At 42.3% G+C, this 110,449-nt stretch overlaps 3 protein-coding genes, 2 long non-coding RNA genes and 1 other non-coding gene across 18 annotated transcripts; 3 read left to right on the top strand and 3 right to left on the bottom strand.

Annotated features, from left to right (window-relative positions):
• Nucleotides 1–18,531: 18,531 nt before the first annotated feature.
• Nucleotides 18,532–23,019, bottom strand: SF3B4 (splicing factor 3b subunit 4). The gene is made up of 6 exons (XM_006216919.3): nt 22,668–23,019; nt 22,069–22,197; nt 21,270–21,812; nt 20,741–20,947; nt 19,111–19,284; nt 18,532–18,928 (listed from the first exon to the last, which is right to left on the bottom strand). The coding sequence occupies exons 1-6, from the start codon at nt 22,699–22,701 to the stop codon at nt 18,741–18,743; spliced, it is 1,275 nt and encodes a 424-aa protein (XP_006216981.1). The 5' UTR covers nt 22,702–23,019; the 3' UTR covers nt 18,532–18,740.
• LOC140688130 (uncharacterized) lies at nt 22,997–42,828 on the top strand. The gene is made up of 6 exons (XR_012062894.1): nt 22,997–23,202; nt 25,776–25,943; nt 27,990–31,268; nt 31,653–31,713; nt 39,030–39,281; nt 41,731–42,828. It is a non-coding gene; the product is annotated as an uncharacterized lncRNA (long non-coding RNA).
• MTMR11 (myotubularin related protein 11) lies at nt 23,587–31,022 on the bottom strand. Its single transcript, XM_015250114.3, is given in 18 exon segments — nt 23,587–24,120; nt 24,122–24,253; nt 24,582–24,875; nt 25,303–25,485; nt 25,748–25,921; nt 26,234–26,400; nt 26,916–26,986; nt 27,219–27,285; nt 27,744–27,868; nt 27,954–28,042; nt 28,199–28,286; nt 28,512–28,647; nt 28,777–28,855; nt 29,313–29,455; nt 29,623–29,683; nt 29,916–30,037; nt 30,436–30,526; nt 30,883–31,022. Coding segments are annotated over 18 exon segments (2,142 nt in total). The 5' UTR covers nt 30,949–31,022; the 3' UTR covers nt 23,587–24,066.
• Nucleotides 32,124–84,918, bottom strand: OTUD7B (OTU deubiquitinase 7B). 13 transcript variants are annotated; one of them, XM_072946699.1, is made up of 14 exons: nt 82,793–82,929; nt 66,777–66,982; nt 66,186–66,347; nt 55,931–56,080; nt 51,324–51,512; nt 49,337–49,564; nt 47,827–47,928; nt 47,419–47,546; nt 43,577–43,689; nt 41,823–41,950; nt 41,373–41,522; nt 40,474–40,588; nt 39,458–39,542; nt 32,124–38,505 (listed from the first exon to the last, which is right to left on the bottom strand). In XM_072946699.1, exons 4-14 carry the CDS (start codon nt 56,013–56,015, stop codon nt 37,303–37,305), a joined length of 2,526 nt encoding a protein of 841 aa, XP_072802800.1. In that variant the 5' UTR covers nt 56,016–56,080; nt 66,186–66,347; nt 66,777–66,982; nt 82,793–82,929; the 3' UTR covers nt 32,124–37,302. The 13 variants fall into 13 exon arrangements, with proteins under 13 accessions (XP_072802800.1, XP_072802807.1, XP_072802804.1 ...); XM_072946706.1 differs by having other exon boundaries at nt 51,324–51,507; XM_072946703.1 differs by lacking the exons at nt 66,186–66,347; nt 82,793–82,929 and adding an exon at nt 84,900–84,918.
• On the top strand, nt 40,757–40,829 carry TRNAA-AGC (transfer RNA alanine (anticodon AGC)). Its single transcript has one exon. It is a non-coding gene; the product is annotated as a tRNA-Ala (tRNA).
• On the top strand, nt 78,414–79,747 carry LOC140688131 (uncharacterized). Its single transcript, XR_012062896.1, has 2 exons — nt 78,414–78,890; nt 79,136–79,747. It is a non-coding gene; the product is annotated as an uncharacterized lncRNA (long non-coding RNA).
• Nucleotides 84,919–110,449: the final 25,531 nt, after the last annotated feature.

Below are 110,449 nucleotides of genomic sequence, written 5' to 3'. Positions count from 1 at the left end.
TTATTTATTTCCAGTGCAGACCTCCCTGTCCTCCATTCTGCTGGTGACAGCAGAGGTTGGAGAAGCTGAAGGGGTTTAACAGGCCTGACCAAGTGGACATCTCCCCTTCTATTCATTTGCCCCAGTGACTTAAAAAAGAACTCCCTCAGTACTCTTCCCCACTTTCTCTTACTACACACACACACACACACACACGCACACATTTCTGCTTCCAGGGCAAAAAAGAGTGAAAAGTGAATTGGTTTCAGTTCTTTCCTTTCTCTTTCTTTGCCCCTACACCAATAGCCTGGGCTTGGACATCCAAGGCCTGCCGCTTGGGGAACACCCCTGCTGCAGGGATGAGGGGAGCAGGGTGATTTAGGGATGTTCATATTGAACGTTTCTACCTGTTCTAGGTAAGGCCTTAGGATATCTGAACACAGCACTGACCAGGGCTCCGACTTGGATTCTTACTTCTAATAAGTTCTCTGCCTCTCTAAACCTCAGTTTTCTCATCTGGAAAATGGGGGACCTGGACTAGATGCTGTATCAGCTCCCTGTCAGATCTTATAGTGTGTGATTCTGCTCTCCTAAACATGAAGCTTTCAGAATGCTGGGAGATGTTACATGGAGAGGGCTGGCAGGCTGTGTCCCAAGCAACCTCAGAGGTGGCATTTGTGGTGTTGAATTTAGTGCTAACAGGGATGTGGGTCTGAGTTTTGCAGACTCCAAAGCTACATCTTGGAAATACTCTTTTGTGCCAACAAAATTTACAATTTACTGAAATATAAAGCTATAATATATAAATATTAATTTACAGTGAGAAATTTAACTGTCACTCAAACTGAAGGAAAACTCATATCTACACGTCCAGCACCTTCTCTTCCTTAAACCAAATCAGAATAATGATGTCAACATATAAACGCACAATGACATAACTGGACAGGAGTCATTGTATCTTCAATGGCATCTGGCCATGCCCAGTAAGGAGTCTTGCCAATGGGTTCAGAAAACTCTTCTTGGCCACAATTCTCCACCCACATCTCTAACCATGGGCAGTCTTGCCAATACGCCTGGACTACTCGAACTCTGTTGGTTAAAGCATTCTTTCCAGGATGGCGCTTGGTAAGGCTGTGCCCACGTGGGCTTCAGGACTCTCCTTTTACTGGGCTTTCGTTGCTGACCTCTCTTCAGGCTGACATACTCTTTATTTAATTATGTTAATATTTTCAATTAGGTTATAGCCAAGTCCTGAGTCCTGCTGGCAGGGAGCCATTTCTTCTCTGTAAGCTGACTTTGCATGCTCTCTACTTATCCATTACTTGCTAAAATAGAAATCTTGTGTACTCTTAGAGAGAAAGGGTGCATTTAATTTTTCAAGTTCTGAGGAAAGGCGTCATCATTTTTCCCAGGAACCACGGACCCATGCACCTAACCTGCCACTCATTCTCAGTCCCCTTTTCTGGGCCCATTAACATGAGGGTTCCTCGGGGCTCACTCCCGGGTCTTTCCCCCCTTCCACCTACTCTATTCTCCTCGGTCACCTCAGGTAGTCCCATGATCTTAATGCTGTCTATATGCTAATGATTCCCACATTTATATCTCCAGTCCAGACCTTTCCACTAAGCCAAGTCTCCAAATCATCATCTGCCAATTCAGCATCACCACACGCATATCTAATAAGCATCTCAAACTCAGCAGATCCATGAACAAACTTCTGAACCAGTTTCCTCCTCATCTCTTCACCAGGGTGTTCAGGCCAAAAACTTTCAGTTATCCTTTCTTTCTGTCTTTCTCTTATCCCTACATCAGTAAGTCTTGTCAGCCTTACTTTCAAATTACCTTCTGGACCTACTCCTTCTCCACCCCGGCCCCCAGTCTACGCCACCAACATCTCTCTCCTTAGCTACTGCAGCAACCTCCTAACTGGCTTCCCTACTTCCAGTCTTGCTCCCTTAAAACCCATTATTCTCAGCAGACAGGGTGATCCTCGAAGAACAAATGAAATCTGATCCAACAACTACTCTCCCAAGAGAACTGAGTGCATATGTCCCACAAAAGAGACAAGGACAAGTATTTTCATAGCTTTATTCATAATATTTAAAGCCTTCAAATGTTTATCAACCAAAGAATAGTTAAATTTGGATAAACAAATTGTGATATATTCATGTCGGGAATACTATGTAACAGATGTTTAAAAGACTAAACTGCTACATGCAACTGCATAAAAATGTCTCACAAAGAAAATACTGAGCAAAAGAAGCCAGACCGAAAAAGGAGTACACGCCCTGTGGTTCCACTTCCACGAGGTTCAGGAAAAAGCAAATTCATCTATGAGAGAAAATATCGATTACCTCTGGGAGGTGGAAATTGACTGTGAAGAGGCACGAGAGGACCTTCTGGTTGGTGGGAATGTGGCTAAAAGGGCGCATACATACATGAAAATACAATGAAGATTTGTGTGTTTTTCTGAATGTATTTTACACCACAATTTTTTCTATAAGTTGTAAAAAGATCTTACCACTCTCTTTTCTTCAAATTCTCTAATGGCTTTCTATTATACTAAGAATTAAATGCAAATTTCTAATCAAGACCTAATAATCATGCGTAGTCTGGCCCCTGCCTGCCCCCTCCTTTCCTACGCATGTCCCAGGCTTCAGTTCTGCTTTAGCTTCACCAGTCTCCCTGCTGTGGCTCCTACACACCCAGCGTGTACACATCAGAGGACCTGGGCACTGGGGGTCCTGCTGCCAGGAACTCCCATACCCCAGATCTTTGCCTTATCATTCAGGTCTCTACTCAGAAGTCACCTTATCAGACCACCCTATCTAACAGAGCTACATCCCTCCCCACTCCCGTCACTGTCCTGTCACCCAGTATTACTACTTTTCTTACAATATACCCCGATCTAAAATTATTTTTATACTCTCTTATTTTTTTGTCTTCTACTTTTTTTCAGTTCTAAGGGAAAAAGAACCTCATCTGGCATATTTACTGTGATGTCTTCAGTATGCATTAAGTAAACACTCAGTGAAGGATTATTCCAAATTAAGTTAAATATTACCTGTGCTGCATGTGATAAATTTCTTCTTACTCCCACTAAATATGAGTGCTGAACTAGCAGGTAAAGGATTGGCTTGAAAGAATATAAATTAATTGTCTGTTGAGAGTTGTCACTTTTTTTTTAGTCTAGACTTGTTCTTATCCCCCAGACTCATCTCTTCTCCACAAATAGCTTATATTGGGTGTGGGAAATAAGACCATGGCCCAGGAGATGATAAATGGGTGTATGGGAATGATGGTTAACATGTTAGAGCATTTACCTGACTTGGGCACTTTTCTGGCCACTTTACATTGACTAACCTACCCCATGTCACCATTAACCTGTGAGATGATTACCTTTTGCACATGAAGAGACTGAGGCACTGATTGGTTAATGTGTAACTTGATGGAATCACACAGCTCAGAAGTGGCAAAACTAGGATTTGAACGGAGGCAATATAGATTTAGAGCTCTTATTCTTTTTAAATTCATCCATTTTAAGTGTATCGGTCTGTGAGTTTTAACAGATGTTTACACCCATGTAAGCACCCCCTTGATCAAGATATAGAACATTGTTCCTGAAAGCTCCCTTGTGCCCCTCTGCAGTCAACTTCCCCATCCTAGGCAACCACTGTCTCCTTTCTGCCTCCATAGATGAGACTTGTCTATTCTGGAGTTTCATACAAGTAGATCCATACAGACCGAGGTCTCTGACTTCATAGCTCTGGGTTTCAGAGCTTTCCAGTTTTGGGTTTTTTTTTTTTTTTGCATTGAAGTATAGTTGATTTACAATCTTGTCTTGGTGTACAGCATAGTGATTCAGTTATACACACACACACACACACACACATATATTATTTTTTTTCATATAAATCCTTTTCCATATACTTTTTCATTATAGGCTCCTGCAAGATGTTGAATATAGTTCCCTGTACTATACATACAGTAGGACCTTGTTGTTTATTTTATGTGTAGTAGTTAGTTCTGCAAATCCCAAACTCCCAATTTATCCCTCCCCGTCCCCTTTCCCCTTTGGTAACCATGAGTTTTTTATGTTTTGTTGGATTCAGTTTGCTAATTCTTTGTTGAGAATTTTTGTATCTATATTCATCAAAGATATTGGCCTGTATTTTCCTTTTTGGTAGTGTCTTTGTCTTGTTTTGGTATCAGGGTGACAGTGGCTTTACATGAGTTTGGGAGTATTCCCTCCTCTTCAATCTTTTGGAAGAGTTTAAGAAGGATCAGTATAAGTTCTTCTTTGTATGTTTGGTAGCATTCCCCAGCAAAGCCATCCAGTCCTGGACTTTTGTTTGCAGAGAGCTTTTTTTTTTTTTTAACTACAGATTCTATCTTACTTCTAGTGGTTGGCCTGTTCAAATGATCTATTTCTTCTTGATTCAGTTTTGGTGGATTATATGTTTGTAGAAGCTTGTCTGTTTCTTCTAGATGGTCCAATTTGTTGGCATATAATTGTTAACAGTATTCTCTTATGGTTTTTTTGTATTTCTGTGGTATTGGTTGTAAGCTTTCCAGGGTTTTTAACCACTGCTTTATACTACTTCCTGGTGTAGCTTCCTTCCCTGCTTACCCATCAAATTGCCTGCTCCCCAACATCAGCCACCCACCTGTATTCTATCACTGCTTCTACCCACCCTACTCCAAGCACATAAGACTGTCAGTATGGGGAGGGTCAATGACAGCACCTCTAAGATACTGTAGAGTCCAGTGAAAGATGCTAACAAGTAAAGCATCAAAATCCCTTCCTTTAGGAGCTTATAATCCAGTTAAAGAGAAGGGATATCTTATCTAGAAAGCCAGTAAGTAGCAAAGCGTTTAAAACATTCATTCATTCAACAAGTATTTATCCAGTAAATATAAAACAGCATAATGTGACTAAGCACTTGGTTTTGGAGTTCAGACAGATTTTGGTTCAATTACTGCATCCACTACTTCTTAGCAGGTAACCTTGGTCAAGGAACTTAATATTAGCTTCCTGATCTTAAAGTTGGGGTAATAATAAAACATATCTAAGGGGTTATTTTGAGGATTAACTGAGATAATGCTTATAAAATACTTAGTACAGTACCTGGCACATAATAAGACTTAGAAAATATTAGGTGTAATAATTTTTACAATTATTGTATATGTCAGGTATCTTTCAACACTCTGGAGAGATAAGATTAATAGAATAAGATTGGTTAATAGAGTAAGAGTTCTTAAGAGATTCAGTTTAGTGCAGGGATACTTAGATTGGGATCCATGAAACTTCTGGAATTTTTGCTTCAGGATATTGGATATATATGCATGTACATATTTTTTCTTGGGTAGGGTCCACAGTTTTTATCGTATTCTGTAAAGGACTGTCTATGGCCTACATATTTAGGACCCATGGTCTAGAGCATGCATTCTCAGCAGGAGTGGTTTTGTCCCTCAAGAAGTCAAAAAGTGATTTGGAGGTGGGAATCTTAGATATCACAGTGGTATTGTGCCTCCAAAGGGCCATAGTACATAAGCAGATAAACAACATGTCAGTGATATTAAAATTTCATGCATGGGGGAAGGGCAATTAGGAAAAAATGTCAGAGGTAGGCAATAATTTTTTTAACGGGGTTGAGAAACCCTAGTACAGTGAATAACAAACAGATGTGTGAACTGAGTACCTGTGTGCTAGCAGTACTAGCTCTGTTCAGGGAATTGCTGAGCAGCCGAGTCTGAAAGAACTGGAGGGTGGAGAGGGGGATAAAGGAGAGTCTGGGGGAGTCAAACTTAATGACTAGAGGAGGCGCTCAGAAACTGGAATGAATAAAAGCTCAGAGATTCTGCAAATGAATGCCCGAGAGAATGGTGGTTCTAAAGGGAGAAGTAGGGAATTCAGTAAAGTCACTAATTTACTTTGTGGTGGTGTGAATTCATCAACATGACATCAGATAACAGCCGAAAATACCACACAGGAGTTCATATGAAAAAACAAGCTAGAAATGTGAACATCATCAGCATCAGGGTAACAGTCACTGAAGTCCTCATCAAGGCTCAGTTGGAAGAGGCAATTCATTTGATAGATGACCTGGAGGCCGATGGACACAGAGACTGAGGAAAAGTCTCCCACTGGGCTGCTCCAGTGCTGGCCTCCAGCATCTGGGGCCAGGATCCAGCTGCTGGCCGTGGCAGTTCCAAGTGTTCCTGGGACCTCAGCCTATGACCACATCAAAGTAAATTTCTAGCAGAGCTCTGTTTGAAATTAAGAGGTCAGGTATTTCCACTGTAACCAAGAAGCCTGGCGTCCTCAGCCATTCACGATGTGAAATATCAGGTCTAGTCTTCCCCCAAGCTTTTGACATATATAATCAGACACCCACTAGAGGACCTCACCTCAAAGCCACCATATCCAAAAGGGAACTTATCATTTTTACCCCACCCTCCCCCCAAATTCTTCCTGTTGCATATTCTCATCCTTGATTCCACCCTCCCCTTCATTCACTGTATCCAATCTAGTACCAAGTCCTAATTTGCCTTTTATCTATCGGCCTGCTGCCTCTCTCTCTTTTCATCCCTGCTCCTGTCATAGCCCTCATTATGACTTCACCTCTCGCCTCAGTTATTGCCAGTTGCATAGCTCGTTGCCTTGCCCCCAGTCTTCATCTCCCTCAAATCTATTCTATACACAGCAACCTTAGTTCTAAAACACCAATTTGCCACTCCCTTGCTTAAACCTCTACTGTGGCTTCCCATCATGGACAGCAGCTTCCCAACCAGTATGCCCTGACAATGATGCTCAGATATTAATTCCCTTAGCACCTTGGGCTGCTGGGCAGAGCCTGGACAGCTGGAATTCTTAGGCCGATAGCCTCAAGCCTGAAGCATCCTCCTCCACCTCAGTGTGGTTTTTCAAGTGGTTCTGTGCCATGATGTGGAAAAGGGGCTGAGAAGTACTGATTGTGGGAGCTCCCTGACTGGCTCTGACCTCATCCTGCAACCGATACCGAACAACTTTAGTGCATTATAAACCAGGCTGTTTATCAGTCTCTGCTTCTGCTCAGAAACATCCCATCCACCTGGAATGAGCTTCCCTTCATCTTTGCCTGGGAAGCTTCTAACTTTCCTGTAAGATTATATTGTGTCACTTTCTTTCCCCAGACGTTTTCTTGGACTTTCATGCCAGGTTAGATACCCTTCCTCATGCTTTGAAAATAGTTTCTTTCTTAATATTCTCTTATGTGTTGGTCTGTCCCCTTAGTAATGATGGGATAGCAAAACCACCTTGCTCATCTTTGTGTCTTCAGCTGCCGCCAGCACAGAGCCCTCATAGGTACCATATGAAGGGGAGTGATGTAAGCGAACAAGAGGGCCAGGCTCACCTTTTCTTGCCTTGAGTTTAGGAAAGTATGTGGTTATATAAGCCAAAAACTGAGCTTCAAGAAGGGGGTGATATAACAGGATTAAATGTGGTAAAGAACAGAATAGGCCATTGGATTTGGTCTAGTTGCTGCTCTAGTTACTAAAAGTCTGAGCACAGAATTAAATATAATGGAAATTAGGTTTGGAAGGACTGAGAATGAGAAAAAAAATAGGAATATGATACAAACCCCTTACCCAAGATATCTGGTGGTAAAGAATGAAAGGAAATGAAGGTTTACTGAGTTCCTACTGTCCCAGTTTCAACCGTTCTGCAATCATACGAGACTTGCACATGGTTTCAAAGAAAACCACATTAACATAGCTTGCTCAGAGGAATCCCACTTCCCTCCGTATCCCTTCCCTTCTCACCCCCAGCCCCACCCCAGTGGCATCAATTTCCATTGGTTTTTGGTTTAGTCTTCCATTTTTAAAATATAAACAAATGTATACATTATGCGCCACCCTTTAGACAAGGAAACACACACACTCTGTCCTGCACGTTACTTCCCTCACTTTAGTATATGCTGGAGGGCTCTCCAAAACTGTAGGCAGTCTCCCCGACTCCTTTTTACTGCCGCTCAGTACTCTGCGGTACTGTATAGATTCACCAGTTCATTCAACCAGTCCCTCCCTGATGGATATGTGAGCTGTTTCCAATCTATTATTATTACACATATGCTGCAATGAATAGTTTTGTGCACATTACTTCATATTTTTGCCAGCATAGCTCCAGGAACTTTACTTCTGTTCTTAGTTAATATTCGCAATAACTATGCTGTATATGTTACGTCTCCATCTTCTGTATAAGCTTGACATAAGGAAACAGCTGCTGTAGTAAACAGCAGTCCAGCTGTAACCAAGCAGGACCCTTAGGGGCTCTTCCCAGGACAGGCCACCCCCCGCCAATATCCTCTGCTTTAGCTCCTCTCTGAAGTACCTAGATAATTGTATCTGACGCATCTTTCCTGAGTTTTGCAGATGCTAAAACCACCAGCAAATGAAAGAAATGAACTACTCGATGATCATGAGCATGTGGCCCCCAGACCTTCTGGCGCCTAAGGATGGCTCACCCTCAATCAGAGAATTGTGCACAGCTGATCACACACGCTGGGCCGCCCCTCCCTCAGCTGGCTTTAAAAATGCTCAGCTGAAACCCCTCAGGGAGTTCATGGTTTTCTGGGGCATGAGCCAATCATTCTCCTTGCTCAGCCCGGCAATAACCTTTCTCTGCTCCAACCTCCGACATTTTGGTGTTTTTTTGCCTCACTATGTCTTGGGCACACGAATTTGCGTTCCGTAACCATTCTGGCAAAGTCAGCCTAGGAATCTTTGCCCGTAGCAGGCCGACTCTGGCTGGAGGCAGCCCCTTCCCTGGGTCCCCAGCAGCTGCCGGGGAACTGGGAGAGACTCTTCCTGACGGGCGCCGCCGCCTCAGGCCGACTGGAGCTGGAAGGCGTCAGGAGCTACGCTCCACATTCAGTGTCGCCTGGGGGTGAGTCGCTCCAGCTTCTGCAGCCGGGGAGTCTCTCCACTCCATCTGGGCTCGTTCCCTTCTGGGAAGTGAGTCGCTCTGGGTCCGTTCTCTTTCAAGAACTGGGCCCGTCTGTATGGAGGCCTCCTTCTGGGAGTGGAAGTGGAATTTTTAGACTACATCTCGTCTGATTTTCTGTGTATGCAACCACAGCTTATCTGTTATTTGTGTTTTTGTCTGTGTCGTTATAGGGTGAGCCACTCTGGCTCACACAGGATGGGCAAATTCCACCCGCTCCACCTGGGCTCATTCCCCTCAGGAAGTGAGCCGTTCTCGGCTCCCAGGGGCCAGTCTGGATCCCTCTCTTTCAGAAGCGAAGCCACTCGAGAAGCCTCTGGGAGTGGAAATGGAATTGTGGGGCTACACCTTGTTGGGTCCTTTGTTTGTGGGCCCATGTTTGTTGTTTGTGTTCATGTCAGTACTTAACATTGGACAGCTGAGACATCTTTAAGTAACAGGGCTCACATGTGATGACACCAGGGTATCCTTCCCTATGGTGTTTCAGAGAGGCGATTAAGCAGGCTATTGACCCTGGCAGATTAACAATGAGGGAAAGAAAGTGCCAGCCTGTTAAACAGGCTGTTTCCCTTATCCCGCAGCTGGCTGCTTGGTTCCAAGGACATGCCATACAAGACCTTCTATGTTCTACAACTGCTGCATCAGTAACAAGGACATACCCCAGTATCTCTTTCTTCTTCCCCAACCCCCACCCCGATGAAGTTTCTGCTTTAGGGTTGAGCTCCACCGGAGGAAAGAGCCAGTAATAGATGCCTGACAGCACCAGCCTGAAGGTAACATGGCGGAGCCTTCCAACAGAAGGGCCCACTGCCCGATGGGGGCTGGAGCTGTCTCGCCCGGCCACCTGGCTGACGGCTGCCTGCTTGAGTGTTTCCTTTTTTGTCTTTTTCCCCTTCTTTCTCTGAGCAATAAAGCAGCTCTTTTGTCCCTCTGCTTCTACTGAGAATTCTTTCTCAATCACACATGGGGTGAGAGGGCTTGCCTGCCCATTTGGTGAGCCTTGCAATTTGGGGTCTTCCTATCTACTAACAAATGGCACCCCAGATGGGAGGTATTTTGTGAATACTGAGTATTCAATGTTCCCCAGGAGCGGAACCTATCGAGATCGGGTCGGTGAGCCTCTGGCTCTCTTCTTGCTCTTGTCTTAGTCTTCTGTATCTCTTGCCGCACCTGTACCTGCCCCCTGCTTAGTGCTGCTATTCTTCCCTATTCTTTCCCTGAAGAGAGATTTTTTTTTTAACCTTCTACTTTTTATGATTTTCTTCTTTTTGCTTTCAGCTTCCCTTCTTTCTTTTTCTTTGTGGGTTCGAGTCCCACAGAAAGTCAAAGTCCTGGATGCAGGACACAAGTGAAAGTCCTCAGAAAATTTGTGGGTCCAAATCCCACCAGGGCCCAGGAGCCAGGGCCTGATAACCCCCGTGGGCAGGGAACTCATTTTAGGTGTGTGGGTTCGAGTCCCACTGGCCAAATGTGCCGAGTTCATGTCCATCTTCAAAAGAGCCTGGGGAAGAGTCCTGTAAGGCCTGAATAGCAGGCTCCTGGATCCAAGTCCCACAGAGGACCCTATAGGTTGTGTCAAGAACTGTCTGCAAGGCCACTACTCTCTGTTCCTTTCCCTCCCTCTTCAGCTGGCTCCCTCTACTCTCTCTTTTCCATCATCCAGCTAAATATTACGCTCTGGTGGACTTGGATACTTAATTGCCATCCTTGCTCTCAGGATCTCTTATGATTTGGCTCTGCTCCTATACCCTAGAGGGAATTCCCAGGCCTGGAGGGAATTTTGGAGTAAACTGGGTTGGCTGATATTTTTGTTAATGTGGCTTAAAATTGGAAACTTTAATTTTAGACTTGTACTTTGTAATAAACTTAAACTAAAAGAAGTGGGAGATTATGTCTCTACAGCCTCCCAACTCCCAGACGGGCAGCCACCCACTGGAACTCCAGCTGGCTTCCACTATTGATATGGAGCCAGTACTTACAAGGACTTATCTAGCCCTAAGATGGCCAAGGTGAGGCGGGTTTTTTTGGGCATTTCAGACTCACAGACATAGTAAACAATCTTAGAGTTATGAGAGGAAAGGGAGTGGGAAGGAACAAATTTGGGAGTTTGAGATTTGCAAATATTAACTGTCTACAAAAATAGATAAACAAATTTCTTCTGTATAGTACAAGAAACTGTATTAAATATCCTGTAATAACCTTTAGTGAAAAGGTATATGCAAATGAATATATGCATATGTATGACTGGGGCATTTTGCTGTACACCAGAAACTGATATACTGTAGCCGACTATACTTGATTTGACGTATTTGATTAAAATGAGGGTAATTATAGAGAAAAAGAATACACTTCAGTGGACATTAAATTCTAGTTTTGTTAACTGAGGTCTGTATTTACTAAGCCTCCCTTCCCAGACAGTTCCTTGTTATGTTACATTGTTGCAAAGTTTAGTTGAATTATTAAAAGGACACTAGAAACTTGTTCCTGAAGCTTAGTAATCTATTTCTGGATGAAGATCAGACAGCCCATGGCCTTCAGCCATGGGATTATACATACTGAAAAAGACATAACTGAAGGACTGTCTCCAACCTAGGTGGAAGGACCTCCCGACTATCTCACGCACAGTAAAACTGAAGGAAATTGACTCTTAATAATCTTTCCACTTACAAAGGGCTTCTGCACTGGACTGGCCTATAGAGAGGATTGCTAACCTCAAAATCACCTTGAAACAGTGCTCAAGCGGAGGAGGAACTAACTAGACCAGGATGAAAAGATGACATCCAGGGTAAACAGCTGACCCAAGACACCAGACCAGGCCTGTATACCGATTACTTTGACAATCACTCACACCTTTGCTTATGAACTAAATGTATCTCACAACCTTATGCAAAGTTAAAGTTAATCCAATTGTTAGGTTTATGGTCAATTACCTATGTCTAGTACTTCTGGGTTACCTTGGTGGATTTCTCTACTCTAAGGCTCTAATTAGATGGCCCTTAAAAAAATTTAGAGGAAAGAAATTATAGTTCAGGCCACTTTGACATTATTAGGTGGGATCCCCTCACCTGGTCAATTAATAATACCTGCTCTGATCCTGACCATGAATATGAATTTTCTTCTAAAGTTTCTCAAGCTCAATCAGAGCAACAAGCAAAATTTCAGCCAAAGAAAATAGCCTCCCACAATTTATAGGATAAATTTATATGATTAACATCAGGCTACGGTCATTTAAAGGCTTCCTTATATTGGGAACAATTAAGCCATACTAACAACTAGCCTGATTAAAAAATTGGGCCATTGCCCTATAGACAATGCCAATATGTAATTTCCCTTAAAGATGAAGATGGGTACAAAACAGGCTAAGTCAGATGTCCTGGGAATACACTGAGCTGCACCTAATGAAAATTCTTAACTTCTTCCTTCTGACCTTACTATACTGCTACTATTATTTGCTTATTGCCTGTTTTACAAGACTGCTGTTTCTCACATTACCAAGTGTGTGACTGAGACTGAGCCTCCAATAAAACGATAACTGGGCAATGTGAAGCAGTTAATCAGATACATCGTTCTATAGGAGATGTGATTACAATGATGTGACTATGGGTGTGGGAAGAAACAAGAGGGAGTATTTTCCTGGACCACAACAGACTAGTAAGACAGGTGGTCCAGAGACTTCCTACTACTGTTAATAAGGCCTCTTTCAGTAACAGCACCCTGAGTGGCCTGTCAACAAAATTCTCACCCGACCTAGGAACGAGCATTCCCAGCACTGTGGGACAAAATGGTCATAAAATACCTCCCAAGCCATGGTCAAATTTATAACCACAAGGAGACCCTACCAACTAAAATTGACACTTGCCGTCTGCCTCTACAGGGATTAAGTCACAAGGCAGTTGCTGACCTTCAACACACCCTGAAAGGAATTCAAGGTGGAAATCAGGAATAAGACACTCAGTGCTCTGAGAAAATTTGGCAGAACAGGCCTTCAGATAATTAGATATTTTCAGGAGAAGATTTTATAAGCCCAAATTCTTGCATCTCCCCATGTGTAGAAAAACACTAAAATCATGTATAGTGACATCTGCTTTAGCCATTAAGGAGAAAAATACGTTTAAAAGTCAGACTAGAATATAACTGTAGATTAGACATCTAAGGCAAAACTAGGTGGCCATTACGGACATGACTTCAGACAAGTTTCTGTCTTGCTGAGAACTTAAATTTTCCGGACTGTATCAGACTCAAGGACACCTCTAGCCACTCTCAAAGAATCTGCAACCTTGTGGTTGCAAGGTCTCCTTAGATCTCACCACAAGCCAGGGAGGGACCTATGTCTGTCTAAGGAAAGAATGCTGTTTCTGTTACGATTGATCAGGCCAGGTACAAAAGATCAGAGGTCTATTAGAACAAGCAGAAAACCCAAAAACATGGGTTAAAGCACTCAGCTGGCAAATGCTGTGTCTTGCCTTGGTTAATGCTCTTCCTAGGCCCTGCCATAATCGTCCTGTTGGCCCTAATTTGGGAACTATTTTTAATTCAAATACTTTCCCACTTCATTTCAAATCATCTCCAGCAGTTTCAAAATAAGACTCTGCTACTACACGACTGGAAGCCTATCCCAGGGTCACACTGTCTAGATTTAGATAAGGTAGAAAGAGACTTCTACTCAATCAGACATGCCAATACCCCTTTTCAGCAGGAAGTAACGATGGAAGATAGAGACCTCCATCCATTTCCCCAAGAAAATTCATGAGTATGAAATGTCACAGGGGGTAGCGCAGAGATTTCATTAGGCAGGCTTACTGACCCTGACTAATTAATGACAAAGGAAAGAAAGTGCCAGGCTGTTTAAAAAACAAAAAACCAAAACAGGTTGTTTCTCTTATCCCACAGATGGCTCCTTGGTTCCAAGGACGTAGCCATACGACAAAGCATTTAACACTCCACAAATGCTTGATCGGTCCCAAGGACATACCCGTATCTTTCTTTGTTCTCTTTTGCCCCCGCAGGCGCTTCTGTTTTAGAGTTCAACTCCATGAGAGGAAAGAGCCGGTAATAGAAGGTGCCTGGCAGCACCGGAATGATAGTAACAGGGCAGAGCCTTCCAACAAAAGGCCCGGAGGCCCGATGGGGGCTGGAGCTCTGTCAGCCGGCCACCTGGCTGACACTGCCTACTCAAGCTCTTTCTTTTTTGTCTTTTTCCCCTTCTTTGAGCAATAAAGCAGCTCTTTTTCACTTTGTCCCTCCTCTGCCTCTGAGAATTTTTTCTCAATCAGCAGGCAAGGACCCCCCACATTTGGGAGGTGGGGGGACTTGCCCACCCATTTGGTGGGCTTTTCAATCTGCGGTCTCTATCCGCTAGCGCATTAGCTTCCCCTGTGGCACAGCACTGGCTGTGGTTTTCCCTTCTGGGCCTGGCTTGGTCACCCATCTGGCTTCCTCTCTGACAGGGTGTTGGTCCGGGCTCTCCCCTTTTGGATGCATGTGGCATTAGTTGGGAATCTCCCTTTGGGGGCTGGGGAACTGTGACCCTGAGAGAACATTTTGAGCTGTTTTTTGCTTGATAATTATTCACAGCAGATGTTATCGAATTAAGTATGGATGATCAGAGCTCTGTTCCATCTTACAGTCCCTTGGGGTATTTTTGCAAAACTGGGAGTTCTTTAGAGATGCTCCCATAAATGAAAGAAAATGCTGTTTTTATTGTAACATCGTGTGGCCTCAATACTTCCTGAGATCTGAGAGCGATGGCCCCTAGTGACTCAGCTGTTACATCAAAGTGTGCTTTTGCGATTGCTTTGGATTTTACCTTAGTTGTCTATGTAAGTGTCCCGGTATCCAAGTCCAAATCCTGTTCTCGCTTCCTGGTTTTGCTGAAAGTGAGGCATATGTATATAAGTGAATGATGTGTCTGTTGCTTATTATTGTTATTTCTTTAAACTGAAGTGGGTATTTGGGAACTGAAAAAGAAGTCCCTGAAAATGGCCAAGATGTTTGGGTTTTGTAAAAGCAGTTAAAGAAGAAATTTGCATTTCTCTTCCTGTGCCTTTGAGGTGTAGATTATCTACCTGGGCTCTCAAGGGGAAAAGAAAAAATTTTTTTTAAACGTAGGTGGAAAAACTGAGATCTCTGGTTCTGTTTTTACGTAAAAATTAACTTGTAAATGAGCTCTGTTAATTGACTTAGGAGTGTTTAATTTGTAAATGCTTACTTTTAAGTATAAAAGAAGCTACAGAACAAATTTCAGATTCATGTGATCTAGGATATTAAAGTTAGTTTAAGCTTGTTGGTAGAGTCCACATAGACATGTCTTCTATTGTACCCAGGTTTCATGAAGGCCAGTAAGTTTGTTTCTGTTGCAGTTTGTCAGCAGAAAGAAAAAAATTAACTTGGTATGATGAAATTCTTGTAAGCAAATTAAATGCAAATTAGATAAGAGCTTTTGGGTGAGTTCTTTAGAAATAATTATTTTAGGAATGTCTACTTAAAAATGATCTCTTCTGATATTTGGTAACTTGAAATTTTAGAGTTGTGCTAAGTTAAGTTAAATGATGGAAGTTTGGCTAGGTCATTTCCAAACAAAATAAGATACTGAAGCATTAATTACTGAATGTTGGCTTCCCTTTACAGAGAAACTAAAGGTATTTAGGATTATTGATGAATATGTTTAGTGTCACCCTGAAATATTTTCTATAAAAAGCACATGTTTTTGGAAAATTATTGGTATTTGCCTGCCATCGTACAGAATACTAATGTAAAGGACAGTTCATAATTGCTTACTTGGCTTTTCACTCGAAATTGAGATTTTTAATAGGTTGAGGATCCTAATTAAAACATGGCATTAAAGCTACTAAAAATAATAAACTTTTCAGTGTATACAGTAGGAAAGTAATGTTGTGGGAGAATAAGTTCTTGGCTCCTGCAGGAAAGAGTTCAAGAGCAAGGCATGTAAAGTGAAAGCAAGTTTATTTAGAGAAATAGACCCCACTCCATGAAGTGTGAATCTCACTCAGAAGGGAAAACGGCTTAGGAGATAGACTCCATAGGCAGAACGTGGGCCATCTCAGAAAGGTGAGAGGGAGAGCCTGAGAGGGGTGAGGGGTTTAGTTTAAAGTAAAAGTAGATACACACTCCGTTGACAGAGTGCGGGCCGTCTCAGAAGGCATGAAAGTGAGCACCCACAAGGTGCGGAGTTGTTAGGTTTTACGGGCTCCGTAATTTCACAGGCTAGTGAGTAGGAGGATTATTCCAACTACTTTGAGGCAGGGGCGAGGGTTTTCCAGAAATGCCCCCCTCTGCCCACTTTTTGACCTTTTAAGGTCAGCCTAGGAACTGTGGGTGCACCATGATGCTCAAGGTCTACTGGAAGTCGAATCTTCCGCCATCTTGGTCCTAACCAGTTTGTTCTGTCCTCAGTTGCTGTGTCATTCCTTCAATGGTTGTGCCCTGCCCCCTTTCCTCCCACTTCAGTAGGACCTGTTTTGAGTAAAGAAAGGTATGAGGAATGGAATTGCATTTTGTTAAGGGAAAATAAAATGATCTGGACCTAGAGCTGCTTGTTTCTAGATGAGAAGAAAATAAGGGATAAACTAATATGGAAACAGAAAGTTGTGGAAAGTTTGTAGAAAGGGAATCCTAAAAAAGGAGTTCTGTGCATTGGTGGGGCTGAGATTAGATTAAACTTAATAGGTAAGTGAATTTTATTAAAATAGGCTGGTGTAGAACTAGATTTGCTTCCTCTCTGTTAAGAGAACTTTACTTAGAATGCTTCTTTAACAGACTGAAACGTTCTAGTAATTGGTGTAAACCTTTTTGATATTTTTAACAGATTTCCTATCGAATTTAGTATTTTTCTTTTTTTAATGGAGGTATTGGGTTTTGAATCTAGGGCTTCATGCATGGTAAGCATACACTCTATCACTGAGCTATTTCCCTCCCCTTTCAAATTCTAATTAACATTCTTTTGACATCAACTAACACTAGGATGCTTTCTAGGGCCCCTGAAGCATCTCAGAGAAAAATGATTAACTAGGATTGGTTGGTGTGTTGGTTGGTGTTTCAGATTACACACGAGGCATTGTCAAATGGTGATAAGCCTCCGCAGATTATGCAGTGTGGATAAATGTTATTAATATAGATATTCTAGAAATTACATAAAGTTTCTGAAACTTGGATATGTCCTGGTATAATGCTATCAGTCATAATTCTGGTTGTTATCTTGGAATGCTGTCACAGCAACTTGATTAATCCTGTCAAAAATATAATCAGATCTTTTACCTTGCCTTTTTAAGTCTTTTGTCATTCATAGTCACGCTGATGCTTTGCAAAACTGCTTCATCTTCAAGAAAATTCATAAAAGGGAGGTATAGATTTCTTTTAAATCATACTGCCGAACTGGGTAAGGTATTTTTAACTCTGATTTCATAAAACTGCTAGTAAAAAGCATTAATTACATAGGATTGAGTGAATTACATATATATGAGTGAACATATATATGTTAATACCACATCAAAAGTTAAAACCTACATGTATTTACATGCAATGTGTATGTGCAGTCGAACTGTAATAATTCCACCTAATGACACTGAAAAAGGAGGGGAAAAAGTTAAAACCTACCTAGATAAAAGCAGACAACTGGCCACCTGGCTGCAAGTCTCCTCCAGAGTGCCACGTGCAGACTGGCTTTCAGGCTTGTTCTCCTGAATTCCTCAAGGGAATGAGCTCTTAATCACACAAGACTCAGATCCAGGACCTGGAACTCAGGGATTTTCAACTCAGTGTCCATCCCCCAGATCGAGGTAGAACTAGACCATGTTTCAGCAGGAAGTAGCCAGAGCAGTCGTCACCCCGTTCCCTGAGACTCGGGGGGTGGGGTGAAACAGGACTGGAGACTGAAACCGAGTTCTTCTGCCGAGTTTGTGATGAACCTCGCTATCCAAACTATCACTCCTCTTCTTGTCCAACACCTGTTCTCAAGATTGAGGAGTATCAAAGAAAAGGGGGAACTGTAACTGAGCAGGACCCCTAGGGGCTCTTCCCAGGACAGACCACCCCCCGCCAATATCCTGATTTAGCTCCTCTCTGAAGTACCTAGATAATTGTACCTGATGCATCTTTACTGAGTTTTCAGATGCTAAAACCACCAGCAAATGGAAGAAATGAACTACTTGATCATGAGCACGTGGCCCCCAGACCTTCTGGCACCTAAGGATGGCTCACCCTCAACCAAAAAATTGTGCACAGCTGTTCACATACCCTGGGACACCCCTCCCTCAGCTGGCTTTAAAAATGCTCAGCTGAAACCCTTCAGGGAGTTCACGGTTTTCGGGGACATAAGGCAATCATTCTCCTTGCTCAGCTCAGCAATAAACCTTTCTCTGCTCCAACCTCTGACATTTTGGTATTTTCTGGCCTCACTTGCATTCAGTAACATGACTGCAACAGCACATTACAGAATAAGCCTGTAAAACGTGGAACAAACACCTTCACTCTACCTTACCACTCTTCTCCCAATATACTGACATCTCTTCTTAGAGAAAAAGTCACCTTACCAAGGAAAACACCACAAAGAATAAACAAGTTTAGTTTATTTTCTCCGCACTTGTAAAACACTTAGGACCAACATAGGGGGAAAAAACCTCCTGTGAAAAAAGTTACACTTACAAAGCAGGTCTGAGAGGGATTAGTGCCTTAGCCCCGAGAACTACAGCAACTCTGATTGGTCCAAGGACGTGAAAAGCTATTGGGAGAATATAACAGGAGGAAAGACAATGAGAAATCACTGAGGAAGAGGGCCTCGAAGAGGGCCTCGAGGGGGAACTGGAGGCCGGGGAGTGGGTCTGGGTGGAGGGAGGGGCCCTCGCTGGTAGCCGTACGGTGGAGGCCGAGGTGGGCCAGTGTACCCGTGTGGGGGCATCAGTGGAGGAGGTCCACGCATACCATGCGGAGGCATAGGACCTGGGTGGCCTGCAGGGAGAGAAGGAAAACTTACTAAAAACAAATGAGTTCACATCGGGACAACGGAGGGAGACGATAGACAGAGAGACAGTGAAAAGAAGTGTAAGAAAGCGCAGGGGATGGAGGTGTGACACAAGAAGCTGTAAGAATAAGATGTGTCAGGATGAGGGAGGTGGCCAGGGCCTACTCACCCATGGGAGATCCAAACGGAGGCCCTCGGGGGGGCATGCCCATTGGAGGAGGTCCAGGATGAGGCATTCCAGGTGGTGGTCGGGGCGGTGGCTGTCCCCCAGAGCCAGGGGGCCCGGCATGAGGGTGTCCTAAGCCATGAGGGCCATGGTGGGCCAGCTGCATCTGAGACATTCCTATGAGGACAAAACAGACACAAAAAGGAGACAAAAAGTTAGACAAGAGGACAAAGAAAATGAGCAAAGAAGAGAAGAAAATGGAGAAAGAAGTAACATCAGAAAGAAGAGACTGGAAAATAAGTCTGACAAAAAGGACCCCTTTCCTTGACTCCATTCCAGGAAACAAAACAACCAACTACCCAATCAACCCCTCCCACCTCCCCGGCCCTTCCACGGCTCAGGCCCTGTAACAGTGCTGCACAAGTATGTAACAAGTGGGGTGATTATTCTGTTGACAGGACTTGGAAAGGTAACAGAGATACTGTCTGAGCAAAGACCTAATTCTAAAGGATGAGTAAGAACTTTTCAGGTGGACAACAGAGTGGGAATAGAACATTTCAGAAAGAAAAGATTAGCATGTGCAAAGCACAGGTGTGTCCAACAGCAAAGTATGTTATAGGAAACCCAGTAACCCGGTGATCAGGAGCAGGTCAGGGGCAGGAGGCAGGTCAGGAAGAACCTAGAATGCTATGGTACCAGGTTTGGGTTTTACTCTGTAGGTGAAAGGGAGCAACAGAACAATCTGAGCAAGGGTGTGTGACCATGTGTACTTTAGAAAAATCACTCTGTGAAAGTTGATCAAAGGTAGAGATAACTGGAGTCAAAGTGTCAGTTAGGAAATTACTACAATACCTTAGGTGTGAAATAGTGAGGACATGAGAGCCTGAACTAGGGCACTGGTGGCTGGGCTGAGGCCAGAGACATTGAGACTTGGTATTAAGAAGGGGTGATAGGGAACAGTCAAACATAGCTCCCAGATTTCTGAATCAAGACCAAAAAACAAAGAATACTAGAGAAAGAGTAAGTTTGAAGGGAAAGGGTAGAAAACTGGAGCTGTCCATTAAATAGGAAGATTAAGGGTATGGGATGTTAATAACCACAGAACAGAGACACAGACCTGGGAGGCACAGGTGTAGGAATAATGGAATCATGCAGAAAAGAGAACCAAACACAAAACCCTAGTACAAGCAGAGAAAAGGGAGCCTACTTAGGTGGCTGAGACTGAGGAGTCAGAGAGATAGATGAAGAATCCAGAAAAACCCAAAGAGACAAGATTTTCAAACAAGAGAACCTGGCCAGTTTCAAGTACAGCAAAGGTCAAACCAGAGAAGGAGCAGAGATGTCCCCTCAACCTGGCACTAATGTAGAAGTCAAAGAAGAGAATGGAAGTAAAAGTTAAGGAAACAAAAAACAGCAAGTATAGTTTACTCTTTGGTAAAACTTAAATAAGAAAGGAAGATAGGGTGGTAGTTGTTAAAGTACACAGAGTAAAGCTTTTAGTGTTTGTTTTTATAAAACAATGTCTGAAAGACACGAGGACCTGGGGGCTATCTATTACAGCTGAAGGACAAAGGAAAGCAGTGTGTCTCCTCTACCAAGCTCATCCCTCTCCTTTCCAGCAAAGAACACCCACCTGGATGTGGCATCCCACCCGGTGGAAAGGGGTGAGGATGTGAATGTCCGTGTCCAGGATGTCCAGCCCCTGGGGTTCCGGCTGATGGGGGGCCATGTCCTCCAGCCCCAGGAGGCATAGGTGGTGGTGGCATGGCTGGGGGTATCCCAGGTGGAAGTGCTCCAGGAGGTGGTACTGGGGGTGGGAAGGAGCCGGGAGGAGGCATCCCTACAGAGAAAATGGAGAAAGAGTTAATGACAGTGAGAAGAGAGTGTCTTTAGAGAGCTTGTTCCAACCTGGCCTCTCTAGGCAGGATGAGCTCCTTTCCCCTCCTCCCAACCCTCTATAGTCAGAAACAATGTTAGACAACTCAAGCAACTTCAGCCTTCTGGGGAAACTCGACAGCTTTCTTCCCACCACCATCATCATTCCTCAATCCCTTTCTCATTACCTACTCACTCAGTGCCTCCCTTTTCCAGGTTCTTTTTCCTTCTTCCTGGTTCCACCCTCACCCCCAAGCCCAAAACATATTTTGAATCAAAAGCTTTACCTGGTGGGGGTAGCCCGGACCCCAGTGATGATACCACAGGATTGGGAGCAGAGGGTGGAGGGGGTGCATCTGCAAACAGCTGATGAGGGCGGTCAGCCTGGGAGAGCGGGTTCTGTGCTGCCAGAAGTCGCTCAGCTGCTGAACCATGGCGCTCACCCTTAGAGTCCTTCTTGAAGGCATAGGACACAGTGATTGGGCGGTTACAGAGGTACTGCCCATTCATGGCCTCAATTGCTGCATCCGAAGCATCAAATGAAGCAAAATTAATAAAGGCATAACCTTTGGAGTTGCCTGTGTCAGGGTCCCGCATAATCTTGGGGGTTTGTAAGATGACCCCAAAAGCACTAAAAGTATCATAAAGCAACTTCTCATCAATCTCTGGGTCCAGGTTCCCAATGAAAATGTTGGCCCCCACATCCAGGTTTTTGTTGTGAGCTGATGCCTTGTTCACTCGTATTGGCTTCCCATAGAGTTTGATCATGTTCATGATCTTAATGGCATAGTCAGCATCTTCCTCACTCAAGAATTCCACAAAGCCATAGCCTGAGGAAGTGGAAGAGAAGAGGTTAAGAATTTTAGTGAAGTGACTCAAAATGGGGTATTCGCCTTCTATAGCACAAAAAACAAAAAATAATAATCTCACTCAACTGAAAATCGTTCCAAAAACAAACTGTGAGCTAGGCTTAAGAAAAAAAAATCTTAAGCTTGCTCATTCCAGAAGTTATGAATACCACTGGGGCCCTCCAGAAGCAGTCTGTCCCCCCGATATACATAATTGCACTTCGTGCCATGTACTCACCTTGGTGCTGACCAGTGACTCTATCCTTTGGCATGTGGGTGTTGACTACTGGTCCTGCCTGGAGAAATAGCTCCCACAGCAGCGGTTCACTAACCTTCTCATCCAGGCCCCCCACGTACACAGTGGCATCTGGAAGACAGGATTAGGAGGTCAGGGCAGGGATGAGAATATGAAAGGAAAGAAGTAGGTGATGGGAACATTAAGATGAAAGCCAGGCAGGGAAATTAGGGGTGGAGATGGGATATAGGAGCAAAGAGAAGGCGAGGAATAAAAACAAAACAAAACATGACATTACGTTAAACACTTACACCTCCTCCTTTACAGAAAACAGACTTAAGTCTAACTTAGAATTCTGGTGCAAACTCTCTTTGTAGTTTAATTTTTTTTTCTTTTTTGGAGTGGGAAGGCGACAGATTGGACATAGATTTACACCTACAGGCCTCAGCCTGCACCCATCCACCCCGTCCCCAGCCGGCATCACAGCCGGTCTCGCGCCCTCCAGGATGGTCCAATCTCCCGCCCCGGCGGAAACACTGCTGGCCCTAGTCGGGGCCCCCCAAGCCTCCTAGGCCCATTCCGGGGTAGTTCCCTCCAGTCACCCTGGTTCCGCTCAGAGATCGGCCCGGCCGCCATGCCGATAGAGCTCCCGCCGTCTCCAGGCAGCTGTTCCGCCCTCTGACCTCAGTCACTACTTCCACTTCCGGGGCGAAGGCGGACGTGGAGGCGGTGGGCGGGGCCGCGGCAGGGGAGGAGCCGGAAGCGGCCGCGGACATCTTAGGACCCGCGGAGACTTGAAGCGGTCGGGGTGACGGCGTTCTTCGGTTATTGGTCTTTCGCTAAGTGTACGGCTGTGAGCGGCCCGGGCCGGGAAGGCTGAACGGAAATGCTCGGACCCTCCTAACGCAATGCTAGACGTTAAAGGATCCCAGTGCTCCCAAAAATGTAAATTCAGAAGCGAAGAGAACAGAACTTTACTTTTCGTACATTTTGTATCCTTGTTTCCCAGGAAGGGAAGGGGAAGAAATCCTCAACCTAAGGACTCGTGGGCTCCCCCCGGGCATGGAGACAGCTGTCCACCTCGGCCCGCAGAGTTTTGGGTGGATGCGGCCTCACAGCCCCGGTCTGGGCTTTGAGGTATTACGTTTTCCCTCAGGGAGGGGGTTGCGGAATGTCTGAGCTCGCCTAGTCGTCATTGCACATGGGGCTGAGGGGAACCCGAGGCTCAAGAGATGGTCTGTGACCAAAGCTGAAGGGTGACTGACAGTGAAGCCCAGAGGTCTCGGTCTCAGCCTCCAGGGCGCACCTCGGCCCCAGCAACAATGTCACTCTGCTTTTGCCCCATCTGCACGGGAAAGAACCCAGTTTGCCTGCAAATTCTGCAGGGCCTCAGCAGACCTATCCCTTATTTCCTTAGCAGTAATACGGTGGGCACTTCCCTCTCCTGGGTCACACCCACCCTCTGCCCACCACTCTCCTACCTAGTTTTCTTTATTCAGACACAAGAAACAATGCCAGCACTGTGTATAAATACTGGGCTTTAATGAACTCTTTAAATAGGAATGTCACAACAAAAATACACAATCGGAAGAGAGAGTGTCTCCCATATCCACTCCATACCCATAGAAAACGGTAAGGGAAGAAATACAAATTGGAATTAAAGAAGCAGCAAGAGGAGGAGGAAGGAGGTCTGTAGGCCATCTTGTTGGCGCTGATAAAGGGTATCTCTCATCTCACAATTCACCAGCTCAGTATCCAAAAGGGCTGGAACTGCCCTAAAAAAAAGAGGCAGTCATATTCTGGATTGTTTTTGTTTAATTCTTCAACTCACAAGAAGCTGTCCATATAGCTATATTGAGGAACAAAACAGGCCAGGGTAAGAGTTGGATAAGGTTAGCACCACCCATCTGTAATGGAAAGTCCGTGAGCTTAAGGGCTGGCATATAAAAGCTGAGGCAGTAAGACCAGAATTAAAAAATGGGAGGATCAGACAGAACTTCCTCACCCCAGACGACCCTTGCCCATGAGAAAGGCAGGAATTTCAACGGGATTGGGAGAGAATGGTATCTGGGTCTCTTTTCTTGGAGTGACCCTCTGGAGATATTCTTGCTGTCCATTTCTTTAATAACTCCTGAAGATGGGCTAGTTCATCCTGGAGGTCAGAGATTGTGGGAGCTGAGAGGCCCATCTGGGGAGGTGAAGCGAGGCAGAGGAATATTATTGCAGCTCTTGCTGTCAGCTTCTAAGATCTGTCCACGACTTCTGGCATCTTTAATTCTTTTCCCCCTCCAACTCAGCCCTAGATTACACTTGATATAAGCCGTAAGCAGTTTCCCCACACTCCCAAACCTATCCACTTTGATACTAGCAGGAATGGTACCTCACTTCCCAGTACCCTCACCCCCACCCCAGCTCTTTGCCTTTCCAGCTTCTGGAAACATCTGGTTTCTCCTAGAACATCTTGTTCAGCAGTCAAACCCATTTTCCCACTCCCAGTCCCTGTCTTCCCTTCTCACCTGGATCTCAGGCCTTCCCCTCAAGTAGCAGCGTCTCCAGAGCCTGATCTGGGGTCCCAGATATCCAGGCAGCAGCAGCCCCGGGGGTAAAGGGCAAGCTCCCCAATGTGAGGGGAGCCCCCACTCCTGATCAGCCAGGCTTTCAGAGGAGATAGCAGGTCGAGGGAGCCAACGAGAAGAGACTGCCAGTAGGGAAGGACTGTCCCGCCAAGGACAAAGCTGATTCAGGGGGGTCAGGGCCCCTCTGGAGAAGAGCCACACAGAACTGGGGGGTCCAGGAACCATGAAGCTTGGCTGGGGGGGAAAGAGAAATCAAGTGGCAACCTAGAAACCGGATGACCCTAGTTTCCCCAAACTGTCAGGAAGGAGTATGTCCATCTGCCACCCACTCAGCACTGCATAAGTGATCAAACCACAAGCCTTCCCCTGAGAACTCTATCTACTCTGCTCACTAGGCGTCACACTAGGCCTCAGGACTGATAAAAGTTGATTTTAGGGAAACATAAAAATGTGTGCATGAGACAGGAAGACTAATGAGGAGGACAGAAAAGATGCCCTTGTGATTTCTAGGGTTTCTGTCTTCCTGGGGACAGTCAGGGACTGTAAGTGACAGCTACAGAAGAGGAGTGGGGAACTCAGACCCTGCGTCTTTCTTCTCCCCATTCTAGTAGTTTGAGCCTATGAGAAAGTCAAAGGAATTTAGGAACCTTAAACACCTCACCTGTTGTCTAGGGAGCCAGGAATCTGGGCAGTGTTCTGGGTCATAGCCAGGATTATGGAATAGTAGTATCTGTTCATTGCTGTAGCGTAAATTCCAGTCCCAGACAGACAGCTGCAGGTTAACAGAGTTCCCAGCTGGGGGCTGGGAGTACCCTGCATTGTAGACTTGTGTGTAAGTGTTGAACTGAATGGAGGAAACAAGAAAAAGGATGGTTAAACAAAAATATAAAAATTTTCTCCCAGGTCTAGAAAGAAATCATGAAATTTTCATCTCTTACTCCAAGAATCAGATGTAGAATGAAACACTCCAGTCCTGAAAGTGAGCACCAACTTCCCCCTCTCCCATCCACAGACCTCACTTTTCATAATCAAAACTGAACTTCAAAGAGTACTTCTTAATGGGTGTGGGGGGCATGGAAGACAAGTCAAAAATGGAAGTCACTGACCTGTCCACTCTGCTTTCCGCGCTCCCAGGGAGTATCTCTCAAGAATGTAAGGGTGTCAGGAACCCTGACGCTGTCGTGAAGAGCAAGAAGGAAAAACTCAGAGAACTCAAACTCAGCTGGAAACTGCTGGAGGAGCTGCCAGACGCAATCAAGGAAAAGGAGAAACACTGGGGCCTGAGAAGATGGAAATTAAGAGGTTGGAAGGGATTATGGGGACCAAAATGGGGAGGATAACAAAATGACAGGGGACGAGGGACACAGGGACCAGGGGACACTAAGGAGGTCAGGGAACAGAAATCTCAGTTAAGGGTGGTAGGGGGTTGTGGTCATTCACTCATCTGGGTCTCCCTTCAAGCTCAGCCCAACGTCAGAACCCTTTGGACTTAATTCACCTCCAATGGGTTATAATATATAATTTTCTCGTCTCCTTACTTCTTTAGTAATACCTGCTCCCCCCACCCCAATACCCTTCCCAAACACTCTCACCTCTTCACTGGCCCCAGTTCCCCCAAGTCGGGTCAAGAAGGGATGTCCAGCTGCCACCCACTCTCGCTGCACTAGTGATTGGAAGCCGAGCAGTGTTCGGGCTTCAGGGGCTGAAAGCAGCTGGACGAGTGAAGAGAGGAGGCCATTGAAATCACGATCACCGCGCTCTGGGTGATAAAGAGGGAGAAGGGACAAAGAAGAAGGGCCAAGAAACTAGGACAGAAGAGAGTGAGAAAAGGAAAGAATAAGTGAGGGACACAGAGAGAGAAAGTTTCGGGTAGGTAGGATTGAGAGGGCACATAGAAATGAAGAGAAAACAAAGACCTTGAATGATTCACTTCATACAGTCCACTTGGTAGAAATCCCCAGCTTCACATGTAGGAAGCAGAATCATAAATGTCAAACCAGCTTCCACCTCAACCCCAATCCCCATCCACTGATGGAAGGGCAGGAGCAGAGAGCTGAGAACCCTTCTGTGAGGGACCACAGTCTTAGTGGGGAGGCAGAGGTAGCACTGAAGGATGAGTTGGTGCTGATGGGTAGTTCCTAGCAAAACAAGAGGAGGATGCTAGCACTGGAAGGGGACAGGGAAGCTTTATAGGTCTCCCTCCCTGAGCAGAATCCAGTCAGGTGAGTAAAGGAAAAAGACAAGGAATGGAATAGATTGGCCCAAGAAACTCACCTTGAAGTACTACAGAACGAACCCTGGATGTCACTAAGACCGAGATGTCACTGGCCTTTCGAAGACAAGACCTGGAGGGGCAGGGGAGGAAGAGGAGAGGGGAACAAGAAGCCCAGAGGAAGGGAGTGAGGGGTCATGGGAAACAATAGAAGCAGATTCTCTTCTCCTTCTAAGGAGCAACGAAGAATAGTCTTCTTGGTAAACCAAGGAGAAGAGTTAATGGAAGACCATTTAGGAATCCAAGTTAACAGAAGGATGGGAAGGGCTGAATTATAAATCGTGGCTAAAAAAAAAAGGAAGTACCTGACATAGTCCAACCATCGTGTTCCTTCCAGAGCTGAGAGCCATTTATCCTCAGCTACAGATGAATCTGAGAGAGAGCAGAGGGGTCAGGAGGGCAAAGAGCTCAGGAGAACTGGGGATTCAGCATCCAGGGTTAAGAAGGGTTACTAATCAGTGGGGTAGTGGGTGCGTAGGTCTCGGGATAGGAATGAGAAGTAACTGTAGATGGCTATGAGGTTTCTACAATTAAGCTGTGGTGATGGTTGTACCACATTGTAAATACAATAGAATACATGGAATTGCACACTTAAGATGGGTGAGAGGTAAGTTTTATGGTATATAAATTATATCTCAAGAAAGCCGTTTAAAAAAAAGAATGTGTTGGGGTCAGGAAGGCAAGAAATCAGTGAGTCTGTGGGAGATGGGAGTTGAGCAGAAAACTGGATCATGGGCCTGAAGGGGTACCATCTATAGCAGGCAAGAGGGTGAAGCAGGGTATGATCAGCAGGCCTAGGGGTCGGGGTAAGGGGCCAAAATTCATCTCACCAGGCAGGCAGAGGGCCCTCAGCCTCAGGTGGGCAAGCTGGACATCTGCGAGACCAGGCAGCTCGTCCGCAGTGTCTACCAGGACAACGTCCGAATGCCCAGCCTGGAGCATCGACTCCACTGCTCTGGAGGGGAGGGAGTCAGAAAGTAAGGGAAGGTGTCTGCCTTGAACATTTAGCTCTTGATTCTTCTCACCCGCCCTCCCCTCACCTGATATCCTCCTTGTTCGGGTCGCTGGCTGTATAGAAGCCGCCACAGCGGAGAAGGTCACTGCCCCCAGGGTGATGCCAGGACAGGCGCTTCACATGGATGAGAGAAGGATCACCGCGGGAGAAACCCAGCCTCACCCTACCCCTGCCCCCACACTGACTTCACGGGGATCCCCTCCCTCCACATCGACCCCTGACCTCCATGACCCTCTAATACCCACCCGTTACCCTGACCCTCACACTGACCGGTCCACGGCCCTGATGGAAGTGGCCAAACGCTTTCCTGACCTCACTGTCCAGGGTTCGGTGAGGGACCCAGAAGTAACGGGGGAGGCTGTGAAATTGAGAGTTATGTCACAGCTTGGCTCAGTGACCTCATTATAACGCAAAGCTGTTCTTACAAGGAAGCTACTTAGGAAGGGATCTCTCGGAGGTAAGGGGGATAGCTTTGTGGATGTCCTCGGAGACTGGAGCTTGTGGGAAGTCCTAGTTTTAGAGCATCAGAGAACTGGGGGAAGATTGGGAGGGCGGCAGGGGTGGGGGTGGACGGAGGGGTCACCTGGTGGCTACGTCGAACCTCTCATTGACAGTGCTGACCCTCCAGCCCCTGGCACCCTGCTTTTTCCGCTCAGTCTCCCAGTCTTCTGACGTCTCCAGGAGGGGAATAGGTGGTTTCCTGGAGCCAGAACTCCGGCCTAGAGCAGGAGGGAGGCACAGAGGAGGAGAAAGAGGAGCCAGAGACAGCTTCTCAGCTCTTTTGTCTGCAGCCAGCCTCTGCTTTTTCAGACTCTACCCTTTCCTTACCCTAAAGCACCCTCGCTCACCAGCCTTGCTCAGGGTTATCCCTGCATACTGCTGGGCTTGGCTGCTCCGAGCTCTGGCTTGGACAATGGCCATGGTCACCTGTGGAAGAAAGAACACCCCATCCTTTGGCTCAGACTGAAGAAGTGAAAAGAGGGAAATGGGGCTCAGGTGTGGTTCCACTGTCTTTGCCACCAGCAGAGAACAGTGAAGACAGTGCCCAACAAAAGGCACTTCCACGGGCCATGGGGAACACATCTGGAACCACAGAATCACAGGATGTTCATTCCAGGAGGAATCTTAGGAATAATCTTATCCAGCCCTCCCTGTTTGTCAAAGGAAGACACTTGCCGGCAGTTACTCTCCTGATGATTGGCAGAGCTGGGCTAGAATTCAGGCCCTTGCTCTCATAATACTCTCATTACACTGTCATTTTAGCCTCTCCTTGAGGAGCGATGGATGAGAGGAATCTTGGGAGATCGGGGGCTACTGGGCATTGCCAGGGAAAAGATCCCAAGGTTCTAAGGGGAAGGGGGTCCTTGGGTTGGAGGCCTCTCACCTGAAAGGCCTGAGGCTCTAGTCCTCCAGCCTCAAAGCCAACTCTGAGTAGCCGGAAGTCTCGGCCATGAATCAGAATCTCCTCAGGGATAAATTTAAGCAGGGACCCTGGACGGAGGAGCTGGACTCGAGACAGGCCATTCACTGAAGTCAAGAGTGAGAGAGCAGTGTAACGCTGGATCTGGGTCCCTCTGGGAGGAACTCATCCAGCCCATCCCACTCCATCCACTCAGGCCGTCCTCTGAGAGTAGAAGGGTAAGGAGGGGTTCCAACACCCCCAGGGAGCCCCCTTGCCAAACCACCACACTTACCAGCCTCTAATCGTCCAATGTTGGCCAGGGAAAAGTCATACTCACTGCTCAGGGGAGGCTCCTAGAAGAAGCACGTGACTGATGCTGACGGCACCTGAAGCCTCATTCATTGCCCTAGTTCAGCTGCCCTCACCTCCCTAGAGGTCGCCCCCCTGGACCATCCCGGATACTCACAGAAGACAGCCCTTAAGCATAACTCTCACTATCTCACTTCCTGTAATGTTTGCCTAAATCTTCTGGCCTCTCTTACCCACCTCCTGCTGGCTGTCCTTTCCTCTGTCCTACCATCTCACCTGACGCCGCTGCCATCCACAGGGCTGGAAGGTGACCCTCAAGTTGGTGCAGATCAGAGTTCCAGGCAGTTCGGGTTCCAGCCCCTTCCTCACCCCTGGGGCCCATGCTAGGATCTGCTCCCCTGCAGGGCAAGGAGGGAAGTCAGGTCTGACTGTCTGCAATGCTGCCCACACATCCACTCCTCTCAGACAGGAGGATCTAAAGGGGGAAGATTAAGATCCTGCCCTAACCTCACTAGAATGAAAGCTTAGGAGACGATGTGTATTCTTTTGCTCCAGAGCCTAGAAAGCTCCTGGCACGTAGTAGGCACTCAAATATTTATTGAATAAGTAAATGAGAACAGGAGTAATGAGGTCAAAGAAGCAGAGGGACTATCAAGGTCCAAGCTCCCAGCCAGCCCTGGACAGAGAAGAGAGCAAGCCTCAGGCTGAAGCACCTCAAGCCAGGAGGAGAATAGAGGCATCCGTAGCGAAGTTTGAAGTCTTTTGGAGATCAGAAGTATTGGAAGAGCATTATTACCTGGGAGGCATCCAGAGGCCAGGCAACTGCCAAGCTGACGACTCCCGGGCTCTGGCATCCCGCTCCCCTGGACAGACTTTGGTCCAGAGAGCTGCAAAGGGTGTAGGGTTAATCCCCGTGCCTCTCCAATCCTGGGGTCTGGGGTTACTTCAGCAGCCACCTTTGAAGGCCTACACTCATAGACTCTCAGGGGAAACTGAGATCAGTGGCTGCAGGGAGCTCAGGACCAGGGTTGGCAGGTACTAAAAGGAGGGGCTGGTTAATGGATAATGAGACGATGAACTTGAGACTGTGAAAAAGACCAAGCTCCCTCAACCGAGGTCGACGAGACACACCCTCCTCCTTCTCTTCTAGATCCTTTTCTTCCCTTTTCCGCCTCCACATCATCCCCACTCACACAGTCTTGCTAATGCCCTCCTCCCACAAGCCCAAGTTGCTTCTCCTTACCCCCATCTCTGGCTCCTCCTTCTGGGGGGCGATGTTGAAACTCTGGCCCCGGCCCCCCCACCACATTTCTCTGGCTCCATCCGGTTACGGAGCGGTCAAGGGTGGGAAGCCTCGAGGATGCTCAAGCCTCTCGGGGAGAGAGACTGAATCCTGTAGTTGAGAGGAGGGAAGTCAGGGAGAGGGGCAAGGGGAGGATTCAAGGAAAAGGAGCATTTGAGGTGCACAGAGCACAAGTTGGGGTCTTTCAAAAGGTGTGTCCAGCCTGCTAGAGAAGGCTCCTCTGGAAACTTCAGTCGACTCTGGAGAGGGCGGGAGAGATGCCCAGCCCCTTAAAGGAGAATGCACACAATTTTGGAAAAGTGGAGAGGAAGTGGAGCCTGAGAAAGGTGAGGGGAAATGGGGAACTGAGATAATACCCAGATCCCCTTCTCTACCCCAATCCCAGATCCTGGTCTCTGCCTGTTCATGATCATTGAAGACCAAGGGGAGCAGTAATGCTAAGTGCTAAACTGGAGTCATTTGGGCCATTTCTCAGGGCTCTCTCAGAGTTGGCTTCCCTGGGAAGCTGGGCTTTTTTTACGTCTTCTAAAAAGGGGGTGGGGTGGGGAGGGGGTAGGAGGAATGTAAAAGTAGTTCAGGCCTCCCCGACAGACCTAACAAAAGTGGTTGGGAAGAAATAAATGGAAATTGGCCCTCAGGGAATTTTTGCCTGGGGAGGCCCAAAAACTGGGGAGTGGGGGCGAGTTAAAGTGTTTCCGTATATCCTGCAGGGTGCCGTGGAAAAGTAAGGAGAGGAATGGAAATACCTGTGGGATGCAGACACAGGTACAGGTGTGTTTACATGCAAGCTCTGGGGGCGGGGGTGGGAGGCCCCAGGAAAATATCTTACCGCTTAATCCATCAAACACACATACACACACCAACCAAGCGGAAACTAGAGCCCACTCCAGGTACCAGAGCTCTCCCTCCAGCCCAGACACAAGATCTCCAAATTAATGATTCATGTTAAGGACTTTGAAAGCTGAGGGCTGGAAACCTCTGCTCAGTGCAACAATCCCATTCCCCCACCCTGCAAACTGCACCCCAAGAAGCAAAGGTGGGTGAGGAGGGCAACCCAAGAAGCAAAGAGGGGTGAGGAGGCACCAGGAGGGAAGGAAAGGAACTGTAGCTGTCGGTGACTGGGAGTAGGAATGCAAATATCTACTTTTAGGTATGATCAAGTCAGGAAATAAAATACGAAGTAAGAGTTAATGAGCTGCGGTTTTATTGATTTTGAGTCTGTACAGAGGCAGCAGTCCTTAGGTGGGGGCCCCAGTTTTCCAAAGTGACACTCAACTTTCTCCTCCCAGCACACACACCCTTCCGGCCTCAGCTTTAAAAGTTCCCTGTCTTGGCTGCAACTATGGAAATAGTGAAAATATTGTGAGACAGGGAGTTGATCTGGAACAAAGAAGCATACACCTGCTAGGAACGTGGCCCAGAAGCCTGATTCTAGAAACCCTAAAAGCTACCACGCTCCCCCACCCCCACCTGCATTTTATGGGCCTCAGTCACATGGGGGAAGAAAATTCTTCCCAAGGTCTGTGGCAATAGGAAGAGGTGTGTACCACAATTTAAAAATCCATTATCCACTTTTCTTCCCGCCTCCACCCTTCACTCAAAAGTGTTCTTTAATACTTTGAGGTGTAGGAGCAGCAGAGATACAGAAGGGAAAAACATCCGGGGAATGGGGGAGTCAGAGGCAGAAAAAAAGGGAGACTTGGATCAGCACCTAACCAGGAGTGCAAAGTGGGTAGCAGCTGGGGGTTAAGTAACAGGAGGGCCACCTCTCACCGCCCTACACACACCCAGTGGAGGTTAACGGATGAAAGGAAGGGTGGATAGACAAGAGGCTGTGTCAGATTTTTCCATTTTCAGAATCCTGGTCTGGTTGCAGGTTTGTGCCAGGAGTGAAGGCTGCTGGGAGGGGCAGCTAGAGGAAGGAGGTGGAGCTGAGTGACTCACAACATGAGTCACAGATCCAGTTATAAGCACAGAAAGAGGCCAAGGTCCTCCCCACCCCAGCCAGCTTCCAGTTCTGTTTGCTACCACCCCTCACCCACGTGGCCAGCGGAGGGAGGTGGCATGGAGGAAGTCTAAATGGGGAATGTCATATTTTGTTAATCAGCTTAAATACAGGGGGCAAAACACTGATTTGCAGACCCGGTATCAACACAGTGAGAGAGACAGACTGCCGGTATGCCTCACTGGATCTACAGTTGAAGGGCCTGGAGGGAAAAGGAAATTAGAAAAACCTGGGGTGCAAGTGATTCCAGGCCAGGAAGGGGCTTCTAATTCTGTCTTCTCACCTGTGGCTGTGTGTCTGGGGCACTGACTCCTAGGAGAAAGAAGAGGTCAGAGTCCAGAGGTGTTTGAGTAACTCAGGGACAGTCACCTTTGAATCTCCTTTATTGGGAACAAAAAAAATGTGACTGGACCCTTAAGACATGTCGTTGTTTAGAAAGTAGTAAGAACAACAAAAGCTAGGTCCTCATAAGTCATTCAGAACCAGCTCAGTATCAGCTCCCAAATGTACAGTAGAGTCTGCTAACATGCTTTATTGGCCTGTGAGCTTTAGTTTCACTTGAGAAGAAACTGAGCCAAAGGGAGAGGGAGGGTGCTTCCCTCCAGGCCCTGTACAGCACTGAGTTTAACACCATCTGCACTCAGAAGAGAGACTGAATCTTAAAAAACAAAACAAAAAAAACCACTTCATATATTCTTTTATCTTGTTGGTAGAATCCAGTATGAGGGGACGACGTTTGGTTAAATCTTGTAACTCTCAATAAAACCAGCACAGATTAAGGGAGGAATGTGGAGGCCTAACCTCTAGTAGACCTGCTCCGTCAGTGGGGTGGAGGGTGGAGGGGGAGCACTGTCTTAAGTCAAAAGGGGAAAAGTTAAGAACCCTGAAAATCTCCCCTCTCCAGTAAAAACCCCAGTAGGTATCCCAATGCCCTGGATTAAAGAAACTAAGTGCACTTATTTCAGCCTGAGAGATGGTACCACCCCTCAGCTAGGGCTATGGGGTCTGCCTCCCTCTTCACCCACACACCCCTCCTTAACTAAGGAGTTGTGGCTCACTGAGTGCACATCACGTACCCATCCTCCCTTCTCCCCAGCACAGTAACTCTATAAGCTCTCCTCTTCCACCTCCTCATCCTCCCCCAATACCACAAACCAACCAGGTTCTGTTTTAATTTCCCAGGCATAATTTTTTCACCACCCTCCCATGCCACAACCCTGTCAAAGAGTAAAACAAAACAGACTTTACTCATCCCTACGGAAAAACATCCACTGACTCAGGGTCCCTCTTCTTTAGAATGAAGTTTTTTTTAAGATGCCTCAATAGTTACCTTCCCAAATTAAAAAAAAAAAATATATATATATATATATATTTCTTAATAAAAAGCTATAGGGCCTAAATAAAGCCCCATTTTACCATACTCACCCCTAGGCCACCCGCAGAATTTCCACCTTTTTTATTTGAAAAGAAGTCAAAAGGAATTGGGATTGGTTACTTTATAAATCAAACAAAAACAAACATGACACAAGGCTTCCGGTTTTGTTCATTTGTCCTCAGTTTTTAAAAACAAAAGTATTAACTAAAATCTAACAACAGATCATATCCAAACACAGCAGTCCAGTGGAGAATCAAAACTTTCCTGGTTTTATTCTCTGGGAAAACTCCTGGTCTGTTTCCGTTCCTATTGGTCCAGGCCAAAATCCTATGATACAGATGGATGCCTCTGGGCAATCTAGGAGAGCTGAGCAAATTCAAGGTGTGAGTTTGAGCCACCTGTTGTTTGGGTGCATGTTAGGTGATAGAACTTCATAAGGTGTTGTTATAACCCCAGAAACAAGGTGAGGTGAGCAAGGCACTCGCTTAGGGCACAAAATTTAAGGGGTGCACAAAACCCCAGTAACCAAGATACTATTTTAATGCAGTATTTTTTGAAAATCGAAACTAACGTAAAAAAAATCCACAATGAACAAAGTATCAAAATTTTAAATAAAGACAAGATTCAACCCCCTACTTTCTCAATTCAGCTTTTCTTTTCTTTACCCTTATCCCAGTCCTGTTGGATCCTGTCTTAAGACTTTGATATTTTGTTCATTATGGGTGTTTTTTGCAATCATTTTTAAAAACACTGCATTAAAACAGCATTATCTTGATTACTGAGTTTTTCAGTACCCCCTTAAGTTTTGAACCTGAGGGGAGCCCTTGTCTCATGAGTCCCAGCCCTGCCCAGAAATATATAAGTACCCTCCTTTGGAACCTGTCTCCTTTGACCTTGCTGCTTCCTTAACACCAGTCTATTTTCAAATAAAAGCCTAAAAATTCATAGCCACAGGAAGCGATTAAATCAACAATCGGGTTTAGAAAATAAGTGACTTTCAAGTTTGTTGAGGAGAAAGGAAACTCTAAACTGAGCAGTTCCAATGGACAGGACAGTCTTGGCTGGCTTTGTCACCGAGGCGGGGAGGTGGGATGACAACTTTCCTTACTGGGCAGAAGCAACACGTGGCAAACATGAGCTCCCCCAGCACACACACCCAGCCCAGGTCTGCCCTGGATCCGATGTGGGGACTGCATTCCACAGGATGGGTTATGAGTACATACCTCAAAGGAGAAATCCAAATACAGAACAGTAGCCCCAGTTAACACTCTGGACACTTAAGCACACTTATTCCCCTTCTTCACATGCACCTAGGAGTGTATACAATTGCATAGTTGATTTTTTCCCCCCAGGAAAAAAAATTTAAAGAAAAGGGAAAATTGGCCCAGGACAGGTCCTCCAGTTTAAAGCTCTTAGAAATGGTGCTGGCCAGAGCACAGGCTGTCCAGGCTTGGGCTTTGTGCAAAATGCAAAGGAGCTCCCCGTGCTGTGTCCACAGGCCCACTCCCATCTCCTGGGGAGAAGGGACGGGTCAGGGAAAGGGGGAAGTCCAAAAACAGATCAGCTCATTGGGAGTAGTCTGTGATCTGTGGTTACAGTTCACTAAAATATATTTCTCTAACTACCTTTTTATAAATTGCCCCCAGCCCCCACCCCAAGTTTCAACATCAGTCCTATTATAAAAAATATCTCTGCTTACAAAGTATTTTTTATTATTTTAATAAACTAACCACAGATTAAGGTCAGCTATGGCTTAACAAAAGAAGCCGGGATGTTAAGTTCATTCTCCAAAAGTAGAGAGAAAGGAGAAAGAATCACTTAAATAGGAAAAAAAAAATCATTTTTAAAAATGTTTTTGCTTGCTGGGGTCTTTTTGTTCCTTTTCCTTTAAAAAAAAAAGTCCAAAAAATAAGTTGCTTTCTACAGAAACGCAGCAGCAGAGGATGGTAGTGCTCTATTTAGGTTTTTGGTTTTGTTTCCAACAGTCTGGCTAAAAGTCTGTCCTCCTACACCCCTCCCAAGGCGTCCTCAAACCCTAAGGTGTGGTTATTGCTAAGTAGTTAAAAAAAGATCACCTCTGCATCAATTCACCTGGAGAAAATTAAACACGCACAGCTGCTCTTCTCACCACTCTCTTCCCTTCCCCAGAGGGAACTTTTTTTTTTTAATAAAATTAAATTCTTAAAAATCCCCCAACCTTCTTAGCTGAGCTCAGCCCTCAAAAAGGACGAGGAAAAGACAGGGGGCACTCAGTCGGCCATCTCTCAAACTAGAACAGATGACAGATGGCTGTTCAGAAGGACATAAAATTTAAGAGGAAAGATTCCCCTTTTAAGTTCCTCCCTTTCCCATCTTACTAACCTGATTCAAGCTATCCCCCTCCTAATAAGCACCCATGAGCACACATTATTGCCTTGTCTTTCCAGACCCTGCAGGAGGAAGAATTCATCCAACCCTAAGTTTCCGCTTTAATTCAAGTCAATAGCAAATCTGTCTAATTTCCCAGTTTCCCTCCACATTCCCAACTCCACCACCATGTGCTTTTTTCCAACCTGAAAGAACTTTGGTCTGTTTTTTCTTTTATTGACTGAGAACCTCCTTTGCCTGTTCCTCCCCAACACGTCTACCCATCTCCCCACCCCCACACACCAAAGCTTCCCCCTCCCCCCTGACGACTTTCTCTTAGGTCCTGGGATGGACTCGAGGGGTTATGACACAGAATTACCATCCTTCCCCCCGTGTACTTCCTCAGTCCCTTCATGTCAAGATCGGCAGAGGACCAGTGCAGCCCTCAAGGCACCATCCAGCCCTGGCCTGCTCTTGCCAGCCTGGCAGCTCCCCAGAGTATACACACTTAAAAGTCTCTAGCCAGGCTCCCACACACGACTGCATTTGCCCCATCAACATGGGGCTGGGTCTTATGAGCCAATTAGTTGAGCTTAACTCTGTGTAGCCCCCTTGCCCACAGAGGCGTCCCCATTCAGAACCTGTGCACCAGCAGCTCCCCAGCCGGTTCACGCTCCCTTCTCCTCAGCTCTTCCCTGTAACAGCAGGAGCAGAAGTTGTTTGTCTCAGGGTGTCCATAGAAGCTGCAGTTCGGTTGTTTGCATTTGGTCTGGGTTGGGGGGAGCCCCCGGGGACCTCCAGCCCATCCGTCTGGCTCAGGGGGCTCTCTGTAGCCATTGCTATAGGAATCAGCCACGCGGAAATGGGGTGGTAACAAGGCACCCCTGTGAACGCCATCCTTGGAGTGACTGCCTGGCTCCAGAGAAGGGATGCTGTCCTGATTGGGGTGGGGTCGCCCAGGAGGGCACTGTCTGGGGAAGGTGGCATATGGTGGTAGGCTCCCCCCACACGGCCCCCCTGCCAACTGCCTCCGGGGTTCCTGGCAGTGGACTCCACCCCCCGAAGGCCGAGGGATAGTAAAGCCACCAGGGTAGCCAGTGGAAAATGCCACTGCCTTGGACTCTGCTGGAGGGGCAGCCAGCAGCTCCTCCCCACCATCTGGCTCTGGCTTTTTGGCTGGAGGAGGCCCACTCCCTACCCCTCCATTCATGATCTTCCTCTCTGCCTCCTTCTGCTTCTGCTCTGCCAGGAATCTTTCCTCAGCATCAGAAAGGTAGCGCTGGATCATCTCCTCCTGATACTGGTGACGGTGACCCATCTTCAGGGTTCCAACAAAAATAAACTTCCCCTCCCCTTGCATCGCAGTCCTCAGAATGCTCAGGCTTTGCATCACCTCCTGGCTATACTTGCTCCCTCCATTACCAACAGACTCAGACGTGGGCTTCTCGGATACAGGCCCATCCCCAGCTGCCTCCTCCTTGCCGCCCTTCCAGCTCTTCAGTGAGTTCTTCTTCTTCTTCTCCAGCGTCTCGGTGCCACCGCTAGCCCCCGCCCCCGCCCCACCGGGCTTAGAAGCCTTGCTGTGCATCAGGCCCCCCATGTTCTTCTTGAGCTTGCTGCCCAAGGTTTTGCCAAAGCTGCCCAGCTTGTTAGCCACAGAATCTGCTCTCTTCTTGTCCTTTTCCCGATCTCGCTTCGACTTCTCTTTCCGCTTGCTGCCCTCGTTGCTGGCAGAACTGCTGCCAACTGACTCCTTGTCTGATTCCCCAGACTCAGGAGTGGACCGGGGCTCATCTCCAGCCGAGGCTGTGGGGGACTCCGGCTGGGCCAGGGGCGCCTGGAAGAGACAAGAGCATGGCTGACAGTTGTCCCACAGTCTGGGTTGGGGGAAGCCCCCAGGAACCTCCAGCCCATCCATCTGGCTCACAGGGCTCCCTGGACTTAGCCAGGAGGAAGAGGGTGGTAGCGAATGCTTTCCCAGAGTGACTGCCTAGTTCCAGAGAAGGGCTGCTGTCATGATGGGAGAAGGGTCCCCCAGGAGGACACTATCCTTCCCAACTCCAGTCAACTCTCCCGTGGGACAGGGTAAGATGTATCTAATATGTAACTTTTACCTCGCTTCCTGCAATTTCACTCCCTTTTGTAATAAGGAGATATCAAAACAAAGGCTGACTGCTCTTCCAGAACAATGCGCAACCACCCAAACAAATGGCTTCTGGGTGAGGAGGGAGAACATTCTACAGACACTAGAACGTCCTTTACTATAAGTTCCTCTATGCCCAATTCTGCCCAGAATTAATCTCAAGGAAGTCTTAAATAATCACCCCAAGTCTAACCATTCTGCATCCCCTCAACTTTTAGACGTTCAGCACTGGAGTCCACCAGTTTGCCTTTGCTCCCGTGTTCCTGTTCAACGGCTAAGAGTGACACCATCAGAACCTACCAGATCAGGAGCTCTTTAAGCTATTCTGTCTCCGCTGGTCCCCAGCACGGAGGTCTATGTGCAGAGGGCTTGGAGCAAAGTAATGACAACCTCAGACTTTTCTTGACGACGGTGTTTTAGTGTCAGAAAGCAGAGCTTGGTTGGAGAGCAGATACAACGGGCACTAACAGGTAGGAAGTCAGGGAAAAGTGTCTCTTGGAACTTACCTGGTATTTCCCAGTTATTCCTAACCTGCTGAATCAGAAGCCACTGCTCGGCAGAGACTCAGGAGGAGACCACCACATCTCCTTGTTCCCCCGACACGGAAAGTGAGGACACGCAAGGGCGGGCGGGGAGAAGCCCTTACCTGAGCGTCTGAGGACACAGGGATCCACCTGACATTCATGTAGCCATGCAGCAGATGCAGCTTGACCTCTAGGGACAGGATTACACTGGGAAAAGGAGGGGAAAGAGAATTTAAATTTGTACTGGGACCTTTAGAAAGCCAAGGAGCATGATCCAGCTGGGGGTAGGCTGGGAGAGGGCTACCCAGCTGGGACCTCAGAGAGGGTCGGGTTTGAATTAGAGCTCCAGCAATTACTAAGCTTTATGACTCTGAGCAACTCACTTCAACCTTCCTGAAACTCACTTGGGGTTGACACTGGGTAACATCTATCCTGTAGGGCTATTGTGAAGATTAAGATAATATTTGGAAAGGGCCCAGCACAGTGTCTGGAAAATAGGACACACTAAACAGGAGCCGTTGTTGTTTTGTTGTAAATATTACTTGGAAGGAAGGAGTTTCTGACAATTAGGTGAGAACTTATTTAAAAAGTCATAAACTCTGGGTTTTTTTAATCAAAGGCTCTCAGTTGGATCAGTTTCAAGAGCCCAAAGAAGGAGGCACTAGGTAAGCAGTAAGGGAGGGGCTTTCATATTCATAAGCTCTTCACAGGAAGCTGAGGAGGCAGGAGGAAACCAACTTCTGGGAGGCAGGTGGCAGGAGGGGAGAACACATTATTCTTGCTGTTTAAATTCCAGAAAGGCAAAATCCAGAGCACACTATTTGGTCAACTGTTTAAACCCCTTCTACATGGGCTGGGAGAAGAAGTGTGATTTGATTATCTTGATTTTCTGACCACTGTCTGGGGATCCTGCAAGAACACCTGCATGTTGTAAGGAGATCCCGGGACTCCAGGCTCTTTCTCAGGGAGAAGCAGCAGCTGCGCGCTGCAGAGTCCCGCTGCCCAGCCCGCCTCCCACCTCTCCACCTTCCCAGAGACACCGGGATGTTAGGGGACTGTCTCTGCCTCCGGGCTGGGGAAAGTCCCTGGGAGATAAGCCCACAGCTACAAAGCAGATGAAAGGCTAGGCCTGCCTCACCTGGCCAATCGGACATTGTCATTGTCATCTTTGCCCCACTCCCAGCCCTTTCCAGGGTCCACAGCAAAGTGCAAGGGCAGCAGCTTATGCTCTGAATCTGTAAGTGGGATCACAGCTGGGGAGGAAAAACACACGATCAAGGAATCTCTTGAGAGAGGAAGGCAACTGAACACAGATTGACTTCACTAAAAAGAAGGCTGAACCGTAACAAAGGTCTCTAACTAGAGCCACTTCTCAAGTCTTACACGTGAATTACCTCAGCATCAAAAACTAACAGGCACGGGGAGGGTATAGCTCAGTGGTAGAGCATGTGCTTAGCATGCACAAGGTCCTGGGTTCAAGCCCCAGTACCTCCATTAAAAAATAAATACATTAAAATAAAAATAAATAAATAAATAAGTAAGTTCCTAGTTTCCTCCCAAAACAACAAAATTTAAAAAAAAGAAAAGAAAACAAATAAAAATTAACAGGAAGGTTTTCCCTTACTACCAGCACACAATTCAGGCCACTGATCTCCACAACTTCCCACCAGTCAGCCAGCCGGCCAGTCAGCACCCATGATGTTCTTGCCAGTTAATGCAGATTCAGGGAATTTAAAGTCATTATTAAGACAAATATATTAAGACCTTCATTTGGAAGCTTCTATGACCTTAATATATAAGCTTTTTATTCCAGAGCAGGGAACAGGGAAAACAGGCTATTGCGTTTTCCCCAAACGCAATTTTTTAAAATTTTAAAACCCCAGTATATCATCTTACAGCTGAGGAAAACAGTATCAACATGCTTGTCTGGGCTTCCATGTCACTTCTTTCCTCCTACACTCTGCCTCATTTCAGTTCTTCCAAGTGAAAATAAAGCAGACCAAAAGACACCAGAGACACAGACACTGCATCCCACACCTTGTTCCTTGGCATTCTCCTTCTGCTCCATGGACACCAGTGCAGAAAAGTGGGCCTGATCGTAGGCGAGCACCAGAGGGGAGCGGTGACACTGGCTGGCTGGGGCCTCCAAGGGCAGATAGATTCCCCCAAAGGGAATAGGGGCAAATGCTGCAGGAAACCATGGAGATGATTATTAAGGTTATATTCTTGCCTAGTAGGACACGGCCCCACCCTACTCTGCCCCTGGAGCTCTCTCATTCCAACCCACGTGTAATAATTCCTTCCTAGAAGTCTCGTTCAGTAACCCCAGCCGCTTCACTCTGAATCTCTTGAGAATTTTGCATTGTTCTAACTTATACCTTGTTTTTTCCCCAAGGGTCTACATGTCCCCTTTCCTGCCCTCCTCCCAGTGCTTAGCCCAAGGCTCTGCAGACAGGGATGCTCAGGGTAGAGTGAGGACTGACTCACCTTCCCCTCCGGAGTCCCTCAGCATGGTGTCTGCCACGACGACTATGGGCCTCCTGAGCACATGGGCAAGGACGAAGACGTGGAATTCTTCTAGGCTCTCGTACACAGGCTCTTCTGAACTCTCCACCCTAGAGTTGCAGGAGGGGAGAGAGTGGAAGGGGTGCAGTGGAAGGAGGAGGGAAGAAAACAAAACAAGAGACCCCTGAAGACCAGTTCTGCAAAGAGGAAAAAAAGAAATGCCTTTCCGTTTTTTCCAGTCTTAAGGCTGCCATAGACGTAGCTGATTATCTTATGCTACCATGGCTGTTCCTACTCCCATTTCACAGATGAGGAATCCAAGAAAAGCAATGTGAAGGCTCTGGGGATAAAGCAGCGTCAGGAATTGGGAAGTAATTCCTCTCTTCATACCCATCATGTTCAGCCACCTTCCCCTTCTCTTCATCCAGCAGCTCAACACCCAAGAACTGTGTAGCCTCATCCTGCTGACTGTACCCAGCACAACCACCCACACCCCACACGCATCATGTCCTACCCCTCCCAAAAAAGAAACTAAAAATCCCTCCTTCTGTGTTCCCTTACTTGAAGAACAGCCTCACCCGTCTACATCGCAGCCTGATCAGAAACCTGAAGTATTTACTGTCCTTTATGTCTCATCTTCAGTTAATCACCTGGCTTGACCAAGTCCCTCTCTTAAGCGGCTCCTGCACCTGTCTCCTCTGGCCTATCTGCGACCCACCACTCCTCACACCCACGGCCCCTCCTTCCCAGATTACTACTTCAGTGTGTCCAAATACAGCAGTGCTTCTGTCACCCGCATACTCACGATTCAGTGGCTTCCTGCCCCCTAAAGCAATGTTATTCAACCCTCGATGCTTGCCACAAATGCAGATTTCTGGGCCTTACCTCTGTCCAACTCAACTGGACTTCCTTAGGGTGCAGGTCCAGAGTGTGCATTTTAAACTATCCTCCCAGATTATTCTTATATACAATAAAGTTTGGACAGGTTATAATTTTTAACTTTTTACTATAGAAAAATTATAAATTTTAAACATATCTAAAACTACAAAGAATATTATACTTACCTCTCATGTATCCATCACCCAGCCTCATCAATTATGAACACATGGTCAATCTAGTTTCACCTAGACCTCGATATATTTCCCTAGGGATCAGCTCCCACCACACCAGATTATTTTTGAAGAAAATCCTAGATATCATTACATCATGAATATTTGTTTCTATCTCTAAAAAATAAAGAACTCCTTTTTAAAACAACTACAATATCATCAATATCACACGTTAAAAACTTAACAGTAATCAAACACATAGACGTCATTCACATTTCCCCAACTGTCTTATAAATGTCCACACATTCCAACAGGTTGATGTGTCTCTTAAGCATCCTTTTCCTTTTTTATTATCTTTGCCTTTATTTGTTGAGGAAACCAGGTCATTTGTCCTGCAGTTTCCCAAAGTCTGGAGAGAATACAATTTTAATTCCATAGCATCGTACAAGAGAAACCTTAGCGTGGCCCCTAGAAGTCTACACTGCCTCATCTATCATTGTGCACCACGCACTCTGTATTCTGGCAGTAACTGAACTGCCCGTAGTTCCTAGAACATGCCACACTGTCACCCCGTTCTGTGCCCTTGCCATGGCTTCTCTCTCTCTAATATCCTGTTAGCACAGAGCTCTTTGGACACTGAGGACTCAGCAAAGATAATTTCCTGCTCCTCCACTTAGACATACTTACCCACCACAATTGGCTCCGTTGGTTCCGAGATGCATGCGGGGTTCACTTGAGGCAAGCTTGATCAGCTCATTCCATTCCTTCTGCCACTCATCCTCTGTGTATACCAGTCCTGACTGTGTGAAAGACGAGCAGGGGACAGCAAGCAATTAGAGGCTAGATTCAAGAGACAATAGCCATTCCAACTCATTCACGTTACCCCACTCCCTACTCTCTTAGCACCTGGCGTACAACTTGCACTACAAAGTCAAATCTCTCTCCCTTTTATAGTTAAGAGCCTTGAAAGAAGAGTCTATGGCCTTTTCCCGCTCCTTTCTGACCCACTGCAGTCTAGCTTCTGTCTATGCCCTCTAGCCTTCACCCCCACCCCCACACACTTCACCTAACTAGCAAAAGACAATGACCTTGTCATTGCCAAATTCAGTGGACTCTTCAGTGCTTATCTTTCTTAGCTTCCATGTGGTATTTGATCTCCTCTTTAAACTTTCTTCTCCTCCAGCCTGCACAATCTACTTTCTCCTACCTCTCTCAACTCTGTTGACCTCAGAAATACTGAAGCTGTGTCAGTGATGTTAGCCTTGGTCCCTTCTGGGTTATCTCTTCTACCACCGTCATCTCATCTACAGCTGTCTATATGCTCAGGACTCTAACATCTTCCTCTCCGCCCAGACTTCCTCTTAACTTCTGTGTTCACATCCAGCTGCCTACTGATGACAGCCACCACTATGACTACCTCAGACTTGATCCGGTCAAAACTGGACTTCCACCTCTTCTAAAACCCACTCTTCCTGTATCTCTACCTTAGTGAACCCACTATCACCAAACACCCAACTAAAAGCCGGGGTTTATCTAAGACTCCTCTCCTTTCACCCATCCCACATCTGGATCCCTTTAGTCAACAATTATTAAGCACGAACTACTGTAATGGACCCTTAACTGGTTTTACTACTTTCAGTCATACATTCTTATGATCCAGTTTCTACTATGCTATCAAAGATTTTTCTAAAATTAAAATCTGATGATGTTAGCTTCCTGATACAAATTCTTTTAAGAATTGTCATTGCCTATTAGATACAGTTCAAACTCCTTAAGCATAGCATACAGAGTCCACTTCCTGGCCCCAACCCACCTCTCTGATTCAACATTTAATTAGCTGTAGCTCCTTGAATGCGCCATGTTGTTTCATACTTCTGAGTCTTGTCTACGTTGTTCCTTCTGCTTAGAGCAGCCCACTCCATATTCACCTAGAGAATAATTTCTCAACTGTCAGGAAAGACAACTCCTCTATGAAGGCCTTCCTAAATCTCCCTGGTAGATCGACCACTCACTCCTTTCTTTGCGTCCTCCCTCCTCAACTGCTATATGGATTTCTACCACGGAAGTCACAACCTGTTCCGTTTTGGCAATGATGTATTTACATGTCCATCTCTTCCTACTACTCTTAAGAACCAGCACAGTGTCTTATGCACTACGCCCAGCACCTGCTGTGTGACCAGTAATCAAAACACACATACTGAGTGAAACTACAGTTTTTATCAAAGAAGAGGAAGAAGTGGTACAAACAATCTTATAATATCATATAGGCTTCAGGATGTGTATGATTTGGAAGAAAATCTACCTTATTATTTACATTTGACTTACGTAAGTGTTAAAATGAGTTTATACTTAAAACACACACTGACAGAGTAGAAAAAAACACACTGGAAACATGAGAAGTATCAGAAACAAATTTAACAGGAATTATAGAGCTGCTGTGAGCACATTTTACTTTAATAATTTAAAAAATGACAGCTATTTTCAGTTTGTAAAATGCTATCACAAACTTTTTCAACTAAAAATAAAAACAATGCACTGGTTACATACTAGGTGCTCTGGTCTCTCTGATAAATGATACACATTCATGAGGATCCGCCCCCCTCATCCTCTCACGGATGTTTGCTTCCTATTTTTACACACACAGCCACTAGGCGGTGCACCCTTCTAGGCTGAAAGTGCTCTTACTAGGTTTTACCACCATTTTCAACAACAAAACAAGGAGGCCTGAGAAATCAAAACCAATTTAGTTTGGTGTTTGGTGCTGGCTAAAAGTAGCTCTCCAGTCCTTCACCCCGTCATCTGACTTCCACGCTGGGATATAATACTATGAATGGTCTGAGCTAAAACAATTATCTGGTTTCCACTTAGAACTTCCAATGTGCTGAGCAAAAGGAGTAAAAAGATTGTTCCTTGCATAGCTACTATTCTCTATGCATGTATTTCCCCTTGGGGACTTCGAGAGGGAATAGGTGGCTGACCAAGAATAGAGCTTGGATATTTCTGGGTCTCCAGGCTAAATACCATCATAACCTAACCCCACCTTTAAAATAATAACTATCGTAGCTTGACTGCTGGCATCGGGCCCACCTATTCTCTGACTGCTGCTGTCACTTCTGGCTGGCACGCTCTGGTCTGGCCTTTTCTTGTCTCGGAAGTGGTCAAATCTAAGGTTCAGGTACAGTGTGAATTCAACAGAGAAGAAGGCAAACTCTAGGCTGGCTCTCACTCAGGCAAAAAAAGCTCTCCACGCAGTCCAGCTCAGCTCACCAGGGAGCTGGGGGTTTGGCGAGTCAGTAAAGAATGCTGTTTACTTGGCCTTGCCCCTGGGCATTTATTTCCCTCAGGAATCTTCTGGGGCAGACTGGCTGATCAAAGACAGGATTCTGATCTTAATAACATCCTTATTGTAACAACTGAGTTCTTTGTTTTTGAGAAAGAAATATAACACTTTCTACTTCCATATTTTAAATCTTCAAGGCAAAAGATTCTAATAACTTAAACAAAAAGAAATCTCTTAGTTCTATATTATGGCCAGCTATGATAGAGCAATAAAAAGGTGGGGGGACGACGGGAAGAAAGAGGAAAGTTTCTCAAGAGATATTCCCACATTAATGCCAGAGATGCCCAGCTATACACATGGCAAAGAGCAGCTACACACGAAGAGCAGGAGAGAAACAGAGAAGACAGAGAGAGAACCAGGGCAAAAGGAAACAGGGAGACTCATTATCATTATGTAACTGTATAATGTCATTCATTATTAAAGGGAAGGGAATCGGCAAACTTTCTCTGTGAAGGGCCAGGCAGTACATCTTTTACACTTTTCTGGGCCACATGCAACTCTATTCTGCTGCTGGAGCAGGAAAGCACTTACATAAACATAAACATGTAAATGAATGAAGGGGGTGCTGTGTTCCAATAAAACTTTTTTTTTTTTAACAAAAACAGTTGGTGGGATTTTACCCACAAGTCATATTTTGTCCAGCCTCTGGACAGGGATGGAAAGTACAAATAGTTCATTGTTAGTTTCTTATACAGAAGCAGCCTCAACATTTGCTAACCATTCAGACTCATGCCTTTAAAAGTTTTTTACAAACATACTGAATATATGAAAAACAAATGGTATATATGGCGAAAAAATTTTAAGCATTTACATTTCTGTAAGAGTTAAAAATGTAAGTCCTTAAAAACTGGCCTAGCCTTATTATAAGCAAAAAAACAATATAAAAATTCTTTGAACACATACTTTGTTTTGCAAAAGATTGCCACTGAAGGCTTAGCGAGAGCCTGTCAGGTGGAAAAGCACAGTGTCAGATGTCCCCTCTACAGCTCGGCTTCCCCACACCCGTTCTCACACCTGTCTCAGGAGGCATGTGCCCTGCGGTACCAGCTGCATTTTAGACAACCTCCAGGATTATAAAAGGAGTAACACTGACTTAAGCACCTAAGTAGGAGACACTTCCTACCGCTAGCCCTGGCCACTTTCCCGGGTAACTGGAGAAAGCAAGGTGCTCCCACCCAAGCACCCTCACCTCTTTATTCTGCTGAGTTTGCTGCCACCTCCAGCGCCGTTTTAATGCTTCTTTCTCAGCTCCCTTCTCCATCAGTGCATACAGAGCTTTCCGCAGCATCAAGTCCCGATCATGGAAACCCCACATCCCTGTGGCAGGAAAACATAATGATAAGACACCTTCCCTTGACTCAGTTCCACTTACCAATTATGATACACACCCTGACATGAAGGAAATCAGGTTGAAGCCCAGATTCAAAGAAACCCCCTGCTGTGACCTAGGGGAAAGGTAATTAAGAAAGAAAAGACATTCCTACTCGGGAGGTTCAGAACCTCCTGATCAAGGTTGGCTGGATCAAGTCCTGCACATGAGATTTAACCCTATTGCTTCCTTTCTACGAGGGAACAAAGGACCACTTGCAAGACTCACCAAGAGAGGCGGCATGCAGAAGGCAGTTTCCATCTCCAGTAGTTGCCAAAGGAAGGAGTCTCTGACAGGTGGGGTCCACACTCACCCACCAGTTCAAACGCCCTACAGAAACAAGAGGAAAAGGAGAAAAGCATATTATCCACAAAGCTCTTCCCACTTCCCTATTTCTAAAACAGACTCCAAATTTACCTCCTCGGAATAAAACCATCACTCTATTACTCTATGTATCTTCTTCACTTACATCTGCTTCATCAGAATCTGGGGAGCCCAAGTGCTTAGATCAGTGGTCCTTAAGTGGGGACAATTTTGTCCCCAAAGGAACACTTGGCAACATCTGGAATTATATCTGGTTGTCACAGCTGGTGAGGGGATGCTTCTGGCATCTAGTGGGTAGAGGCCAGGAAGGCAGCTTACACAACAAAGAATGATCTGGTCTTAGGTGTCAACAGCACTAAGTTTGAACAACCCTGGGTTGGATGATGAGGCCAAGGTCGTAGGTTGAAATCTGTGTTGGCTACTTGGTCTGGCTCTGATTCCTTCACTCTGGTCAGTAGACCAGCAAATACTGTAGCAACAAAAATCAGCATAAATCCATCACCAGCAAAAGAAAAACAACTCAAAGCCTGTATTCAAAGGGTCATGCAAGTATCATCTGCATATGCAACAGTGAGCATGTCAGCATGGATCTGGTGTGACTTTAAAGACATGAGCAGTAAGACAGAGCACTTAAAACACCCAAGAAAGTAAGTCTCAATTCTGTAGATATCCCACAATTGCTAATCCATTATTTACATAAGGAAAATATTTTAAGAATGCTTAAAAGTTTTCTTGAATTACTGAAAAGTCTACTGAAACAAAAATTGGTCTGTAATCATACCTGCCAAATAAACTGCTTACTACTTAAAAAATTATGAATAGATGCACATGGTTAGAATAGAAGGGTACAAAATGAAAAATAAAAGCTTCCTTCCGTGCCCCCACCTCCCACCCCTCAGTCCTTCCACAAGAATTTTTTAATACCTTACAAGCTTTTCCAGAAATCCCAGCTGCCTCACCCCATCATATTAACTAATTATAACAATAACTTAAGACAAATATAACTGTAAAAGTAAATAAATCTTTTGGGAAAGGTTCAAATAAACAAACATGACTTGGATTAACCACCGCCGCGCATCACTGACAGCGCTGGTTCTTTCTGTTCCCAAGGGTCTTCCAGGGCCAATTATAATTCACCTGTATTTTTTCTTCATGTATTGATTTTTAGGTACTGATTCCTAGGTGTATTTCTGGTTTTCCTTCTAACAAATGGGAAATTTCCAGAGGAAAGCATCTAATTTATGTCTTTTCTGTAACTTGAAGAAACGCCTAGCTCAGTGCACGTTTATCTGCCTGACTGCGGAGTCTGGATACGTTCGGACCAAAGGCTTGGACTGGAAGCCGCCGGCCACGCCCGGCCCCTCCACGTGGCTGTGCATAGGTGGAGAGCGTGGGAAAGGAAGCGCTCACTGACCTGCCTGTTCCAAGGCAACAAGCATGGACTGCTCAATGAGGTCTCTCTCTATGAAGCTGCGGAAGTCTTCGTTGTACACAGTGAGATCTGGAAGCTGGAAGGCACAGATGGGCATTTCCAGGGGGTGCTCACTGCTCCCCCCACCCCCACCACTGGAGGAGACATGGGACCGGGCCAGGGAAACAATGCTGGAGCTGGCGTGGGAGATGCCCCTAGACAGGCGTTTTTCTGCAATGAGAAATGGAGTCACCTTAGAACATATACAACCCACTCAGAGAACTTTCCACTCACGTGGTGACGGTTACCTCTAGACAAGGTTTCTGGTCAGGGAAAAGCTGTGAGTCTAACTGGCTACCAAATTTCACGACCCTCTTTCTCAAGCCAAATACAACTGAAGAAACACAGAAAGTGGTATTTTCACAGGCACTCACATTAGCACCAAATATACACTCCTCTTTCTATCCTTTTTGGAACTTGTCTTAAACTTCTTCCCGCCATGACACTGTCTTCTTCCACCTCCATTTCCCAACATAATAGGGACCCATTCATTTGGCAATGTGGTCAGTGTTTGGTGGAAGGAGAGAGAATAAGGGACATGGGGTTTCATTTAGCTAGCTTGAGTCAGATAATCTCTCTGATAATTTTCAGGGTCTTGGAGAATATAGAAAAGGATTTCCATTACAGAAAGTTCATGACAAATCTTATGCATTTGGGAACTTTCTTACCTATCATCAATAACATTTATTTACATCATTTACTACAACTTTTCTTGATACTCATATTTGTCAAAATGTATATTCTTACTTCAGATACTGCAGAGGAAGACAGTAATGTAGATAGTGCCCCAAATTGTTTCATTTGTTTTGAACACATGGCACTTGTCATTCTTCAGCAGATATTTCACTGTGATCATAATTTGTTCAGTACAGTATTACAATTTATTTGCATGGCTTGAGTTATATAAAGTCCCATCAAGAGAGCTAAAACTCACATTGGGTAGCAAGTCTTAACATAATATTTGCCAGAGATAATGCACAAAGTAAGTAAAGAGTTGTCTAAAGTTATTTTATAGTGATATTATTTTTTAAAACTCTAGGTGTTTAAAAAGTACCACATGCCCAAGGTAAAAAGTCAAGATACTATCAAAACGTTTAAAGTGTTACAAAGAAATCTCCCTCTCATTCAAAATTCCTGATCCCCTCCCAGAGGCGACCTTTTGCATCCTTCTAGAATTTCTTTTGCATATAGAAGTACACAGAGCTTTTAAAATATTTTTTAAAAACACAAACAGGAACATACTGCATATACTGTACTACACCTTATTTTTTCTCAATAGATTTTAGAGATTTTTCCAAAACAGTACATCTAGTTCTACTTAATTCTTTCCAATGGCTGCGATGTATTTCACAACATGGATGATTGCAATTTATTTAACCACTCCTCTGCTAATGGACATTGAAAGTTATTTTTAAGCTTTAACTTTCAAGCTTTACATTACATATGTATTTGTGTCTATTTATGTATGCATGTATGTATTTATTTAAAAGGATATATACACACATGCACATAACATGCATATGATACAATTCCTAGAACTGAAATTGCTGAATCAGAGTATACGTGCATTTTTAAATTTTGATAGATACTGACAAATACTAACAAAATGCTCCAAAGGGGTAGATGATAGCGATCCTTTGAATTCCATCTTTATGTGTGTCTTATCTCAACAATTAAATTGTTATCATCCTTCCTCTATCTCTTTCACAATACCTAAAGAAGGCTTTTTTACAGGATAGCACTCAAGATGCAGACAGTGACAGGTTCCAGCACCTGGAGAGACTGAGGTCACCTCTGATTGGTTTGGCTGGGGAGGTAGGGGAGGAACAGAAACATCTCCAAAGGATCGCTAAACTCCCTCACTCCGGTTAGCAGTCACCTCCCTTCCTTTCTACTCCTCATACAGAAACACCCCTCAGTACCCCAATACCTTGAACGATGTCATCTTGTCGCTGTAGGGTGGGTCGTGGAGGGCGAGCAGACTCTCTATCAGAAAATCCTTTCTCAGGGGTCCTGGAGCCACCACTCCCTTCACTGAAGGGTGGAGGCAGGTTCCCAGCATGGACCTGACGTAGCTGTTCAAAATCGCTGAGGGCTGCGCTCACATCCCAATTCTTTCCTATCAGGAGACAAAGCAAAAAGTAAACTGGGCACTCAAGAGTATGGGCAAACTGAGGAAAGATACAGAACCATGACTCTAAGCGCCCCAGCAGCAAACCAGCAAGCATGTACTCACACACAGCTCAGTCATTCTTTTTTCCTTCCCTTCTTTAATGTCCTTCATAATACTTCATTCTGGAATATCACAATTTCTTTATTTACTTATCATCTATTTCCTAAGTAAGCCCCATGAGCACAGAGAATTTCTCTCTCTGAACTGAAAGGGCCATTGGAGGCCTAGTAACCTCATTTTACAGATAAAGGAAATGAAGCCTCAACAAGGAGAATTACTTGCCCAAAGTTACAGTTAGTTCGTACCGGGGCTCGGCTGGACGCAAGCCCAGGTCCCCTAATTCTGAGATCCAGAGAGTTCTTTGCCTCAGAGTGTTTTAGGGCGCCCTAAACCACCTGAAGTTGAATACGAAGTTATAGGTGTGCGCATTTTTCTAAAGGAAGAGCTGACAGCTGCCATCAGATTATCAAAGGGAAATGTTAATTCCCCTCAAATTTACGAATCACTACTTCACTGAAGAAAAGACCCAAATGACAGATGTGCCACGATAGAGTTTTCTGTTACTTTCTCCAGTTAAATTAGTCAATAAATGACATACGGCATAACTGCTCACACTTCTTTCTGTCCTGTTCCATGTCACCACCTTAATTCAAGTCCTGTCACCTAATGTCCCGCCTCCAATCCACTCTAAAGGATCCTATGGGATTCATTCTTCTAAAGCACAATTCTGATCATTTCAGTTTCATCATCAAAAATTTTAGTGGCTCACCACTGCCTACAGAGTAAAGCCTAGGCTCCTCTGCCTGACATCCAGGCCTTCCTGGCCTGCTTTTCCAACCTTTCGTCTGTGCTTCAATCTCCCTGTCTGTGAAAGTGGAAATGATATCGGACAGGACTGTTATGAAGATTAAATGAATTGAAAGCACTTAGAACAACGCCTGGTGCACAGAAAGCCTTACATATGTATTCACTGCCGTTGCTGTTATGCTTCTTGTCATAATTACACTTCTTCAGCTAAGCCGTATTAATCACCCACGCCGGGTGAATCTACCTCTCAGCCATTACATTCACCATTTGTTCCAACTCCCTTTGCTCACGCTGTTCAGTCACACTGGCCTCTCTGCAGTTACCGGAAACTTGCTAAGACTGCTCCCACCTACAGCCTTTCCACTCACTATGCCCACTGCCTAGAAGGCTCTTTTCTCAATGTATCTACACAGACAACTCCTCACCTCCTTCAGGTATTTGTTCAAATGTCACATTCTTAATAAGGCCCACCCTGACTATACAGTTAAAAATCACAACCCAGCTCATCGTTCCCCTTACCATTTTCCATAGCACCTAACACCTTATAATACAGTACTTTACAGTTTACTTGATTATCATGTTTACTGTTTATTGCCTATCTCTTACACTGGAATGTAAGGGCAGAGATTTGTGTTTGTTTTGTTTTGTTCAAGCATCTAGAATCTGGCACATAGTAGGTACTCAAAAAATATTTGTTGAAAAAATGGAGGACTTTTGTCCTGAACCAATAAATGAATGAATGACATCTGTCCTGAGCATTCGATCAGTACTTCCAATTTTCTGCCAAACTCCTTAAAATCAGGTCCTCCTAACAATCAACATGCCCCAAACTGAATGCCCACCTTCTACATGCCCTAAATCAGCATCACAATCCCTCCAGGCCAGAAACGACAGTCATTCCAGCACTTCTCTATTCCTCAGTTCCCCCCTCCCCACCTCCCCTCACTATCTACTGAATTCTCAGGGTTCTTTGTACCCCTGAAACACCTTTCAAATCTATTCTTGTCCACTTTTATTGTCACTGCCCCAGTTCAGGTCCTCATATCTTCATCTGGTTTTTGGTCTTTTGGGAGGGGGCTCTCTAGTCTCTCTACTCCTCATCCCACCCCTCTACAATTCGTTCCTTATCCTACAACCAGAGTCAACTTTCACAGGGAAACAGAGACAGAGGGAAAGACGGAGACAGAAAGTGAGGATCAGGCCCTTTGATTTCCCTTCTAAATTATAACTTAAATTCACCTACCTCTCACTCTACTTCTAGTAACTGTCCCCCAAATCACCATCATCCCTCATCCAAACTATGGCAATATTCTTAACTGATTTTACCACTTCATCTCTGGCCACCGTCCAATCAGCTCCACATCTTTAATCAGTATACTGTTTAAAAACTCAAGTCCAATCATTTCACTCCCCTGATTAAAGTCCTTCACAGTTTCCCACTGAACACAGAATGAAACGTACACCCCTTGCCAGGGCCTACAAGGCCCCCGGTATTCTGCCTCCTGCTTCCCTAAGGAGCGTCTACCACTGTGGCATCGCTCCTCCTACCTGGCTCACTGTCAGTTTCTCCAATGTGCCAAACTCTTTCACCTTCTTCTGCATAACACTCTCTTCTACATCCCTTTGTCCTGCTACTCTGCATCCTTCTGAGTTCAGCTCATATGTCACTTCTTCAGAAAAGGCCGTTCTGCACTCTGTATCTTAATTTGGTTTCTTTCTTATACTTTCATAGCACCTTCAACTTCTTTCATAGCATGGGTGTGTGTGCACATGGGTGTGTATGTGAGAAAGAGGAAGAGAGAGCGCATGCAAGCATTAACTTGTAGCATAATTGTTAAGAGACAGACTCTGAAACTAGGTTGCCTACATTCAAAACCTACTTAAACTTCCTAGACCTTAGGTTTTTTTTAACTGTAATACTAGGATAATAAAATCTATTTTGCAGAATGGTTGTGAGAATAAAACAATATATCTCAAGTACCTCACACACATTAACACATATAGGTGTTCAACACACATTACAAGAGGAAGAGAAGGCACTTGAGCTGAATCGGGAAGGAGGAGAATTTCAGGAGAGTAACAGAGCAAAGGACACTGCAGACTTAAGAGACAACTTAATATGATCAGGGAAAGGGAACAAGTCAGGCCTGGCTGGAGCACAGGAACTGTGGGAGAAGGTAATAGGAAATAAAACTGAAAATGCAAGTTAAGGGCAAAGCCGTACTGAATTAGCAAACTGGAATTTAAACCCTGATCTGTTTCCAAACCAACACTATTCTCACAGGTAGCTAAGTATATGTCAAACTGTCACACCCTACTAAGGGCTGACAATCTAAAAAATTACCTGTGTATGCTGAGAACTTCCCCCTTCCCCCACAGGCTTACCTATTTGTGTCATTATATATTTTCATCATTAAAAAGCATCTCTTGATTGGATAAGGAAGTTGTGGTGTATATATACATACAACATGGTATGTATACACACACACATATAATATACATATATATACATACAATATGTATACATATATATACAATGGAATACTACTTAGCATAAAAAAAGAATAAAACAATGTCATTTGCAGCAAAATGGTTGGCCCTGGAGATTGTCATACTAAGTGAAGTAAGCCAGCAAGAGACAGAAAGATACCATGCGATCACTTATTGCAGAATCTTAAAAAATGACACAAATGAATTTATTTACAAAACAAAGACAGACTCACAAAGAAAACAAACTTATGGTTACCACGGGGGAAAGAGAGAAGGTGGCAGTATAAATTGGGAGTCCGGGATTTTTCGTTACTAACTACTGTATATAAAATAAATAAACAACAAGGTCCTACTGTACAGCACAGGGAACTATATGCAATACCTTGTAATAGCCTAGAATGAAAAAGAATATAAAGAGGAATATATACACATATAACTGAATCACTATGCTGTATGCCAGAAATTAACACAATATTGTAAATCAACTATACGTCAATTTAAAAAATATTTTTTAAAAAGTATCTATTAATTATGACTCCAAAGATTGCTAATGACATGATGCCAACAAGCCTTAAGGACCTTAAAATCTAGAACACACTTATGTGTATATACAGATATACACAGATGTAAGTAAACAAAAGCAACAAAATGAAAGCATTAAGTCAGTACACTTCACACAGAATGACCCACACAAGTTAGGGGAGGAAAGAAGAAAGCCATGGATGATCCCATATATGAAAATCCAAGTCACTTACAATATAAAAACAAAGTCTCACAGCTCTAAAACTGCTTTTAGTGGACTAATGTAAAATTTCACTTGCATTACCTGAGCATAAATTGACAGTGGTGAAAGCTACCTAAAAATTCAAGGTAAAAAAGGAATTTTGCATTTTAAAGTTATGGTGGGTCATACACGAAGTGGATTATTAGAAATAACTTAAATGTAAGGCCTACCACACACAAAGTGTCTTTCTGATCACCTTAAATATTCCAAACCATCCTAACAATAAATATCCCATCTTCCATTTTACTTTGTCTCTTCTCGTTCTCCTCCAAAGACTCCTTACCTTCCAGGAGATCTCGAGCCAACCCTGGCTCTGCGCCTGTGGAACGGACAAAATCCGACAGGACAGCATCCATGTCCAGGGTCATGTGATCATTAAGTCCTTTCAGGCAGCTGATGTAGGGAGTACATAGATCAAAATTTAGGCCTCCACCTGAGGAGGAAATAAACACATAAGGCCCAAATTACACTGGAACAAGGTGATCATAGCCGTTTCAGTAGCCTCCTAACTAAATGGGGAAACTACTCATCCTAGCTCATTCATTTCAGTTTAATTCATTAGGAAGAATAGCATTTAGTTTCTTAGTTTCTCATTCATATTAGTTTTTTTCCCTTTTACTATATAAGTATCAGGTTTCCAGCATTATAGTTCAACATCTGTACACACTGCAGTGAGCACCATCACAAGTCTAATCATCATCCATTACCATAAGGTCACCCCTTTCACCTGTATTAACTTCTCAGCTACCGTATTAACCACAAAACTGTAATGCCACTCTGAATAATGCTTTTCCTCTCCCCTTCTAGAGTATTACATTCCTACCCATCAGTTAGCTTATCTAAACTAATGGAAGGAAGCAGCAGACTATCACCCTGAAGAATTCCCTACCGGGGTTACTTTCTAACATAGCACCCTGTTTATTTCCTTCCTGGCACTTGATACATCCTGAAATTATTTCCATTAGTTGCTGTCTAGCCTCCTCCTTCATTATGTAAGTTTCTTGAAAGTAGGGAGCTTGTGCATCTTGTTCACTAATGTATCCCCAGCGTGTATCCCTTGGCATTTGGCACAGTGCTTGGCACACAGGCCCTCAGTAAATATTTGATGAATGAATGAATGCACACTATACACTGAATAACTTTAGAGTTGACTAGTATTCTGACACTAGCTGAGGAAATGGAAGGAGCAAACTGGTAGCTAAAACGACTCCAAATAAAACAATCTGCTATCATGCAAAGCAAAGTGACGATCCCAAAGGTTCAAAACAAAGGTCAATCTTTGTCCGCCAACTTCATGAAACCAGGAAACATGACTTTCTCCGCCCAGGACAAATGACTGCCAAGTAAGTTCACCTGAAAAAGATCTCTTCTTTCAGACGTGACTCTGGCAGAAATTGTGTCCCTGACCTGTCAGCCTGGCACCAATCCACATTCCTCTGAAGTTAGCAGTCCCGGCTGAAGAAGCAGTAATGGAGTGAGGAACAATCTCTCACCAAGATCTGCCATTTCAGACAGGTTTACAGTTCTCTGCAGAAGAGGACTTGTTCATGAAGTCGCCAGGCACATCTGCCCCACCACAACCATCAGTGCCCAGCTTTGCGGGAAGGCCAAAAGTAGAGTTCTCAAAGGTAACGGGGTGGCTCCAGTGACTGTCTCTTCAGAAACATCTCCTCCTAAACAACCTAGACTCTAAGGGAGGCTCTCAGGTACTTTTCCATCACACCTCCCCTGGCCCCAGGACACAGGCTGTTTAGTGGTATTATCAGGTCCTGATTTTCTGCAGTCCTTAAAAATATTAAGGCAAATAAACAGCAGTGGTTTGTGGGTCATGAAACCTGTAAGTCACTAACTTAAAAACTTCATAGAATTCTGGTATGTGTAAGAGAGGCGGCAAATTAGAAGGTACTCTCCCTTGCACTGTTCCAGGAGTACAAGAGGTCGTGAGTATAGCAACTTGTTTTACTCGCATTTACTAGCACCGTAGCCAGTCAATAAGCACCTGATGAATAAATGACTAAATGACTAACTGAACCTCCATGTCACCCACCACCAGACCAATCAGTGTGAGGCTTAAGTCAGCAGATCAGAAATTCAAAGGTACTTCACACCTCACATCAGCCCTCTGTTTCTAATGGTCTGTGCTGGTCCCCATCCATCTCTGGAAGTTCAGAAACTCTCCTTTCTAGACAGATATTAATCATATCATCACTACTTCTACCACCCTCATATCATATGATTTTTACCTTCATCTCTATATATTATTAGCTGGGCAACTTTGGTCAAATTACTTACAGGGTTTCAGTTGCCACCTGTATATCCTAGACTTGGATTTGATGACTTCTAAGATCCTTTCCAGGTTTAAAACATGAACTTCTTCCGTTCACTACAGCCTCATTAACTATGATCCTTACATTCTCGTTTCATATACATATTATCAAAGTCTAATTTACTTCCATTTCAATATCACAATTGTCAGAAAAGACTACCAATACATAAAGAACTTTGGGCCTAAGATACCTCAAATTCAGAACGTTAAGTTATAAAATAAATTAGTTCCTTGCATACAATACTTAAGAATTAAATTCCTTCAGAACTCAGAGATGAATGAGTGGTTTCTTCTGCCTCTAATACAGACAAGAATGCCTTCCTCGAGCTCATTTTAGTCACCATCTTCGGTCACAGGAGATGGTAGCAACCCAACTAACCTAACACATGAATAATCCAAAACCAAGAGCACAGCTGCGAAATGAATTTCAATCTTCTCTCTTAAAAACATGCAGAGTTACTTAAAGCCACTTTAATAACTGTCTGAAAGAATGTGGGAAATACACAATAAGCACACAAACAGCAATCAACAAAAAGGTGCTCAGCAGAAGAGAGAAGAGCTGATTAAGCCACAGGCATCCAGGCAACTCCCCAGCCAGATACAGGCTTCTGAGTGAGAGAGGCCAACGAAAACCATCATCCCAACTGTACCCTACTGCCTCCCTAGGGGCTAGGTCATTACTGGTTCCCAGAACTGCACTGACTCTCACCCATTTAATTCTTTCATCATAGGAAAGGGCTGTGCCTGTGATGTTTATTGAAGACCTGCCTTATGTTTTTTTCAGTTCAAATTCTACCATCTTCCCAAGCACCAACCTGCACAATCCATCAACATTTCTGCCTTAGAGTTTCATTATCTCGTCAAATGCAAAAAGACCTCTCTCCACTCCAATTACTCAGCCCTGGACCCTGCCATCCTCTGAAACTATCCACCTCTAAATCTTCAATTCCCAACGTCTTACTCTGGCTACAATCTCATCTCCTTCCAGCTTTCGATCTCTACTACTAAATTCGTTCTCTCACCTCAGGCATCCACACCTCAGACTAAGACATCCAACTCCTTAACTATCTTATTCATTAATTCAACAAAAATTCATGGAGTGCTTACTGTGGGTGAGGCACTGTGGTGAGGATTAGGAACACAACTGTGAACTAGACGTAATCTTATTCCTCACAAAGCTTCTATTATGGAGGAAAAAACACAAAATTTCACCAACAATTATAATTTATTATAATTATAATAAAGAAATACTGGGGGGAGGAGTGTTACATCCTAAAGGGAGTCAGGAAACGATTTCACAAAGAAGTGATATTACATCTAAGAACTGAAGAATGAGTAAGAATTGAAGACACAAATTGGGAAAGAAAGAATGCTCTGAGCAGAGGAAACATCAACACTCCGTGGTAGCGAGGAACACAGAGGTGAAAATGGTGCAAGATGAAGATGAAGAGAGGGGCTAGTGGACCCTATATTAAAGACTGAGATTTTATCCTAAAAGTAGTAAGAAGCCATTGAAGGGCTGTAGGCAGGGATAGGGCACGATCAGATTTAAATTATTAAAAGATCACCCTGGTTGCAGCGAGAATAGTTTGTAGGGAGCACAAGTCGATTTAGGGATAAGTTTAGAAAACTACGGCAAAAGAGATGATGGTGAGCTGGATGAGGATGAGAGCTGAGAAGACTGAGAAAAATGGATAGATTCCACCTTGTCCCTTCTTGTCTACCTGAACATAAACCCAGTGAGTGATCACGTTAATTATTTTCCAGTAAAAACCTAGTTCCCTTATCCTTCCGTTTCATCTGCCCAGCCTGGATGAACCCTGCACTCAATTTCTCTGCTACTAAATGGGGCTACTGAGCAAAACAAGTTCACGTAGTACATGGTACCCTGTCTCATTCCTTTCAATGAAACACTGCTGTCTTTTGCTTGACTTTGGTACCTAACCGGTCTTCTCAGCTACTATGCCATACTTTGACCATTCTCCTTGAGCCTCCTACTAAACCCTTATCACCTCCCTTACTCCTGTTAGATGACCTTGCCTCTGACTTCACAGAAAAAACTACAAAACAAAGCAAGAGGAGTTCCTTCAGGTTTCCTCCCCTGTTCTACCTGCTGGCTGCTCTTCTCTTCTTCCCTGAAAAGCTCCTCACAACATACCACAGTCTGCTGCTTTCTCACCTTCCGTGCAGTCTCAACCTACCAAGATGGGCTTCTACAGAAAGACAATGGCACCGACTTACAGACAAGATCATCCTCCTCCTCCTTACTGCTTATCTAAAGCACCTCTTTGTAGCATTTGTTACATACTGACCACTCTTCCTGCCTCTCTGGCTCTGGGTCTTGGTCACATTTGTGGGCTCCTCCTTCTGTGCCTACACCAAAGTTTAGTTCATCCACACTTCTAACCTCAGGCCTTCCATCTTCTCATTTTATATCATTCCCGTGAGGAAATTCATTTACGCCCCTGAGCACCCAAACACTGATGAGTCAAAATGCATCCACAGCCCCCAACTCTTTCCAACTCACCTGGGCATCCCACAGACACTTCAAACTCAGCACATAAAATATGAGCCCTTTCTTCATCTCTGTCCCCTACCCTTTGAAGCTGTTCTTCCAGTACTGCCTGTTCTAGCAAATGGTACCACCCACCCCCCCATCACTCAAGTCACAAGCCTGGGAGCATCCCTGGACCTCTCTCTTGCTTTATGCTCACTAACAAATAGTCCCTGACTAAGGTTTACTAATTTTACCTTAAAAAATTCTCAAATTCATCCAACACCTTCCACAGGCTCCAGGCCTTTTATTCTCTCTCAGGTTTTCATAACCCAGACCCCAGGAAACAGCTTCCTAATTTCTCCCTCTTCCTCTCTCCAGCCATTATTTCTTATTATTTATTTCTTATTTCTTATTTCTTCTTTAAGGCAAGTCTAAAACAGTGGTCATCTCAAAGACATCTGCTTAAGATTCTTATACGATCTTATTTGCAACAGATTTCTCTTCCTAAATGAGTTTAGCTCAGATTAATATTAAAATCATTCTGTGTGCTCTGGGTTCCCAATTATTTAGTAACAGAGAAAAGTGACTCAAAATTAAATATCGATTGTAGACAATAGAGCTATGTTAAAATGCGTGAGAAACTATTGACCCTGCATTCTCTTGTCTATACCATCCCCCAAAGTGTCCACATTCTCACACTATCCCCACTCTCCCGGTTCCACTGATGCATTACAGCTGGGTCTGAGTACTCTCCAACTCCTCCCAAAACTCACTGGAAAAACCACAACATTCAAGACTGTCAAGAATTTTCAAAGGTCAGAGACTCCTCCACGTCTATGATGTCAGTCCCAAGAAATCCAGACAGGAGAAAGACAAGGGACAGAAACCCTTAGAATTTCACACAATTCTTGATTTGGTGGGTGGGAGAGATGAAAGACTGTCTTGGCAGATTGTTTTTAGTTAATATGCATCCTTCCAAGAAACAAAATATAGCCTTAGAAAAAAGAGAGTTGACCAAATTCCATACTAAAAAGACCTACGTATCACTAAATGTTACAACCTAGAGATAAGATGGGTCTAAAAGGAAGAAAAGAAGGGAAAGGAAGCAATATGTGTTACAGTATTAGACATTATTTCATTTAAACTTCCAAACAACTCTAAGAGGTGTGTTTGTATTGTTAACCCCACACTGTAGATGCAGATGAGAAAGCTCACAAAGGTTAGATAATCTACCCAAAGGTCACACAAGTCATAAGTGGTAGAACCAGGATTGTTATGAGTCCAGCCTCTCTGACTCCCAAGACCACTCACCCTCGACCACACTTAGTCCAGGGAGGAGGACTGAGGAAACACAGGCAGTCCACCCACGTGGAAGTCCACCCTCTCTGCCTCAACTCCTTTCAGCTCCACCTGGACAGAGAATAGGCTCTGGATTCATCCAGATCTGGGTTCAAATCCCCAGTCTACTACTAGCAGCTGTGCAAGCACGGCTAAGTGATGTAACCATTTTGTGCCTCTGTTCCTTCATGTACAAAATGGGGGAAATATTGACATTTCAGACCTCTTGTTAGGATTAAATAACTAAGATATGAAAAGCCTTTAGGGCAGTGGCTAGCACACAATAAGTCCTCAAAAAATGTCAGTTGCCTTCTTTGTGCCTAACTTCCTCCCACACGCTCCACCTCACTCCACTGGTCCCCAACACAGCCTCTGTATCCTTCCTTCAGAAGCTCCCTCTACTCCTCCCAACAAAAACCCTCCAGTCCTACAACCATTTCCAAAACACAGTCTTCACACGTACACACAGTACCTGGTCTAGCATTCCCATTCCAGTGTCTTTCAACTCCTTCAGCCCTCAAGAAAATATCGTTAAGGGACCTCCTTTATTGGCTCTTCCACCAGATGGTCCCTCAAAAGCAACAGCAAAAGAAAAATGTCTGTCTTCTCCAAGATGTACAGACACAGCTAAATAGCTAATTCATCCTCAAATCTCCAGGAACAGCAATTTCACACATATTTACCGAAATTCTAATGCCCTAATATACCAGTCCTACGTCCCTACCCTTATCCCTTACTACTTCACTCATTCCAGATTCAAAGTTTTTTTCATAAGATCCACTTAATCTCATGCATGATGTCTATTTCTTGGATTTGGAAGGAAATGTTTACATCCATTCCTACTCACCCTGCATAATTTTGGGATATTTTCTACCTTCATTACAGTATACACTCAAGGAATGTTTTATTTTCTCCCCCTAAAACAAACTTAAGAGAAGAAAACTCAACCCAATCACATAACTTACCATCCCCAAAACAGCTGATAAGTAAACCGCACGGTACTGCGGATACACATCAGGAAGGACTCAGGAATGGGCCCCCGGCTTCATCACTACCACTGGGATGTGTATGTGTCAGAACAAGAGTGAACTATTTTTTCAAGAATTTCTAGTTTTTTTATCAGACCTACAAACAGCAAAATGAATTTCTAAGAAACAAATCCCATTAACAGCCAAATGCTAACATGCAGACGAGGAAGAAGCTCACAGAGAACTCCTTAAGAACTGGCATTTGTCTTTTCAGTGCTACTGATAAAAGGCACCCTGAATTATAGTTATTTGGGAAATTTATTCATTTGGAAGGCTTATACAATGGAAGTGACCTTTGGAAAAATAAGAGCAGAGAAAGTCTATCATTATAATATTGGCACAACAAGAGTAACTTGAATAGAAACAGAAAGCATGTTAATTTTTTGGTTTTTTAGAGCCAGACCAGCATGTTTATTTGTCACACACAGCAAATTTTTCCTTTTTCCTTTCAACTAGTCAAGGATAGCTCAAGGTTTGATTCTCAACAAATTCAACTTCTAAAAGAACAGCCTGTAAAAACATAAGTTCTACTTGAGCCCTTAAAAACATTCTGATTGCCGAACATTTGACATGAGAGAAAAATAAATACTACAAATCAACAGAGGCTAGTCTAACAGCAAAACACGCTGCTTCTCTAGAATCAACCCTCAAACATTCAAATAGCTGACAGCCTTCTCTCCGCTTCTTGATCCTTAACTATTGGTCATTTCACTGTCAATTACAGAACTTCCGTTCAAGGGAAGAAATAGTGGAAGGGAAAAAACTCCAATTACTGTACTATCTGTGATTAGTTATCTACAGGAAATTAATTCACTTTGTAAATTTCTTCTGATAAATTAACTTTCTTCAGCATACAACTACTAATTTTTTTAAAACCTCAATTAGAAAAAGAAATCAGCCTTTAATAAAATGATATAACCCATTTCAAAGAAAGATTTTTTTTATTACTATTATTACTTTTTTAAAATTCTCCATCTGCAAATTCCACTATTCCATCTTTCCTGGCTACATCTACACCTTATTTGAACTTCCACAGGCACAGTGTATGAAACATTCACTGGCACTTGCTGTCATCATATACTGCCTTGTCATATTAGTTGGCCTTCCAATATGACTATGAGTCATTCATTTAAAATTCACCAAGCTGGGTCCGTCACGGCCTGGGGATACAAATGAAGAAGAGAGGCCACGGTTCTACCTTCAAGGCACTCCAGTTTGGTGGGAGAAATCTAAACATCTTTTAAGTGCCCAATCGGGTAGGAAGAGAGTTAAAGAGCAATGGACCCAATCTGGATGGGTTAGAGACTCAAACTGAGTCTTTTTTTTTTTTTTTTTATGCTTTGCACTTTTATGTATTTTTTTTTAATTAAAGTATAGTCACTTTACAATGTTGTGTTAATTTCTGGTGTACAGCACAGTGATTCTGTTATTTATCTATATACATATATGTATATTCTTTTTCATATTCTTTTTCATTATAGGCCATTATCAGGTACTGAATACAGTTCCCTGTGCTGTACAGTAGGACCTTGTTGTTTGTCTATTTTCAGACTGAGTCTTTAGGATGTGTAAGAGCTCACCAGGCTAGAGGACAAGATACATTCTACGTAGAATTAAGATCCTGGAGGTTGGCACCTTTCTTCTGTACCTTTAAAAATTCTAAACAACAAACTGCTTGGCACATAGTAGATGCCTAGCAAATATCTGTGGCTCTAAGTTATTCATGGTAGTCCGTGTATGTGGGTAATTAAGAGCTAATCTGTACCTAAAACAGGATTGTGAATTTTTTAGGGATTTCAGATGCCACCATTCAACCCACAGATATGCATAATCAAGGTCTATATGAATATATTCGTACAGTGTCTGTTCACTAAGAATAGCTTCTCTTCTCCCATAATTTTGTCTTGTTTTGTTTTTAAAGCACTTTCACAAATATGGCCTCATTCAATAAAAATTTTAGAAATTAAATACCCTTTCATGTTTTAATCCCCTCTTTTCTGATGGCAAACACATACACAGAAGCTTACAAAGCTTAAATGATACCCAGATAGCAAAGAACTTGGACCTATGTATTCTGAATTTGAATATAGGGTTCGTACCAGTTCTCTAGAAATTTATAGCAAAATAAAATCAGTCTAGCTGTGCAAAGTCCACAGGCTGAAGAACACTTTAATATTTTGCTTTTTAAAATACTACCTAGGTTCACCCACGCTGTCTACCAACCACCACTAGTCTCCCGCCACCCTCCACCAACCCCACTAGAATTTCTACTTCCAGGTTAGAGTTAAGAAGCAAAAACTCCAACCCAGGGTATCCTGAGTATTATTTGTGTCTCTTTCATTTGTATATGTTGTGCCTTTTGTGTTATTAATTTCTCTTTTAAAAAACAACCAAGCCTCTTACACTTAGGCACATAAAATTAGTTATCAGCATATAACACAATGACAAGCCCAGTCTACCTGGGAATACAGGCGATATGCTTCTATTTTACATAATTAACATTTCACATTTGGGGCTTATGTGGAACAAGGCTGCTGGTAAGGAACAGAAAGTCAGTCAGTTTTCCTTGTTTGACACTTTAGAATTACAGACTTCAGAACTAGGACATCAGAGATCATTTTATTCCATACCCTCAAGTTACAGATGAGAGCACTGAGAACCAGGTGAGTGAGATTAAGTGACTTGCCCAAAGTCACAGAGCTAACTAGTGAGAAAACTGTCTGTAGAACAGAAATCTGTTAACTCTCATTGCAGTAATCTTCATTTGACTTCACATATATTGATAACTTCAATTCTCCATGTAATCCACTTTGTGGATTTAGCTATGAAAACTGCCTTTCCTCCCGATACCCAGCCACATCTCTTACTTCTACAGAGGTGCATCAAAGAAAGATGCATACTTAGGAAATTCAATCACCTAACCGAACCACAGTAAAGAAGGGAAAGCATCTGTAAAAAAAAATCTTGAAGGCATGTTCAAATCAAATCACTTTTGTTTTGCTTGTCACCACTAAATGTATAAACTGGATTTGAAAATACTGTATTTTTCTAGACATATCTCTAAAGTCTGAAGTTTCATAAAATTAAAGTTTTATAAAATTATAAAATTATGGGAGACAAGGAGAGATTTCTCTTTTTCTTTTCTATTGATAGCTTGAAGCTATAATATACTTCTCATACGCTATCAAGAAATCATAGTAAGAACCAAATTTTGAACAGAATAAAACACAAAATAAAAACCAAGAGAGAACTAAAGCACCAGCTTTTAGCATATGACTCTCGTTGTCCGAAGTGCAAAATGCCTGGAAGCATCAAAGCAGTCACTTTCCCCACATTCACATTTACTCACGTTTACTTGTGGGAAAGCTGCATTTCTTCTTCCTCTCAGAACAGGCCACAAACACCACAGTAGCACCGAGGTCCCACAATTCTCCCCAGTGAAAACTTTAACCTCCTGACTCAGTCATTCAATAAGCACTTATTAAGGACTCACTCAGTGCCAGGCAGTCTCCTAAGTGAAGGGGACAGATCACGCATCAACTAATAAGTCATCATTCTTGCCTCCCAGAAGTTCATCTAATGGGCTAGTTCCAGAGAAAACCCCAAGATGGGTATCAGCTAACTTCCTTTATTCAACAAAGATTTACTGAGTGCCAGGCACCAGAGACAGAAAAAGATGCCAAGGAAATTTTCAGAAGAGGTCTTTTCAAAATTTACTAAACAACTTTGCTCTTTTGGATTATTAAAATCACATGTTCTCCAAGAATGCCAAACATCAGAAGTTGATGGTAAAAGGCTTTTGATGATACTACATAATTTTGGTCAAAGGCACTGTTTCCTCCAACTTTCTACTTTGGGAAGCCAGGGATACTATCCTGAACTGATGTAATTTTTGTTATTTATTCTAAGACCCGTAATATAGAAACGTGGTTGATCTTACCAACAAACTGAGACAAGTTGTTTCCTATGTAGACAGATGCTTCCAGTAAAATGTACTATAAGCTTCTAAGGTCAAACAGGTGACAAATCCTGTTAAACTTTCTTGCCATCACAGAGTACATCAAAGCAGCTTAGGCAGCCAGCCCTTCACGATGACACAGCACCAGGCCAAGTTTTCAGGGTGAGAGTCTCTGCTTTTCCTTCTCCCTTCCACAAAAAGTACAAAAGGTATGAGTTAGTACACAAGCCATCTGGCAAATATCACAGTGTCCTCTGAGTTTTTTCCTTGAAATTAATCCAGGAAACCGATCCTTGTCAGAATGAATTCTATCCCATTAACATATTTTTAATATTATTACTAGTAGTGGTGGTGGTGATCATAACTACCAGCTTTGCAGTTCACAAAATACTTTCAAGTACATTATCTTACTTACTGAAAAAATGGAGAAGGAATAAAAGGAAACATCATAGGCAATTATCGCAAATATCAAAAATCAAGCCCAGTTTAACTGGACTTGAAAGACAAGCATTTTCCTTCCCACCAAGGGGTCAAGAAGTTATTTCTATCAAAAAAGCATAGGACTGACTCTAGTAAAGCAAAATCACAAATTTCCCCTTAAATTATGCCCTTAAATGCTAGGCCTAATTGATTCAATTTATAAATGTTAAGACCATGGTCTCAGCGATAATCTGATATTATAAATCTTTGTTACCTCAATCCCTTTCCCAAATGCTTTACCCACATTTAAAGGCTCAACAAATGTTCTTCTAAAGAAGGAACACTTAATGAGGAAGCTGCCATAGAAAGACAAATTGACAATACTCAGCGTCCAAGTATCTTTTTAAGATTTAACAAATATTTACTGTGCACCAATCAAGTACCAAGCACAAGGCTAGACACATCACATAAATCATCTCATTAACCTCACGAGCCATGCCCAGATACCCCAATACTAAACAGTTCTAACACTTGGCAGCCTTGATCCCACCTGATTAATCCCTAGAATTCAATTCCTGCTGGAACTCAGGTCTTCATTCTCACAGACTTAAGCATCTTTTAATGGTTTCTGCTAGGTAAAGCTCAGTAAAAAATCCTTGTGCCTGTTTTTAAGCTCCTAACTCCAGAATAAACACCACTCATTCCAGATATGGCACACGGTGATAATGGCCATAATCAAGAATTGTCTTGGATCATCACACTTGCTAGAGAATAAACCTAGAATGCTAAAAAAAAACTGAATTTCAGATAGGCAAATGCACTGAATTTTTTTAAACTGAAGTACAGTGAGTTACAATGTGTCTATTTCTGGTGTACAGCACAATGTCCCAGTCATGCATATACATACGTATATTAGTTTTCATATTCTTTTTCATTAAAGGTTATTACAAGATATTGAATACAGTTCTCTGTGCTATACAGAAGAAATTCATTTCTTTCTTAAATCTGTTTTTATATATAGTGGCTAACATTTGCAAATCTCAAACTTCCAAATTTATCCCTTGCCACACCTTCTTTTCCCTGTTACCGTAAGATTGTTTACTATGTCTGCGAGTCTGTTTCTGTTTTGTAGATGAGCTCATTAGTGTCCTCTTTTTTTCGTTTTTTTTTTAGATTCCACATGAGTGATATCATATGGTATTTTTCTCTTTCTGGCTTACTTCACTTAGAATGACAATCTCCAGATCCTTCCATGTTGCTGCAAATGGCATTATTTTACTTTTTCTTATGGCTGAGTAGTATTCCATTGTATAAATATACCACAACTTCTTTATCCATTCATCTGTCGATGGACATTTAGGTTGTTTCCAAGTCTTGGCTTTTGTATATAGTGCTGCTATGAACATTGGGCTATATGCATCTTTTCAGATTAAGAGTTCCTCTGGATACATGCCCAGGAGTGGTACTGCTGGATCATACGCTAAATATCTTTTTAGTCTTTTTAAGGAATCTCCATACTGTTTTCCATAATGGCTGCACCAAACTACGTTCCCACCAACAGTGTAGGAGGGTTCCCTTTTCTCCATACCACCCTCTCCAGCATTTATCATTCATGAACTTTTTAATAATGGCCATTCTGACTGGTGTAAGGTGATACCTCACTGTAGTTTTGATTTGCATTTCTCTGATAATTAGCAATATAGAGCATTTTTTCATGTGTCTATGGGTCATTTGTATGAGAAGACATTGAATTTTAAGAGTCTTACCAACCCTGAAACTATTTTCTAGGACTCTGAATACAGAGTCTTCTCTATTTGAATGAACTGTGGAAGGCAAGTTTGACCCAAGAGTCCCTACTCACATACTTATCAGAAAGAATCAAGGTGAAAAAAAAAAATATTCCAACTGGCATGACCACATTACAATGTTAACAACACATTACTCATCATTGTGCTACAAGAAAGAACTTGCAGGGAAGCCAAGGAAATAAACAAAACTCTCCCAGTCCTCAAAGCACAAACACATCCAAATGCCAGAGCAGGTCACACTGTCCAGTTTACACCCAGGTATGAGTGGGTGCAGAGGGAGTGGGAAGGAGGGAGGAGGAAAAGCATCATTGTGCAGGTGTGCTTGCCAGCACCAAGGCAGATTTCTTTCTTAGATTCATCACGAAACTTTTTAAAAAGAAATACTGGGGGAACCCACCTATTTTCATAATTTGATTAATTTGTGTAATTATAAAGAACATGCAATATATGTAAATAGCATCATAATGTAATAACGATCACAGACATTCTCTTTGGAATCCATCAGATCAATACCTAAATTCTAGCTCTGTCACTTTCTTGCTATGTGACCTTGGGCAAATTGTTTAACTTCTCTGTGCCTTAGGAAGGACCTCGTCTAATATTCACTGTGATATCCCTCAGTACCTTAAACAGTGTCTAAATATTCTGGCTGAGTTAATAAATATTTTGGATGAATAATCTGCAAACAGATATCTGTCTAACTTATGGAATTTTTGTCCTTATTAAATGAGGTGATATATAAAGCACTTAGAATAATTCATGGTAGGATCACACTGCTAAATAGTAAAGTTCTCTTCCCTTTATTCCCTAGCCAGGTCAGATGTAACAGAGGAGTCATAGCGAGGATTAAGATGGGATAAGAACAGTAGAAGCCAAGCACTGGAATGTTTACTACTAGAGACCTAGCATAAAATCCAGGAATATTTAATCTTGGCAGGTGAAATGATATAACAGTGCCAGTCCCTTATAGTAGATACTTAATAAGTGTTAGATGATCCAGAAAATGCTATTTTGGGTTTTCAGGTATCTGTTACAAGATAGATAAAAGCTTGGGAGAAAGGAAAAGAAAAGGAAAAAAGGGAGTGAGAATGAGTCACATCTTAAATAAACTTGACTACATATTTAAAAACCAAATAAACGTTTTTTAGAAGGCTATTAAATTCTCTAAAAACATACCATTAGCAAAAACACTCCATTGATTCACAGTATTTACTGCCCTTTTAAGTAATCAGATCTGTGTAAGTAAATTGTTCTTAACTGCTGACAAAGTAAATAAGCTTGAAAGAAAATTTGGGTCCAAAACTCTTCTCTCTTTACTCCAAAAAGACTAATGGGGACTTTGAGGCTACTTCACCTACAGTTTGTACCCAAAGCAACCTATCTATATGCAGGAGGAAGGACTATTTTATCTTCAAAATTGGGGGTCGGAGAGTATATGCAATTAAATTAAAAATTTGAAGGAATCTTTTCCCTTGACTATGAAGCACTGAAACTTAGAAGATTGCTCTAAGAAACCCAGGTAACTGTTTCACGATAAGCCTGATAGAAGTATACACATTTAGTATCTAAATATAAGGAAAATCTATGCAGAAGTGAAACAGCTTGTGGTTAAACCTCATCATAATGTGGTCTTCAACTTCCCATTTCACTTCCAGGCATTTGCTCTGTGTTTTTAACCACTCGATCCACCTCCCCTTAAGCAGTATGCTACAGTAGAGAGAGAACTGAACAGTCGAATGCATGGGCTCTACACCAATGTCTACTATCACAGGCATGCAAACTTACACCAGGCCCTCACTCTCTCTGTACTCAGTACTACCCGAGAGCATCGGGCTAGACCCACTGCTTGCTTCCTCCAAGGTATCCCTTTGGAGAGCAGATGTCTCAGAGACCAACCAAACCCAGCTCCCCTTTTGCTATAACCCAGATTGAAAACATGCGCATTGTTCTTATCCATCCCTTTCCCATAAAAACAGTTACCAAACTCTATTTGTTTTTCTTTAAATCACTCGAATCACTCCTCTTTCTCCATTAAGCTCACTGGTACAGAAACTCTTCTCCCGGGACTATTTTAACAGTCCTCTAACTGCTCTGTCTTCCTCCATTTCACACCACACAGCTGAATCAATTTTCCTAAAATACTAATTTATACATACAGTTCCCTGCTTGGGAATTTTTCACTGTAAGGATAAACCAAACTCTTCTGCCTGAAATTTAAGGTCCTCTCCAATTTATCTAACTCAACTTTGTTAATCTCATTGCTCTCCTAGGTGAAACACTATGCGATGAACTGTCTGCTTGTTCCGTCCCCAAGACAAGATGGGCTTGGCTCACCGCTCTCACGCCTGAGATGTTTCCCGTCTGTGCTTCCCTAGTCCTCTCTCTTCTCTAGGGCCGAGATTACGCTGAGGGCAAAAGTTTTCCCTACTGAGTCCCTCTAAACTTCTGTACAACTCTAAATAGCTATACCCTTGCCCTGCCTCTTAGTACACATGGCTTTGTGTTACTATTTATCTTTTTATTCAGTCTTCATAACTAATTAGTCAGTTCTTGGTGACTTTAACTCTTTCTATACCTGAGACCTAACTTTTCAGAGGGCAGATATCCAACAAAATGTTCGTTGTTGAGGGTAACTACTACCTTGAACAAGCCATTTAAATATTCTGGGCCTCATTTTCTCACCTAGAAAACGATGACAATATGCGTCTTTCCTTCCCGCTCTGAATGCTGGGTGCGAGTGAACATAACACTGTATATCCTGTACTTGTTTCTCCTATTTCTTTCTTTCCTAAATGTGTGTGTACATGTATATATATATAACTATGACCTATTTTAACTCAGACTATAAATTCCCAACGAGCCAATTCTCCTACTACTTGTTTAGTTTATTTGCTGGGTAACACTTCCTTGGCATCTCCTTAGAGCAACTTGCCCAAATTCCAGTACACAGCAGGTGTTCAGTAGAAAGGAATTTATAGTCCCAGCCAGGCAGCAAACATCAAGGGAAACTTATGTAATGATTTTTTTCAATCTTAATTTCCATAATGAGCTAGTATAAAACAAAAAAATTACAAAGATGATGTGAGAGAGAAGGAACTTCATGTTGTTAAAATGAGATGTCATCTTATGCCAAATAGCTGGGGATTGATCTTAGGCAACCAACAACACTGAGATGCAGCAAATAGTAAGTCTAACTCTCAAATTCTATTTTCAGAATTCTGAGGAGTATGGGAAGTCTCTAGCCCTGGTCAGTAAACAGGGACCAAGTATTCTTCATATCAGATAAACTTGTCCTTAGTACTAACAGAAAATTACAGAAAATGAAGAGTCCAAACACTCACTAAGGTGAGCTCCCAATTCAAAGAAGATGAAAGCAAATACTCACAAAGGAACTTACAAGAGCAGGAAAGTTTTTAAACAGATGAGAACTTGCTGTCTAGAATATTTTGGTTATCAGCATTATATTTTCCCATTGTGTTGCCTCAGCTCCTCACATGGGCCTATCTTCATGTAAATATAAAGACTTACTAATTCTAAAGCCTCAGAAGAATTTTCTTCTTTTCCTTTGAAGTCAGTTATTAATGATTCAAAAGGCACTAGTAGACCAACTCTTTTAAAATGACCCTGACTTTTCAAAGAATTATTTTAGAACACAAAGCTGATATTTTCAAAGCTGACGTCTATATATGATGTTTTCCAAGTAGGTATGTGGCCTGGATACAACTTTGTATCGTTAAGGTTCAAGGCTTACAAAGAATTCTAAGTCAGGTTTTGAAGGAAGAGAGGAAGAAGAATCTCTTTAAATTTTTATACCTATCCCTTTCTTCCATTCCTGTTCCTCAATCCTATTTTATCACATCTGCTAACTCCCACTATCTAACTTTGTTTCTTTGCTCCTTCCCATGACTTCTGCATTCCTCTTCCCTCTTAAGAACTACCTTGGGGAACCACAAGATAAAAATCTGGTGCCAGGAGCTAGGGATATTACCCTCTTCCCTATTAAGTCTCCAAATAAAATCAAGGGCAAAAAGCGACCTTCTCTTCATAGTTTTCCACCACCAGATCTCCCTTATCAAGACCACAGAGGAGACACGTCGGAGTCATTTACTGAAAGGAACTGTAAGCTCACTAAAACCAACTGGATTAATTATATGCACCTACTGACAGCAGCAGTTTTCACCTCAGGCTTATTTCCCAGGTACTCCCAGATACTCCAACTCATACATCTTCCCCCACCCTCACCATCCCCCCCAATATACTAAATGTGTGCTGAGAAATAAGAACATTTTATCAAAAATTTGAGCTAAAATAACTACAAAATAAAATCAGTTGCAAATTAAAGTTCAGAAATGTATTTTAGAATTACAAATAGATTTGGGATTATCCACTTCAAAAAGGTCTGTGATAATGTTCTTCAGAACCCCAAGAGGAAATCAAGACCTGACATACTAAGTTTAACCATATAAAACTGCTGCTATTTGACTTATTTTATCTGTAAAATGGCAATTTCATTATAGTTAATTTCTTCCTAGTGGGAGAGAGAAGGGCTTCTGTGAGACTATTGGTACTACACATTTAGAATTAAAAGCTTAAAAATATTCTGCAATTTTTGGTCTCATCAAAAAAAAAGTGCTGTTAAAAGCATACGCACATATATATGTACAAATGTATACATTAATTTGGCTTTCTTTTTTAGGGGCCAAAGAATTCCTGGTCCTCAACAGTATTTATTAAGTGAACAGGCAGGCTGCTTTTTCTCAAGGCCACTATAAATCTCCAGTGAAGGTGTCAAGACCTTGATGACAATAGCAGAATTTGATAGCTAGTGCAATGAGTCCGGCCGCAGGGGCACACTGCCTCAAATGCCACCAGGATCAACTCCCAGGAGTTTCCTCACTGGGATGATATCACCGATCAATTCCCGTTTCATTTCTCAGGGAATGTTTGCTCTCATCTCCTACAGGAAGTTAGTATTGACTGTGCTCAACATTTACGTGCATTTTTGTATAATTTTCAGTGCTGAATGTTTCTTTCTAAGCTTTATTTTTCATGAGAGCCGCTATATTGCTCATAATTAAACTAACAGTTTACCAACTAAAGGTCTGTCTTTAGCTTTTTTATTCATTAATTAACCATTTATCCACTAATAGTTACTAAATGCCTACTATGTTTAAGCTGCTGTGGCAAGTGCCATGAGGGATGGAAGATAAACTATTTAACTGCTCTCAAGGAGCTGGCAGTGCAGTAGAAGAGGCACGCCAAGGGCACAAATAAACTAAAATACAATAATATACCACTATTGCCAGGTAGGTACCAATAAAATGACAGGTGGATTCAGAAGTAGAAAAGATCACATTCTGCTGGAAAAAGACAAAAAGTCAGGAGAGGTTTTTGTCGAAGGCAGGGTTTAAACTGGCACTTTGATAGGTAGGATTATTTCACAAGGCAAAGGCAGAGGGCAGTGGAGGAAACAAGCTTGAAGATTAGGTGATTAAATGAACTAGATCAACACGTGGACAATTCAGAAAAACCAGGTTGAAAAAATACATGCAGTATGATTCTACTTACAAAGTTTTAAAACAAACTACATATTATTTGTGTATATATTACACTTTTTTTTTAAAGTCTAAAACGTGAAATGGAATGATACACACCAACTCAGGCCAGTAATCATTTCCCAAAAAAGAGGAAGCGGGTAAGGGTGCAGAGTAGGACTTTAGCTCTATCTAATATCTAACAGTTTATATCTTAAAGAGAGTTAAAAGAACTAAAACAAATACGACAAAATGTTAATATCCATTATACCTGGGTTGTAGGCTAAAAATTGTGTTAGAGTTTTTTCCCCTGAACTTTTCCAAATATTTAAAATATCTTATTTTTTAAATTTTAAGAAAGGGCCAGGTGACTGGAAGAACAGGAGAGTTATTAACACAAAAATAATAAGGAGCAGGCTGGTTCCCCTAAACTTTAAAGGAACACTTGATTAGCTCAGTTTTAGACTGAAGTGGATCCTTCATATCCCTCACACAACAGAGTTGGGTAGCGGCTGACAAATACAGAAAAGAAGAAAGTTTTTATTGCCATCCCAAATCAGATAACCGAGTGGGGTGAGAACCACCTTCCCACGTAACATAAATGCCCTATAAGCAAGTCATCTCCCCAAAAACAAAGCCAAGAAAACTTCCAGTTACATAGGAATTCAGATAAAGACCCACTGTGAGTAGCTGTTCTGTGCCTCCTCTCTCCCCTCCCTTCCCCTAAACACTCACAAACAAAAACAAAATGTACCCTTGCCCACTTGAGAAAGAATTAAGAATTGGCAGCTCTGCTGAAGTGGACAGTTTCCAAACCAAGGCCCTTCTCTGGAGAAGATGTTGACAGAGCCCAGAGAAAGGAGTGAAGAAATCATAACTCAGTTAAGTTTTATGAAGGCTTATCAATGGAAGGTATCCATCCCCCCAATCCCCTTGTGTGCCAACTTCCCCAGAGGAATCTAAGATGTCTTCTATCCTGTTTTTCGGTTCTTCTCCAGCAAAAGACTAACATACAAAATCCAAACTCTTACTTTGCACTTTAAACCCAAACAATTTTAACTTCACAAAAATCCAATGAAATTTAAAACATAGGGAAGAGAGGTTTAGAATCCAAGGATAACGAAAAATCTTGTTTTTTTAGAAATACTTTTGGGCGGTGCCCAGTTGCTAATAGCCTATTTCTTTTACCAAGGTTCATCAGTACAATTTAAACTTAAGTTTAAAAAGAAAACAATTGGAAGGGAACTTCGCAGGAGAGATAAATCCATCTGCACACGGAATAAAACAAATACTTTGACATTCTTCTACATCTGAATCATTACAGCTGAAGAATCCTAACATCCTATTCACTCCACTCCAAGGCACCCAACTGCCTCAGGTCAAAGTCCCTCTTCCCCAGCGTATTCTCAGGGCAGATCTTCCTCAGTCAGACCTGGGAAAATACCACTGATCACTCTGGACTAGTGAAAAGGACAAAGGAATACAATGACAGAAGTCCCTCTGTCTTCTAGCACAATGCGGTGTGGCAGAATGGAACCAACACTGCGATGGGACTTGTGAAGGGATCAGGGAGGTGTGCTAACATTAATCACCCACCACATTACAGCCACTGAAGACAGAATGCCAGACCAAGCAATTACTGAACTGCTTCTACCATCCTGAGTGCATCACAGGTATTCCATTCGAAAATCAAGGAGGGAGACTAAGAAAGCTTAACAGTCCCTCCGGTTCTCAGACACTCTGATTCTACAAACATGATCCCTCAACAAAAGTGTGACTGTTAAGCATAATAAAGTTATTTAAAACCGCTTTTGCTTTGTTCCTCTCAAATCCACCCTCTATACACCACTGACAAAATAATATTTCCAGAACAGGTAACTTACTTTATTACCAGTGCTTAAGAACCCTTAAATGGCTCATCATTTAGTGCAGCACAAGATAAAGCTGTCGGGATCGGCATCATCCCTGCCCTCCAACCCTGTCCTCCAGCCATAATAATTACTTCAAAGTTACCTGAAGTCTGGCTGTTTCGTTCCTTTGAGCTTTTGTTCATGCCGTTTTCTCAGCTTGGAACGTACTTCTGTCTCTCATCTGTAGGGTATATCCTTAACTTATCTTTCAAGACTCAGCTCAAATGTCATCTCCTCCGGGAGGCACTTTCCAACTTCTGAATGACCAAGGCAGAACTGACCTTTAGGCCTCCACTTTGCACCCTACTTACTTCCATCACCACCTCCATCACACTTCACCCCATCTATATACTGACACATTTGCCTCCTCCCTCTAGACCCATAACCTCCAGGAGGTTTAGACCGTGTCTGACTCATCTGCTTCCTCAGTGCCTAAGACAGTGCTTATAAGAGGCATTCAATGGATATTCGATGGTGTAGGGAGGAGGGGAACAGAAAACAGGAAAGGAGAAAGAACTCAATTAAGATGGCCTGAAGAGTGGAGAACAGTTAGTGATTATCAGTACCACTATCTTCAGCCTTCTGCTTTTCCCCTAAACTCTAGTCTACAGAGAGCTTACTCATTCTCTTGGCTATAGCTACCACTATGCTGATGAACTGCAATACCACAATTTCAAGCATGACTCACCCCCACCTCTCCAGCACCTTTAGGCTCACCTCTAACAACTGAAACCGCTTTCACTTGGATGTCTCGTTGCCACTTTAAATCCAAAACATCTCAAACTGAACTCATCACATTTCTCAAAAAAAAAATGAGGAAAACTTCCTAAATTCTTTATCTCAGTGTCTCAGAAACCCAGGCTTTAAATGCTCTTGTCATATCTGACTGATCACTCTCCATCTTCTGCATCCAGTGCTCACTGATTCCAAGTTTTCCTTCACAATCTCCTTCTCACTCTTTCTTCTCTTTATCCCACCCTCCACAACTCTAGCTCAGGCCTCATCACCTCACACATCCCAGGTGCCAATCTCCCTTCCCTCCAAGTCAGCCTACTTTCTACTATCACCATAATAAAATCCTAATCAAAAATTCTCAGTGGTTCACTATTTTCCATCATTTAAAATTTAAACTTACAAGCCTGGCTTTTAAGGCCCCCCCTATAAACATAGCTCCAAACCAACCTAACCACCTTCGTTTCACCACTATTCACTGCTGCTCAGGTCAGCCTCATCACAGCCCCAAGAACAGCCATTTCCAGGCTTCTGCTTGATCCCTCGCAGCTCCAAAATGAAATTTTGGGGAGTTGTTTTTTTTTGTTGTTGTTGTTATTTGCTTCATTTCTTGTACCTAAATAAATTTTATTTATTTTCTTAAGATCTGGATTAAGTTACAATTTCTCTGTGATGTCATGATTACTTGAGTACTCTTCTCCAAAAATACCTATGGTATGAGCTCTATACTATGCAACTGATCATATACTTTCACATTTTAAAATTTCCTCTGGCACAAAAGAGGTTTAATAGGTATTCATTTCTTCCTATTCCTCTTACACCCAACTGGACTGTAAACTCTTCAATGGCACAAAATTGTCATTTTTCCTAATCCTCCATACAACCCAGCATAGAATTAAATTCACAGCAGGTCACTAAAAACATAGTTTAGTAATTTCTTCTATCGAAAACTATTTCTTAGAGACAATAAAGGGATAAACCATAATCCTAAAAAACACAGTTGAAAATCCTGAACTAAACTGTGTAAATTATGATTCCTGATTTTTCCACCTCCAAATTCCAGCTCAGAAATGCTACACTCTCCTGACTTAAGTGGTAAATAATAATCCTGTGTCCATGACATCACAAGCGCATAGTTTGGTAGTGATTATGAGGAGAGGAGGAATAGGCAAGGATGAAGGAAAGCAAGTCAGATGAAAGAACAAGGCTGGAAGAACAGCTGCGTGATTTTTTTTGTTTACTTAAATGTGAACGCTGCACCTTTCTTTTTTTTTTTTTAATTGGCCATTATTTTCAAACAACTTGAGGAGGAAAAATCTAATAGATTTTCAAAGGAGCTAGTATCTGAAGAGCCTCTACAAAGCCCAAGTCTTTAAAAAAAAAAAAAAAAGCCAGCTTAATCTTCAACAGTGCAACATCCTGCGGTAGGATTCCTCCCGATTTCGTGAGTAAAGACTCATCCAGCTGCATCACAGGCATCTTCTATCAGTGGTTCTTAGGAGTAAGGCCAGCTTGAGTGGCCACACTGGACCCACAGATACTGTGAAAAGAACCTCGTCTTCTTTTACATACTCAGTATCACCCAGTCTTAATTACCCACATATGGACTGTTCATTTTATGGATTTCTAAGGAAAAATCTTTAATTCAAGACTGACAGTTCTTCACCATCAGTATGCTTTGCTCACCATCAGGTAACACAGGGTTATAAGTTCTAAATTACCTAAACTAGTGTTCCCTACAATAGAAGAGATAACTGAAAGTTAAATGTACTTGAAACATGACACTGTCCTTACCATAAGCTCTTGAAGAGAATCCAGCCATAGTCTTGAGACTTCCCCAAAGGCTGGTACAATGTGAGACAGGCACAAGCAGAGCTCAGCATAGTGACAAAGGTGGCTAAATACACAACTTCTACAAGGAATCTTATGTCTCCTAGCTGATACCTTTAGGTCAGGATGGTCCAGAAGAGAAGCAGAAGACTCACAATGTTCCGGTGCCTGCCTGACTCCTTGTCCCTGAGCTCCTGGACCAGAGGGCTCAATACTTCTCATTAAATCCATCCTTTGTTCAAGGACCTACAATGCCTCTATTGACCCTCTCATCAACACCCAACAGAGTCTGGCCTCTGAGTCCCCTCCACCCTCTTTGCCTGCTCTTCTCATGACTTGGCCAACCCCCATTCTCTCCAGTCATTCTCATTTATTCTCTCCACAAACACAACTTAGTCATTCATACCATCATTGCACACTGTACATTCTATACTTTCTGCCCAGAAGATCTTTTATTTCCTTATATTCCTAACACAGAATAACTATTTCATCTACTTGAATGCTCAAATATATTATATAGATAAAGATGAAGTAAATTGTCCAAGGTCAAATTAGTAAAAAATAGACCCACGATTTGAACCAAGGTCCATCTAATTCTATAGCCCATGCCTCATTATGACTCTAATTCATAGCCTCCCAAGTCCATTTTAAATTTTACTGACTCAGAAATCTTCTCTAATTTACTTCATTTGTACTTTATTAAAGTTTTTTAGCCTTTACATACTTCACTTGTAACACATTAAACTTGGTTTTGTTTATATGCTGTTTCCTAAACGTTAAAGCTTACAATAGTCTGCCTTTCCATTTATGTACTGCCTTCCCCAATCCCACCCCTGTCCCAAGGGTAAGAACACCTGTCTTTACATCTTTCATATCTCCCCAAAGCCTGTCACCAGAGCTCGATGACTGCCTTATCCACAGGACTGTTCATTATTCAGCAAGGAGTTTTTACTTTAAAAAAAAAAAATCAGCTCCCTTTTTCTTTCATATTTAAAAATCAACTGAATTCAGGCATTCATGATAAAACTGTCCTGCATCTACATTCTAGTTACACAGATTTTAATTATTTGAATTAATCAGGGGATGCTGAGAAGATTTCAGTCTGCCATTCCACAGCTCCAATTCACATAGGAAACATACTGCTAAAGTCACACTTCAAAGCATTGTTTCAAGATTTTTCCCTTGATAGGATGAATGTCTCAGGTAAGGAGGAGTGCTCCCCTATAATGCCCTCTGCTAGCATGCTTAGCATGATTGAGACATTCAGGAGCGCTAGAACTTTAACAACTGGCATATCAATCTGAAAACTTATTTTTAATACTGAGTTATTCCATTATAATTCACTTGGTTACACATAGTGAATCTCAAAATTCCAAACAAAGTCTTCTGAGAACTAGAAATAGTAGTGGGTTATTAGGCTGCCTTGCACTCATTCCTAGATTTTATTCACTTCTTCAATCCCCACTCTCATCCCCAAACCCCAGAATAATACATGTAATTCAACCAAGGGAAGTTGCTAAATACATATATAAATAAAACTTGCCAGCTTTCATCACTAATATTGGCACCAACCAACTAACAAATTAAAACAATTATTGATAGTCAACAGACTCTGGGTATGTATGATTTTTAAAAATTAGATTTTACCCTCCAAATTAAATCATTTTTCAGTAAGGGTCCCCCAAAAAAGAGATTAAGGAAATAAAGCTTCAAGAAAATTTCCAAATTGTTGGCAACATAACTACACCAAAGTCCAACTAACAATTAACAGTCATTACTGGTCAGCCTGCCTTATACAAGTCAGTAGACAACCCTTTCTTTGGCAAAAGTTTACTTTTTTTTCCACAAGGGAGTCTTTAGCATTAAATGAAAGAGTTAAGTCAAAGCAGGCAACAACAACAACAAAAATTAGTAATAGTTTGGAAACTATCTTCCTTCCATCTTTCCTTCCTGCTTGAATGCGTAATGTCCAAAGTGGATATCTGTTCAACCCTAAATTATTCATGTTAATGGATGATTATCGGCAGAAAGGTGCTGATAATCCAAAATGGAAAAAATGAAAAATCCTCTATTTCAGTTTTGGAATATCTTTTCAGCATATTTATCTTCTCAATTATTCCTAGCCATGAGCTAATACTTGTATTCATTTGTAATCGCTAAGTGCATAGTAACTGGCCACTTACTCAGGGAGGTGTCTGGAGCATGCTGGGTAGCTAGTGGAAATTAGAACACTGGTATTCACTTCCAGATGAGCAACATCAATTTCATTTATTTTACAGTTCTGTTCAGCCTTCAAAATATCAATAGACTAGCACAGAAGGTTGGTTACTAAACTTTAAAAGAAAGGCTCAGAAAAACAATGAGAACAAAGAGTATAATTGTTTGCCTGTAATGTATTCATTTGTAAATTATGCACAGCAAATTTTTAATTACAAGTCTGATTCTCCCTAACCACACAGCGTAAGTCCCTGCTGTCTTCTCCAGTCCATCAGGAATGCAATCTCATTTACCAGGAAGGAAATTTTCTAAACATTTTTTAAAGTTATATAGTATAGCAAATGTTTTTTTAAAGATTTAGGATTAGCTACTCTTTTGGACTTGCCTTACCACTACCTCTTCTCTCTACTTCGTCCTTTCTCACTTTAGAAATAGGTTGAAAGACAAAGAGATACAGCATCCTCCAAGATCTAAACATACGCTATTAGAAGTCAAAGACTGAACAACTACCAGCTTCTGATCTTCTAGAAAGTATATTTTTATATACATACGTACTAAAACTAAAAGTCAAAAATCCTGCTAATTTTTGCCTTTGCACTCATGGAAAGAAAACTCCCTGAAGAGTTGGGGAGAATCTTACATAAAATTTCACCAGTTTCTTTTAACTTAATTTTTCTATCTGTATTGTGCCCAGAGGAGCCACCTCGGTTAGGGAGACAGACTACCTAGACAGAGAGGGAGAGAAGGGGTGAGAAAAAGAGAGAGAGGAAAAGAGAGAAAAAGGGAAAGAGAGAGAGAATGAGAGACTTAGAGCGCTGGTCCTGTGAGCCGACAAGCTAAAAATACGCCGGCCCAGTAAACAAATCCCGTTCCATCCCGACCGAAGCCACACCGTTAACCTAGTAATTATGAGACGAGGAGTGAGATCACGCAGCCCCCGGCTTACTCATCATCAGCTTCTAAAGTTTCCATCGGCTCACAGCAACTTTTCTTTTTTTCTAAAGTTCCTAAGCCTGCCCTAGAATCAATCAACCTCTCTCACATACACACACTTCTTTTTCGCTCCCTTCCTCCATTACTGGACGCACCTCACTTTGGCTATCAATAGGGGAGAACAAGCTTGTTTTCTTCTCATTTTACTTTTATACTGAGACTTTTAAATGAACTTTATCCCACTATGAGGCAGTAGCCTGCACTCCTAACCACCTTAAAACTCCACCATCCCTCCCTGAAAGTCTGGCTGACAAGGGAGGACCGTCCAAACTGCCCAGCACAGCTGAGGAAGGGAAGCCACGAACGGGGGAGGAGGGCAGGGGACGCGGGACGCAGGTGAAAGGGAGGAGTAACGGGGAAAGGTTGGGACGAAGCAAGATAGTCAGGGCTGGCGCGGGGTGGGGGTGGTGATGAGACGAGATGGCTCCGGGTAAAATACAGTCAGAAAGGAGAAGGGGGACAGTGGCTATCAGAGGGTCAGAGTTTGGGAGTCTAGAGAGGCAGGGGGGGCGGGAGCAGATGGGGGAGGGTGACAGGGCGGGGGGCTCCGTTACCCTCGCGGCTCCCGGGACAAGGCCCTAGGCCGGGGCGGAGCGCGGGGCCCGGCTGCCTCTCCTCATTCCTCGGCTGTGACCCCGGGGTCCGGCCGGCCCCTCCCCCGACGACGATGGAGGCGGAGGCGGTGGCCGAGACTGCGACCGCGGCTGTTGCTCCGCACAGGGTCAGGAGTTGGGAGTCAGACGGGACTGACCGGGACTGGCCTCCCACAGTGGCTTTTTGCCTGCTCCACAACGGGTCGCCACTCCGACTCCGGCGGCTCGTTCAGGATCAGTGGTTTTCGGCTGTCCGGCCGGAAACAAGCGCCAGTTTCCGGCCGGAGCGGGTTGGTGGTGACACCCAAGCCGCCCCCGGGCCTCCTCCCGCCCCGCCCCGCCCCGCCCCGCCCCGCCCGGCCCCGCCCCGTGGCAGCCCCGCCTTTAGCGCCGCTCCCCGCGCTGCGGCCAGTTTGGCGCTTGTCCCTCGCGTGACCCCGTGTTTTCCTGGACCATGTTCCTGCAGCCCCTGGCCTGGAGAGTTCTTGAACCAGAGCTATGGGGCTCTAGGGTGGACTCTTGAGACTTTGAGGTAAAGTTAGTTGGACACAGCCTTTTGGGAAGAAACAGAAAGAGGCGGGGTAGTTCTAGAAAGGTGAGAGGGATGAAAATACTTTTAGGACGAGAAGACTGAAATTCTAGTTACTCTACGCAGGCATTCTGGACTGACCAGAAGAAAAATAACAACTGTTCTTCCAGACCAGTCTCCACCCAGTTATGCACTCCCTCCTTCACTCGTTAAGTGAACATACCTTTCTCTATAAACACTCCGTATTTATTTACCTGATAATGATGATACCCTATTGACATGTCTGCTTCAGACTGTTAGCACAATCAAAACAAGTTATGTAGTGCTTTTTTCGGTAATGCTTTTTCAAAGCCTCACAGCATAATTCAATTTATAAATATTGAGTACCTACTATGTGCAAGGCAGTGTGTTCATTGATATCAGGGACACAAAAGCGAATAAGCCATTCAATTCCAGGCAAGGATCTTACTTTAGTAAAATACATGAAACTACGTTATATAAGGCAGAACTCACATAAGTGCCATTTGAGTTTCAAGGAGCTATGGCTATAAGAACATAGGCCTTGCCTGGCGGGTAGCAGACCTTCCATATTTGTTGAATGAATAAATACTAGGAGAATGTGGACTGTTACAGGTAAAAAGAGCCATTTAATAAACACCTCTTTATGACAAAATGGCGTCAGTCCCTGCTATAATCTGATCAAAGAAATCCTAAATTTTAATTCAGATTCCTACCATTGTGGCAACTGGTTTGCATATTCAAAATGTTTATTGTCTAAATTGTGCCCATTGGGCCTATTTAAAAACAAATACCACAGTCAGTTTTTCTATCCCTTCACTATTTCTGAAGTCATCAGTTTCTAAAGGGAAGGCATGAAACATAGATACTTTAGAATTATCCAGCTCAAGACTAGAAAATTGACACCTGAAACAGGAAACTTCCTAGACAGCTATATCTCTTTGAAGATTTAGGGATGGGCTTAGGGCCACACCAAGGCCAAGCAGGTCAGAGTGCTTTGCATAAGCCACGCCCAGGACCAACAATACAGGTTGGTCGGAATACAGGTTGGTCGGCAGAGCCTTTTGGCCTGGGCTTCAAGAATGTTGGGACTACACATTTTGGGTACTGTTCAGTGGCAAATTTGAAGAGGAGAGTAGGATGAGACTTGGTCACCTAAATTGAACTCCATTGATCACACCCACCCCTTGCCCGCAAAATCTGAGGTAGGACAGAGTCACAGATGAAGAGCTTCAAAAACCTAAAGTTCCTCAGAGGAGGATATAGCTCAAATGGTAGAGCACATGCTTAGCATGCAGGAGGTCCTGAGTTCGATCCCCTAATTACCTCTCCCACAAAAATAAATAAATAAAAATTTCTTTTAAATCTACAGCTGTCTTGTTTCACCAAGGCCCTCCCAGGACCATGTTATGCCCATCTGTTAACTATGTCTCTCTAGTCTAAACTTCATTATCACAGACTTCTTAGGACCAGGTATGGGGTTCAAAGGCAGTCTTCACCCTCAGTACAAGGCAGACTTACTTTTGGCAGTGACTACAAAAAGTTTCCAAATTTGAAAGCTGGAGCAAGTTGCTGGCCAAACTCATTTAAGTGACCACACTTTCCAGGCTTGCCTGGAAATTGAGGGGCCAGGAAGTGATGGGGTTGCAGTTGCTTTGTGCTTGTTTCTTGCTCTGACCATCCATCACTCATTGTTGTTTGTGCAGTTACTCAATGGGCTGCTTGTTTGGGTCAGCCCAGGTTGTGTGGGTAGCAGTGTGGTCAGCCGGGCTGGGAGCCAGGCCACCTGGGTTCTGAGCCCAGCTCAGCCAGCTCCTAATCCATTAAGTGTCTCCCTATTCCTATGTGTCAGTTTCTCTGCCTAGGAACTGGGGACATCTTCTGTAGTGATGTGTAGCCATTCTGGCTGTCACTACACTAAATGCTCAGAAGCAGCTGTCTGATGTCATTTTTGGTAGCCAGAACATAGCTGATTATTTTTGCTGACAGGTAGAAGAACAGTAAGGAAAAAAAGTAAAAGCAGCAGGGAAACCCCTATCAGTGTATCCAGGACTACACACCCTCATCTGGCATTCAGTACAAAGTTCTTCTTCACCCTAAAGGCCTGTTTCTGTTGACTCACTTTAGCAATTCTAAGGGCTGCTCCATGGAGCTCCCTGAGATTTCACTTCACTTTAAGCAAGAGCTGGGGGAGGACAGAGCTTTAAAGCCTTTCAGCAAAGAAACTAAAAGGAGAGATTATTTCAACAGAAGCTAATGGATAGAGTTGGGGGAAATGTTCAGAGAAAGCTGTTTTGCAGCTGACCAGGGGGGGAAAAAAGCACAGCAGTTGTTTACATGTATATGCTTTTTGTGGTGGAAAAGAAAACCAGACCAGAATAACTTCCCACCACCACCACTATAATTTAGACCAGTGGTTCTGCGGAGTTTTAAAAACTACATACTGTATGTGGTTGCATATTGGGGGGAGGTGGGGATTGACTAGAAAGGGGGCATGAGGGGACTTTCTGAGGTGATGGAAATGTTCCATATCTTGGTAGGGGTAGCTGCTACACATGTACATCAAATTGTATACTTAAGATCTGCACATTTCACCATGTGAACTTAACCTCAATTTAAAAAATAGAAAACAAACATCTTAGGTGCCTTCATAATAGTCAACCAAGTTATGAATTCACACTTACTTTTAGATGATTTCATCAGTATTTGCTTCATCCATTTGATTGCAAAGCTCTATGAGATATGTTCACCATTTTATCTGTAGTACCTAGTATAGTGCTTGCCCCAGGGCAAGGAGGAGTTGATGGCTTTATATTAGCTGAGATGCTTTTGGTTACACACAATAAAAAAACTAAGTTCCAAACAGTAATTCATTAAATATCTATTGAGTTAATGAATGAATGAATTGGCAGTTGAGAACCATTGCTTTGGAAGCACATACCAGGCTCTAGTTTATAAGCACATACCAGGCTCTAGTTTATAACAGAGTCACATCTAGACTTATAAATAATATAATTGGATCTATTTCCAGGCCTGCTAATTTCCATCTCTACATTTGTGTTCTATTTTCTTTGCCACCAGTGCTGTGCTGGTAAATATTAACAACCAGCTCTCCAGGCAGAAAAGGCTTGCATACCATTGCTAGATTATGCTTCCTAAAATGTTTCATTGATGTTTTCTCTCTTTTCAAAAGCTATAGCAGCTCTTTTCAAATGCTGACTGCTTAACCAGTGTTCATCTCCCTTATTCCTTGCTTATAGAATCCTTATGTTTAAGTAACCATCCTTCTCTATAAGGCCATGGGCTTCTGCAGAGATTGGCTCCAGTGGAGGGATGGGGGCTGAGTGGGAGGGAGATGGGTGAAACACTGATGGATCTAAACCAATCAGGGGTTCCATTCCCCTTGCCAGTGCTTGGTTTAGAAACATGATAAAGTTCTGACCAATGAGAGATTTGAGGAAATCTGCTGGACTTCCCTGCTCTTACACAGAGACAAAGAGAATTAAGAAATGATTCTCTTCTGCTGCTGAATGTTGCTGGATTTGAAACTGCTGTTCTGTTTGAAGGACAAGGTGACATACTAAGAATGGCAGAGCAAAAAATGAAAAGAATCTGGGTCTTGGGTAAACCGCTGAATTAGCCAACCCTGGGCAGTCCTCCTTGAAATTCTTTGTATATAAGATAATACAGCTTCCTTATTGTTTAAGCCATTTTGAACTTAGTTTTTCTATTGTGTGTAACCAAAAGCATCTCAACTAATATAAAGCCATCAACAACTCCTCAATATCTGTAGACTAAAGCCAAAATTCGTCAGTCTGCTCTGTAAAATCCCACACAATCTCATCCTAGTCTAGTCTAACTCCAGAATGTGGCTTGCTAATTTCCATCTCCGCATTTGTGTTCTATTTTCTTTCCCACCAATGCTGTGCTGGTAAATATTAACAACCAGGCAGAAAAGGCCCTGATTTATAGCATTTACTCATTCCCAAGGTGTAAATATTTCTACTCCTGATAATTTCATGCTAATGATGTGATGTCCTGGAACACAGAGACAAGAAGAGACGTGCAATCAGCACTAGCAAGCCAGTAAGAGTGCACTGTCATGCCATCACCCACCTTCCTCTCTTTTCTCCCAAGAATTCAAGGCCCAACCTGTATCATCTCCTTTTAAAGATTTCCCATAAAACCCTGAACTATAAATGTCTTTACCAATCAATTGGAATCTAACAATTGCCTTGAATTGTTAGTCTTCATAAGCATTTGCTCATAAGTCACCTATTTAATCAATTAAAGAATCTAGAAAAAATTAAACAGCAAGAGAGAAGAGTTCGGTGACATCATTTACATTCCTGCATCTCCTAAAGCATTCCTGAGATTAGGTATTAGGGGAACTCGTAAACAGAAAATCCTGCCTCCAGGCCCTGGGAGCACTAAAGATCACTGGAGATATTTTGTTGTGAGTAAGACTTATCAGCTCTCAACTGTGGCAAGTGCTGGTCCCCAGGAGAGCTCTGTTAGGACATTAACTAAAGGGCTGTTGGCAAGAGTTGGGTGTGTTCCCATTCTGGTTCTGACAAATCCCCTGAGGATGTTAGAATGGGCGGCTAAGGCCATCAGAGGCCCGACAGCAGGGTAAGTAAAGAAGAGAAGCCAGTTCCTGAGGCTTTGAAGAGAGCGAGTGCGGCCTTACCTGCTTGGAGTGCCAGCCAAGTGGGTCAGCTTCATCTCCACCTCACAGGTAACACACCCTCAGGTTTGGAGGAGGAGTAAATAATTACACTCCCAACACACTGGCTGAGGCAATGAGGAGAGGCTGGAGAATGGAGTGACTAAGTCACTCTGTCCCCTGACTAGGTCAGCACTGGGAGGCAGGCCAAATTCAGGCTACTGGAAACTGACAGAGCATTCGGAGCATACGAGATGTGAGACTGCACCAAACTCTCTTTTTTTTAATGAGACAAATGGCCCACATTGAGCTCTGTGGGCATTACACACTTAGAACGTTTTCTAAGTTAGGAATATGTGCTTCTGCTCCTGCCTTGGAGAGCTACCGTCCAACTGTAAGTGGTAGGGTTGAATGACTATATCTAATTGGCATCTGCTAGAAGCTCTCTTGTGATGCGCCCTCTGACCATCGCTTTCCAGGTTACTGAACTGATCAGCATTAGGGTTGTTCCCATGTCGATTATGGTCTGTGGACAAGCCTGTAGATCATAGCAATGCCTCACAGAGAAGTAGACGGATGGTAGTTTTCCAGCTGGAAAAAAAAATCTGAAATTGAAAAATGTCAAAAGGTTACCTTAGGTGACTCTTACCCTAGCATGTTAGGTAACCTGCCTAGCTTAAGAAGAGATGAAATCCTGAGATCTGACGAAATTAAAGCAAGACCAAGAGCTAGGGAGATCCATGGGTGAGTGAAGTACTCCAGGAGCTCCCAAGAGAAGAGTGTAAGACCTGAGGGGCACTGACCATGAGAAAGCACTGACTAGGGGAAAAGCGAGGAAGGAAAACCGAAGGGTTGAAAAATGAGACCTGCTGGAAGAAGATCACACGTGCTCAGCAGGGCTGCTGCTGCCCCTGCAACAGTTTTTAAGCGGCCTAGCTTCCCTTGGGTGGTGCCATTTCGCTCCTCCCCTGGACCGGAGATCACACACAAGTGGCAGCTCAGCTCTAACTTGCCAGTAAGTGATATTGAATATAGCGCCAGAACACTTGCGTCTTATTTAGATCCTGTACAGGAGCAACAGAGGCACAGTAAAACGGGAATTAATACAATTCAGTGAATTCTGTTGATATTTTTATGTGCCCATCATATGTAAGGCAAACAAAGATATAACCATAGCCCTTAAGGGGATTTCATGAGCAAGAATAGGCATTTGAAATCCAAATCTTTCTCTGTTTGACATATGTCCTTCACCTTACCCAGAAAGAGAAGAAAAAAAAATAGGAAGGTGATGTAGACTATAAAAGGACAATGTGGTCTTTGACTACAGACATTCATTCCTAAAAGAAGCTGAAAGGGCCAATTCTTCCTGCCCATACAGTACATTCTGTCATTGATTTCCTGGTGCCTACAAGACTTTCCTTTTGATCTTCAGTTTCCTCCTCGCCTTCTTCTCTAGATAAATTGTATGTATAGGCCCTTATGCCGCGAACAGCTCTAATACTCAGGAAGAGAGCATGAGGGTGGGAAGGAGGGATAAATTAGGGATTTGGGATTAACACATACACACTACTACATACAAAACAGATAAACAACAAGAACCTGCTGTACAGCACAGGGAACTGTATTTAATATCTTATAATAGCCTATGGAATAACCTAATAGAAAAGAATCTGAAAAAGAATATATATATATAACTGAATTACTTTGCTATACTCCTTACACCTGAAACATTGTGAATCCACTATACTTCAATATGAATGAATGAATGAATGAATGAATGAACGAATAAGAGAGCATGGTGGTTATCTCTTAACACTGAGGCCAGCCCAGTGAGTTGGTGTTGCTCTGGCCTATTCTGTGGGATGCCCCTAGCACTTGGACATACATACATCTACAGTTAGATTACACCACAGACTCAGTTTGTTATTAATGTCCCTGCTTAAACTTAGGTTAGTTTTTTTTTTTCAGTGCCTGAATCCAAGGTCAATACCTCTACATTAAATCAGTAAATCAATTCCTTTCTCCCAATTCCCACTGCCATAATCCTAGCTCGTTACCTCTGGCTTATACTCCTGTAAAATAACTTCACAACTGGTCTCTTGCCTTTAATCTTCTCTTCTCCTACTATCCTTCACGCCCCGCCTAAAACCAAGGTCTGGTCATATCATCTGCCTATTCAAAATCTTCAGTTGTCTTTGAAGAGAAATGTCTCTACTGCCAATAATAATGATGATGATAATTATTATCATTATAGGTATATTATAATATTACATAAAACATTGTGATTATATTACATATATTATTATATTAGAATAATATTATCATATACTTATAATAATAAGGATTTTTTGGTCAATGTGGTTGGCACTATACATTCCTTAGGGACTAAAAGAATTCAGAGAGCTCATAGATTGCTTTGGGATAATTGTGTAAACTGAGAAAGAAAATATGTAATATTATTTAAAACCAAAATTGACTACAGCTGCTGCCTTTTAAAGGCCATGATGTAGTTCACACAGCAAAGAAAAATTTCTTCACATTGCCTTCTTCCCCTGACAGAATTGGAAGAAGCGGCAGGGGCTATTGCAAGCCTCAGCTGGTTCTTCTGAGTCTCAGGATGGGAACTGGAACAGATGATCCACAAATCAGCATAACACACTACTGAGTCCTTGGCTACAGTAAAATAAGGAAAATCAAATTATAAAAGGGAAGCCCCGTTGTAGGGGGTCAGGAAAATGAGGAGTCTTTAAACGAGGAGAAAGGATCAAGCATTACAGCAAGATAAAACATCTTCATTGCCTCCAAATTTTCAGCAAAGCCTAACATAGACACATATCCTGTGTGAGGAGTGTTTTCTGGGGAAAATGAAAGCCGTCCTTTCACACCTTGGGGCAATGTGGTACAAAACAGCAACAGCACACTAGAGGTGGTGAAGCGATCCATCCATTGAGCCAATCAGGAACAAGGAAAAGCATAAGTACCACCCCCAACTCCAGAATTCCAGGAGAGACTGGGGGCCCTTACTACACAGGAGAATGGGCTTAAGGCAGTTTCATTTGAATCTCACTAGGACCTTCACAGAAGCACTGGGTACTTCACAGAAACGTGGGTTACAATCGAAGAGAGGTGGGTACTCCCCTTTTTCCTTCCTTTCCCTGTAAGTACTCCAGGGACCTAGTGTGGTGCTTGCTCAGTGCCCACCATATGAGTACTAAATAAATACTCACATGATGATGGTGTTGACATTTATTTTTCATCTAAAATGATCTGCTCAGAAGCCTGGCCCATCATGCGTTCTTGGCTTCTCCCGCTGTGGCTAGCAAGCAGTGCTCTCCCCTTCCTTGTGTGAACGCTGCTGAGGCCTCTGCCCCTCTGCCTGAGGTGGGACCTGCCACCAGCCCTGAGAACAGTAGTATCCTGAAGGTCTTCTCATCAGTGAAAAGAAAACACCACATCTCTTCCCCAGACTTACTGCCGTCCATGCTCTTTCTTCCCCGACAGGCCTCCCATGGGTAAACTTTGCTAATAAGAAAGGTCCAGATAATTAGTAGAGGGAATTGGAATCAAAGAGAAATAATGGAAGATACCATCCTATCAAATAAGTATCTGAGCAGAAAAACAGGTAGGCTCCATGTGTTCAGAAGGAGGACAGTAGACAAGAAAAGAAGCAAAGGAAAGGACGGGGATTTGTAGTAGAGTAGGAATTATGAAGGGTGATTCCCAGGTGACAATTCATACCACCCATCAGGCCCATGCAATGGGCTCTGAGCCCCGAACTTGAAAAGATACCATTCTAACCTTCCTCTGGCCATATTTCTCTCTGTAGGATGAGGAGAGGAATCTGGAGCCTGGGACCCACTTCTAGAGCACATTCTAGGTGCCTGGGAATCTGGAATTCTTGGCCCAGATGTTCTGAGCTCTCTTCCAGGGCTTGTGTGGGCCTCTCTCCTGAGTCTAGATTCCTGGTAAAACACTACCACTGCTGGGCCAGCTCACCCTGTACTGCCACATGCCAGGCCATCACTCCAGGAGCCACTGGGCCAGCTCACCCCACACTGCCACATGCCAGGCCACAGCTCCAGCAGTCCAGTAATTCTAAATTTGAACCTGGCCTTCCAAGTTGTCACGAAAATGTATTTGTTAAGGTGGGAGGATAAAACATATTTCATCTAACAACTTATTAGTTTTATGCATAACTTTAAATATTTAGATGTATGATATATGGGCCTCTATTTAGACTCTTGCCCCAAGCCCCACAAATGTTAGGGGTGGCCCTATCTAAAATAAAGTGCTTGGGACTAAAGAACTATATATTTAAGAAAAAATATGCTTCTCTGCTAGTGATTAAAAGCTTGATTACAAACATTGATTTTTATTCATAGATACTGATTTATCTGGAAATGCTTTCTAAGGTGAAGTAGACTCCTATCAAATAATTATCTGTATCTCAGAATTATACTTTCTCCAAAAACATTTGGTGTAACAAGATAAATATGGACATTTGTTGATTTCTTAGTTTCCAAACAAGGGCTTGGATCCTGATCTCTTATCATCCAGCCACGCTCTGGTCTCTGCTGAGGCTGCCCTTCCCATCTCTTCTCTGCGTGACCTCAGTCTCTCTCCTCCCACGTGCATTAGCCAGCCTTCTAATAAAAGGAAAGTCATATATTTTCTAAGTACATAGTTTAATATTTTTTACTTAAAAGAAAACAAACTGACTCTTTTATATTCCTTTCTCTCAACAAAAAAAAAACTAACAATTTTTTTTTAAGTGACAGATTTTTCTCCCCTTTGGGTCATATACTTTTGGTAGGAAACACTCCATTTTGCTCTAATAGTGATTTTTTAAGGCTTTCAGTGTCTGATTTCTTTTCCAGTGGTGGTGAGGAGGAAGGCACACCAGCCTGGGGCAGGGTCCCAGAGGCTGGGAGGACTTCAGTAAGGTATTTACTCACAGCAGCTGGGAGGAAATGAAGCCAGAAAGTGAGTGTAAAACTGTATTGGGGAGGTGTGGCAGGGGTTAGTTATTAATCAAGAGAAGCAAAATCTTGTCATCAAGTCCAAGAGGCAAAATCAGAGGCAAAAATAGAAGATGAAGTCAGAGATCAAGAACTCAGTAAACTGAAGTGCAATGATTAAGGCAGGTATGAGGTGAAAGAGTCCAGTACAGAATGAAATAGAGGATGGGCAAATATGGGCTGAGCCCAGGTCAGGTTTAGTGAAGAAGACGTGACAGTAAAATCGACAAACCTCTGGCCAAACTCACAAAGAAGAAAAAAGAGAGCACAAATAAGCAAAATAAGAAAGGAAAATGGAGAAATTACAACAAATAACACAGAAATACAAAATATCATACAAGAATATTATGAAAAACTATATGTAACCAAAATGGATAACCTAGAGGAGATGGACTAGTTTCTGGAAACATATAGTCCACCAAGACTGAATCAAGAAGCAACTGACCACTTGAACAAGCCGATCACCAGAAATGAAATCGAATTAGCAATAAAAAACCTCCCTACAAATAAAAGTCCAGGACCGGACAGCTTCACCAGGGAATTCTACCAAACATACAAAGAACTCATACCAGTCCTTCTCAAACTCTTCCAGAAGATTGAAAAGGAGGGAATACTCCCAAACTCATTCTATGAAGCCACCATCACCCTGATACCAAAACCAGGCAAAGACACTGCCAAAAAAGAGAATTACAGACCAATATCACTGATGAACATAGAAGCAAAAATCCTTACCAAAATATTAGCAAATAGAATACAACAGCACATAAAGAGGATTATACATCATGATCAAGTGGGGTTCATCCCAGGGACACAAGGGTGTTCAACATATGCAAATCAATCAATGTAACACATCACATCAACAAGAGAAAAGTCAAAAACCACATGATCATCTCAATAGATGCAGAAAAAGCATTCGATAAAATTCAACACCCATTTATGATAAAAAAAACTCTCACCAAAATGGGTATAGAGGGAACATTTCTCAACATAATAAAAGCTATATATGACAAACCTACAGCCAGCATAGTACTCAACAATGAAAAACTCAAAAGCTTCCCACTAAAATCTGGGACAAGACAAGGCTGTCCACTATCACCACTCCTATTCAACATAGTTTTAGAAGTTCTAGCCACAGAAATCAGGCAAGAGAGACATAAAAGGGATCCAAATTGGAAAAGAAGAGGTAAAAGTGTCACTATACGCAGATGACATGATACTATATATAGAAAACCCTAAAAGGTCCACACAAAAACTACTAGAACTAATTGAAGAATTCAGCAAGGTAGCAGGTTACAAGATTAACGTTCAAAAATCAGCTGCACTTCTTTACACTAACGATGAATCAACAGAAAAAGAAAGTAAAGAAACAATCTCCTTTAAAATAGCACCCAAAGTAATAAGATACCTAGGAATAAATCTAACCAAGGAGGTGAAAGACTTATACATGGAAAACTATAAACCACTGATAAAGGAAATTAAAGAAGACTTAAAAAAATGGAAAGATATCCCATGCTCCTGGATTGGAAGAATCAATATTGTTAAAATGGTCATACTTGCCCCAGGCAATCTACAGATTTAATGCAATCCCTATCAAATTACCCAGGACATACTTCACAGAACTAGAACAAATCATAATAAAATTTATATGGAACCACAAAAGACCTAGATTTGCCAAAGCATTACTGAAGAGAAAGAAAGAGGCTGGAGGAATAACTCTCCCAGACTTCAGACAATACTACAGAGCTACAGTCATCAAGACAGCATGGTATTGGTACAAAAACAGACATATGAACCAATGGAACAGAATAGAGAGCCCAGAAATGAACCCACAAACTTTTGGTCAACTAATCTTTGACAAAGGAGGCAAGAATATACAATGGAATAAAGACAGTCTCTTCAGCAAATGGTGTTGGGAAAACTGGACAGCAGCATGTAAATCAGTGAAGCTAGAACATTCCCTTACACAATACACAAAAACAAACTCAAAATGGATCAAAGACTTTAACATAAGACAAGATACAATAAACCTCCTAGAAGGAAATAGAGGCAAAACATTATCTCACATACATCTCAAAAATGTTCTCCTAGCCAAGCAATAGAAATAAAAGCAAGAATAAACAAATGGGACCTAATTAAACTTACAAGTTTCTGCACAGCAAAGGAAATCATAAGTAAAACAAAACAACAACCTACAGAATGGGAGAAAATTTTTGCAAACAATGAAACCGACAAAGGCTTGATCTCAAGAATATATAAGCAGCTCATACGACTTAATAAGAAAGAAACAAACAACCCAATCCAAAAATGAGCAGAAGACCTAAACAAGCAATTCTCCAAGGAAGAAATACAAATGATCAATAGGCACATGAAAAATGCTCAATATCACTAATTATCAGAGAAATGCAAATCAAAACTACAATGAGGTATATCACCTCACACCAGTCAGAATGGCCATCACAAATGACAAATGCTGGAGAGGCTGTGGAGAAAAGGGAACCCTTCTACACTGCTGGTAGGAATGCAGTTTGGTGCAGCCACTGTGGAAAACAGTATGGAGATTCCTCAAAAGACTAGGAATAGACTTACCATATGACCCAGGAATCTCGCTCCTGGGCATATATCCAGAAGGAACCCTACTTCAAAAAGACACCTGCACCCCAATGTTCATAGCACTGTTTACAATAGCCAAGACATGGAAACAGCCTAAATGTCCATCAACAGATGACTGGATAAAGAAGAGGTGTTATATTTATACAATGGAATACAATTCAGCCATAAAAATGACAACATAATGCCATTTGCAGCAACATGGATGTCCCTGGAGAATGTCATTCTAAGTGAAGTAAGCCAGAAAGAGAAAGAAAAATACCATATGAGATCGCTCATATGTGGAATCTAAAAAAAAAAAAAACATAAATACAAAACAAAAACAGACTCATAGACATAGAATACAAACTTGTGGTTGCCAAGGGGGCAGAGGGTGGGAAGGGACAGACTGGGATTTCAAAATGTAGAATAGATAAACAAGATTATACTGTATAGCACAGGGAAATACATACAAGATTTTGTGGTAGCTCACAGCGAAAACAATGTGACAATGAATATATGCATGTTCATGTATAACTGAAAAATTGTGCTCTACACTAGAATTTGACACAACGTTGTAAAATGACTATAACTCAATTTTTTTTAATGTTTAAAAAAAAAAGAAAACTAAACTAAACTAGAAAACCCATAATGTCCCCGGATTCTGCAGGCATCTTCCAAAAAAAAAGACTTGACAGCAGCAGCCCCGGGGAATCCAGACTCTAGTGCTCAGTGAATATTTTCAAGTAATGATTTATTAATTAGTCAATGATACTTATGTAGAATATATAAGTTATTAGAATATGCATATAGCCAGCAGCTTTCCTGAAGAGAGGCAGAAGGGAGGAAAAGGTATGAATGTAGACATTTAAAATTCACTAACATTACAAACACAGTGGTTACTCTAGACTTTCTCTTGCCACCAAATACATCTAACCCAGTCATTTCAACAGTTTCAACTGTTGTAAGAAACAACAGTTTCTTATTACAAAATGAAGAAAAATCTAGCATCTCTCTCTCTCTCTCTTTTAAAAAAAACTACTCTTCCTGCTTGTCAGCCCCAGAGTCTGGAACTCAGAATGTAAGTAGTAATAAGTCAGGGTTAGTTCTGCAGTCTTTACCCGTAAGATACTATAAAATCTTAGGCCTGAGTCTGAAGCCGCTGATCCTGCTTGAGGGAGCAACTCCAGCCCTTGGTAACTGGGATTGTCTAGAAGAGCCACACCCACATGTGCCCACATAAGCAGAGCATGTACTCAGACCAGTCACCATACATCACCTGGGTTCTCAGACCAGCAACCATACAGTACCTGGGAGTTCGCTGGAAAGTAGACTTGTGGTCAGAGAGAGATACCACAGGCCGTATAATGACATCTTATCACTATGTCTCTTAAACAGGCTCTGCAAACCACAAGTAACGGATAGTTTACCCTCCGGGCAAGTCAGTCAGGAGTCACTCTACATTTACCCTCAGTTTTATTCAGCTCTTTAACAGCTCACTGGATTCATCTTCTGTCCAATGGTATATATTTTTTAAGAATCCTAGAGGGAGAAAGAAACATCTCAAAGTTCCCTAGTACTAAACAGTCCGAGGAGTTTCTTTACTAAAAGACCAGAACATTATCTTCAGGAGCAGCAGTCACAGCTAAGACCTTTAGCATCCAACAAAATTTTATTTTTTGCCATTGTTGTGGCAAGAGGTTTAACACAATTAAATGATAGCCAGCAGTGGGGAGCTAGGCACTAGAAAAGACAGGGAAACTCCTCTTACCTGGTGTGCAGTGTGAAAGCAGAATCAGGAATACAGACTTCAAATACAGAAAGGTAGAGTAACCTGACCTAGTGACATCAACACTTCCCTCCTTCTCCTGCAAGTGTTAGTGAGTGATGGCAGAATTTAACTACTTTAGCAGAGAACTATTTCCTTCCCCATTGTGACGCATCAGTTAGTGGTCAGTTCTAGGGACGTGAAAGGCAATTATTTCTCAATGGAGCACCACTACTTAGCATATTAACAAAAATACTTATCAAGTATTTGTCTGCACAAGGCAGTGGAATAAATATTCCCTTCCACAAGTTAAATCTAGTCCCTGTGTAGCTTTTCAAAGCACCTATGATTTATTTTAGATCACAAATTGTCAGTTCCTTCAAACAGAGCCATTTTAATTTTTGTTGTCAAGGATGAGACCGCAGCAAACAACAATATCTGAGGTAACAGTTTTTCTGGCGGGAGCCTGTCCCCGATTATTGCCTCTGCAGTCTGAGGAATAAAGGATCTCACAGGCTTATGAGGGGACACCAGCTTAAACAGGAGGAGAACAATAAAGAGGATAAGGATTTGAGTGCAAGGTGATAGAGCCTCGGAACAGATGGCTTGATGGAGAACACTGAAGAGGGTTAGAGATACTGATTTGTATGCTTTTCCCATGTTCTTCACAAAAGCTACAAAAATGATTCTTGATCTTTTAGGAGTTTAGCTTGACCGACATTATATGGCAAGAATTGTAAAGACGTGACTATAGCTATTTGAGAGCAAATGTCTCAATAAATAGCACTAATTGCAGCTTTTGTTTTCGAGTGTATTTCATGCCAGGCACATAAAACTAAAGGATTTTTTTTCTTTAGTTTGTTCTTTATTATTGAAATTTATTTAACTCTAATTGATTTACAATACTGTGTTAGTTTCAGGTGTATAGCTTCAGATTCTTTTCCATTATAGGCTATTACAAAATACTGAATATGGTTCTCTGTGCTATGCGGTAGGTCCTTATTGTTTATCTATTTTATATATAGTAGTGTGTATCTGTTAATCCTAAAGTCCAAATTTATCCTTCCCCCCTTTCCCCTTTGGTAACCATAAGTTTGTTTTCTATGTCTGTGAGTCTATTTTTTTTATAAATAAGTTCATTTGCATCACTTATTTAGATTCCACATATAAGTGATATCATATAATATTTGTCTTTCTCTGTCTGACTTACTTCACTTAGTATAATATCTAGGTCCATTCATGTTGCTGCAAATGGCAATATTTCATTCTTTTTTGTGGATGAGTAATAATCCATTGTATTTGTATTCCATATCTTATTTATCCCTTTATCTGTTGATGGACACTTAGGTTGCTTCCATGCCTTGCCTGTTGTGAATTAGTGCTACAATGAACATTGGTGTGCATGTGTCTTTTCAAATTAGATTTCTTTGGATATATGCCCAGGAGTGGTACTGCTGGATCATATGGCAACTTTGTTTTTGGTTTTTTAAGGAACCTCCGTACTATTTTCCATAGTGGCTGCAACAGCTTACATTCCCACCAACAGTATAAGAGGGCTCTCTTTTCTCCACACTCTCTCCAGCATTTATTAAAAAGCTAAAGGATTGATGAAAGTTTTCTCACTTAATCCTCTCAGCATCTCTTCTTTTAACCCTAAGTCTTCAGTGAAATTTTATAAAACACCACAACCTGATCTGAGCTGAGCTGCAGAAGATCAAACATATGATCAACCTCAGGAAGGACTGACTGAAATCAAGGACTCAGATGTTTCCAGGATTCTCTACAGCATTTGTCGCGAGTTCTTTCTACATTTGAGCTTTACTCTCTCCCAGCACGGACTGGCTTCTTTCACACAAGAGAGCATAATAACTCCAGAGCTTCATATCTCACAGCACTCACCATCAGAAAAGACCTGACACTAGCATTCTCTGTCCAAGTTTAAAAATCTAGAAAAAGGTCTATGACTGGACTATATTGGGTCAAGTCTCCTTAATGAGACTAATGAATTAAGTCTAGTGCTGGGATGATGAAATATTATGTTTGGATCAGGTGTCCAGCCCTAGACCAATGAGTGTGGCCAGTCTACTGGAGTCATATAAGAACATGGAAGCCCCCATAAGAATTACATAATTGGAGAAGGAGATGTGGTCAGGGGCTTGTGTTCATATTTGGGATGAAACAGTACAGGGGAAGCAGAAGTGGGAGAGTCTTACAGGGCACCAAGGGGATCAGGGGCACTCTGGGGCAAGAGTGGCCTTGAATGGGACCTTGAGTGAAAGCCTTCCAGTGTTCCTCAAAGGGAGGAGGAAGAAATGAGGAAGTAATGCTTCTTTCTTTTAGAACATTTCCTAGAAGTTGCACCACAACATTTCTGCTTACATCATTGGCCAGAACTTGGTCACAGGACCACACCCAGCTGCAAAGAAAGGTCATGAATGTATTATTTATTTTGGGTGGCCATTTGCCAAGTTAAAATGAGAGATTCTTTTACCAAGAAAGAAGATCAGAAGGAATATTAGAAGAAAACTAGCAATATGTGTCATAGGTCACACAGTGAACATTTACTATTTTGTCAGATACAGCAGTGCTTATCTTCTGTGGGAAACTTTTTCTGTCTGACTGCAACCACATGATTTTGGAGGGGCCTTTGAATAATAGTATTCCACTTCCCTGGCCACAGAGATGAACGCCTGACCCAAGTGGTTTCAAACATAATATCGCCATCCCCCTTGACCTCAGTGATTAGTACAAAGATGACACGGTGCCCAAATTTGACCTATCAGAGCCCCTCCCTGGAATTTTGTAACTGGATTTTTTTTACATTACAAGGTCATAAGGATATAAACTCAGGGCTACTTAAGGCTATGTTTGAAATATGGTGACAGCAACTTAAAGCATTAAAGCCAACACAGATTAAGAATCGGAGGTGAAAGGTGAAGAGAGAGAAGTGCGGAGACTCTGGATGATACCCAAGCTCTTGGAGCCAGTCAGCTCTGAGGACAGCTCGACTCCCACCTTTCCTTCAGTTTGGCAATATGAGCCAATATATCCCTCTTTATCGCTCAAGTCCATTTGGGTTTCTGTAAATTGTAATCAAAAGTATATTTATATTTAAATTGTATTTAAATTTTAAATATTTAAAAATTTTTAATTTCTAGACAAAGCTATACTATATGCATATCCAGTGTACGCCATTAATGGTCTGATGTCCTCCTGTTTAAATAATCTTTAACTTTCAGGCTTCAGATGATGTAAATCAAATATATTGTGTTGTATTGTATCATAAGTTAAATGTGTTGTACTGTACTGAGTACCTTCTATATGTCATAGGCATCTTGTTAGGCAGGTTCTGGGGATACAAGATTATGTCATTTTCCCTACCCTCTACAGAGGAGGCAGAGGAGATAAAGTTACAATACTGTAGAGATATGTAAAAGGTAAGCGATGGCAAAAAGGTAGGCGTGGTCAACTGGACATTTCCAACTTTACAGACCAGAAAGATTCCTTACAAAAATTATTGGGCGACTCCACTAGTATCCCTCAGTGCTATAAGTTTAAGTGCTAAGAAAAAGTGTATTTTCTTAAAATTCCAAACTGGAAATATTTCTTTTCTTTATCACTTCCCTATGAAATATATAAATTCTATTCTTTTCTATCATGAGCGGTTTCATGTAGAAAAGAAACTTCCTCAGCTAATTCGGTGAGTTCAAATTATAAAGATGGTTAATTAGCCAAGACCAGAAGGTCTCAGACATTTTTTATATAGAAAAGGATACTAGAAAAAAAGCTTTCTGAAGTAACCAAAATATATCAATATCCAAATCATAAAACCGTAATTTTAAGTTGTATTCCTTTAGATAGAAAAAGTGTTTGATCATAGGTAATATGCAATAACATTCATGTTTTCCTTAGATCATCTGTACACAACCATTCTGCTCAAAAGAGTTATTTGCTTAAGTCAAACAGGTTTGGCAGGTCTCTAGGATGCAGTTGTCAGTGGCATCCTTAATACAACAGACACCATGAAACTAAGCACAAGGAACCCAGCAGGCAGTAGCAAGCTCTAAAGAGCCCTGCTTACAATATAGTCACCACTGCAGTAAATCCTATCAAGATCATTTGGCCTAGTATAAGGTTTTGTGATTCCTAGGAGAATCTGGGCGAAGCCAGATTTAGGAGAAAGGGCCGGGTGAAGGGGGGGGAAGCATTATATTGTTTTTATGAATTAAAATTTTGTATTAACAATCTCTAGTATCACCTCTGTTCAATAAGTATAATAGGAAAATCATTTAATTGGTAATGAGTTAGGAAACTCAGGTTTCTAAGTCTCATAAAGATATGAGGAAACGTGTTTGTTTATGCAGATTATTAGATCTATTATTTTTGTCAAAACTGTAACAAATTGGCAGCTCTCAGTGATAAAACAACTTCTACTATGGCATGTTGAGAGTGTGACCATCCACTCACAAACTGTTGATTGATTAAACCCATTGCCCAGAATTCTGACACCAGTAGGCTGTAGAGTGTCAACAATTATGTCTATATTTGAATCATGACTCACAGTCTTATTTCCAGGAGATAAGTAACTGAAGTTATGACCCTGTCCCTTGAGGTTGCTTTAAATTTGCACATCAAATAGCTCAAGAATGAATTTACTGAAGATTCCAGGAAAAGTTTCAGATTTTAACCCAAAGCAAATCTAAGAACACATCTATTTGCAGCTGCCTCCAGCAGAGTTGTCCATTCTTTCAGGCCCCACAGTTCCTGGGGACAAGCAGTTTGGTGGTAGTATTATTCCTGCTTCCAGTTTTTCATATAAACGAACAGAGGATCAGGCTGATTTAAGTAACGCATCCAAGGCCATACAGCCAGGAAGTTACAATGGATTCTCCAAAGCCTATGCTCTTTTAACTACACCACGTTGTCACCTCTGAAATCTTAAAGTCTAGTAATCCACATCCTACAATCTCTTATCTCCCCAGCTGTCTCAGCCCCTCATACTCTCCACATCTGTCATTTGACACCAGAGCCATCTCATGTTCTAGATGTCTTCACTTTCTCTGATTCTATCTGATCTTTCTCAGCAAAACTTTCTTTCAGGGGAGCCTGGGTCCCATGGTCAAAGTATTGATGAACCAGTTCCCTCTTACCCTTATTTTATACATACAGATTTCCCCTGCTATCCAAAAGTAGAGCATTCCTACGAAAACTTCAGTAAGCTAAAAATAGCGTAAAGCGAAGAAGCAATTACCTGAAGACAGATCTTGCTAACAGATGCACAAAATAAATCAGGAGAAAGCACAGGTGCTCACAGACACAGCTCAAAGCTATGGCAGCTTGAGGCTGAGATGCTGAGTGAGTTCCTGAGGAAGGAGCTTCGTGGGGCCACTCTCGCTGCTACAGGTGCACACTGCCTCTAAAACAGCTCACTGCAAATTAATTTTTTATAAAAGCAAAAACCCTCTTTGGATTTCTTTTGGTTAGTGAAAACAGATATTAATGTAGATCTTTCATAAAAGCGAAATAGCGCATTGCGAACTTTTGGAAAGCCAGGGATACTTGTAATCCATAAACTCCTAACCTTGGATTAGTCAGTCCTAAAAGGTAGTTTCTCTGCTACTACATTCTAAGCACAATGGGAGAAAATTACATCTGTGGATTGATGTCAACATAAAATTTTAAATATCAAATTAAAGTATAGAAACTGCTTCTCTAATTCCTTCAATCTCCTTGCCAAACTTTCACCACCAGCTTCCCTTTATAACCATTACCTTGCTCCTTCTCAAAAGATGACCTTGTCCCCACTTCACAGACAAATTCAGAGTCTTGGGGTAAGTGGGAAGGCATTTCCCTAGCCTCCAGGCCCTACATTTACAGAACTATGTAGAGCTGATTCCATCCTTATCTTACACAAGTTTCTGGATAAGAGCCTACAGAGGAAATGCCCCTTCTATTCAATGCTAATTCCATCGATCTCTGCCTCAGTTATTGTGCATAGTCCCATTCCCTTCTGCCGCCTCAGGGACTTTGTGCCGTTTGCCTATCTCGCCATTTTCCATTTCTCTTTCTCTCCTGGATCCCTCCGTGCAGCCTATATTGCTTTCATCTTTTTTTTTTCTTCATTTTTTAAAATTGAAGTATAGTCAGTTTACAACGTTGTGTCAGTTTCTGGTGTACAGCACAATGCTTCAGTCATACATGAACATACATATATTCGTTTTCATGTTCTTTTTCACCGTATCAAATATAGTTCCCCGTGCTATACAGTATAAACTTATTTATCTATTCTATATATACCAGTCAGTATCTGCAAATCTCGAACTCCCAACTGGTTTCATCTTTAAGCAAACGAAACGAAGAACAGCCTCATAACACATCAGCAGGACCTTGCATCTCCCTCACAGAGAAACTTCTCAAAGTGTATAATACTGCATCTGTTTACTACTTCCTCAGCTCCCAATAGCCCTTCAATCCACTTAAGTTTGGCTTCCATCCCCACTAGCTCATGGAAAGCTCCTTAGCAAAAGTCACCAACATCTGCAGCATCTGTAATTGCCACCTTTTTAATGTTTACTATTATTTATTCATTTTTCTTCATTGCATATAGTAATTACTGCCTATTTTAAATTATTATATAAACTATTTGATTAGATTACTATATTATACTTTTATTTCTGGTGTGAAAGAAGTTTTTCTTCTATTTCATTTTTGAAGTGGTTGCTACTAGTTTAGAGAAACATTTATTATTTTTATATATTGATCTTGTCAGCCTTCTCTGGTTGGTTTCAATAGTTTGCCCATTTATTTACTTTGCTCTGTAGATCATCATGTCATCATCAAAGAAAACAATTTTCTTCTTACAGTCTGTATACCTCTTACCATTCTCACGTTACTGCGTTGATTTGCTACCCAACAAATGTTGAATAGTAGTGATGAATTTCCTATCTGCAAATTCTTCTAAAGTTGCACTATTAAAGATAATGTCTGCATATACATTAAGAAATCTTTATCATGTTAAGAATTTTTCTCTCTATTCTTTTTTTTTTTTGCTAAGAATTTTTATTACTTGGGAATGAGTATTGAATTTTATCAAATCCTTTTTATTCATCTGTTGAAATGAACTTTCTCCCTTTAGTTTATTAATCTAGTGAATTATATGTATAGACTTTCTAATATTCTAGCATTCTATATTCTATATATCTGGAATAAATCCTACTTAGTCATGATAGATTATTCTTTAAATACACTCTTGATTTTATTTGCTAATATTTAAGATTTTGCACTCATGTTAATAGGTAAAGATGGCCTACAATATTCTTTTGTGGTGCTAATTTGTATGTTTTTGATATCCTGGCTTTGCCAGGTTATAAACTGAGCTGGAGCATTTTCTTTCTATTCCTGTGCCTTTACACTAGTTATAATTATTTCCCTGTCTTCAGTGTTGGAATGTAAGCTCACGGAGGGCAGGAACTGTATTTGTCTCATCATTTGCAGTCTTTCCAGTACATAGAACAGTGCTTAACACCTGGCAGGGGCTCAAAAAAATTGGAGAAATGAAGCAGATCTAATGTACAGTATAGTGACTATAGTTAACAACACTGTATTATATGCTTAAAAGTTGCTAAGAGAGTAGATTTTAAGTGTTCTCACCACATACAAACACACACACAGACACAAAGCATAATTATGTGAGGTAACGGAGGTGTTAACTAACCTCATTGTGGTAAACATTTTGCAATATATAAGTGCATCAAATCATCACCTTGCACTCCTTACACTTATACCATGTTACATGTCAATTATATCTCAATAAAGCTGGGAAAATATAATAAAGCTGCCTCCACTTTGACCTCTCAATGTGCATAGTATCTTTTTACTGGTAATGATCATTTCCTAGTACTCCTTAATCTTCCTTACTAAGTTATAGACTCCTTATACTATTTTTAATTGTAGGCTTGATTGTGCCTAGCAAGGAGGAATCTAATGAACTTCTGTTAAATATATTAAAGAAAATGTTAAGTGGTATGGAAAAGCACTGTAACACCATATTTTAGATGAGGTATCAGGGCAAGTCCAAACAAAACCTTTCTCCAGCCACCCGCCTCGCACTCCTCATGAACCTCGTCTTGCTGTTTCTTGCTCAGTCCTCTTCTGCTGTCCCACGGAGCCTGTTACTGACGTGCTTACCCTTCCACCTCCATAAAATAGACCTGTCCTAGTTTTAATTTCCTCAGGGCCTAAGGTTTCAGACAGCAAATCAGACAAACTAATTTTCATTATTAGAGAACAGTAATTGGAGAAGTCAAAAGGAGCACATACTTAGGCAATAAATGTGGACTTTAATAACACATTGCACTTTTTCTGATTATAAAACACATATTTATTATGGAAGAAATTTTCACTATCAATAAAACATAAAGAAAATAAAAACCACAAAAAAAGTCAAACAAGCCATAACTTTTTTTTTGTTTTACTATAGTATAGCAATTAAGAGCCCAGAATCCACTGCTTTAGCTTGAATCCCACCTCTACTACTATCTAGAGTGACCTTGAGTGAGTTACTTAACATCTCTGTGCCTCAGCCTTATCATCTGTAAAATAGGGGTAGTGGTAGAGTCTATTTTTGTTCTGAGGATTAAATGAGTTTACATATATAAGGTGTTCAAAACAATCCCTGGCACACAGTAAGGTCTATGTAAGTATTTGCTATTATTGTTTTGGCAAATACCCTTCCAGTTAGATAAGACCAATCAACAGGAAAGGGATATGTCTATAAAAACATATAATTTAAACAAATATTGGCATCATCCTTTACCTATAATACTTATTTGCTTTTGTCACTTGAAAGTATACCATGAGTATTTTTCCACATTTTAATATTCTTCAACAGCAGGTGTTTCAAGCTGGTAAACATACGGCAGAATTCAGACTTCACCTTTGGTCACCCACAATAGTGTTGCTTTATAACTTGAATTTTAATACTTTCAAGTGGTGCACAAACTCTCCAGTTTATCACAGTCCTCACCACTTGCTAGTGTCTTATAGTGAGATGCTTCATACACTTAGTTTACTGGCTAAGCACCTAAAGGCATTGGAGCTTTTTACACCCAACATCATTTTTAGTAGTTGCATATTCTTTCATCCTGTAACTAGGACATACTTTACTTAAGCAGTTTCTGTTGTTAGGCATTTAACTTGTTTGTAACTCACTGTCATGAACAATGCTGTGAAGAACATCTATAAACACAAACTTTTCTATGTATCTCTGTCTCTTTTCCTTAGAAAAATTTCCTAAAAAATAGAAATGCTGGGTTATTCTTTGAATATTTTCAAGATCTTTAATGCATATTGCCAAATTGCCTGACCAAAAAAAAAAAATTGAACTACTTTACATATCCACTGGACCATTTCCTTGAACTGTTACTGATACTGCCCAGGAAAGGTTTACTAAACAATAAAAAGCATCGTTTAAATATGTCTTTGTTTGTTTGTTTTGTTTTGTGTGTGGGGGTAATTAGGTTTGTTTGTTTAGTTAGTTAGTTAGTTAGTTAGTTAGTTAGTTAGTTAGTTTTAATGGAGGTACTGGGGATTGAACCCAGGACCTTGTGCATGCTAAGCACGAACACTGAGCTATACCCTCCCCTCCAAATATGGTCTTTTGAGAACAAAATTTTTCTTTCCTCCAGTTGCCCAACCTCATTCTTTTCCTCGCTGTCCAGATAACTAAGTGAAATGGTCAGGAGAAGATTAAGAATCTTAGCTACGTCCTTAAATGATATCAACATTACCCAAGTCTCTCTATACCTCAAAGAACTTGCCAGTGGTAAAGAACAGGAGTAAGATACAGGATATCTTTAGTCTCTCCTAAACTCTATCATTAAGGTGTAATATTAACATCAGGATAATTATTATTGTAATTGTAAATAACAGCAGCTGTCATCTACTGCACACTCTGTTGTGTTTAGATGCTGTAATAAGCACTGCACTTCCATTAATCCTCACCATAACCCAGGAGATGAGTATTAGTATCTAAGTATTATAACAGAGAAAATGGAGGGTCACACAGGTTAAACAAATTTGTTTCAAGTTATGTGATCATCAGTGGCAAAGCCAGAATTCAAGCCTTGACTAAACTCCAAAACACAATACTAAAATGTACTAAGTCTATTATTAGCAGTAATAAATCTCTTTCATTTAACACTTTAAATTTCTCAGAAGGATTTCATATACATAGTTTGGTGGTGATGATAATAAGTCTGTGAAACATAATGAAGAGGCGTTGGGATCAATTCCCAGGTTAGGTAACCGAGGGTGTCTGTTGCAGTATAACAATAAACACAACATCTCACACATCCGTTGCTCTCCATTAAGCTCATAACCAGTACCATACTTGCAGTAGAACTTAACAATTACATAGGCACTTAGAGTTAGATGTAGATGACAGCCCTATAAACCTCCCACACACTTAGGCTTCTCCTAGTTGCAGTGGGAATGCCAATTACAGAATTATGACAGGAGTTCTGGCCTACTGCAAACCATCCTCATTCAGCAAGTTTGTTCTTTTTCTGCTCTCCAGCTGACAGAGCTACTTTGAAAAAAGAAATCATTTCTGCAAACATGTGAAGCAGCTGAGCCCTCTGGCTTTTAGCATAAAAGGACCCTGTCAGAATAATCCAGAAATCTGTTTTCTAGTGCTTGTGTAAAAGTTCCTGAGCTTTTTCCTATAAATTGGGGGGTGGGGGGATGTTGTTACATTAGGCATTAGATTAGGCCAAAAATATTAATAAAAATAAATATAGGCTTTGACTTGTCCAAAATAGTATATTTTGAATATCAGTTTTATTATTTTATATTTACTTAGGGAGTCTTTTAAAATGTCAGTATGATTTAAAGTACTAACAAGGTTCACTGCATAATTAATTTTAGCGGCTTTCTTCGTGAGATCAACACACAATAAAATATCATATTAAGCTTCCGTTTTAGTGCTTCCCAATCTTTTTGGTCTCAGGAACCCTTTACACTAAAAACTTACTAAAGACCCTGAAGAGGATTTTTTTTTATTATGTGGACTATAGCTATTGATATTTACCACATTAAAAATTAAAACTGAGCTATTTTAGAACTATTTAGTAATTTTTTCAAAAATAAGCCCATTATATGTTAACTAGATAACATGTTTTAAGAAAAATAACCATATTTTCCAAAATAAAACTTAGTAAGAGAATAGCATTGTTTTACATGTTTGCAAATGTCTTTAATATATGGCTTAATAAAAGCCACATTTGGTTTCTCTCTAATATCTGCTTCTGCATTCAGTTTGTTGTGGTACATTATTTTAAATTTTTGTCACCTTTTTCTGTGGGAGGGGTCATTAGGTTTATTTATTTATTTATTTATTTATTTATTTATTTTTAGTGGAGGTACTAGGGATTGAACCCAGGACCTTGTGCATGCTGAGCATGCGCTCTACCACTGAGCTATACCCTCCCTCTGTGATATGTTATTTTAAAACGTTGAAATATTTGAAGAAAATTCAACCTAACACAGATATATAGTTAGAAAAAAGAGGAATATTTCAATAGCTTTTTCAAATAATTGTGGATATTCTTTTTTGATACTACACCAACCTCAACAAGTAATAGTTTCTAAAAGGTTAGTTGCAATATGGAACCTGAAAGTAGAGCCATGAATTTTTGTGCTCTGTCATATTAAAACTCATTACTCTATCTTACACTTTGACGAGGTCTTTTACCCATGCTTATTTTGTAACATCATGCACGGCCATTTGAATAATATTGGGTCACTGAATTATGCAGTTCTTCCAAATGTTAACATAATTCATTATATTAGTATCAAAATATTATATTTATGAATATGATCTTATTAGAAAATCTTTAAATGTTGACAAGCTGTCAAGTTCACAATGGCAGATAAAATTTCCCTGGAATTCCTATATTTGTTTAAAAGCCAGATTTTATCATTGGCAATAAATTTGGTCAGTTGTTTTCCTTGCAGTGACAGGCTCACGTTGCTCGTTTTCAAGAAAACGCCTGCCATGTATCCATGTCTCAATATCCATAGATGTTCTGTCAGTCATTCTTTCTAGTAAAAATGATGTTCCATGACCAAAAAAGTGGCCAGTTCAACTCACAATTTAAACAACTGCACCAACACTTTTCCGCAAAACACTCTTCACACCTTAGCATGCAGCAGGAGTGCTGATGCGCACTTATTTCGTCACCCAGCATATCAAAAACATGTGCACTCAGTGGTCAACATTTAATAATTTTTCCTGCTTCATCAAGAACAGTCTTAAGTGAAACGGGCATTTCTTCCTTTCTTTGTTTTTCTCTCCCTTCTTTCCTCTTTCCTCTGCCTCCCCCCTCTCTTTCTTTCTTTCTCACCCTCCCTTCCTTCCTCTTTTCCTCCTCTTGTTCCCTCCCCTTCTTTCTTACTGTAAGTGCCTGGCAGTGAAAAATACAATGACCGTTAGTAGTACAGTTTGGTACCACTGCTTAATTTGTGCTAAGAACTAGTAGCTTTATCCATCGTTGCTTTTGCATCATCAACATAGCATCAATAGAGAGGGGAAAAAGGCATATTATGTCTAAAAATTTTTTGAAAATAGTTTAACCTTGCAACTACTATAGTCACCAAGTAGTAGCATTCACCAACTACTATAATCAGCAGGATTCTTGCTACCTTAAGTCAGCTGATAAGCAACCCTAATTCCCAAGGCCACCTTAATGCCCCTTTACCATTTAACATGACATATCCATAGGCTCAAGGATCCTAATCCTGATGTGCACATCTTTTGCGTTGGGGGTATTATTCTGCTTACCAGAGTTAGCTCCACCCTTGAGTTACCACCATCTCAAAGAGAGGCAGGCACTAAAGCTCAAAGGCCACTATTATAAGACCTTCATGTGCTTTGTAATTTCCCAGTGTCTGCTCTTTGTGACTTCCCAAAGTGGTTTATAATAAAAAATTTTAAGTGAAAAAGGCGTAGGAGGAATGATCCATTGGGTATACA

This window comes from Vicugna pacos, chromosome 21 (assembly GCF_048564905.1).
Source record: "Vicugna pacos chromosome 21, VicPac4, whole genome shotgun sequence".
Taxonomy (NCBI): Eukaryota; Metazoa; Chordata; class Mammalia; order Artiodactyla; family Camelidae; genus Vicugna; species Vicugna pacos.
The sequence above is the reverse complement of the archived record's forward strand: the minus strand, read 5'-3'. Positions and strand labels throughout refer to the sequence as shown.

Coding starts and splice junctions, on each gene's coding strand:
- OTUD7B (XM_072946703.1), bottom strand. CDS start 56,015: ATGACCCTGGACATGGATGCTGTCCTGTCGGATTTTGTCCGTTCCACA. Junction 47,547..47,826: donor TCTGCATGCCGCCTCTCTTG/GTGAGTCTTGCA, acceptor TTCCTGCCACAG/GGATGTGGGGTTTCCATGAT. Junction 41,523..41,822: donor GAGGGACTCCGGAGGGGAAG/GTGAGTCAGTCC, acceptor GGTTTCCTGCAG/CATTTGCCCCTATTCCCTTT.
- SF3B4 (XM_006216919.3), bottom strand. CDS start 22,701: ATGGCGGCCGGGCCGATCTCTGAGCGGAACCAGG. Junction 22,198..22,667: donor GATCTCTGAGCGGAACCAGG/GTGACTGGAGGG, acceptor CCTGTCTTCCAG/ATGCCACTGTGTACGTGGGG. Junction 21,813..22,068: donor AGTCACTGGTCAGCACCAAG/GTGAGTACATGG, acceptor CCACTTCCTCAG/GCTATGGCTTTGTGGAATTC.